At 34.5% G+C, this 144,179-nt stretch overlaps 3 long non-coding RNA genes and 1 pseudogene across 3 annotated transcripts; 2 read left to right on the top strand and 2 right to left on the bottom strand.

Annotated features, from left to right (window-relative positions):
• The first annotated feature begins 39,077 nt into the window (after positions 1 to 39,077).
• Positions 39,078 to 41,149, top strand: LOC140596476 (procathepsin L pseudogene; annotated as a pseudogene).
• A 23,890-nt stretch (positions 41,150 to 65,039) lies between these two features.
• Positions 65,040 to 112,032, bottom strand: LOC140596488 (uncharacterized). Its single transcript, XR_011998456.1, has 6 exons — positions 111,487 to 112,032; positions 92,262 to 92,338; positions 75,895 to 75,962; positions 72,945 to 73,092; positions 65,741 to 65,788; positions 65,040 to 65,319 (listed from the first exon to the last, which is right to left on the bottom strand). It is a non-coding gene; the product is annotated as an uncharacterized lncRNA (long non-coding RNA).
• Positions 112,033 to 114,932: 2,900 nt separating this feature from the next.
• On the bottom strand, positions 114,933 to 124,399 carry LOC140596487 (uncharacterized). Its single transcript, XR_011998455.1, has 2 exons — positions 124,108 to 124,399; positions 114,933 to 116,332 (listed from the first exon to the last, which is right to left on the bottom strand). It is a non-coding gene; the product is annotated as an uncharacterized lncRNA (long non-coding RNA).
• Positions 122,980 to 132,670, top strand: LOC140596486 (uncharacterized). Its single transcript, XR_011998454.1, has 2 exons — positions 122,980 to 123,215; positions 124,397 to 132,670. It is a non-coding gene; the product is annotated as an uncharacterized lncRNA (long non-coding RNA).
• The last annotated feature ends 11,509 nt before the right edge of the window (positions 132,671 to 144,179 follow it).

The following is a 144,179-nucleotide window of genomic DNA, read 5'->3' as shown; positions in this document are numbered from 1 at the left end:
TTTTCGATTCGATTCGATTATTTTCATTTCGATTCGATTATTTTCGATTCGACTCGATTATTGTTGATTTGATTCGATTATTTTGGTTTCAATTTGATTACTTTTGATTCTATCTGATTATTTTCGTTTCGATGTGATTATTTTCGATTCAATTCGATTATTTTCATGTTGTGTGATTATTTTGGTTTCGATTATTTTCGTTTTGATGCGATTTTTTGTTTCGATTCGATTATTTTCGTTTCGATTATGTTTTTATTCAACTCGGTTATCTTCATTTCGATTCGATTATTTTCATTTCGATTCGATTTTTTTCGATTCGATTCGATTCCATTCCATTCGGTTTCTATTGATTCGATGAGATTTGATTTTCTTAGATTCGATTCGATTCCTTTTTTTTATTTCGATTTGATTATTTTTGTTTAGATTCTATTCTTTTTATTCCATCCGATTATTTTCGTTTCGATTCGATTATTTTCATGTCAATTCGATTATTTTGGTTGCGACTCGATTATTTTCGTTTCTATTTTATTATTTCGATTCGATTATTTTCATGTCGATTTAATTATTTTGGTTTCAACTCGATTATTTTCGCTTCTACTTGATTTTTTTCATTTCGATTCGATTATTTCCTATTCAATTTGATTATTTTCGATTCGATTTGATTATTTTAGTTTCGATTTGATTATTTTTGATTCGATTCGATTATTTTCATGTGGATTTGATTATTTTGGTTTCAATTCGATTATTTTTGTATCGATTGATTATTTTCGTTTTGATTCGATTATTTTCTATTCGATTCGATTATTTTCATGTCGATTCAATTTGTTTCTTTTGTATTCGAATTTTTTCGATTCGATTCGATTATTTTCTTTTCAATTCGATTTTTCTCGTTTCGATTCATTATTTTTGTTTCGATTCGATTATTTTCTATTCGATTTGATTATTTTCATGTCGATTTAATTCGTTTCTTTTCGATTCGAATTTTTACGTTTCGATTCGATTATTTTCTATCCGATTCGATTATTTTCATGTCGATTCAATTCGTTTCTTTTCAATTCGAATTTTTTCGATTCGATCCGTTTATTTTCTTTTCAATTCGATTATTTTCGTTTCGATTCGATTATTTTCATTTCGATTTGACTTTTCTCATCTCGATTCGATTATTTTCATTTCTATTTGATTATTTTCGATTTGATTATTTTTGATTTGATTTTTTCGCTTCTACATGATTTTTTCGTTTCGATTCATTTATTTTCGTTTCGATTCAATCATTATTGTTTTGATTCATTTATTTTCGTTTCGATTCGATATTTTCGATTCAATTCGAATCGATTTTTTCGATTCGATGCTATTCGATTGGATTTTTTTCTTTTCGATTCGATTATTTTTGTGTTTCAATTAGATTTTTTTTCGTTTCAATTCGATCATTGTTTTGATTATTTATTTTCGTTTCGATTCAATTATTTTAATTTCGATTCGGTTATTTTCGTTTCGATTTGATTATTTTCTATTCAAATAGATTATATTCGTTTCGATTTGATTATTTTTAATTTGATTCGATTTTCGTTTCGATTGATTATTTTCATTTCGATTCGATTATTTTCTATTCGACTTGATTATTTTCGATTCGATCAATTATTTTCATGTGGATTTGAATATTTTGGTTTCGATTCGATTATTTTCATTTCAATTGATTATTTTCGTTTCGATTTGATTATTTTCTATTCGACTTGATTTTTTTCGATTCGATTCAATTCGTTTCTTTTCTATTCGAATTTTTTCGATTCAATTTGATTATTTTCAGTTAGATTTGTTTTAGATTCGATTCAATTATTTTTGATTCGATTTGATTTTTCTCATTTCGATTTGATTATTTTCGATTCGATTTGATTTTTTTCGATTCAATTCAATTCGCTTCTTTTTGATTCAATTATTTTCGTTTCTATTTGATTATTTTCGTTTCGATTTGATTATTTTTATTTCGATTAGATTATTTTCGATTCGATTTAATTATTTTCGCTTCTACTTGAGTTTTTTCATTTCGATTCGATTATTTTGGTTTCGATTTGATTATTTTCGATTCGATTATTTTCATATCGATTTGATTATTTTGGTTTCGATTCCATTATTTCCGATTCGATTTGATTATTTTCGATTCGATTTGATTATTTTCGATTCGATTCGGTTATTTTCATTTCCATTTAATTATTTTGGTTTCGATTAGATTATTTTCGCTTCTACTTGATTTTTTTCATTTCAATTCGATTATTTTCTATTCGATTTGATTTTTTTCGATTCGATTCAATTCGTTTCTTTTCGATTCGAATTTTTTGATTCGATTCGTTTATTTTCGTTTTGATGTGATTATTTTCGATTCGATTCGATTATTTTCATTTTGATTGATTATTTTGGTTTCGATTCGATTATTTTCGTTTTGATGCGATTTTTTTCGTTTCGATTCGCTTATTTTCGTTTCGATTATGTTTTTATTCGATTCGATTATCTTCGTTTTGATTCGATTATTTTCGTTTCGATTCAATTCCATTCCATTCGATATTTATCGATTCGATGCGATTTGATTTTCTTCAATTCGATTCCATTCCATTCCATTTTTTTCATTTCGATTTGATTATTTTTCTTTTGACTGTATTCTTTTTATTCCATTCGATTATTTTCGTTTTGATTCGATTTTCATTTCGATTGGATTATTTTTGTTTCAACTCCATTATTTTCGTTTCAACTCGATTGTTTTTGATTCGATTCGATTATTTTCGTTTCAATTCGAATTTTTAAATCGATTCGTTTATTTTCACTTCGATTTGATTATTTACGTTTCGATTCAATTATTTTCGATTCGATTCGATTATCTTCATTTCGATTCGATTATTTTCGTTTCGATTCGATTTTTTTCGATTCGATTTGATTCCATTCCATTCGATTTCTATCGATTCGATGTGATTTGATTTTCTTAGATTCGATTCGATTCGATTCCATTTTTTTATTTCGATTTGATTATTTTTGTTTAGATTCTATTCTTTTTATTCCATTCGATTATTTTCATTTCGATTCGATTATTTTCATGTCGATTCGATTATTTTGGTTGCGACTCGATAATTTTCATTTCGATTCGGTTATTATCGATTTGATTCGATTATTTTCGTTTCTATTTTATTATTTCGATTCGATTATTTTCATGTCGATTTAATTATTTTGGTTTCAACTCGATTATTTTCGCTTCTACACGAAAATAATCGGATGGAATAAAAAGAATAGAATCTAAACAAAAATAATCAAATCGAAATAAAAAAAAGGAATCGAATCGAATCTAAGAAAATCAAATCTCATCGAATCAATAGAAACCGAATGGAATGGAATCGAATCGAATCGAAAAAAATCGAATCGAAATGAAAATAATCGAATCGAAATGAAGATAATCGAGTTGAATAAAAACATAATCGAAACGAAAATAATCGAATCGAAACAAAAAATCGCATCAAAACGAAAATAATCGAAACCAAAATAATCACACAACATGAAAATAATCGAATTGAATCGAAAATAATCACATCGAAACGAAAATAATCAGATAGAATCAAAAGTAATCAAATTGAAACCAAAATAATCGAATCAAATCAACAATAATCGAGTCGAATCGAAAATAATCGAATCAAAACGAAAATAATCAATCGATACAAAAATAATCGAAAACAAATTGAATCGACATGAAAATAATCGAATCGAATAGAAAATAATCGAATCAAAACGAAAATAATCAATCGATACAAAAATAATCGAATTGAAACCAAAATAATCAAATCCACATGAAAATAATCGAATCGAATCAAAAATAATCAAATCGAAACTAAAATAATCAAATCGAATCGAAAATAATCAAATTGAATAGGAAATAATCGAATCGAAATGAAAAAAATCAAGTAGAAGCGAAAATAATCGAGTTGAAACCAAAATAATTAAATCGACATGAAAATAATCGAATCAAAATAATAAAATAGAAACGAAAATAATCGAGTCGCAACCAAAATAATCGAATCGACATGAAAATAATCGAATCGAAACGAAAATAATCGGATGGAATAAAAAGAATAGAATCTAAACAAAAATAATCAAATCGAAATAAAAAAAAGGAATCGAATCGAATCTAAGAAAATCAAATCTCATCGAATCAATAGAAACCGAATGGAATGGAATCGAATCGAATCGAAAAAAATCGAATCGAAATGAAAATAATCGAATCGAAATGAAGATAATCGAGTTGAATAAAAACATAATCGAAACGAAAATAATCGAATCGAAACAAAAAATCGCATCAAAACGAAAATAATCGAAACCAAAATAATCACACAACATGAAAATAATCGAATTGAATCGAAAATAATCACATCGAAACGAAAATAATCAGATAGAATCAAAAGTAATCAAATTGAAACCAAAATAATCGAATCAAATCAACAATAATCGAGTCGAATCGAAAATAATCGAATCGAAATGAAAATAATCGAATCGAATCGAAAATAATTGAATCGAAATGTAAATAATCAAATCGAAGTGAAAATAAACGAATCGATTTAAAAATTCGAATTGAAACGAAAATAATCGAATCGAATCAAAAACAATCGAGTTGAAACGAAAATAATTGAGTTGAAACAAAAATAATCCAATCGAAATGAAAATCGAATCAAAACGAAAATAATCGAATGGAATAAAAAGAATACAGTCAAAAGAAAAATAATCAAATCGAAATGAAAAAAAATGGAATGGAATCGAATCGAATTGAAGAAAATCAAATCGCATCGAATCGATAAATATCGAATGGAATGGAATTGAATCGAAACGAAAATAATCGAATCAAAACGAAGATAATCGAATCGAATAAAAACATAATCGAAACGAAAATAATCGAAATGAAAATCAAATCGAAGCCAAAATAATCAAATCCACATGAAAAAAATCAAATCGAATCGAAAATAATCAAATCGAAACTAAAATCATATCGACATGAAAAAAATCAAATCGAATTGAAAATAATCAAATCGAAACTAAAATCAAATTGACATGAAAAAAATCAAATCGAATCAAAAATAATCAAATCGAAACAAAAATAATCAAATTGAATCAAAAATAATCAAATCGAATCGAAAATAATCAATCGAAACGAAAATAATAGAAACGAAACCAAAATAATCAAATCGACATGAAAATAATGGAATCGAATCGAAAGTAATCAAATAGTAACTAAAATAATCGAATAGAATAGAAAATGATGAAATCGAAACGAAAATAATCAATCGAAATGAAAATCAAATCGAAAACAAAATAATCAAATCGACATGAAAAAAATCAAATCGAATAGAAAATAATCGAATCAAAACAAAAATAATGAATCAAAACGAGAAAAATCGAATCGAAAAGAAAATAATCGGATCGAATCGAAAAAATTCGAATTGAAAAGAAACGAATTGAATCGACATGAAAATAATCGAATCGAATAGAAAATAATCGAATTGAAACGAAAATAATCAAATAGAAATGAAAATAATCGAATCGAAAAGAAACAAATTGAATTGAATCGAAAAAAATCAAATCGAATTGAAAATAATCAAATCGAAATGAGAAAAATCGAATCGAATCAAAAATAATTGAATCGAATCTAAAATAAACAAATCTAACTGAAAATAATCAAATCGAATCGAAAAAATTCGAATAGAAAAGAAACGAATTGAATCGACATGAAAATAATCGAATCGAATAGAAAATAATCAAATCGAAACGAAGATAATCAATCGATACAAAAATAATCGAATCGAAACCAAAATAATCAAATCCACATGAAAATAATCGAATCGAATCGAAAATAATCAAATCGAAACTAAAATAATCGAATCGAATCGAAAATAACCAAATTGAATAGGAAATAATCGAATCGAAATGAAAAAAATCAAGTAGAAGCGAAAATAATCGAGTTGAAACCAAAATAATTAAATCGACATGAAAATAATCGAATCGAAATAATAAAATAGAAACGAAAATAATCGAATCAAATCGATAATAACCGAATCGAAATGAAAATTATCGAGTCGCAACCAAAATAATCGAATCGACATGAAAATAATCGAATCGAAATGAAAATAATCGAATGGAATAAAAAGAATAGAATCTAAACAAAAATAATCAAATCGAAATGAAAAAAATGGAATCGAATCGAATCGAATCTAAGAAAATCAAATCACATCGAATCGATAGAAATCGAATGGAATGGAATCAAATCGAATCGAAAAAAATCGAATCGAAACGAAAATAATCGAATCGAAATGAAGATAATCGAATCGAATCGAAAATAATTGAATCGAAACGTAAATAATCAAATCGAAGTGAAAATAAACGAATCGATTTAAAAATTCGAATTGAAACGAAAATAATCGAATCGAATCAAAAACAATCGAGTTGAAACGAAAATAATGGAGTTGAAACAAAAATAATCCAATCGAAATGAAAATCGAATCAAAACGAAAATAATCGAATGGAATAAAAAGAATACACTCAAAAGAAAAATAATCAAATCGAAATGAAAAAAATGGAATGGAATCGAATCGAATTGAAGAAAATCAAATCGCATCGAATCGATAAATATCGAATGGAATGGAATTGAATCGAAACGAAAATAATCGAATCAAAACGAAGATAATCGAATCGAATAAAAACATAATCGAAACGAAAATAAGCGAATCGAAACGAAAAAAATCGCATCAAAACGAAAATAATCGAATCGAAACCAAAATAATCAATCAAAATGAAAATAATCGAATCGAATCGAAAATAATCACATCAAAACGAAAATAAACGAATCGAATCAAAAAATTCGAATCGAAAAGAAACGAATTGAATCGAATCGAAAAAAATCAAATCGAATAGAAAATAATCGAATTGAAATGAAAAAAATCAAGTAGAAGCGAAAATAATCTAATCGAAACCAAAATAATTAAATGGAAATGAAAATAACCGAATCGAATCGAAAATAATCAAATCGAATCGAAAATAATCAAATCGAATCGGAAATAATGGAATCGAAACCAAAATAATCAAATCGATATGAAAATAATCGAATCGAAAATAATCAAATCGAAACCAAAATAATCGAATCGAAATGAAAAAAATCAAGTAGAAGCGAAAATAATTAAATCGAATCGAAAATAATCTAATCGAAATAAAAATAATCAAATCGAAACGAAAATAATCAAATAGAAACGAAAATAATTGAATCAAAAAGAAGCGAATTGAATTGAATCGAAAAAAATCAAATCGAATCGAAAATAATCAAATCGAAATGAGAAAAATCAAATCGAATCAAAAATAATTGAATCGAATCTAAAACAAATCTAACTGAAAATAATCAAATTGAATCGAAAAAATTCGAATAGAAAAGAAACGAATTGAATCGAATCGAAAAAAATCAAATCGAATAGAAAATAATCAAATCGAAACGAAAATAATCAATTGAAATGAAAATAATCGAATCGAAACCAAAATATTCAAATCCACATGAAAATAATTGATCGAATCGAAAATAATCAAGTCGAATAGAAAATAATCGAATCGAAATGAAAATAATCAATCGAAACGAAAATCGAATCAAATTAAAAATAATCAAATCGAAACGAATATAATCTAATTGAATAGAAAATAATCAAATCGAAACGAAAATAACCGAATCGAAATTAAAATAATTGAATCGAAACGAAAATAAATAATCAAAACGACAATGATCGAATTGAAACGAAAAAAAATCAAATTGAAACACAAAAATAATCGAATCGAAAAGAAAAAAATCCAATCGAATAGCATCGAATCGAAAAAATCGATTCGAATTGAATCGAAAATATCGAATCGAAACGAAAATAAATGAATCAAAACAATAATGATTGAATCGAAACGAAAATAAATGAATCGAAACGAAAAAATCATGTAGAAGCGAAAAAATCAAATCAAAAATAATCAAATCGAAAATAATCAAATAGAAATGAAAATAATCGAATCGAGATGAGAAAAGTCAAATCGAAATGAAAATAATCGAATCGAAACGAAAATAATCGAATCGAAAAGAAAATAAACGGATCGAATCGAAAAAATTCGAATTGAAAAGAAACGAATTGAATCGACATGAAAATAATCGAATCGGATAGAAAATAATCGAATCGAAACGTAAAAATTCGAATCGAAAAGAAACGAATTAAATCGACATGAAAATAATCAAATCGAATAGAAAATAATCGAATCGAAACAAAAATAATGAATCGAAACGAGAAAAATCGAATTGAAAAGAAAATAATCGAATCGAATCGAAAAATTCGAATACAAAAGAAACAAATTGAATCGACATGAAAATAATCGAATCGAATAGAAAATAATCGAATCAAAACGAAAATAATCAATAATCAAATCCACATGAAAATAATCGAATCGAATCAAAAATAATCAAATCGAAACTAAAATAATCAAATCGAATCGAAAATAATCAAATTGAATAGGAAATAATCGAATCGAAATGAAAAAAATCAAGTAGAAGCGAAAATAATCGAGTTGAAACCAAAATAATTAAATCGACATGAAAATAATCGAATCGAAATAATAAAATAGAAACGAAAATAATCGAGTCGCAACCAAAATAATCGAATCGACATGAAAATAATCGAATCGAAACGAAAATAATCGGATGGAATAAAAAGAATAGAATCTAAACAAAAATAATCAAATCGAAATAAAAAAAAGGAATCGAATCGAATCTAAGAAAATCAAATCTCATCGAATCAATAGAAACCGAATGGAATGGAATCGAATCGAATCGAAAAAAATCGAATCGAAATGAAAATAATCGAATCGAAATGAAGATAATCGAGTTGAATAAAAACATAATCGAAACGAAAATAATCGAATCGAAACAAAAAATCGCATCAAAACGAAAATAATCGAAACCAAAATAATCACACAACATGATAATAATCGAATTGAATCGAAAATAATCACATCGAAACGAAAATAATCAGATAGAATCAAAAGTAATCAAATTGAAACCAAAATAATCGAATCAAATCAACAATAATCGAGTCGAATCGAAAATAATCGAATCGAAATGAAAATAATCGAATCGAAAATAATTGAATCGAAATGTAAATAATCAAATCGAAGTGAAAATAAACGAATCGATTTAAAAATTCGAATTGAAACGAAAATAATCGAATCGAATCAAAAACAATCGAGTTGAAACGAAAATAATTGAGTTGAAACAAAAATAATCCAATCGAAATGAAAATCGAATCAAAACGAAAATAATCGAATGGAATAAAAAGAATACAGTCAAAAGAAAAATAATCAAATCGAAATGAAAAAAATGGAATGGAATCGAATCGAATTGAAGAAAATCAAATCGCATCGAATCGATAAATATCGAATGGAATGGAATTGAATCGAAACGAAAATAATCGAATCAAAACGAAGATAATCGAATCGAATAAAAACATAATCGAAACGAAAATAATCAATCGAAATGAAAATCAAATCGAAGCCAAAATAATCAAATCCACATGAAAAAAATCAAATCGAATCGAAAATAATCAAATCGAAACTAAAATCATATCGACATGAAAAAAATCAAATCGAATTGAAAATAATCAAATCGAAACTAAAATCAAATTGACATGAAAAAAATCAAATCGAATCAAAAATAATCAAATCGAAACAAAAATAATCAAATTGAATCAAAAATAATCAAATCGAATCGAAAATAATCAATCGAAACGAAAATAATAGAAACGAAACCAAAATAATCAAATCGACATGAAAATAATGGAATCGAATCGAAAGTAATCAAATAGTAACTAAAATAATCGAATAGAATAGAAAATGATGAAATCGAAACGAAAATAATCAATCGAAATGAAAATCAAATCGAAAACAAAATAATCAAATCGACATGAAAAAAATCAAATCGAATAGAAAATAATCGAATCAAAACAAAAATAATGAATCAAAACGAGAAAAATCGAATCGAAAAGAAAATAATCGGATCGAATCGAAAAAATTCGAATTGAAAAGAAACGAATTGAATCGACATGAAAATAATCGAATCGAATAGAAAATAATCGAATTGAAACGAAAATAATCAAATAGAAATGAAAATAATCGAATCGAAAAGAAACAAATTGAATTGAATCGAAAAAATCAAATCGAATTGAAAATAATCAAATCGAAATGAGAAAAATCGAATCGAATCAAAAATAATTGAATCGAATCTAAAATAAATCTAACTGAAAATAATCAAATCGAATCGAAAAAATTCGAATAGAAAAGAAACGAATTGAATCGACATGAAAATAATCGAATCGAATAGAAAATAATCAAATCGAAACGAAGATAATCAATCGATACAAAAATAATCGAATCGAAACCAAAATAATCAAATCCACATGAAAATAATTGAATCGAATCGAAAATAATCAAATCGAAACTAAAATAATCGAATCGAATCGAAAATAATCAAATTGAATAGGAAATAATCGAATCGAAATGAAAAAAATCAAGTAGAAGCGAAAATAATCGAGTTGAAACCAAAATAATTAAATCGACATGAAAATAATCGAATCGAAATAATAAAATAGAAACGAAAATAATCGAATCAAATCGATAATAACCGAATCGAAATGAAAATTATCGAGTCGCAACCAAAATAATCGAATCGACATGAAAATAATCGAATCGAAATGAAAATAATCGAATGGAATAAAAAGAATAGAATCTAAACAAAAATAATCAAATCGAAATGAAAAAAATGGAATCGAATCGAATCGAATCTAAGAAAATCAAATCACATCGAATCGATAGAAATCGAATGGAATGGAATCAAATCGAATCGAAAATAATCGAATCGAAATGAAGATAATCGAATCGAATCGAAAATAATTGAATCGAAACGTAAATAATCAAATCGAAGTGAAAATAAACGACTCGATTTAAATATTCGAATTGAAACGAAAATAATCGAATCGAATCAAAAACAATCGAGTTGAAACGAAAATAATTGAGTTGAAACAAAAATAATCCAATCGAAATGAAAATCGAATCAAAACGAAAATAATCGAATGGAATAAAAAGAATACAGTCAAAAGAAAAATAATCAAATCGAAATGAAAAAAATGGAATGGAATCGAATCGAATTGAAGAAAATCAAATCGCATCGAATCGATAAATATCGAATGGAATGGAATTGAATCGAAACGAAAATAATCGAATCAAAACGAAGATAATCGAATCGAATAAAAACATAATCGAAACGAAAATAAGCGAATCGAAACGAAAAAAATCGCATCAAAACGAAAATAATCGAATCGAAACCAAAATAATCAATCAAAATGAAAATAATCGAATCGAATCGAAAATAATCACATCAAAACGAAAATAAACGAATCGAATCAAAAAATTCGAATCGAAAAGAAACGAATTGAATCGAATCGAAAAAAATCAAATCGAATAGAAAATAATCGAATTGAACTGAAAAAAATCAAGTAGAAGCGAAAATAATCTAATCGAAACCAAAATAATTAAACGGAAATGAAAATAACCGAATCGAATCGAAAATAATCAAATCGAATCGAAAATAATCAAATCGAATCGGAAATAATGGAATCGAAACCAAAATAATCAAATCGATATGAAAATAATCGAATCGAAAATAATCAAATCGAAACCAAAATAATCGAATCGAAATGAAAAAATCAAGTAGAAGCGAAAATAATTAAATCGAATTGAAAATAATCTAATCGAAATAATAATCAAATCGAAACGAAAATAATCAAATAGAAACGAAAATAATTGAATCAAAAAGAAGCGAATTGAATTGAATCGAAAAAATCAAATCGAATCGAAAATAATCAAATCGAAATGAGAAAAATCAAATCGAATCAAAAATAATTGAATCGAATCTAAAACAAATCTAACTGAAAATAATCAAATTGAATCGAAAATATTCGAATAGAAAAGAAACGAATTGAATCGAATCGAAAAAAATCAAATCGAATAGAAAATAATCAAATCGAAACGAAAATAATCAATTGAAATGAAAATAATCGAATCGAAACCAAAATATTCAAATCCACATGAAAATAATTGATCGAATCGAAAATAATCAAGTCGAATAGAAAATAATCGAATCGAAATGAAAATAATCAATCGAAACGAAAATCGAATCAAATTAAAAATAATCAAATCGAAACGAATATAATCTAATTGAACAGAAAATAATCAAATCGAGACGAAAATAACCGAATCGAAATTAAAATAATTGAATCGAAACGAAAATAAATAATCAAAACGACAATGATCGAATTGAAACAAAAAAAATCAAATTGAAACACAAAAATAATCGAATCGAAAAGAAAAAAATCCAATCGAATAGCATCGAATCGAAAAAATCGATTCGAATTGAATCGAAAATATCGAATCGAAACGAAAATAAATGAATCAAAACAATAATGATTGAATCGAAACGAAAATAAATGAATCGAAACGAAAAAATCATGTAGAAGCGAAAAAAATCAAATCAAAAATAATCAAATCGAAAATAATCAAATAGAAATGAAAATAATCGAATCGGGATGAGAAAAGTCAAATCGAAATGAAAATAATCGAATCGAAACGAAAATAATCGAATCGAAAAGAAAATAAACGGATCGAATCGAAAAAATTCGAATTGAAAAGAAACGAATTGAATCGACATGAAAATAATCGAATCGGATAGAAAATAATCGAATCGAAACGTAAAAATTTGAATCGAAAAGAAACGAATTAAATCGACATGAAAATAATCAAATCGAATAGAAAATAATCGAATCGAAACAAAAATAATGAATCGAAACGAGAAAAATCGAATTGAAAAGAAAATAATCGAATCGAATCGAAAAAATTCGAATACAAAAGAAACAAATTGAATCGACATGAAAATAATCGAATCGAATAGAAGATAATCGAATCAAAACGAAAATAATCAATCGATACAAAAATAATCGAATTGAAACCAAAATAATCAAATCCACATGAAAATAATCGAATCGAATCAAAAATAATCAAATCGAAACTAAAATAATCAAATCGAATCGAAAATAATCAAATTGAATAGGAAATAATCGAATCGAAATGAAAAAAATCAAGTAGAAGCGAAAATAATCGAGTTGAAACCAAAATAATTAAATCGACATGAAAATAATCGAATCGAAATAATAAAATAGAAACGAAAATAATCGAGTCGCAACCAAAATAATCGAATCGACATGAAAATAATCGAATCGAAACGAAAATAATCGGATGGAATAAAAAGAATAGAATCTAAACAAAAATAATCAAATCGAAATAAAAAAAAGGAATCGAATCGAATCTAAGAAAATCAAATCTCATCGAATCAATAGAAACCGAATGGAATGGAATCGAATCGAATCGAAAAAAATCGAATCGAAATGAAAATAATCGAATCGAAATGAAGATAATCGAGTTGAATAAAAACATAATCGAAACGAAAATAATCGAATCGAAACAAAAAATCGCATCAAAACGAAAATAATCGAAACCAAAATAATCACACAACATGAAAATAATCGAATTGAATCGAAAATAATCACATCGAAACGAAAATAATCAGATAGAATCAAAAGTAATCAAATTGAAACCAAAATAATCGAATCAAATCAACAATAATCGAGTCGAATCGAAAATAATCGAATCGAAATGAAAATAATCGAATCGAATCGAAAATAATTGAATCGAAATGTAAATAATCAAATCGAAGTGAAAATAAACGAATCGATTTAAAAATTCGAATTGAAACGAAAATAATCGAATCGAATCAAAAACAATCGAGTTGAAACGAAAATAATTGAGTTGAAACAAAAATAATCCAATCGAAATGAAAACCGAACCAAAACGAAAATAATCGAATGGAATAAAAAGAATACAGTCAAAAGAAAAATAATCAAATCGAAATGAAAAAAATGGAATGGAATCGAATCGAATTGAAGAAAATCAAATCGCATCGAATTGATAAATATCGAATGGAATGGAATTGAATCGAAACGAAAATAATCGAATCAAAACGAAGATAATCGAATCGAATAAAAACATAATCGAAACGAAAATAATCAATCGAAATGAAAATCAAATCGAAGCCAAAATAATCAAATCCACATGAAAAAAATCAAATCGAATCGAAAATAATCAAATCGAAACTAAAATCATATCGACATGAAAAAAATCAAATCGAATTGAAAATAATCAAATCAAAACTAAAATCAAATTGACATGAAAAAAATCAAATCGAATCAAAAATAATCAAATCGAAACAAAAATAATCAAATTGAATCAAAAATAAATCGAATCGAAAATAATCCATCGAAACGAAAATAATAGAAACGAAACCAAAATAATCAAATCGACATGAAAATAATGGAATCGAATCGAAAGTAATCAAATAGTAACTAAAATAATCGAATAGAATAGAAAATGATGAAATCGAAACGAAAATAATCGAAATGAAAATCAAATCGAAAACAAAATAATCAAATCGACATGAAAAAAATCAAATCGAATAGAAAATAATCGAATCAAAACAAAAATAATGAATCAAAACGAGAAAAATCGAATCGAAAAGAAAATAATCGGATCGAATCGAAAAAATTCGAATTGAAAAGAAACGAATTGAATCGACATGAAAATAATCGAATCGAATAGAAAATAATCGAATTGAAACGAAAATAATCAAATAGAAATGAAAATAATCGAATCGAAAAGAAACAAATTGAATTGAATCGAAAAAAATTAAATCGAATTGAAAATAATCAAATCGAAATGAGAAAAATCGAATCGAAACAAAAATAATTGAATCGAATCTAAAATAAACAAATCTAACTGAAAATAATCAAATCGAATCGAAAAAATTCGAATAGAAAAGAAACGAATTGAATCGACATGAAAATAATCGAATCGAATAGAAAATAATCAAATCGAAACGAAGATAATCAATCGATACAAAAATAATCGAATCGAAACCAAAATAATCAAATCCACATGAAAATAATCGAATCGAATCGAAAATAATCAAATCGAAACTAAAATAATCGAATCGAATCGAAAATAATCAAATTGAATAGGAAATAATCGAATCGAAATGAAAAAAATCAAGTAGAAGCAAAAATAATCGAGTTGAAACCAAAATAATTAAATCGACATGAAAATAATCGAATCGAAATAATAAAATAGAAACGAAAATAATCGAATCAAATCGATAATAACCGAATCGAAATGAAAATTATCGAGTCGCAACCAAAATAATCGAATCGACATGAAAATAATCGAATCGAAATGAAAATAATCGAATGGAATAAAAAGAATAGAATCTAAACAAAAATAATCAAATCGAAATGAAAAAAATGGAATCGAATCGAATCCAATCTAAGAAAATCAAATCACATCGAATCGATAGAAATCGAATGGAATGGAATCAAATCGAATCGAAAAAAATCGAATCGAAACGAAAATAATCGAATCGAAATGAAGATAATCGAATCGAATCGAAAATAATTGAATCGAAACGTAAATAATCAAATCGAAGTGAAAATAAACGAATCGATTTAAAAATTCGAATTGAAACGAAAATAATCGAATCGAATCAAAAACAATCGAGTTGAAACGAAAATAATTGAGTTGAAACAAAAATAATCCAATCGAAATGAAAATCGAATCAAAACGAAAATAATCGAATGGAATAAAAAGAATACAGTCAAAAGAAAAATAATCAAATCGAAATGAAAAAAATGGAATGGAATCGAATCGAATTGAAGAAAATCAAATCGCATCGAATCGATAAATATCGAATGGAATGGAATTGAATCGAAACGAAAATAATCGAATCAAAACGAAGATAATCGAATCGAATAAAAACATAATCGAAACGAAAATAAGCGAATCGAAACGAAAAAAATCGCATCAAAACGAAAATAATCGAATCGAAACCAAAATAATCAATCAAAATGAAAATAATCGAATCGAATCGAAAATAATCACATCAAAACGAAAATAAACGAATCGAATCAAAAAATTCGAATCGAAAAGAAACGAATTGAATCGAATCGAAAAAAATCAAATCGAATAGAAAATAATTGAATTGAAATGAAAAAAATTAAGTAGAAGCGAAAATAATCTAATCGAAACCAAAATAATTAAATGGAAATGAAAATAACCGAATCGAATCGAAAATAATCAAATCGAATCGAAAATAATCAAATCGAATCGGAAATAATGGAATCGAAACCAAAATAATCAAATCGATATGAAAATAATCGAATCGAAAATAATCAAATCGAAACCAAAATAATCGAATCGAAATGAAAAAAATCAAGTAGAAGCGAAAATAATTAAATCGAATCGAAAATAATCTAATCGAAATAAAAATAATCAAATCGAAACGAAAATAATCAAATAGAAACGAAAATAATTGAATCAAAAAGAAGCGAACTGAATTGAATCGAAAAAAATCAAATCGAATCGAAAATAATCAAATCGAAATGAGAAAAATCAAATCGAATCAAAAATAATTGAATCGAATCTAAAACAAATCTAACTGAAAATAATCAAATTGAATCGAAAAAATTCAAATAGAAAAGAAACGAATTGAATCGAATCAAAAAAATCAAATCGAATAGAAAATAATCAAATCGAAACGAAAATAATCAATTGAAATGAAAATAATCGAATCGAAACCAAAATATTCAAATCCACATGAAAATAATTGATCGAATCGAAAATAAGTCGAATAGAAAATAATCGAATCGAAATGAAAATAATCAATCCAGGGATCCCTGAGTGGCGCAGCGGTTTGGTGCCTGCCTTTGGCCCAGGGCGCGATCCTGGAGAACCAGGATCGAGTCCCACATCGGGCTCCCGGTGCATGGAGCCTGCTTCTCCCTCTGCCTGTGTCTCTGCCTCTTTCTCTCTCTCTGTGACCATCATAAATAAATAAAAATTAAAAAAAAAATAATCGAAACGAAAATCGAATCAAATTAAAAATAATCAAATCGAAATGAAAAAAATGGAATGGAATCGAATCGAATTGAAGAAAATCAAATCGCATCGAATTGATAAATATCGAATGAAATGGAATTGAATCGAAACGAAAATAATCGAATCAAAACGAAGATAATCGAATCGAATAAAAACATAATCGAAACGAAAATAATCAATCGAAATGAAAATCAAATCGAAGCCAAAATAATCAAATCCACATGAAAAAAATCAAATCGAATCGAAAATAATCAAATCGAAACTAAAATCATATCGACATGAAAAAAATCAAATCGAATTGAAAATAATCAAATCGAAACTAAAATCAAATTGACATGAAAAAAATCAAATCGAATCAAAAATAATCAAATCGAAACAAAAATAATCAAATTGAATCAAAAATAATCAAATCGAATAGAAAATAATCAATCGAAACGAAAATAATAGAAACGAAACCAAAATAATCAAATCGACATGAAAATAATGGAATCGAATCGAAAGTAATCAAATAGTAACTAAAATAATCGAATAGAATAGAAAATGATGAAATCGAAACGAAAATAATCAATCGAAATGAAAATCAAATCGAAAACAAAATAATCAAATCGACATGAAAAAAATCAAATCGAATAGAAAATAATCGAATCAAAACAAAAATAATGAATCAAAACGAGAAAAATCGAATCGAAAAGAAAATAATCGGATCGAATCGAAAAAATTCGAATTGAAAAGAAACGAATTGAATCGACATGAAAATAATCGAATCGAATAGAAAATAATCGAATTGAAACGAAAATAATCAAATAGAAATGAAAATAATCGAATCGAAAAGAAACAAATTGAATTGAATCGAAAAAATCAAATCGAATTGAAAATAATCAAATCGAAATGAGAAAAATCGAATCGAATCAAAAATAATTGAATCGAATCTAAAATAAACAAATCTAACTGAAAATAATCAAATCGAATCGAAAAAACTCGAATAGAAAAGAAACGAATTGAATCGACATGAAAATAATCGAATCGAATAGAAAATAATCAAATCGAAACGAAGATAATCAATCGATACAAAAATAATCGAATCGAAACCAAAATAATCAAATCCACATGAAAATAATCGAATCGAATCGAAAATAATCAAATCGAAACTAAAATAATCGAATCGAATCGAAAATAATCAAATTGAATAGGAAATAATCGAATCGAAATGAAAAAAATCAAGTAGAAGCGAAAATAATCGAGTTGAAACCAAAATAATTAAATCGACATGAAAATAATCGAATCGAAACAATAAAATAGAAACGAAAATAATCGAATCAAATCGATAATAACCGAATCGAAATGAAAATTATCGAGTCGCAACCAAAATAATCGAATCGACATGAAAATAATCGAATCGAAATGAAAATAATCGAATGGAATAAAAAGAATAGAATCTAAACAAAAATAATCAAATCGAAATGAAAAAAATGGAATCGAATCGAATCCAATCTAAGAAAATCAAATCACATCGAATCGATAGAAATCGAATGGAATGGAATCAAATCGAATCGAAAAAAATCGAATCGAAACGAAAATAATCGAATCGAAATGAAGATAATCGAATCGAATCGAAAATAATTGAATCGAAACGTAAATAATCAAATCGAAGTGAAAATAAACGAATCGATTTAAAAATTCGAATTGAAACGAAAATAATCGAATCGAATAAAAAACAATCGAGTTGAAACGAAAATAATTGAGTTGAAACAAAAATAATCCAATCGAAATGAAAATCGAATCAAAACGAAAATAATCGAATGGAATAAAAAGAATACAGTCAAAAGAAAAATAATCAAATCGAAATGAAAAAAATGGAATGGAATCGAATCGAATTGAAGAAAATCAAATCGCATCGAATCGATAAATATCGAATGGAATGGAATTGAATCGAAACGAAAATAATCGAATCAAAACGAAGATAATCGAATCGAATAAAAACATAATCGAAACGAAAATAAGCGAATCGAAACGAAAAAAATCGCATCAAAACGAAAATAATCGAATCGAAACCAAAATAATCAATCAAAATGAAAATAATCGAATCGAATCGAAAATAATCACATCAAAACGAAAATAAACGAATCGAATCAAAAAATTCGAATCGAAAAGAAACGAATTGAATCGAATCGAAAAAAATCAAATCGAATAGAAAATAATCGAATTGAAATGAAAAAAATCAAGTAGAAGCGAAAATAATCTAATCGAAACCAAAATAATTAAATGGAAATGAAAATAACCGAATCGAATCGAAAATAATCAAATCGAATCGAAAATAATCAAATCGAATCGGAAATAATGGAATCGAAACCAAAATAATCAAATCGATATGAAAATAATCGAATCGAAAATAATCAAATCGAAACCAAAATAATCGAATCGAAATGAAAAAAATCAAGTAGAAGCGAAAATAATTAAATCGAATCGAAAATAATCTAATCGAAATAAAAATAATCAAATCGAAACGAAAATAATCAAATAGAAACGAAAATAATTGAATCAAAAAGAAGCGAATTGAATTGAATCGAAAAAAATCAAATCGAATCGAAAATAATCAAATCGAAATGAGAAAAATCAAATCGAATCAAAAATAATTGAATCGAATCTAAAACAAATCTAACTGAAAATAATCAAATTGAATCGAAAAAATTCGAATAGAAAAGAAACGAATTGAATCGAATCGAAAAAAATCAAATCGAATAGAAAATAATCAAATCGAAACGAAAATAATCAATTGAAATGAAAATAATCGAATCGAAACCAAAATATTCAAATCCACATGAAAATAATTGATCGAATCGAAAATAATCAAGTCGAATAGAAAATAATCGAATCGAAATGAAAATAATCAATCGAAACGAAAATCGAATCAAATTAAAAATAATCAAATCGAAACGAATATAATCTAATTGAATAGAAAATAATCAAATCGAAACGAAAATAACCGAATCGAAATTAAAATAATTGAATCGAAACGAAAATAAATAATCAAAACGACAATGATCGAATTGAAACGAAAAAAAATCAAATTGAAACACAAAAATAATCGAATCGAAAAGAAAAAAATCCAATCGAATAGCATCGAATCGAAAAAATCGATTCGAATTGAATCGAAAATATCGAATCGAAACGAAAATAAATGAATCAAAACAATAATGATTGAATCGAAACGAAAATAAATGAATCGAAACGAAAAAATCATGTAGAAGCGAAAAAATCAAATCAAAAATAATCAAATCGAAAATAATCAAATAGAAATGAAAATAATCGAATCGAGATGAGAAAAGTCAAATCGAAATGAAAATAATCGAATCGAAACGAAAATAATCGAATCGAAAAGAAAATAAACGGATCGAATCGAAAAAATTCGAATTGAAAAGAAACGAATTGAATCGACATGAAAATAATCGAATCGGATAGAAAATAATCGAATCGAAACGTAAAAATTCGAATCGAAAAGAAACGAATTAAATCGACATGAAAATAATCAAATCGAATAGAAAATAATCGAATCGAAACAAAAATAATGAATCGAAACGAGAAAAATCGAATTGAAAAGAAAATAATCGAATCGAATCGAAAAAATTCGAATAAAAAGAAACAAATTGAATCGACATGAAAATAATCGAATCGAATAGAAAATAATCGAATCAAAACGAAAATAATCGATACAAAAATAATCGAATTGAAACCAAAATAATCAAATCCACATGAAAATAATCGAATCGAATCAAAAATAATCAAATCGAAACTAAAATAATCAAATCGAATCGAAAATAATCAAATTGAATAGGAAATAATCGAATCGAAATGAAAAAAATCAAGTGGAAGCGAAAATAATCGAGTCGCAACCAAAATAATCGAATCGACATGAAAATAATCGAATCGAAACGAAAATAATCGGATGGAATAAAAAGAATAGAATCTAAACAAAAATAATCAAATCGAAATAAAAAAAAGGAATCGAATCGAATCTAAGAAAATCAAATCTCATCGAATCAATAGAAACCGAATGGAATGGAATCGAATCGAATCGAAAAAAATCGAATCGAAATGAAAATAATCGAATCGAAATGAAGATAATCGAGTTGAATAAAAACATAATCGAAACGAAAATAATCGAATCGAAACAAAAAATCGCATCAAAACGAAAATAATCGAAACCAAAATAATCACACAACATGAAAATAATCGAATTGAATCGAAAATAATCACATCGAAACGAAAATAATCAGATAGAATCAAAAGTAATCAAATTGAAACCAAAATAATCGAATCAAATCAACAATAATCGAGTCGAATCGAAAATAATCGAATCGAAATGAAAATAATCGAATCGAATCGAAAATAATTGAATCGAAATGTAAATAAATCGAAGTGAAAATAAACGAATCGATTTAAAAATTCGAATTGAAACGAAAATAATTGAATCGAATCAAAAACAATCGAGTTGAAACGAAAATAATTGAGTTGAAACAAAAATAATCCAATCGAAATGAAAACCGAATCAAAACGAAAATAATCGAATGGAATAAAAAGAATACAGTCAAAAGAAAAATAATCAAATCGAAATGAAAAAAATGGAATGGAATCGAATCGAATTGAAGAAAATCAAATCGCATCGAATTGATAAATATCGAATGGAATGGAATGGAATCGAAACGAAAATAATCGAATCAAAACGAAGATAATCGAATCGAATAAAAACATAATCGAAACGAAAATAATCAATCGAAATGAAAATCAAATCGAAGCCAAAATAATCAAATCCACATGAAAAAAATCAAATCGAATCGAAAATAATCAAATCGAAACTAAAATCATATCGACATGAAAAAAATCAAATCGAATTGAAAATAATCAAATCGAAACTAAAATCAAATTGACATGAAAAAAATCAAATCGAATCAAAAATAATCAAATCGAAACAAAAATAATCAAATTGAATCAAAAATAATCAAATCGAATCGAAAATAATCAATCGAAACGAAAATAATAGAAACGAAACCAAAATAATCAAATCGACATGAAAATAATGGAATCGAATCGAAAGTAATCAAATAGTAACTAAAATAATCGAATAGAATAGAAAATGATGAAATCGAAACGAAAATAATCAATCGAAATGAAAATCAAATCGAAAACAAAATAATCAAATCGACATGAAAAAAATCAAATCGAATAGAAAATAATCGAATCAAAACAAAAATAATGAATCAAAACGAGAAAAATCGAATCGAAAAGAAAATAATCGGATCGAATCGAAAAAATTCGAATTGAAAAGAAACGAATTGAATCGACATGAAAATAATCGAATCGAATAGAAAATAATCGAATTGAAACGAAAATAATCAAATAGAAATGAAAATAATCGAATCGAAAAGAAACAAATTGAATTGAATCGAAAAAAATCAAATCGAATTGAAAATAATCAAATCGAAATGAGAAAAATCGAATCGAATCAAAAATAATTGAATCGAATCTAAAATAAACAAATCTAACTGAAAATAATCAAATCGAATCGAAAAAACTCGAATAGAAAAGAAACGAATTGAATCGACATGAAAATAATCGAATCGAATAGAAAATAATCAAATCGAAACGAAGATAATCAATCGATACAAAAATAATCGAATCGAAACCAAAATAATCAAATCCACATGAAAATAATCGAATCGAATCGAAAATAATCAAATCGAAACTAAAATAATCGAATCGAATCGAAAATAATCAAATTGAATAGGAAATAATCGAATCGAAATGAAAAAAATCAAGTAGAAGCGAAAATAATCGAGTTGAAACCAAAATAATTAAATCGACATGAAAATAATCGAATCGAAATAATAAAATAGAAACGAAAATAATCGAATCAAATCGATAATAACCGAATCGAAATGAAAATTATCGAGTCGCAACCAAAATAATCGAATCGACATGAAAATAATCGAATCGAAATGAAAATAATCGAATGGAATAAAAAGAATAGAATCTAAACAAAAATAATCAAATCGAAATGAAAAAAATGGAATCGAATCGAATCGAATCTAAGAAAATCAAATCGCATCGAATCGATAGAAATCGAATGGAATGGAATCAAATCGAATCGAAAAAAATCGAATCGAAACGAAAATAATCGAATCGAAATGAAGATAATCGAATCGAATAAAAACATAATCGAAACGAAAATTATCGAATCGAAACAAAAAAATCGCATCAACACGAAAATAATCGAATCAAAACCAAAATAATCACACAAAATGAAAATAATCGAATCGAATTGAAAATAATCACATCGAAACGAAAATAATTGGATAGAATCAAAAGTAATCAAATCGAATAGAAAATAATCAATCGAAACGAAAATAATCAAATCGAAACCAAAATAATCAAGTCGAGATGAAAATAATCAAATCGAATCGAAAATAATCAAATCGAAACTAAAAAAATCGAATCGAATCGAAAAAAATCAAATCGAATAGAAAATAATCGAATCGAAATGAAAAAAATCAAGTAGAAGCGAAAATAATTAAATGGAATCGAAAATAATCGAATCGATATGAAAATAATCAAATCGAAACTAAAATCGAATCGAATTGAAAATAAATCGAAACTAAAATAATCAAATCGAATCGAAAATAATCAAATCGAATCGAAAATAATCAATCGAAACCAAAATAATCGAAACGAAACCAAAATAATCACATCAACATGAAAATCATGGAATCGAATCGAAAGTAATCAAATAGAAACTAAAATAATCGAATCGAATAGAAAATGATCAAATCGAATAGAAAATAATCAATCCAAATGAAAATAATCGAATCAAAACCAAAATGATCAAATCGACATGAAAATAACCAAACGAAATGCTGTGGAAGCGAACAGTACAGGCAGTCAGGATGCGGGAGGGACAGGCCATGAGCTCAACTCTCAGACGTGTGTGAGCTGTGCAGGCCGACGTGTGCTGGACACTTACTTACTGATGGGAGCTAGGACCGAGCTACACTCTCATTGAAGAAGGACATTTGCGATCTCTGCATTGAACTCAGATACACGAAGTAGAGTCCTGTCGCTTCCACATGCTTTTCACACAACCTCTTCCGGCACCTCACATAAATAAAAAATCTTTAAAAAAAATGAAAGAAGGTGTTCTTGATGTGCTCATAGTTTTAATTAAACATGAATCAAGTGACCTTTTGGCTCCTTGACATGCAGGATTCTATGTATTCAACATATAAATATTACACAGATGTTGACGTGTAAATATTACAAATAGAAGGAGAGCTAAAGAGAAAAAAATGTGATTTAACAAGAGAAAGGGGATCCCTGGGTGGCGCAGTGGTTTAGCACCTGCTTTTGGCCCAGGGCGCGATCCTGGAGACTCGGGATCGAATCCCACGTCAGGCTCCGAGTGCATGGAGCCTGCTTCTCCCTCTGCCTATGTCTCTGCCTCTCTCTCTCTCTCTCTCTCTTTCTCTGTGTGACTATCATAAAAAAAAAAACATAAATAAAATAAAATAATAAGAAAAAATTTAACAAGAGAAAGGCAGTAGGTAAAAAGAAGAAAAAAAACAAGTAACACAGAATACAAACCCAAAGTGAATGTACTATAAATATATTGAAGATCTTAATACCATCAATATTGCATAAATGTAAATATTAGGCTAAAAGTATTAGGTCTAGTAAAGATGAACTTTATTGGGGTTAGCTCAATCAAATATTTAGAAATTAAGATGTCAATTTATGTTAAGAGGATCCCCCCAAAATGCCAAATATCTGAATTATTAAAATGATATAAATATGTACTATAAAGTACATCTCAACTGTGAAGATCTTTTACCTTTAAATATAATAAAAGAGGGATCCCTGGGTGGCGCAGCGGTTTGGCGCCTGCCTTTGGCCCAGGGCGCGATCCTGGAGACCCGGGATCGAGGCCCACGTCAGGCTCCGAGTGCATGGAGCCTGCTTCTCCCTCTGCCTGTGTCTCTGCCTCTCTCTCTCTGTGACTATCATAAATAAATAAATAAAAAATTTAAAAATAAATAAATAAATATAATAAAAGAAGGACAATAGAAAGAAATTTTAGTATATAATACAGTTCTTCCTCATTATATGGTAATGGAATTACTTTATATGAGAATCTGTGTGACATCCTATATGTAACCTCTGTTCTACCTTTATCTGTTCTATCTTTATGAACTTCTTGGTAGTTTCACTTATTAAAAGATTCTAACAGTATTTAGCTCTCTCTAAAGGGACCTTTGAGACCAAAATGGTTGCAACAGAATCTTTCTTTCTGTAAAAGATACCATAAAACAATTAAATGTTACTTGAGTCCTCACTGAAAACCATTCTCACTAAAACTAATGATTCCCTATGTCAATATTAAAATCTATTTTTTAACCTCATTTTGGACTTATAAAAATATTAAAATATATTTAAATATCTCATACTGAATATCTAGCAATAGCCACAAGGAAAAATAGCACAAATTTAATACTATTATACTAAAATACATTTTATCTTTATACTTCAATGTTTTAATATTAATAACAGATTCTATACTGCTTTATATTTTTTCTTATTTAATCATCTCAACATCCTTGTAAAAATAGTACAGATTTATTTTAAAAATAAGGAGAAAAGCTCATGGAATAAAATATTTTGTCAGATGAACATGCATCCATTTCTTCTATATTTGTTTCTCTATAATTCATTATTGTTGTTCAACTTACTTGAGATTATTTTTTTGAAAATGTTTTACACTTCCATAGACAAATTTATGGCAAATAGAAATTATTATTTTGTTCTTTCACTCAATAAAGAGTTTTAAAGTCAAAACAGTATAAAACTGAGCTTCAAGGGAAGAATTCTGTGGCTAAGTAGAATCATGTAAGGATGTACTTAAGAGTAGGTTGTGTGGTTAACTGATATCATCACTCCATTACTTCTATAATTTTTCATGATTTATATTGTCTTCTCCAGATATTTCCAAGCTAGTGAGGAAATTCAGAACACAGTTTCAGGGTAACTACTATGTTTCCTTTTAACTCCCTATAGTTTAACTTCCTTCACATTTTAGGAAGGACAAAGTCTAAGAAAGGCATGTTCAAAGAGAAGACATTGAGGAAAGTTACTCATGGCATTTATAATCTTGCAGATTTATTTTTTTTATGTTCAAAATAAACAGAACCTGGAAAATTACTGAAAAGTACCTATGGGATAAAGTTTGGCATAAATCTAAAAACAGAATGAAAAAAGAAAGAAGGAAAAGAAAGAAAGAAAGAAAGAAAGAAAGAAAGAAAGAAAGAAAGAAAGAAAGAAAAAAAAGAAAGAAAGAAAGAAAGAAAGAAGGAAAGAAGAGAAAAAAAAGAACAAAGAAGAAAGAAAGGAGAAAAGAAAGAAGTCATGTGAATTAGAAATGAAAGAACTAGGAGTAAATTTTTTAAAAAGGAATAAAAACATTTTTTAAAGTGTCCTCCAATATTTAAATACTTTATTAGGAGAGAAAATAGATCAATTATTCATGATTCATGACTATAGTTTTCAGATTAGTGTTTAAAAATTAAGGGGCTACACTTTTTTGACATTACAGAATAGTTAAGGTTGTCTAGAGATAGAATGAGATAGCTTTCTAGGCTTGTTTTCTCATTAATTTGGATGAGGTGGTTTCTAATATCCCTTTCAGTTTTACTATTGCAGTGTTATCTTTTTAAAAAAGATTTTCTTTATTTAATAAAGAGAGAGACCACATGAGCAAGGCAGAGCTACAGGAGAGGGAGAAGCAAACTCCCCTCTGAGGAGTGAATCTGCTGTGGGGCTCCATTCTAGGACTCCAGGATCATGACCTGGGCAGAAGGCAGATGCTTAACTATCTGAGCCACCCAGGCACCTTGCACGATATTATCTTCCTCTGGATATTTAGAGTGAGTGTAACATGAGACAACCCACCTGCATACATCTGCTAAGCAGTTTACAACTCCCCGAGATTATCCCCCTCTTTACATTATCCCTGATGAATACTCTTAAAAGTCGAAGTGAATTCAAAACAATCCTAATGCTGTCCCTGATGCCCATACCTCTCTTATTGCAATGTACCACTTTTTACCATTTATTATGTTTGTTTAGACATTCATTTATTTCCTTGATAGACAGTAAGCACTGCTTATAAATTGTAATTTGGGGGGAAGGATCTTCCATATTGAAATCATTTGGGGTTTTAAAAGGCAAATTCCTGGAATTGATTCTAGAACTACAGGAAGACTTGCCATTATTTTCTGTATGATACACTGAACTTTATTCTTTTAAATGCTTAGTGTTACTAAGCTACTGCTATAAATTCTTTTATTTACCTTTGTGTTTTCCAACTTCTGTCAACTCTTGGCCTAATCATTACTAATACCCAGCCTCAGCCGTACCGAGCTGCTGATTTATTTCTGAATACATCTTCAGGATATCAGGATATCCTCAGACGTCATCGTTCTGGGCAGGCTGATGTTAATCTTGTTATAAACCTTGCTCCCTAGGAGCTATTTTCTGACTGCTTTCTCCTATTTATGCCTTACTTAGGATCCTGTTTCAAAATAGACCAAATGGAAACACACTCTTGCCTGACTGATGCTGTGATCTAGAATATCCTATTACACACTTTATCCATCAAGGTGAACCACACAGCATCTTGAAGATAGCCTAAATCATGCCCACATGTGCTACCTCCCTTTAATTATTCTAATTAAGACTCCTTTTCTTCCAACAAATGACCAGCCCTATACCTAAGACTCTTCTTCGGTGGCCCAGTCCTAATCACAAATATGCAATTTTACTTCTTGCTGTACCCTCAATGAGTGGAAAGCCTGGCTTCTTGTAAAAGATGAGAGAGGGTAGTCCTAGCCTCAGTGAGAGGGGGCATTTAAGGTAACATTATCACAAACCTCAAAACAGTTTGTCCCCTTTTCTTTTCACCTCTCTCCCCCATATGCCTAGACAGGATGAAACAGATGCTCATTAATTCTTAAAATCCCTTTAAACTATATAATGTACACTCTCAGATTAGTGAGATTAAAACACATGGTAGTTATATAGTTTATAATGTGTCCAGAATTAATCAATAGATCAACAGCACTATTTGCAAGGTAGGCAGTCAGGCCTGAAGATTTTTTACCAAAAGCCCAAAAAGGAAACACTTCTCAAGTTGCTGTTGGTTATCATGATCTGCGCAAACAAATGGTATTGCTGCACAACGTCAATAGCCCACATTCTACGCCTTGTTTTGCTTTTTAACACTGAGAAGACCAACAGCTGTTACTGATCTAAGAAGAACTAAAGCATTTACAGTAGGTGGTACCACCTGTGCTTTTCTTATTCCACCCTTAAAAATCTGCTACTTTATTTTGGAGCTGGATGCAGAATATGGCAGTGACTCAATGTCAGGGGGAGTGAGTAGTCAACTCTGGCTTAGTTCTGATAAGGAGTAACATGACCTTAATAAGTCACAACAATGTGTGTTGATGAATATCTTCTCTTGATTTTGCTTTATCCATTTCAAGAATCTAAGAAAAGACCATAAATAAAAAGGAAATTTGAATTCAGCTGACTTAACTGAACGAAAGATTTACAACCCAGATAAAATGCAAGATTCTATATATATGCAAATAATGATCTTAACTATTTCATGTTTCATTTTAGCTTCTTTACCTTAAACCCTAGAAAAAATACACTTGCCAAGTTACTGCCTACTTGATCCTATAGCTGTGGAATTTTAAATTTAAACAGGTTGTTGGTGAAACATGTCTTCTATTTCCAAGTGAAGTGTTTAAGAGATTATGGAAAATAGAGAATTAACTCAATTGGGGACAAAAATAGCTTCGAAATTTGGTAGCTTGAGTTACCTAGCACTTATATATGAAGTTTCCTCTAAATGCTAAATTTCAAAATGTTATATACAGAATAATTTAAGTCATGTAATACAAAACTTTTGACAAAAGGAAATGTATCGAGTGATACATTTACTTCAACTGAATCAGGGGATCCCTACACAACCATGAGTTGATGTTTCTGCATCTTGGTGTTCTAAATTAATCAATGTTATAGAAATTCAACTAGAATTTAATTGTTCAATGAAAAAAGCGAGGTAATAATCTCTTGTCATTTTTTTTAACAACTTTTCACATTTCCCATAGTAAATTGGGGGAGTAATCCCCCATAGTAAATTCCCCATAGTAAATTTCCTGAGTAAATTGTTTGCCAATATGGTATATTCTAACCCTGCCTATTTTTAACAACCTTTCTTGCCTTCTGAAGCAAAGAAACAAAAACGAAACCACTCTAGGACAATATATATATATATATATATATATATATATATATATATATATTGCTTGAAAGCATTTCCCTTTAGGTGAATTACTTAAAATTCAGCCAAGTACAGACACTGTTTTTTTTTTTTTTTTCAGACACTGTTTTTTAATTGCTGTTTTAGAAAACATTTGGACCTACCTGGAAATATTAAATATAAGTCTCATTTATAACACTAACAATAGGTTTCATTTATAATCATGAATAGAGTGTCAACTCAAAGAATGGCCCACATTTACTCCATCTGAGTTTTGTTTCTATTATTCACCTCACACTTCTCTGTTAGTTTTTGCTTGCTGTTTTCCAATATAATAATATTAATAAATAATATCATATCCAAATAGTTCTTAATTATGCTAGCACATTCTTTACTGATGGAGTGTTTAGTCAGAATTTTGTGTGTTTTTTAAAATTTTTATTATTTATTCATTCATGAGAGACAGAGAGAGAGGCAGAGACATAAGCAGATGGAGATGCAGGAAGCCCAACGTGGTAATCAATACCGGGATTTGGGGATCATGCCTTAAGCCAAAGGCAGACACTCAACTGTTGAGTCACCAGGTGTCCCATAATTTTGTGTTTTTCTTTCCAATCCAGTGAGACACATTTTTCCCTACAGAACATGTTGGCAACGGTGCTATCACACATACAGAAATCTTATGCTATTATTACATTATATGTTGGTATTACAGCAATGAATTTGTCTGGATAGCTGTAAAATATTTTTCTCTTATTACTATTTGTCATGTCCAGGGCATAGTCATGATGTTGGTGACACAGTGCTTAGATTCAGACTGCAAAATTTGGGGATTTTCTGAAAAGTGACTCTCACACTGACAGCTGAGACCCATTGCTAGGAATAGAGAACATCTCCCTGAAGGCTACATAGTTACAGTTCTTCTACATTAAGCCACCAGTTACCAATAATTACCCAACGTAAAGAACAAATCCTTCAAGGGTCTTGTTGTTGCTTCAAAAAGAATGCCAGGCTTTCCTTTACTCATCCACAATTAGTTTTGCTAACTTGAAAAGCATATGACAAGTCGACCGATCTATGAACCAGCTGCCATCTGATAGCTCACCTCTGCAAAATGAGAAGGGAGCTGATACCAAGATGCAGATTCATGAAAGACACCCTGAGAAAAATCAATGTGAAATAAAATAAAAGTGGATAAATGAAGTCTGTAATTAAGGACTTAACAGGAAGCATTTACTAGATGGAATAAGTTCCAAATGAAAAATAGTTTGAAAAGATAAGTCACAAAACCTGTGCTAAAAAAAATGGTAAAAGATAAAGAGGGCAAAGTACTTAGGAATTTCTATTTTACTACTGATAAGGCCACAAATGAGAATGTTCTGCCCAGAATTAATACAAAATTTAGGTGAATATGTTGGGTTACATCTCAGCCCTCTTGGACTCTTGTCTAAGTTTTTCTTTTTGGCAGACCAGGCTATCAAATTTTAGTAGATGAGTGAAAAATCAAATCATATTTCAGATAGTGAAATGATATGAAAGTGCCTAGCCTGTCTAGAATGGGAAAAGGATAAGACCATTAATTATAAAGTGAAACCACTTAGCAACTCAAGAATTGTATTTAGGATGCTGAATGTATAGTTGACAATAGTCATCCCTAAGAGCAGAGATCATATAATTTCATCTAGAAACAAGAAAGTAGATGTGCTTACTATACCTACTTACCATGCAATGTACCTACTTGATAACCTTCCATGTACTTATTTGCTTTTTGGCAGTTCATTCAATTAGATAAATTTGTATTAAGTACAAATTGTGTTCAAGGTACCCTTGAATGTCATGAAAGTAGGTAAACATGGTCACAGTTGGCATCACCTGTGTCAGTTGGCCTTAGGTTGCCAAATCTATTTTCTCTCTCCTTGAATCTGGGTTGCCCAGATTCCCCTTCAAGGGAATACTTACTGACTAGCTATGAGATATAGTCATTAGAGAGCTTACTGTGATCATTCTGCCTCAGTTAGAAAGAACCATTATTACCTAAAGTCATTCTTTTTCCTAATTTCAGTGCCTGAGCAAGACAGGAGAATAAGAATCTAGTCTTTGTGGTCTAATGCAGGATACTCTGACAGATAAGCCTTACTCTGAAGCTTTCCACATTGGCTGAGACTGTTGGATCTACATGCAGATCAACTTCTTCCTCCACCCAATCCTATTTCCTCTCTTTTTCTTTTATAGATGTTAGTTCATAATAAATAACTTACACCCCAACTACCATCACGGTATCTGCTTCTATGATGCTTGTTCTAGCCAATAAAATGTGGCCACTGTACCAGCTCTGAGACTAGACTTCAAAAAATCTTGCAGACTTTCACTCTGGGAACCCTACCAAGGCATCCTATCAACATGTCATGAGAGGCCAATAAAACAGCAATGAACCATATCAGAGGTCTTCCAAAGCAACAAGAAACCAATCAACCCAGCAGCTCACTGTACACACATAAACAGACGCATTTTAAACTAGAAGATGAGCCTAGCTGAGCCCAGCCCAAATTGCTAAATAGCAGAATCAGGAGCTAAATAAAAGATTGTTGTTTTAAACCATTGAATCTTTGGGATGATTTTTCATATAGCCAAAGCTATCTTATTATACAAGCATACTTAATATTTCTAAAAAGGCAATTTGTTTGAATTTTGATATTTTTATTATTTTTATAAAGACCCTATAATAATGAACATGCAATTATCATTTAGTATAGAGTTATTTTCAGCTCTAGTCACACAGCTCTGTGCTTATTGTGTGGATGCCTGGAAATCCGGCACTGTCTTTCAGCCAAGATAAAGGCATTTACCTTTAGGCATTTACTAATGATTTATCATGTGCTATTTAATACCTGAAACTCCCTTGTGGCTCTTAGGCCCAGTTGGTTTATTGATAGCTTACACCTTGTGTAACCAGTTAGCCTGAATTAATTATGTAAACAGGGTCATGAAAGACCTCACTGGAAACTTTCGAGTTGCTCTCCCCAAATTAGTATTTGTTTTACAAATTTTGGTAATTCAATCTAGAAACAAAATACATCCTTGTGTTCATAGCAAGGCTTAAGGCAGGTGCTTCTGGAAGTTTTGGGGCCCCTAAATCTTGCCTGAAGTCTCTTTTTTTTTCTGCTTTATAGTATCTTTTGCCCTTATTAAAAGATTTGCATTAATATGCTTTATGGTGACTCTATAAGTCTATTCAATTAACCGATGTGTTGTACTCTGCAGGCTGTGTGTGAGTGTTTAGGTGCTCTTCAAAAATTAAGAACAAGATTTGTGAAATTTTTCTTAGTATAGATCTAAGGAAACCATAGCTGCACAAGATCAAGATCAAAGTTAAATTTGTTTTCTGTTTTTTTTTTTTTTTTTTTTTTTTTGCTTTTTGATAAGGGTCTTTGTGTATGTGTGTTTATGTGGTTACATTTTGTTTGAACTTCTGGTTCTGGAGCAGTGTAAAGAAGTTCAATTACAAAAAAGGGAAAAGAGAAAACATGAAAGTCAGCTTCAAACACAAAAAGTAAACATATATTATTCACAAGTATAAGGACAAGAAAATAGAAAATGATTTAACATTATAATCCAATGACAAGTCAAAATAAAAATAAAACATTTAATAGAATCAACTTCACACATGACAACAATAGAACATGATTAAAGGATATTAGGGCTGTAAACAGAACACATGCCCAAAGTAATATCTTTTAAATACTGGATATGTTGCCTGAATATCCCTTGATAAAAATTCCCTGAAGTTGATGATTTAAGGATTCCTGGTGAAATTCAAACATGTTACTAAAATATGGAAACAGCTTATTAATTAAGCAATATATGCCCCAAGACGATGAGCAAAAATATTATTATTTCTGTAAGTTTCCTAGAGAAGAAAGTTCTTGATAAAGTTGATTGTAGCACAAAAGAGTTATGATTAAGTCAGCAAGAATATTTGAAGGTGTAGTGGAATAAAAGGACTAGAGGGTATGCTAGAGCAAAAAGTCCTAGAAACACAGGAGTAATGACTGAGAAAAGAAACACGGAAGATAATGGTTATTTTGACAAAGGAAGTAGTTACTTAATGTGGATCATGGTTTCTTCATAAATGTACAAGGGTTTACATTTACCCCATGGAGGTGTACTACAGCCCCATAGATCTCTTAGAGTATACTACACCTCGAATACTGAGCTGAACATAGTGAAAATACTCAATGGTTTACTGTATCCAACATCCTCCAAGTGCAAAATACTACTAGAGAGTGGCTTAATTCCACTAATATTATGTTACTAAGTATTATGGGTAATAGATTAATGAAACCTTTTATCCTTTTTCATGAGAATTTGACTTTAGGTTAATTTTCTAACTCTGTTCCCCTGGCAACTTAATAAGGTGGTATGTCCTCTATGTTTCTAAGCAACAAAGATTATGATTGAAAATAACCTCTGTTGGCAAATTTAATCTGGACTCAGAGATCTAAAAACTACTAGATAAGAAGCCATAGCTTCTTATGAGTATGATGATTCTATGCATTATGTCTTGAGAGGCCTCTAGAAGCTATGTCTAAGAAACTGTAACAAAATATATTGGCTCCTATGGAGCATGATACTTTTACCTCATGTCAGATCCTGCACCCACCGGACACACACATCCTCTTCTTGCAAGTAAGTAGTATAGGCCACTGAAATGTGCAGAAAATGAATGCTTGATGTTTCCGTCAAGCATTGGAAACTATATTTTTCATTCTATATCCTCCTCCTTAGTAGTCTGGTATCATATATGGCTTATGAGAGTCTTAGAACCTATTCCTCGATTTGGCAAAATTCCCTGGGTGAGTGTTACACTTCACATGTATGAAGTAATATAGTATGCTAATAAAATATGATCAGTTCATCACTATTTTGAACTTCATCATCTACAAAGGCCAAATGAGGTTACATTCATAAAAACCTGGGGTTAAGAACTGGGGATTGGGAATTCAACACCTTTTGGGGAAACAAAATTCAACCCATAATAGAAACATAACCTTGCAGGACTAAAATCATAAAGGTCAGATATCTTGCCTCATTATTTAGGCATCCCTGAATTTTGTCAGGTATTTTTAAAATTAGAAGTAGCATAGAAATAATAGATATTTCCTTCGATCACCATTGCAACTTTCTTCCTTCAAGAGTCAAATGATTTCCTCACAGGATGAGACCAAAATGAAGTGAACACTTCCAACCCCTTCTTACCCTCCAAAAGCTTATTCTGATGCACTTTCAAGACATCAAATTCAATAAACATGACAGATATTGAATAAGGAAACTGTATAAGCAGAACATTTAGAAAAATCTGCAATAATTTGTGAGAAGTGTCTATACAAGTGCAAGACACTGGTCTTTTTCACATATTCCATGAGTCAAGCCTTTGTTACAGTATATTTCTGATTTATATACTTGTTAAAAGAGATACAGAGAAATGGGGTACAGTCAGTTGTATGAAATCAGTAAATATTTAAAAGGTGTGAAATAGAATTAAAATGTCAAAGTCAGCTTTATAATTAAAAAAGCAAGTTACAATATGACAAATGACATATTCATTACAATTTGCTTCTCAGAAAACTAGAGGTTACCAATTAAAAACCTAAGTTTAAGTCTCTTATTTAAGTTTTTAACAATAACAAAAGCTGTTAAGGAACTCTTCCAAAAATCATCCAGATATATGTTTTCATCATATTTTCAGTCATAATTTCACTTTTTTAAAGAGATAGTTATATCTGGCTATCAGAAATGCTATCTGAAACATATCCCTAACTTATTTAATGTTACATGTCATTGTTTTCCATTATGATATGCCATAAGGAAATATTTAGTGCCAGGTTGAGTACTCAGGAAAAATTATAAATACACACTTGGCAAAGTTCCTGGGTTAATGATCTATGGGATAAATACCCAAACACCTCACGTTAAGCAAACTATTTAAAATATCTTTGTAGCGAAATTTAAAAAAAACTGTTATTGTTAAGAAGATTTATGAAAATCACATGGGATACTACTCAATAATTGTCAAATAAACCACTAAAGTTTACCGTATGCTTTTGCAAAAGATCTACTTGTGTAAAGTTTCTGAGCAAGTTTGTTCCACATTGTGCTAAATTATCATCCTGAAAAAACTCAGAAAGTTCCTCAAATAAATGATTCTATACATATTATGTTTCATTAAAGGTATCCAATATGTCACATAAAGCTATTGCTTTGGACACATATGTTTTAAAAAATACCAAAATGGTAGGAGAACTTAACATTTCTTTCCATATCCACAAAACTTCTTTTCTTTTTTTTCCCAATTTTGAGATATTTGACAAGATTTACTGTAGTATAATATGTCTTAACTCCTACATTGAACTTGAAGCTATTAAAAGTTGCAATAAAGACAGGGTAAGTCCTTACACCTCTTCTAGGTGGACTGGGCTTATTATTATTATGCTGTGAAGGATAACCATGTTAGTCCTCTAGGTTCACATTAGCTTTCTTTCCTCATTTGAAAAGGAACTTGTCTATGCTATTTTTTGATTAACTATCTTCTAATTAATCCAAATAGTCTTTGCACTGCCACTCTGAAAATTCCAAAAATTCTTCAATTTAATCCATGTTTAAGTACCTGTGAGAGAGGAGGGAAGAGCAAGATGGTGGAAGAGTTGGGGCCCTCAACTCACCTGGCCTGACAAACTTACCTAGATAAATTTCAAAACATCCTGAACACCTACTTATTCGACCTGAGATTCAAAGAGAGAATAGCTGGTATGCTACAGAGAGAAAAGTTTTGGCTTTCTAAAAGATAGAAAGGCTAAATAAATAAATAAGAATAAAGTGGGGAGGGGCACTCCGAGGAGCACAGCTCTCACTGAGCCCGGCACCTGGCAGGGGATGGGGCATCTCCCCCAGGCACAGACACCTGAGAATCAGCACAGCAGGCCCCTCCCCCAGGAGACCAGCTGGAAGAACTGGGGAAGAGCAAGTTTATTGACCAAGCAGCACTGAAATCTCCATGACTGAGGGAAAATCAAGGGAAAATAGAATCTAGAACTAGAGGGCCCCTTTTACCCCCCTTTTCCATTATGACTCATTTTCATATTAGACTAAAAATTTCCAGTATTTTTTCTCTTTTCCCACCTTAACTATAATATTTTACCACCTCTTCATTTTTAAGTTTTTTCCTTTTTGACTTTCATATTTCTACAATTATATGTCTTAGATGTATTTTTCACTTCTGGATTCCCTTCAACATAATTTAATTTTGGGAGATATATGAGTTATGGGTTTTTGTTTCTTGTTTATTCTGCCTCGTTTTGTTTTACAATGGTGTAAGTTAATACCTTTTAACACACGTCAACATACACCCAGAAACAAGTGGAATAATGTGCTGATTCATTCTGTGAGATTATATTCTCTCTTCCTTCCCATTCTGCGCCCCCTCTTTTATCTTGTTTTGGTGTTCAAAGTTGGGGCTTTAAATAAGTATTGATGGTATATATAAATTTAGGATAGAGCATCCTCTAACATACAGAACAAAATACACTCAAAACCAAGAGGAATACCCTCTAGGACCCCTCAGGTAGACTACATTATCTCCACTATCATTTATTCACCACCACCATCCCCCGCCCCCCCCCCCTTTTTTCTCTTTTTTACTTTCTTTTTCTTATTCTCTGTGGTTTTTGGCCCTTTATTTTTACTAATTTGTTTTAAAATTTGTTTTTCACTTTAGTGATCCTTTTGTTTTATGTTGTTCTGTTTTATTTATTTATTTATTTATTTATTTATTTATTTATGGTCTCTGACCTCTTCGGAATCATCTAGGGTATATTTTACTTAGGGTGTGGTTGATATTTTTGTTTCAACCCACTCATACAGCCACTCTGCACTGGATAAAGTAACTAGAAGGAAGAATTCACCAAAAAAGAAAGAACCAATAACAGAGTTACAGAATTTGGATTTAAATCCAATGTCAAAAAGTCAATTCAGAAGTACAAATACAAAGCTACAGATGGCTCTGGAAAAAAGCCTAAAGGACTCTAGAGACTTTGTTATTGCAGAAGTGAGATCTAATCAGGCCTAAATTAAAAAGAGATTAAATGAGATGCAATCCAAACTGGATTTCCTAACTGCTAGGGTTAATGAGGTGGAAGAGAGAATGGGTGACATAGAAGACAAGTTGATGGTAAGGAAGAAAGCTGAGGAAAAAAGAGAAAAACAATTAAGAGCCAATGAAGAAAGGGTTAGGGAAATAAATGATAGCTTGATAAGGAAGAATTTACATATAATTTGACTCCAGAAGAGACTGAGAGATAGATAGGACCACAAAGTATAAAATTTTTTTTTTAATTTTTATTTATTTATGATAGTCACACAGAGAGAGAGAGAGGCAGAGACATAGGCAGAGGGAGAAGCAGGCTCCATGCACCGGGAGCCTGATGTGGGATTTGATCCCGGGTCTCCAGTATCGCGCCCTGGGCCAAAGGCAAGCGCCAAACCACTGCGCCACCCAGGGATCCCAGGACCACAAAGTATATTTGAACAAACCATAGTTGAGAACTTCCCTAATTTGGGGAGGGAAACAAGCATTCAGATCCAAGAGTTAGAGATTCCCCCCCACCCCAATCAATACAAACCATTCAACACCTCACATTTAATAGTGAAGCTTGCAAATTTCAAAGATTAAGAGAAAATTCTTTTTTTGATAATAAATTTATTTTAGAGTTAGGAGTTCTTATGTCCTGTCTCCCTTTCTGATTTTTCCCAAACATTTAAGAGAAAGTTCTTAATGCAGCATGAGACAAGAGATTCTTAATTTATATGGGGAGAAATACCAGATTAACAGCAGACCTCTCCACAGAGACCGGTGAGGCCAGAAAGGGCTGGCAGGATATATTCAGGGTCCTAAATAAGAAGACTTTCATTCAGAATAGGAGAGAAAAAGAGCTTCCAGAATAGGCAGAAACTGAAAGACTATGTGACCACCAAACCATCTCTACAATAAATATTAAAGGGGACCCTGTAAAAGAAAGAGGGAGCTCAAGGAAATAATCCACAAAAACAGGGACAGAATAGGTATTACGATAACACTATAAATTCATATCTTTCAATAGTTACTCTGAATGTGAATGGGCTAAATGATCCCATCAAAAGACACAGGGTATCAGACTGGATAAAAAAGAAAGTCCCATCTATTTTCTGTCTTACAAAAGACTCATTTTAGACCTAAGGACACTTCCAGCCTGTAAATGAAGGAGTGGAAACCATCTACCATTCAGATGCTCCTCAAAGGAAAGCTGGGGTAGCAATCCTCAAATCAGATCAATTAAAGTTTATCCCAAAGACTGTAGTAAGAGATGAAGACAGACACTATATCATACTTAAAGGATCAATCCAGCAAGAAGACCTACCAATCATGAATATGTATGCTCTTAATGTGGGAGATGCCAAGTATATCAATTAATAATGCCAAGTATATCAATTAATAACCAAAGTAAAGAGATACTTAGAAAATAATACACTAGACTCATGGGCCTTGGCGATCCGTGGGGTGCACCTGCGCAGCTGTGGATGCCGCAGGTTTTTGAAACATGAATTGTTCACTCTTCTTGACTGCCCTTTGCTTGTGAATAGCCTCAGCAGCTCCAAAACTCGATGAAAGCTTAAATGCATAATGGTACCAGTGGAAGGCAATGCACAGATTATATGGCATGAATGAAGAAGGATAGAGGAGAGCAGTGTGGGAGAATATGAAAATGATTGAACTGCATAATTGAGAATATAGCCAAGGGAAACATGGCTTCACAATGGCGATGAATACCTTTGGTGACATGACCAATGAAGAATTCAGGCAGGTGATGAATGACTTTCAAAACCAGAAGCACAAGAAAGGGAAAGTGTTCCAAGAACCTATCTTTGCTGAGATCCCCAAATCTGTGGACTGGAGAGAGAAAGGCTACGTAACTCCTGTGCAGAATCAGAGTCAGTGTGGTTCTTGTTGGACTTTTAGTGCAACTGGTGCCCTCAAAAGACAGATGTTCCGGAAAACAGGCAAACTTGTGCCACTGAGTGAGCAGAACCTGGTGGACTGCTCTAAGGCTCAAGGCAATGAGGGCTGCAGTGGTGGCCTGATGGATAACACCTTTCATCATGTTAAAGACAATGGAGGCCTGGATTCAGAGGAATCTTATCCATATCTTGGAAAGGACATAGAGACCTGTAACTACAAGACTGAGTGTTCTGCTGCCAATGACACTGGCTTCATGGACCTCCCTCAATGGGAAAAGACCCTAATGAAGGCAGTGGCAACTCTAGGGCCCATCTCTGTTGCTACTGATGCAGGCATTTCCAGTTCTACAAAGCAGGCATTTAATTTGATCCAGACTGCAGCTGCAAAGATCTAGATCATGGTGTTCGGGTGGCTGGCTATGGCTTTGTAGGAACAGACTCAAATAATAAATTTTGGATTATCAAGAACAGTTGGGGTCCAGAATGGGGCTGGAATGGCTATATAAAAATGGCCTAAGACCAGAACAACCATTGTAGAATTGCCACAGCAACCAACTATCCCATTGTGTGAGCTGATGGACCACAAGATTAGAGGACTTGAGGACAGCATATCTGGAGGAAGTTTATCTTAAAATTGACCAAACTCTTATTGTGTAAGATAAGACACTTGAATCATTGAGAATCCAAGTTGTGATTTGAATTCTGTGACATTTTTATCATTTTCTGTGACATTACCACTACTTTAATTACTGCTATATATGGCTTTATAATGTTGAAGACTTATTACTTAATTCTAAAATTTTTGACTTCTTATTTATTCAAAGGATATATAAACTTTACCTTTTGAAATAAATTTTAATTCAATAAGTAGAGGAAGAAAAAAATAAAATAATACACTAATAGTAGGAGACTTCAACACAGTCCTTGTCAGTAAATATCAGATCTTCTAAGCATGACATCACCAAAGAAACAAGGGCCTTAAATTATACACTGGACCAGATGGATTTCACAGATGTTTACAGAGCTTTCTAACTGAACACAACTGAATACACATTCTTCCCAAGTGCACATGGAACTTTCTCCAGAATAGACCACACACTAGGTCACAAATGAGGTCTCAACCGATACCAAAAGATAGGATTGCCCCCCTGCATATTTTCAGACCACAATGCTTTGAAACTAGAACTCAGTCATAAGAAGAAATTTGGAAGAAATTCAAACACATGGAGGTTAAAGAGCATCCTACTAAAAGATGAATGGGTCAACCAGGAAATTAGAGAAGAATCTATGGATTCAGGGAAACTAATGAAAATGCAGATACAACCATTCAAAAAATCTGGGATACAGCAAAGAGGTCCCAAGAAGGAAATACATCTCAATACAAGTCTCCTTCAAAAAACTGGAAATAACTCAAATACACAAGCTAAACTTGCACCTAAATGAACTGGAGAAAGAACAGCACATAAAGCCTACACCAAGCAGAAGAGGGGAGATAATAAAGATTCAAGCAGAACTCAATGAAACAGAGACCAGAAGAACTGCAGAACAGATAAAAAAAGAAGAACAGGAGTTGGTTCTTTGAAAGAATTAATAAGATAGATAAACCCTTAGCCAGCCTTATTAAAGAGAAAAAAAAAACCCTCAAGGTAATAAAATCACAAATGAAAGAGGAGGGATCAGAACCATACCAAGGAAATACAAATGATTTTAAAAAACATTTTATGAGCAGCTATAAGCCAATAAATTAGGCAATCTAGAAGAAATGGATGCATTTCTGGAAAAATCACAAATGACCAAAACTAGAACAAAACGAAATAGAAAACCTGAAAGGCCAATAACCAACAAGGAAATTGAAGCAGTTATCAAAAACCTGCCACGACGCAAAATTCCAGGGCCAGATGGCTTCTGAGGGGAATTCTATCAAATGTTTAAAGAGGAAATAATATTCTACTAAAGCTGTTCTGAAGGATAAAAAGGGATGGAATACTTCAAAATTTGTTCTAACAGGCCAGCATCACCTTGATTCCAAAACCAAAGACCCCACCAAAAAGGACAATTATAGAACAATATCCCTGATGAACATGGATGCAAAATTTCTCAACAAGATACTAGCCAATAGGATCCAACAGTACATTAAGAGGATTATTCACCATGACCAAGTGGGATTTATCCCTGAGATGCAAGGTTGGTTTAACACTCATAAAACAATCAATGTGATAGATCACATCAACAAGAGAAAAAAACAAGAACCATAGGATCCTCTCAATAGATGCAGAGAAAGCATTTGACAAAATACAGCATCCATTCCTGATCAAAACTCTTCACAGTGTAGGGATAGAAGGAACATTCCTCAGCATCTCAAAAGCCATCTATGAAAAGCCCACAGCAAATATCATTCTCCATGGAGAAAAACTGAGAGCCTTTCCCCTAAGATCAGGAACATGACAGGGATGTCCACTCTCGCCATTGCTATTCAACATAGTACTAGAAGTCCTAGCCTCAGGAATCAGACAACAAAAAGAAATAAAAGGCATTTAAACTGGCAGAGGAAGGCAAACTCTCCCTCTTTGCACATGACACGTTACTGTGTGTAGAAAACCCAAAAGACACCACCCCAAGATTGCTAGGACTCATACAGCAATTCAGCCATGCGGCAGGAGTCAAAATCAATGCATAGTAATCAGTGGAATTCCTATAAACTAAAATGAGACTGAAAAAAGAGACATCAAGGAGTCAATCCCATTTACAATGGCACCCAAAACCATAAGATACCTAGGAATAAACCTAACCAAAGTGGTAAGGGATTTATGCCCTAAAAACTACAGAACACTTCTGAAAGATTTTGAGGAAGACACAAAGGGATGGAAAAATATTCCATGCTCACGGATTGGAAGAATTAATACTGTGAAAATGTCTATGCTACCCAGGGAAATTTACACATTCAATGCAATCCCTATCAAAATACTATGGACTTTCTTCAGAGAGTTGGAAAAAATCATCTTAAGATTTGTATGGAATCAGCAAAGGGAATATTGAAAAAGAAAACCAGAGCCAGGGGCATCACAATGCTGGATTTCAAGCTGTACTACAAATCTGTGATCCTCAAGACAGTGTAGCATTGGCACAAAAACAGACACATAGGTCAATGGAACAGAAGAGAGAACCTAGAAATGGGCCCTCAACTCTATGGTCAATATTCGACAAAACCAGAAAGAATATCCACAGGAAAAAGGACAGACTCTTCAATAAATGGTGCTGGGAAAATTGGACAGCCATGTGCAGAAGAATGAAACTAGACAATGCTTTTACACCATACACAAAGATAAACTTAAAATGGATGAAAGATCTAAATGTGAGGTGAGAATTCCTCAAAATCCTAGAGGATAACACAGGCAACACCCTTTTTTAACTTGGCCACAGCAACTTCTTGCAAGATAAATCTATGAAGGCAAAGGAAACAAAAGCAAAAATGAACTATTGAGACTTAATCAAGATAAAAAGCTTCTGCACAGCAAAAGAAACAGTCAACAAAATAAAAGACAACCTACAGAATGGGAGAAGATATTTGCAAGTGACCTATCAGATAAAGGGCTACTATCCGAGATCTATAAAAAAAACTTATTAAACTCAACAGCAAAGAAACAAACAATCCAATTATGAAATGGGCAAAAGACATAAATAGACATTTCACCAAAGAAGACCTACACATGGCCAATAAGCACATGGGAAAATGCTCTGCATCACTGGCCATCAGGGAAATACAAATCAAAACCACAGTGAGATACCACCTCACACCAGTGAGAAGATTAAGAAGATTAAGATTAAGAAGATTAAGAAGATAGAAAACAGCAAATGTTGGAGAGGATGTGGAGACAGGGGAACTGTTGGGAACTTGGTGGGAATGTGAACTGGTTCAGCTACTCTGAAAAACAGTGTGGAGGTTCCTCAAAGAGTTAAAAATAGAGCTACCCTACGACTCCGCAATTGCCCTGCTGGGGAGTTACCCCAAAGATACAGATGCAGTGAAAAGCTGAGACACCTGCTCCCCAATGTTTATAGCATCAATGTCCACAACAGCTAAACTGGCATGAGCCATGATGTCCACTGACATATAAATGGATAGAGAAGATGTGATATATATATATCTAATATGTGATAGATAGATAGATATATAATATGTGATATATATATAATGTGTGTGGAATAATGGAATATTACTCAGCCATTAGAATGGACAAATACCTACCATTTGCTTCGACGTGGATGAGAGGGTATTATGCTGAGTGAAGTAAGTCAATTGGAGAAGGACAATCATTATATGGTTTCACTCATATGGGGAATATAAGAAATAGTGAAAGGGATTATAAGGGAAAGGAGGGAAACTGAGTAGGAAAAAATAGAGAGGGAGACAAACCTTGAGAGAATCCTAACTCTGGGAAATGAACAAAGTAATGCAGAAGCGGAGATGAGTAGGGGGTTGGGGTCACTGGGTGTCAAGCATTGAGGAAGGCACTTGATGGGATCAGCACTGGGTATTATAGTATATGTTGGCAAAAGAAACTTCAATAAAAAATAAATATTAAAAAAGTACCTGTGAGAGATCTCTTATTCTATAAATGCTCTAGTGGGGTAAGAGTATTTTCTCTGCTGGCAGAGGGGCTAACATTGAGGATATTTTTCAATCTATTGTTCTAGGACTTTCAAGAATATGCTCTCTTTTAACTGCCACAGCACAGGACGATATCAGAATTCACATATTCATGACTGTGTGGCTTAGAGCATTAGGTTAATTTCTAAGATCACAGATCTATGGTGAACTGTCACTCATGGATGGCTTGTATCATTTTTTCTGTCCTATGAAGCTGTGTATTTCTATCATTAATTAGCTATGTCATCATAGTAAAGTTACCACACCAATCAGAATTTCATTTTCTTTATTTGTAAAATAAAGGTTGGGGTGGGCAGCTGCTACCTTGTAAATTTTGATACATACAGAGGCTTTATCATCTATTACCTAAAATGAAGCATTTTTTAGAGTGAAAGGGCACTGCTTATAATTATGCCAGAGAACAGGCATACATGAGCGAGCAACGTCGTTCTGAACAAACTTCTAACTGGTGTGTTTTCATGCACTTTTAATCCAATTCAGTACATCTTCCATAGAATAATTATCTGTGGCTTCTCCCTCATCATGGAGTGTAAAATTCAAAAAGGCGAGAACCTTTCTCATTTGGTCACCCCTTTATTCCTAGAACCTAATACACATGCCTGGAATTTATAAGACAATAGACAATTTTTGTTTTTAATGTCTAAAAGAACGATTAGATGAGTCCACGGTTGTTTGGGAAAATGGATTAATGGTTAAAGGAAGAAGAAAAAAGAAGAGAATAGGTGTTAACCAAATATAACTACATAATACAGAATTTCTAAGTAACAGAGATGGCTATGCAGGAAAACACTGGACTTTGGTACATATTAGTAGAATCTACTCCAGATAATTCCTGTACTATCTTAGCTTACCCTAAGTAGCCATGATTTTTCATAGTAGCCCTTTTCGTCAGCCCTTAGATGTAAGCATATAGAACCTATTAGTTTATTGACAGTCAATATCAGAACTTGAGTCTCCTGATAACCTCCCTGTCCAGAATTTTTCCAATACAACATGCTCAGAACTGATAACAATGCTGCGTACCTATACACATTCTGTAAGTATGTTAATGAACACAGAGTCCTTAATAATTATTAGGACTCTGTTCCTGGAAATGATTTTTGGGTAGATAATGACTTGGGAAACAATTATAATTTAAAGTTAATTAAATAACTAAAATTTCACATATAAAATGATCACGTATTTGATAATACATGTTTAAGACAGATAAGAAAAAATGAAATCTTATGAGAGTTTAACAGCTCCCTCTACAAGATGGAACTCTAGGTGATATTTTGTCTGCCCCTGCCTATATATATATATATATACATACATATATATATATATATGTATATATACACACACACACACACACACACACACACACACACATATTCATTCACTCTTTCATTTTAAACATTTCTAGGGAGACAGTCACTTTCAGTAGTTCTTCAGTGATGGTACTTTGCTGGTGTAAACTCCAGGCCAGGCTCCGCCTCTGAGTGGTGACCTCTAACCTGTGCTCCATCTCTGAGGGGTCACAACCTCCTGGCCTTGGTCTCAGAGGGGTGAACACACAGTCTGCAAACCAAGCAAGAAAGATTTCTTTCTGACCCAGCAACAAACTGCTCAAAACTTGCAGCTGAAAACTATGCCAAACCGCATATACAGGTTTTTATACAACTAGAGATTTCTAGTTAAAAACCTAAGTTGAGTCTGTTCTTTAAGCCTATAAAAACTGTTAAGAAAGTTTTCCAAAAATAATCCAAATATATGTTTTAAAAATATAGTCCACTAAAATGTAGATATATATGTGCACATGTATTTATAGGCAGCGATATATATTCCTCCCTAGTGTTCAGATTTTCTATGTAAAAATAATTTAAAAATAAATTACAGGTAAATGCTTCTTAATAAGATGCATATAAGCTGAATTACCCAAGACTTTAAGTTTCACCATCCCAAAGTAATGACATAGGAATTTCTCTACCAATTACTGAAGTTTAAGAAATTCTCATTGAGACGTTTTGTTTTGTTTTCCTACTTCATTTTTGAGTTTTCAGATTTGGGGAACACCTGTTGAATAAGTTTAAGTACATGGATAAGGGGGGGGTGGGGAAAAATGGGAGTAGGGTCCCCAAGTCACCTGCGCTCACCCGACTTACCTAGATAACTTTCAAATCATCCTGAAACCCTATGAATTCTACCTAAGATTTAAAGAGAGAATAGCTGGAATGCTACAGAGAGAAGAGTTTGCACTTCTAACAAGGTAGGAAGCCGAGGGAAGAAAAAATAAAAAAGATTCCAGTGGCGGAGGGGCCCCACAAGGAGCCGGGCTAAGGCCAGGCAGCAAAAGCCTCCAGGACAGGAAAGCCCAGCCTGGAGAAGCAGGAAGTTTAAAAATCTGAACCGAATTCTTTCCAGAGGGGAAGGCGCTCAACAGGGAAACCGGGCAGAACCACAGGAGGGGCAATGGCACCTCCAACTCCCCGGGGTCACTAGGAGAGGAGGGCACCTGGGAGAGAGTGCACCAAAGACCACGGGTTGAGCTCTGTGAAGGGCTGGAGCACACACCCGGCGGGACCTCGGGAGAAGCTCAGGCAGCGTCTCTGGCTGCAGGAGGCTGCACCCTGCTACCTTCGGGAGCCCGGGCCCCAGGAGTGCAATTCCAGCAGAACAGGCCCGGGGTCCCAGGGGACAAAGAAGACACAGCCCAGGATCCTGTGCTCCTTCTGGGACAGGCAGAGGCAGGGAGGGCAGAGGATAGCAAGGACCCTCCTGCTGCCAGGCACCCCCAGGCTGTGCAGATCAGCACCCCCTGCTCCTGGGAGCATCCAGGTGAGTGCAGACCAGTAGCCGTGGGAGTTACTGGGAGAGCTGACTCCAGAGCTAGAAGGGTGGCCGCACCAGTGTGGTTGTTCCTCCTGGTGTCACCCTGTGCCTGGGACAGAGTGGGGCCACCAGGGAACTGGGGCCTCAGGGGGTAAACAGCTCCCACTGAGCCATGCACACACCTGAGAGTCAGCACAGCAGCCCCTCCCCCACAAGACCAGCTGGAAGGACAGGGGAAGAGCAAGTTTTTGGCCTAGCAGCACTGGAAAGCCCCAGGGAAGTTGAGGGACTTATGGTATATAGAACCAGAGGATACCCCTCCTTGTCTTTTGTTTTTGTTTTTTCTTTTTTTTCTTCCCTTTTTTCCGGTACAATTCATTTTTAGCCACTCTGCACTGAGCAAAATGACTAGAAAGAAGAACTCACCACAAAAGAAAGAATCAGAAACAGTACTCTCTGCCACAATTTGATTACAATTTGATGTCAGAAAGCCAATTCAGAAGCACAATTATAAAGCTACTGGTGGCTCTGGAAAAAAGCATAAAGGAATCAAGAGACTACATGACTGCAGAATTTAGATCTAATCAGGCCAAAATTAAAAATCAATTAAATGAGATGCAATCCAAACCGGAGGTCCTAACGATGAAGGTTAATGAGGTAGAAGGAAGAGTGAGTGACATAGAAGACAAGTTGATGGCAAGGAAGGAAGCTGAGGAAAAAAAGAGAAAAACAATTAAAAGACCATGGGGAAAGGTTAAGGGAAATAAATGACAGCCTTAGAAGGAAAAATCTACATATAATTGGGGTTCCAGAGGGCGCCAAAAGGGACAGAGGAACAGAAAGTGTATTTGAAGAAATTATAGTTGAGAACTTCCCTAAGTTGGGGAAGGAAACAGGCATTCAGATCCAGGACATAGAGAGGTTCCCCCCCAAAATCAATAAAAAACATTCAACACCTCAACATTTAATAGTGAAACTTGCAAATTCCAAAGATAAAGAGAAAATCCTTAAAGCAGCAAGAGACTAATTATATGGGGAGAAATATTAAATTAACAGCAGACCCCTCCACAGAGACCTGGCAGGCCAGAAAGGGCTGACAGGATATATTCAGGGTCCTAAGTGAGAAGAACATGCAACCAAGAATACTTTATCCAGCAAGGCTCTCATTCAGAATAGAAGGAGAGATAAAGAGCTTACAAGACAGGCAGGAACTGAAAGAATATGTGACCACCAAACCAGCTCTGCAAGAAATATTAAGAGGGACTCTGTAAAAGAAAGAGGATACCGAAAGATATAACCCACAAAACAGGGCCTGAATAAAATAGGTATTATGATGATACTAAATTCATATCTTTCAATAGTAACTCTGAACATGAATGGGCTTAATGATCCCATCAAAAGACTCAGGGTTTCAGACTGGATAGAAAAGCAAGACCCATCTATTTGCTGTCTACTGGAGACTCATTTTAGACCTAAGGACACGTACAGCCTGAAAATGAAAGGTTGGGGAACCATTTACCATTCAAATGGTCCTCAAAAGAAAGCAGGGTAGCAATCCTCATATCAGATAAATTAGAGTTTATCCCAAAGACTGTAGTAAGAGATGAAGAGGGACACTATATTATACTTAAAGGATCTATTGAACAAGAGGACCTAACAATCATGAATATTTATGCCCGTAATGTGGGAGCTGCCAAGTATACCAATCAACTAATAACCAAAGTCAAGACATAGTTAGATAATAATACACTAATACTGGAAGACTTCAACATGGCACTTTCTGCAAATGACAAATTTTCTAAGCTCAACATCTTCAAAGAAACAAGAACTTTAAATGATACACTGGACTAGATGGATTTCACAGATATTTACAAAACTTTACATCCAAACGCAACTGAATACACATTCTTCTAAGTGCACATGGAAGTATCTCCAGAATAGACCATCTACTGGGTCACAAATCAGGTCTCAAGGGATACCAAAAGACTGGGATTGCCCCCTGCATATTTTCAGATCATAATGCTTTGAAACTTGAACTCAATCACAAGGAGAAATTTGGAAGAAATTCAAACATGTGGAGGTTAAAGAGCATCCTGTTAATAGATGAATGGGTCAACCAGGAAATTAAAGAATAAAAAAGATTCATGGAAACTAATGAGAATGAAGATACAACTATTCAAAACCTTTGAGATACAGCAAAAGCAGTCCTGAGAGGGAAATACATTGCAATACAAGCATCCCTCAAAAAATTGGGAAGAATTCAAATACACAAGCTAACTTTACACCTATAGGAACTGGAGAAAAAACAGCAAATAAAATCTACACCAAGCAGAAGAAGAGAGTTAATAAAGATTCGAGCAGAACTCAATGAAACAGAGACCTGAAGAATTGTAGAACAGATCAACAAAACCAGGAGTTGGTTCTTTGAAAGAATTAATAAGATAGATAAACCCTTAGCTAGCCTTATTAAAAACAAAAGAAAAAAGGCTCTAATTAATAAAATCATGAATGAAAAAGGAGAGATTACAACCATACCGGAAATACAAACGATTTTTAAAACATATTATGAGCAGCCATATGCCAATATTTTAGGCAATCTAGAAGAAATGGAAGCGTTTCTGGAAAACCACAAATTACCAAAACTAGAATGGGAAGAAATAGAAAACCTGCATAAGACAATAACCAGGGAGGAAATTGAAGCAGTCATCGAAAACCTCCCAAGACAGAAAAGTCCAGGGCCAGATGGCTTCCCAGGGGAATTCTATCAAACATTTAAAGAAGGAACAATACCTATTCTACTAAAGCTGTTCTGAATGATAGAAAGGGGTGGAATACTTCCAAACTCATTCTATGAGACCATCATCACCTTAATTTCAAAACCAGACAAAGACTCCACCAAAAAGCACAATTATAGAACAATATCTGATGAACTCAGATGCAAAATTTCTCAACAAGATACTAGCCAATATAATCCAACAGTACATTAAAAGGATTGTTCATCATGACCAAGTGGGATTTATCTGCTGGTTCAACACTCATAAAGCTATCAATGTGATTGATCATATCAACAAGAGAAAAAACAAGAACCATATGATCCTCAATAGATGCAGAGAAAGCATTTGACAAAATACAGCATCTATTCCTGATCAAAACTCTGCAGAGTGTAGGGATAGAGGGCACATTCCTCAGCATCTTAAACGCCATCTATGAAAAGCCCACAGCAAATATCATTCAATGGAAAAACACTGGGAGCCTTTCCACAAGATCAGGAACACAACAGGGATGTCCACTGTCAGCACGGCTATTCAACACATAGTACTAGAAGTCCTAGCCTCAGCAATCAGACAACAAAAAGAAATCAAAGGCATTCAAATTGGTAAAGAAGTCAAACTCTCCCTCTTTGCAGACGACATGATACTTACTGTACACAGAAAACCCAGAAGATCCACCCCAAGATTGCTAGAACTCATACAGCAATTCAGTAATGTGGCAGGAGACAAACATCAATGCATAGCAATCAGTGGCATTTCTCTACACTATCAATGAGACTGAAGAAAGAGAAATTAAGGAGTCAATCCCATTTACACTTGCACTCAATAGCATAAGATACCTAGGAATAAACCTAACCAAAGTGGTAAGGGATCTATGCCCTAAAAACTACAGAACACTTCTGAAAGAATTTGAGGAAGACACAAAGAGATGGCAAAATATTCCATGCTCATGGATTGGCAGAATTAATACTGTGAAAATGTCAATGCTACCCAGGGAAATTTACACATTCAATGCAATCCCTATCAAAATACCACGGACTTTCTTCAGAGAGTTGGAAAAAATCATCTTAAGATTTGTATGGAATCAGAAAAGACAGCCGGGGGAATATTGAAAAAGAAAACCAGAGCTGGGGGCATCCCAATGCCGGGTTTCAAGCTGTACTACAAAGCTGTGATCCTCAAGATAGTGTAGTATTGGCACAAAAACAGACACATAGGTCAATGGAACAGAAGAGAGAACCTAGAAATGGGCCCTCAACTCTATGGTCAATATTCGACAAAACCAGAAAGAATATCCACAGGAAAAAGGACAGACTCTTCAATAAATGGTGCTGGGAAAATTGGACAGCCACGTGCAAAAGAATGAAACTAGACAATGCTTTTACACCATACACAAAGATAAACTTAAAATGGATGAAAGATCTAAATGTGAGGCGAGAATTCCTCAAAATCCTAGAGGATAACACAGGCAATACCTTTTTTAACTTGGCCGCAGCAAGTTCGTGCAAGATAAATCTATGAAGGCAAGGGAAACAAAAGCAAAAATGAACAATTTTAATCAAGATAAAAAGCTTCTGCACAGCAAAAGAAATATTCAACAAAATAATAGACAACCTACAGAATGGGAGAAGATATTTGCAAGTGACCTATCAGATAAAGGGCTACTATCCAAGATCTATAAAGAAGTTATTAAATTCAACACCAAAGAAACAAAGAATCCAATCATGAAATGGGCAAAAGACATGAACAGACATTTCACCAAAGAAGACCTACACATGGCCAACAAGCACATGGGAAAATGCTCTGCATCACTTGCCATCAGGGAAATACAAATCAAAACCACAATGAGATACCACCTCATACCAGTGAGAATGGTGAAAATTAACAATACAGGATACAAGAAATGTTGGAGACGATGTGGAGAAAGGGGAACCCTCTTGCACTGTTCTGAAAGTGTGAGCTGGCACAGCCACTTTGGAAAACAGTGTGGAGGTTCCTCAAAGAGTTAAAAATAGAGCTACCCTAGATCCCAGCAATTTCCCTTCTGGGGAGTTACCCCAAAGATACAGATGCAGTGAAAAACCGAGACACCTGCACCCCAACGTTTATAGTGGCAATGTGCACAATAGTCAAACTGTGGAAGGAGCTTCGTTGTCCATTGAAAGATTAATGATAAAAGAAGATGTGGTATATGCATACAATGGAATATGACTCAGCCATTAGAAATGACAAATACCCACCATTTGCTTCAACATGGATGGAATTGGAGGGTATTATGCTGAGTTAAGTCAGTCAATCAGAGAAGGACAAACATTATATGGTCTCATTCATTTGGGGAATATAAAAAATAGTGAAAAGGGAAAGGAAAGAAAACGAGTGAGAAATATCAGTGAAGGTGACAGAACATGAGAGACTCCTAAGTCTTTGAATCAAACAAGGGGTAGTGGACGGGGAGGTGGGCGGGGGGATGGGATGACTGGGTGATGGGCACGGAGGGGGGCACTTGATGGGATGAGCACTGGGTGTTATGCTATATGTTGTCATATTGAACTCCAATAAAATACATATACATATGTATTATATGTATTTTATACATATAATATTATACATATAATATTTTATATTTTGTTTATTTTATTTTTATATTTATATTTTATATTGTACATATAATATTTTATACATATGTATTATAAGTAATATATATATGTATATGTATGTATGTGTGTGTGTGTGTGTGTATATATATATATATATATATATAAATATAAATGTCCCAGGCTTTAAGCAGGATAAAGGCTCTCCTTACTTTATCTGGTGCTATGTGCTCTAATGAAGTAAAATTCTTGGCAATTGGGAATCGTCATATTCTTAAAGCTTTTGAAAGTATCATTTTTATATTTACCAGATGCCTTATAGAGTCCAAATTCTCATAAAGGGAGAAAATAGTCTTCCTTCCTAGTTTTCTTACACACACAAAAGGTACATGGATAAATGTCTAGGAAAACCTTCGACTTATGAATAAATACCTAAGGAAAATTAGAAAAATTCCTAAGTTTGTATCTGACTTTCATCTCATTGGGACCATATAAAAGTCAGTAATTTTAGGTTACTTGGATGACTAGTTAAGTGTCCAACTCTTGGTTTCTGTTCAGGTCATAATACCAATGATTGGGCTCCATGCTCAGCACAAATCTACTTGAGTTTCTTTGCCTCTCTCTCTCTCATTCTCAATCTCTCTCTTTCTGAAAGAAATAAAATCTTTTTAAAAATAATTTTTAAATGTTTTAGATAATAACTCAATTTTCTCAAGCCATAGAAGAACCATCCCAGAGCAAATTAAACTTTAATGTGTATCAATGAATTCCAAGATATATAATATTATGAAAAAAGTATTTCTTCTTATTTCTGGGATTAATCAATGAATAATAAAAGGTACATTTGCCTAATCAATAAACAGAAGCAATTTAGAAAAAAATAGAGACTGATGATTTAAATATAAGCCTCAGTTGCTACAAATACGGTGCAATATGGGTTCTATTACTGAAAGTACCAAAACTGGTCTATAATATATATATTTCATGAAATTCACCTGTAGTATACTCATCTGCAATGATACCCAACTGCTGTCATCCATTTTCTTTGTCTATAATACAGGTGAGTGAAGCTAAGTGATAAGAGATTAGTCATGATAGAAAGGAGGAACTAGAATTAAAGTAAAAGAAAAAGCAAAAGCAAAGCAAAACAACAACAAAATGATGTAAATGGTTCCTTTCTATAGCTTATAAATATTCTCCTCAGGTTAAAATTATTTTTAATACACTGCAAACAGGAGACAATTGTACAAATTCAATTGACAATTTCAATTGAAATGAAAGGATTCAAGGATTTTCATATCCCCTATGTGAAAAGCTGCTTTTCACTTTATTAACTTTTTAGTCAGCATCCTCATCTCTCACCCAAACCCTAACAGCTGATACTCTGAAGTAGAGCCTAATTTTTTTCTTTTTCCCATGGTAACTCATCTCATGTTTTTGACTGCAACTGATTCCATATATGAACAAATAAATGATTTAATAGCCTTTAAATCATTTGACATGTTAAAAAAGATATCATGCAAATCAAAATATTATCACCTTTATTTATTTTTTTTTAATTTTTTTAAAATTTTTTATTTATTTATGATAGTCACAGAGAGAGAGAGAGAGGCAGAGACACAGGCGGAGGGAGAAGCAGGCTCCATGCACGGGGAGCCTGATGTGGGATTCCATCCCGGGTCTCCAGGATTGCGCCCTGGGCCAAAGGCAGGCGCCAAACGGCTGCGCCACCCAGGGATCCCTGCGACACAGTTCAAAGCACAAACCGTCCTTCAGCAGCTCACGTGAAAGCCTGCCAGTAGGCAGCAGAACCAAGTTACCAAAAAAGGCATTAGAAGAAGGAACCGGCCGCCGCCAGAGCCTGTGGTAGTGGTCCCTCGCCAGCCTCCGTGCAGAGCCAGTTTCACTCACCCCGTGGGAGTGGGATGTACCCCCACACTGGTGCCACCTCAACTTTGGGTAGGATATTAAGCCCGATTATGCCACATTCAATTCAAGTGGTTTTTTATTTTTTTATTTTCCTCACAGTCTTCACCACATCCAACTTATTATTCCCATGGTACTACTGTAGCTGGGGGTGCTTATGGGACCCCACACAGGAGTTCCTACCTTCTAACCTCTGTTCAAAGAACATGTGCACCTGCTTCATCCTCTTCCCATATGAGAAAATCCATTTGAACTATTCACACAATTGAACATCTTGGTGCATTAAAAAAAAAAAAAGGTAGAAAAAAGAAAAAAAAGAAAAGAAAAGATAAGAAAAGAAAAGGAAAGAAAAGAAAGGGTGTTTGAGTTTCCCTCTGAAGAAACGAAAAAGAAAAAAAGAAAAAGAAGCAGCAGGGTGTGGTGCGCCGTCCCCTCCCCCACGGGCCCAATCAGTACCTGCTGTGAAGGCGTTTGTGGCCTCTGACGTCCTGGAATCAGGATCCAGGGCAGGACGTCGAGCTTGAGCGCTGCACAGCGGCTGGCACGGACCCGGCCCACACCCGACAGGGGCAGCGCCACGTGGTTGAGGGCGTGGAGGGTCCGCGGCCGCCGTGCGCCAGGCCCCGGGGCCACCGCAGCTCCGCCCGGGCCGACTTCCCCTTCCCGAGGCCGCCTGCAGCTGGTCCAGGACGTTCCCCAGAGCTGGACGCCGTCCTGCAGCCTTTGTCCCCGGCTGCGGCGAGGCCTGTCCACGGGGTCTCCGGGCAGGGCCTGCAGGGCTCCCACGTGCTCGCGGCAGAGGCCTCGCCGCCTGGACGGAGGCCTGGGCCTCGCTGAAGAGCGGGTCGGCTTCCGTCACACACACGGGGACGCGCTCCTGGGCCTCCTCCGCGACGCGGCCCCGCTCCAGCTGGGGCCCACAGACGCCCCCACCACTCGGCTGGGTTCTCAGCCCTCCGCAGAGGACACAGGGGCGACACCCCGGCCGCACCCTCAGCGCTCCGCGGTGGGCATCCGCGTGACCTCATTGCGCACGGCGTACCGGACGTCAGGCGCACGTCACGCACGCGCCTCACGCACGCTGGCCGCACGCAGCGCCCCTCCTCGGCGGTGTCCTAGACGTGAGCCGCCGCCTGTCCTGGGTCTCGTCGACACACGAGACGCTCCTGGCGGTCCGGGGGACAGCGCCCGGGTCTGGGCCGTGGGCCGAAGACGCCAGATCTGGCGGGTCCTCGCGGCGTGTGCGTTCTCCTCAGGGAGGCCGCGCTGCTTGCGTGGGGAGGCCTGGGCAGGCAGAGCACGTGCACCTGCCGGCCGGCTCCATAGCACAGGATGACGGGGCGGGTCCTGGATGTGGGGAGCCTCCTCCAGGGCTTCCAGCCAGATCTCCAGGAGCACCTCCCTGCCGTGACAGGACCGGCTCCCTCCATTGTCCAGGGATGCGCTGCACTGTGGGGTGACTGGGCCCCTAGTCAGACCCTCGACCAGTTGGGGCTGCCTGCCCAGATGCTTGGCCTCCACGACACGTTGGACAACTGACGCCCCGTCGAGCCACCTCAGCTGGGGATGGGAGTGCTCCAAGGCGGCCGTCTTCATCGGGAACTAGTCAGCTCCCTCCAGGCCTACTACGTTTCTGCAAGGTACGTTCTCAAAGGATCATCATAAGGATGATTCCCGGGCTTGCTTCAGGGGCAGGTTCTCTTCCTTGGCAGGAGTGCGGTCAGGAGTCTGCATCATGATCATTTCATGATATATACAAATATTGAATCATTATGTGTGCACCTGAAAGCAACATGACGTTACATGTCATGGATACCTAAACAAAAAGTGATTTTTTACAAACAAACAAAAAAACCCCCACAAAACAGAGAGAGAGGATACAGAAAGGTTTATTACTCACATAATGAAGCCTTCTTAAAAAAAAAAAAAAACTGTTATCTCACGAGCAGATGCAAAAGCAGAGCCTGGAGATAACAGATAAAAGAGACCAGTTAGGCTTTTCTTGAAATTAGGGGATCTGCTTGAGTGAATGTTCCCTTGAATGTTCCTGGGATTTGCATGGTTGGAATTTCCTACTCCTGCCAAAGGAGGGAGCACCCAGCCTTTCTTATCAGCTTAGCCAGTTGTGGGGCAGAAGACACAGGGCTTGAAAACTTTCAGCAGTTAAATGTCAAAGATGAAGTCAGAGTTTGTTAAGATGCCAGAAGAGAATGGCCCTTAAGGGCCTTTGCAACCACTGCTTTCTCTCCGATGAATCATCTTTGATCCAGTGTAACAAAATGTGGGTGGTTTCTTGTATTCTGGACTTATGGTGTAAGCTGACGGCACCTTGTTTTAAGTACTTAACATTCTAAATTCAGAGAACCACCAGAAATTGGAATTGTTGAGAGGTGCCGGTTAGAGAAAGGACACACGTTAACCCTGCTCATTCATCCCTACCAATTACTATAGAATGAACATTGGAAAATAATACTATGGTTGACATGTTGCAGAGATTGCTGTTCATGGAAAGCCTCCCCACTTTGGGGACATGGAAGGGGGCTCTATGAATTTTATTTTGAAAGTTTTGTAAAGGCTTCAAGAAGAGGAAACAGTTTTCATTCTTTGTTTATACATGTGCTTGGAACAAGGATTGCTGAAATTCTCCTGTGCTAAATGAACAGAAGGAAGGAGAATGGGAAAGAGAAAAGAAAGAGAGGGGGGGAGAGAATGTGTGTATCTGTGCGTATGGGTAAGCTGCAGACACGAGAAGGAGCAGAAACACCTTCTCCAAGTATACAGGGGGAGCATTCTGCAGGGTCCCACGGGACCTCGAAGGGCAAATACAATTGGGGGATATAGCCTTGCCATGACACCTACAGATTTGAGGAGTGAAGGGACAAAAGGGACATTAAACATTAAAGGAATTCATCAGCTAAGGGTCAGCTGAGAGATGGGGCCAAACCCACAAATGTAAAAAAGCCTAGCGGAACTGCACACAAATACTTTGTCATGGTTTGTTGGAGCTCATAGACAAGGAATATAATAATTATATCAAGTAAAGAAAAGACTACAATCCCACGCTAGTGAGTAAGAAAATATTGGAGTTCCCTTTCTTAACTCATGCCTCAGTACACAAAAGGAGGGAAGGGAAGTTTGGGAAAGACAGACCATAATTTTCTCTGCTTGACTCCATCTTTCATTAGCTCAAGGTAAGACTAATCTGTGCTACACAGTTGGGAAGGTGAGAGAGGAAATGTTACTGTTGAGTTTGAGAGTAAAGTTTTAAATTGTAGCAAGTCAGCTTTAAATGGGAAAGTGAGGTCCTTCCAGAAACCAAGGGAGATCAGAGAAGCTTTTGAATCTGGTTTCTCATTTTGTTTTGTTTTGTTTTAATGAACCTTTAGCAGGAAATTTTATCAACATAGTACCACATGAAGATAGTTACTAAAAAATAGAACTTCAAGAAATTATTCCAGATACAGTCACATAACTGAATCATTCTGGAGCTTTCGACCTCAGTATAGGTGTTCTATCCCTGTGGGGCTACCTCTGACCATCATTGGTATGTGTTTTGTACCCTTCACTGTGGATGGTTGAGAAAGTACAGTAAACAAGTGGAATTTGAAGGTCACTGTCCTCTGTTGTGTATGTGTGTGCATGTCATTCACATACAGAATTATCCAAATATGTTTATTATGGGAAATATGATCACCCTCCACCATGGGGTGGTTTATACTAAGAATAGTAGGCTATAGAATAAAAATTAAGAACATCAATATTTGTTAAAGAACTGTTCACACAGAAGTGAGAGGAAGCACATTTAAAAGTTGCAGGTGTGACCAGAATAACATGGAGACAAACTCAGAGGAGAAAGGGAAGAGTAAAGAGTGTAAAACCTACCAAAAAAGATTACCCTAAGATAAACACTAAGATGTTGCACTGATGGTAGCATTTCAGATATCCGAGTGTCTTAAGCTATTTCTGTGACATTTATGGAGAAGGAGTTTGAATAATAAATGGCTGTGGAGAAAAGTTGTTGAACACTAGCCATAGGAAAGTGGAAATCCCTATATATATATATATCCTTTGCAATTGTCTTATAAACATTAACAGAAAACTAAACAAGTGGAAAATATTTCATCTACCTAATTTTAAAAATTATCTCAGCCGAAAAAATGTAAAAAAAAATGGCTATCTATATAAAAGATAGTTCCTACCTGTTTTGCCATTTATGACATCATTTCATTATGACAACTGTGAGAGCAATAATGCAATGCTATCGGAGCCATTTTCCAGATTTGGGACCTGGGTGACTGACTGTACAACCTATGGAAGACATTTCTCTTTTCTAGATCTTAGTTTATGAATCTAGTCAATTTTGACTAAAGCTCTAGACTTTACACATTTTTATTTTACTCACATGTCCACAAATAATTTCTATTCACACGCAGTGTAGGAAAAATAAACCACCGGTGTTTCCAACCCTGTTGTCCCACGTAAAAGCTGTGTAACTTTGGACAATTGACATATGCTCTCAGTGTCTCAGTTTCCTTGTTAAGTAAGTCAAAGTAATAATAATAGTCACTCTGTAATGTAATGAGGACAAATAAGATATTATATACAAAAACTTTCACAGAGTGTCTGGTAAAAGGTGATTGCTTAGTAAATGCTATCTATTATTATAATTGCTTGTAATTCTAAAATGGCCTATGTTACATTTGTGTAAATGTATGTCTATATGAGTTTATATGTGATAGGCATATAGTGTATAAAGAGAGATAAATATATCTATAGTCCTTTTTAGAGTGTAGGAGCATATATTTCTTTTAAGATATTTAACAACTTTGAACTTTATAAAATCATTTCCACAAAATCCATATGCGTAGGAATGAAACTTAAAACATAGAATTTCTAGCTCTCGAGGATTCCCACAAGAGGGGAAAAAGATTATTTTCATGACTGGAAAAATAGAAGCACTTTGAGACAAACATGTGCTTCAGACTATAATCCACTTTCCTTTCCTACCACAGCACAGACAGCATTATGAACCAGAAAATTGTTTGAGCAGCCACAGATAAGGAATTACAAATCTGGAGGTTCAAGAGTTGTATAAAGCAGATGTAAGGTTAATTTGCATGGTTTAGTTCCCTCCCAGATTTTTTCAATATATTTCAATGGCTTAAAACTCTGAAAAACTGATAGGAAATAAAAAGGTTTCTATAGGCTCTCTGATTTCTTGCTGACTCAGCTGTCTGAAGGCAAAGCCAATTACTATAGCTTGCATTTTCTTGTGCAGAAACCAGAACATACTCATAGTTAAATAGAGTCATTAAATATTTAGGGGAGGGAGAAAAGTTTTATGAATTGAGATGATGACAACAAAAAACTATGTATGGGTATTTTCCTCTTAAACAACAAGAAAACACTTTTCTGAGAGTAACTTGAAAATCTCAAGCATGAAATATGATTTGATTTAATATCCATTTAATGATTTTTTTATATTTTATTTTTGTATTTTATTTTATTTTATTTTTAATTTTTTTTAATTTTTATTTATTTATGATAGTCACAGAGAGAGAGAGAGAGAGAGAGAGAGAGGCAGAGACACAGGCAGAGGGAGAAGCAGGCTCCATGCACTGGGAGCCTGATGTGGGATTCGATCCCGGGTCTCCAGGATTGCGCCCTGGGCCAAAGGCAGGCACCAAACCACTGCGCCACGCAGGGATCCCCATTTAATGATTTTTTTAAATGTTGATTTTTTGGTTGGCATGTAAGAAGAAATATCCTCTGATATAAAGCTAAATTTTATCCTTGGCGTAATAAAAAAACCAATATGGTCTTCTGAACAAAGAACTAGCTGAACAATTGGGATTCTATTATTGGCCTCACCAGTGACTTACTTGCTCAGTGACCTCGGACATATCGCTTAAATGGCTTTGTGCCTCAAGGTTCCCAGCTGTAATATAGAGATTATAATGCCTGCACCTACTTCATGGGACTGTAGAACTATTTCAGTTGAGTTTGTTTAAAACCCCAAAGGTTTTTGAAACTATCAGAAATAACAGTTAAATTCAAACAAGGTTGTATTTCATTAATTTCTTTTTACTGTTTGATTTGGCTTTCTTGTAGTCTTATATAATCCTTTTTGTACTAAAATAAGTCACTAGGATGAAATTAATAGGTAAAGATTTTCATGGGATATTAAGGAACAATTTTAACAGTGAAGGGAAATTAAGAATACACTTCTGAGATCCACTGATATAACTTCTACTCCTTGGCATATTTAACTCATGATTCAAAAGAGAATTGTAATATGATCATGTAACTTGGAACTTCTCACTAAATCTATAATTGGCAATTTTCTTTTTTTTAATATTTTATTTATTTATTCATGAGAGACAGAGAGAGAGAGAGAGAGAGAGAGAGAGAGAGGCAGAGACACAGGCAGAGGGAGAAGCAGGCTCCCTGCAGGGAGCCCAAGGTGGGACTCGATCCCGGGACTCCAGGATCACGCCCTGGGCCAAAGGCAGGTCCTAAACCAATGAGCCACCCAGGGATCCCCTCAATCGAGATTTTCTCATACTGTCTCTATAAATGCACTGATAATGCATCTTCATTTCTCCAAATCCAGAAGACCTATTAAAGCCCTGTTCAAATGCCATGTCCTTCTAGATTCCTTCCCTCTTTGTAACACTATGTGTCATCCAATAAGGAGTTCTGAATAGTAGGAGGACTTGAGTAAGAGAGATAGCTCATTTTTTATATTCCTGACGTTTCATGATTTCTTACAATTATAAATACATTTGCATACAAATATATATGTATACGTTTATTATTTATTCAAAATTATTCTTGAAAAGAACTTTGAAAAGTTCTTCTCGAACTCCAAACTAGAACTCACTACTCCAACCACAGAAATATCTTATTTGCTCTGTTCTCACAACACTTCTTAGAGTCTTAGACTTTTGCATTTTTACGAAAACTTAGAATCAAGGTACGGTCGACATTTCTCACCTGTAAGTGAAATAGTCTCAACTTAATAATCCTTCCTCCTGCCATATCCCTTAGTCTATTTGGTGTCATACTTTGGTTTTTATTCTTTGTTTTGTTTTTACATATTTAAGCTTTTTATCGTTGATTTAGCTTCTTTTGGTCTCCAATATCATGCTGAAGTGCTGTCTAGTGTTCCTATGTGCAAAAGTGTACAATGTGTCTTACAAAGAAAATACATGTGGTAAGCTGCATTCAGACAAGAGTTATAGTGCTATTTGCCATTAATTCAAAGTTAATCAATCAACAATATATATTAAAGAAAGTATTTTTAAAGAGAAACATAAAACAAAGTTATATATTGATCAGTTGATAAAGATGTTGTGATCAGTTCTCAGGAATATATCCCTGCATTATCCTTAGGAAAAGTGGTTCTGTATTTGCTATTTTGGCATGTGTGGTCACTTTATAGAATATAACTACCCACCAATAATAAGAAATGGCTGTGCCTATTTTGTTTGTGTACAAACACTGCCTTCAGCAATATTTTAAAATCTCCCTTCTAATTCCACAGTAGTGCCTGTCTTGTGCACATTTCCAATTTTATGGTCATTTCAATTATAAACAAAAATTTGGCCAACTTTAAAGCTTCAGTTTCATATTCGTTTTAATGCTTGCCTCCTTCTTTCCCACAAAACTAGCCAGATAGCTATCCCAAGAATGAAACTGAGGCATACATCTTTTACTTTTTGTTATCTTGATATTCTGAGCCGCCTTCCGTGCCAAAATGGAATAGGACATGTAGTTACTCATATGAATATTGCTGTAGTTTTCTTTTCTTCACCCTGCTGCTCTTGTTAAGACTAACTGGTCATTGATACTGTTTCTGTGCAGCATCCAGATGCTGGCTCTCTTTTCACATCCAATATTGCACTCTGCACTCTGCATGTGATTATATCATTGTACACCAAAACAAATAGCCACATGTCTTTCTTCCTCAAATCATGTCATTCTTTAGATCTGGTATATGTGATATTCTATTATTTCTTCTTTTAATAGCTACCGTAGTAATCATTAATGTTATTGTAGATTTTTGCTTTCCCTCTTTTTGGGAAAATGATAGTATTATTCTTTGCCACTCCACACATTATATGAAGTCATGTGCTTCTTAGAGTAGAAACCTCTAAGAAGTAGGACATAATTTGCAATGTCCCCTTTCACTACCACAGCAATCTACATCTCACTGCAGACAGTAGAATCGTCACCAAATTATATTCTTGGCGGAGTATAATGTTGAGACAAACCTCCCAGTTGATAGTATCAAAAGTAAAGTGGTGCCTTAAAAAATAAAGTATGTGGCATTGGCTTATAAATTCTCCAGATTGTAAAAGACAACGTTAATCAGAAGTTAAAGACCGCATTGGTGAAATATTTGATAAAATTGTTTTTTGAAGTAATTTACAAGGAAGACTGGATAACTAAGAAATGTTTAGATCTAAAGATTGGCATTGGTAGTATGTTTCAGTTTGGGGTGATTTCTTTAAGAAACGTATTTTGAAAAAAAGAGGCAAACTGAAAAAAAGTGGCCAGTTTGCAAGTAGGAATAAAAAATAAAATAGAGATTTCAGAAACTCAGTGATTTCAAATGTTGAAAAAATTTACCGAATTAAGACCCCAATACAAAGAGATAACACTGAGAAAACATTTTGACTCAGAAAGGCAGATCAGTGTTCAGCCTTGGTAATTTTGGTCTAGCAACGACGATGTGATTTAGCTGAATGTGAAGTTCGTAAAAGATACACATGATTGGCTCCTCCAAGTCAATAAGAGCTGGCTCTAGCATCCCCCCTGTCTCTCATCTTCCAATAAGCTATCTTTGGCTTTCTCTCATAGTCATAGAAGGAGTTCCAGAAAATAGGCAGAAGTATTCAATAACACTTGAGGCCTAAATGCATAACTGATCCACTGTGATTTCCCTTATATTTTATTGCGCAGAGCGCATCACAAGGATGTGAAAAATCATGAATGTGGAAAATGATTCCAAATCATAAATGTGGAAAGTGATTCCAAACCATGATATGAGTTTCCATAAAGTCCTATTACAATGCATACACATTTGCTAAATCTAATAAATGTTACTTAAGGCTACTAATAGGAGAGAGAATTAAGAAAGAAATATTAAATGGTAATAGTTCTAGTTTTTATTTTTTGTGATATTTCAATTACAACAATATATATTCCATCTAAGCTGTGAAAGATGAAGAAATTTACAAAATTTCATTTTACCCATTAATCATCTGCCAACCATTAAACTTAGTCTTGTAAAAGTTGTTACATTTTTATTTTTAAAGACTGTTTTTAGATAGATTTGCTTTGGTAACAAATAGCCCCCAAACTTCAGTGGCATAAAACATTACTTTTAGTAATTTTAAGCACATTTACTTTTAATCAGGAGCTATATGTTTGTATGCTTTATATGCCTTTCCATTACGGACTGTGATTAAAGGAACAATCTCTGCTTGGGACATCTCTGTTGGCAAAAAGACAAAGCAAGATAGCTGGTAGAAACTTAGAGTTACCTTTTCTACTCAAGTGTGTTAAGTCATATCTGCTCCCGATTAAATTGCCAGCTTGTTATTGAAAATAGTAACAGTGACAATAATAATACAATAAAAAATGAACTTATTTCCTTAAACTAAAATATTATGGTGAATTTATATCAGATAGTCATAATAAGTAAGTATTTTAGGGAAGAGTAAGAGTGATAAGCTTATAGCAGACAATGGCTCATAGAAATCCTGAAATATTTCTGGAAAACATAAGGGAGGGAATCAATATTGGGGTAGGCCATTTTTTCCTCCTTAGAAATAGCTCTCAGATCTTTTCTTCTTTATCCTTGTCTCCAGTCTCTCGAAAGTCCTTCTTTTTGTACAGTAACCCTAGACGTATCTTAAAAGGACAACAGAAAGCAAGGACCCCGAGTTTACATCCACAGAAACCTAAAACTCTTCATACATTTTTCAAACACCATGACACTATATAATCTCACATTACCTAAACTTCATCACTAGGAAATAAGGATTCCATTAATTTGCTATTCTAATTTGTGAAAGAAACATATTCCAATAGGTCTACAACTGAAGTTCCAAATTCAGCTGCAACCTTATGCATCTAAAGACTAAGGGGAGTTTTATTAGTTTCTTAGGGCCACTGTAACAAACTACTAAAAATTGGGTAGCTTAAAACAACAAAAATTTATTTTCTCATAATTCAGAAGATTGGAAGTTCAAATTAAAGTGTTGACAAGATTGGTGGTGACTGGAGGTTCTCTCCTTGTTCCTGGTGGTTGCTGGCCATTCTTGAAATTACTTGACTTGTAGATAGATCACTCCACTCTCTGCCTTTGTCTTTACATGATGCTCTCCTTTTGGATTTGTTTATGAATCTCTTTCTTCTTATGAGAACACCAGTCATATTGGATTTAAGCTCCACCTTAATCCACTATGTTTTCATCTTAACTTGATTGTATCTACAAAGACACCACTTTCAAATAAAGTCACCTGCATGGGTTCTGAGTGGATATATATTTTGGGAGATTACTATTCAAGCCAGTATAGGAGGCTCAACCAAATCTATTCAGGATAAACTCAAAGACCCACATCAAGACCCATTTTAATCAAACTGCCAAAAGCCAAAACCAGAGAATCTTTTTTTTTTTTTTTAATTTTTTTTTAATTTTTTTAATTTATTTATGTATGATAGTCACAGAGAGAGAGAGAGGCAGAGATACAGGCAGAGGGAGAAGCAGGCTCCATGCACCGGGAGCCCGACGTGGGATTCGATCCCGGGTCTCCAGGATCGCGCCCTGGGCCAAAGGCAGGCGCTAAACCGCTGCGCCACCCAGGGATCCCCGAAAACCAGAGAATCTTGTAGGTAACAAAAGAAAAATGACTTATCATATATAAGGGATCTTCACTAAAATTATAAGCAGATTTCTCACCAGAAATTTTGGAGGCCATAAGAAAGTGAGCTGATATATTCCAAGTTCTAAAAGAAGAAAAAGTATAAACCAAGAATAATATATCCAGCAAAATTGTACTTCAAAAATATCATAAATTAAGATTTTTGTCTTATAAAAATCTGAGGGAATTTGTTACCAGTACACATGCTCTGCAAGAAATACTAGAGTCTTGAATGTCAAAAGGAAAATATAATAGATGGTAACTGAAAGATGTATGAAGAAACAAGGATTTCAGGAAATATAAATATATAAGCAATTACAAAAGCTATTATTACTGTAACAATAGTTGGTAACTTTACTTTCTGTTTTTTGTAGGAATAAGAAATGAAAACTTTTTAAAATACTATTATTAGTCTAAAAGTATCATTGGAAGTTTGGTTTGTAATTCCACATTTTGTTTTCTACATAATTTAAAAAAACTGGTGAATTAAAAAAATATCAACTTACGGTTTTGGATATACAGCATATAAAGATGTAATTTTGTGACATCAGCACCTGAAAGGAATAGGGATAGAGCTATAAAGGAGCAGAGCTTTCATATAGTATTGACAAATTCAAATTAGCATATTATTATAGTTTCAGGTATAATTTTAAATATAATCCTCATAGTATTCACAAAGAAAATAGCTTTAGAATACACACAAGAGGGGGTTAGACAGGACTTTAAATGTTTCACTAAAAGAATCAACTAAACATGAAAGAATATGGTAATGCAAGAAATGAGGGACAAAAAAGCTATAAGACATATTTGATGTAAATCAAATAGCAAAATGACAGAAGTCTTTATCAGTAATTACATTAAATATAAATTGATTAAATTCTCCAATCCAAACATAGAGAATGGCTGAATGGGTTAAAACATGGTTAAACTATCTGCTGTCTATAAGAGACTCACTTTAGATCCAAGACACGAACGTGTGGAAAGTGAAAAGATGGAAAAAACCCTTGCAAATAGTAACCAAAAGAGGAGAGGGTGGCTATAGTAACACTAGAAAAAATAAACTTTAAATGAAAAAAAGGTAATAAAAGTTAAGGGACATTATATGTTAATGTTCATACGGCATGATACAAAATTATAAACATTTATATACCTAATAACAATCAAAATATATAAAGCAAGGTTGTCTTCCCTTGGTAATCTAATCTTTCTTCTTGGAAGAAGCCTTAAAGAAATAGTTTTGCAATAATAGTTTGATGCTTTAATACTTCACTCTCAATAATGATTAGAAAAATCAGAAGAGATTTCTCTGGAGAGGGAAGAAGGAAATAGAGGACTTGAACCACACAACTAAACCAGTTACATCTAACAAACATATATATAGAGTTCTCTACCCAACAACAATCATTCTTTTCAACTGTACATGGGTTATTTTCCAGGAAATTGGAACCCTTGTGCACTGTTGATCAGAATGCAAATTTGCACAGCCATTGTAGATAAACAGGGAGGTGTGTGTGTGTGTGTCTGTGTATGTGTGTGTGTTTTAAGATTTTATTTATTTATTCATGACAGACACAGAGAGAGAGAGAGTGAGAGAGAGAGAGGCAGAGACACAGGCAGAGGGAGACGCAGGCTCCTTGCAGGGAGCCCGATGCAGGACTTGATCCCAGGACTCCGAGATCTTGCCCTGGACCGAAGGCAGGTACTAAACCACTGAGACACCCAGGGATCCCCTCAAGATGGTCAATTTTAATATATCATGTATATTTTACCACAATTTTAAACTGGAAAAAATGATTATTTACCGTTAAAGCAAAAATAATAACAATGTGGTGTGGAGTTTATAACATATGGGGAAATAAATGTGTGACAACAATAACAAATGGCCATGAGGATAGAAATGGAAGTATACTATTATAAGGTTCTCACACTTCACATGAAATGGTTTAATATTACTTGAAGTGTTGAAAAGTTAAACATATATACCATCAACCTGCAATCACTAAAATAAGTATTTATAGTTAATTGGTGAACAAAAGTGATATGTGAATTCATAAAAATATCCAATTAGTATAAATTAAAGAGAAGAAAAAGGCAACAAAGAACACATGGAAAAATGGAAACAAAAATAGTAAGATTTCAACCTTGAATGGTTAAACATAACACTACTGTGTTATCTGAGACATATACCTGAGAGGAAAAAAAAAGGCAATACCTATACGAAGATTTATATGCAAATTGTTCATAGTTTTATTCATAATATTCATAATATTATTATTCATAATATCTTAAAACTGAGGGGCACTTGGGTGGCTCAGCGGTTGAGCATCTGTCTTTGGGTGAGGTCATGATCCTGGGTTCTTGGGATCAAGTCCCACATCAGGGTCCCCCCAGGGAATCTGCTTCTCCCTCTGCTCATGTCTCTGCCTCTCTCTCTGTGTGTGTGTCTCTCATGAATAAATAAAATCTTAAAAAAAATAAGACACACACAAAAAAGCATATACTATAGGATCTAACTAAAGAAAATTTTAGAAAATTCAAACCAATAAAAGATGTCAGAAATAAAATCAGTTATTGCCTAGGAAAGGTTGGAGGTAGCTTGGTTGGGAACTGTGATTACCAAGGGAAGACACAAATTTTTGTAGGTTATGGAGATGGGTTCAATATCCTGATTGTATTAATTGTTTCACAGGTTTATATATTGTCACAACTTACCAAATTCTAACTATAAATTAGACTTTATTGTAGTTAATTACATCTCAAAAAATAAAACTAGCATAAAGGCTGAAACAGAGACATTAGCAATCCCATTTTAAACAACAAATATAAAGATTAAAAAATTACCTTTTATTATAAGACATAGTTTACATATGTTTTCTCTAACTAGAATTCCTATATGCAACATTCCAGAGAAGCTGTGTTAAAAGACACTGTGTTAAGAAGTAATGTCTAAAAATTTGTCAGTCTATACCATCTGTACCCATTGTATAAACATCTTTCTGTTAGATAACTTGAAGATTTATTATGGAAGCAGCAAATATAGTGCATGTTCACCAAAAATGTATCACATACTGTAGGAGAAGACACAGGCCATTGTATATCAACTAATTGGTCATGGAAAAACTATATATATTAAAAACAAAAAACTTCAACACATTAAGTCAATCATACTTTTGGAACAAGACACATTATTGGTTTCATTTTAAAATTTAGGAGATCCGTGGGTGTAAAATTCATACAATAGTGTTTCTTGTGATTCCTTTTAAAAATGCAAATATCTCCTAGGCCTGCAAATTTCCTGAAATTCAACACCTTCTGCTCTGTTGAAATACACAGATATGTTCATCTTTAATTAATAGCTCACTACAGACTGAAATTTAGTACCCTTCAATTATTATGGTTTGATTTAGAGAAACAATACTTCATTTATTTTTTTATAGTCAAACTTATGGGCACCTGGGTGGCTCAGTCAGTTAAGCGACCTACTTTTGATCTCAGTTTAGGTTTTGATCTCAGGGTTGTGAGTTCCAGCCCTGTGTTGGGCTCCATGCTGGGTGTGGAGCCTACTTAAAAAGAAATAAAATAAAACAAAAATCAATCAATCAATAAACAGTCAAATGTATTATATTAGTGGTATATGTTATTAAAACTACCTCTCAGAATGCATGGGTTGGAAAGATAATGAAAATGTTTCCCAGTTTGGGAATTACCTCCTTGTCATACGTCAAAAAGTTATTAGAATTAATTATTAATATTAATATTAATCAATTAATATTTACCTCCATCACTTTGTTCATATCTGCATAAGTCCCTATATTGCAGATACCTTATGTAGTCTTAATCTATATCTATACCTGTATGTAACCAAGTGTGCTGGAAATCTGAGACAAAAGAATAGCTTAAAATGGATGAGCATATTTTAGTCTATATGAAATTTACTATCAATTGAGACGATAGGTCTTAATTGATTTTAGTTATGTGTGTATGGGGGAGAGTGTAGGTAAAGGAAACATTAATTGTATCTTTGCCTCAAATTCTGACTCAATAGAAACTTGAATTTTTCATTTTAAATGTTATTTGTTTAACTATGTTAAGTTTATTTTTACCTGAGAAACTTAGGAATCACAGAGACACAAAGATAGTAGTGATCCCATTCTAAATAGTGTGGATATAAAATCTTTTCCTTATGGTGCTAGTTTGTACAGCTCATTTCCATGCCCCGTTACTCACTAATGCTATTATAGTTAAATTGGAATCTTTCTAGTGACAATCACACTACATGAAATGTTTCCTTGTAATTATATTAGAAGAAGATATGTTGTGAAAACTGTTAGCTTGACTAGTTAAAACTTGCAAAATGTATGTTATTCTTGCACTTAGCTACATATTTTTGGAAGAAAAAAAAGTATATACAGTGTTCCTTGGCAGTGGATAAAAATCCAGATTTTATTTTTTCACCAAAACAGATTAAATCATACCTGAAATATATAAATTATTTTCCTGAATATTCCATCCCTGGCCTTTTTTTTTTTTTTTTTTTGCCTTAGGACAGTAAAATACCTTCTTTATAAATAAGAAGGTGGTTTTAAAATAGTACCTCCTTTCATCTGATTGAAACAAACATTTTTTCTGACCTCCAGTTTGCATTTTGACTTTGTACTGGAGAAACATTATTCAGGCTTTCAGGAGAGCAGTACTAGTGAACTTAGAAAATATCTTGCCAAGTGGGCAAAACACAACTAGCTCTTCATTCTTCTGGAATGATTTTCAAGTATTAGAGGTCAATCAACAAATTGCAATGCCGAGTGGTCTTTTAGTCATCATTAATTTTCTGGTATTTCTAGAGAATTTCTCCCTCTATTGTTTACTTCATTTAGCAATCCTCCATAGATTTTTGCATTATTAATATTACTGTATTCTCTCATCTATATACAGTACAAAGACAATAAGCAAACAAACACACTGGGAAAAAGTGGGTAACACAAAGGTGTTTGGAGGGAAAGCACATGTTTTTCCAGCTACTAAAAACCTGATATTACATGAAAAATTAAGTTTATAATTGGTATATATTTGACAAAAAGAAGTGACTTTTAAAAACGTTGTCATTACCATTTCTGGTCATAGCATATTCTAGTTGTGTTATCCCAGCAGTGCTCCCAAAGGAAAGATTTAAGTGCAAGTAGTTTATTTGGGAAGTTATTTCAGGAAGCATTGCAGGGGTTGGGGGTGGGCAGAAAATGAGATAGGGAAGGGAAGGAAGTAAATAGAGCATGCAGATATGAGCAGGTCATTGCTATAGGCAACTGTAGCTCAAATCCAACAGTAACTTCTGAAATATGGTGTACAACACAAATTAGGAAATTATAGCCCTCAGGTAAAACCTGCTACATCACCTATTTTGGTACCCCCTGCAGTCAGGGGCACCATTCCAGCAGTCTGGCACTGTGAGCCACAGAAACCAAGTTTAGATGCCCTCCCTATGCTCCCAGCACCTGTCACCCTGGCCAATGGCTGCACCATAGTCCTGCATGGGGTCTGTGCCTGGCCACCTTCACATTTGGCACTTCTCCATGTTGACAACTTTTGTTGGACACCTAGCTTTGGAATCTCAGGCTGAGTATCAGGAGCTCTGAATGTCACCTCATCTCTGTCCAACTGCCCAAATTGGGTTTGGAAAACTCTTTAGGAGAAGAGAAGGAAATGCAGGGATTCCTTGGATAGAGAATGAAACTGATGAGGAGATAGCCAGCATTTCCCACTACCAGGTACCCCTCTTGCCCAGTTCTTTTTCCAGAGGATTTTTCCACTTGAGCCAAAACAGGCCCACCATCTGGGATGACTCATCCCAGGAAAATGAGGCAGGACAAGTGTTTTCTATCTTGTTATATAAGTATCTACATAATATACTCAACCTTGCCTCTTGGCAGAAAATGCTAAAAATAATCATCACCTGGCCTATGATGGGCTGAATAATATCCTCCCCAAAGATGCATATGTCCTAATCCCCAGAAATTATGAATATGTTACCTTACCTGGCAAAAGGGGCCTTATAGATGTAACTAATTTAAGGATCTTGAGATTATCCTGATTATCCTGTGTACCCAATGTAATTACAAGGGTCCTTATAAGAGAGATGCAGGAAAGTCAAATAAAAGATGGCAATGTAACAAAAGAAATTGTCAGTGAAGGAAATATAATGTCACTACACTTTTTAAAAATTAAATTCAATTAATTTAACATATGGTGTATTATTAATTTCAGATGTAGAATTTAGTGATTCATCAATTGCTCATAACATCTTGTGCTCATTGCATCACATGCCCTCCTTAATGCCCATCACCTAGTTACCCCATTCCCCATATACCTCTCCTTCTGTATCTCTCAGTTTGTTTCCTATAGTTAGGCATCTCATAGTTTGCCTTCCTCTCTGCTTTTATCTTATTTTATTTTTCCTTCCCTTTCCCTATGTTCACCTCTTTTGTTTCTTAAATTCCACATGAGTGAAATCATATGGTATTTGAAAATAGAGAAGGGGACCACATTTCAAGAAAAAACGTATAGCCTCTAAGACTAACAAAGCCAAGGAAATAGATTCTCTTGTAGAGCCTCCAGAAGGAACTAGTCCTACCAACACCTTGACTTTAGCCCAGTGAGACTGATGTTGAGCTTCTGACCTTTCGAACCATAAGATAATAAAATTTAATTGTTTTAAACCACTTTAGTTTGTGATAAATTGGCGAGGCAACATATGTTGGGAGCTGCCTGCCAGGAAGGGGTTAATGGATCGAGCAATGGCTCTCAGTTGACTCTTCCAGCCACGGCCCACCTGAGCCGCATGCCAGGAAGGGGTTAATGGATCGAGCAATGGCTCTCTGTTGACTCTTCCAACCTCGGCCCACCTGTCTCACCCTTGTTGTTGAAGGCTTGTGGCTCAAGGACGCATACTGTTGCTGTCTACTGTGAAAGGACATGTCTGGAGAACTAAGCTTAAAATATCCTGCTTGTTAAACAACCCTGCTTTATAAAAGAGTGAATAATACAAATAAAGTTGGCATTGTGGCTGAATCCGGCCATATGTCCCCCTGCTCCCACTCTGTTTATGTCTCTTTTCTTTTCCTCATTCCCTTACTCTCATCCCTGGATGGTTGTCGCCCCCAGTGTGCGTGACACAGAGGGAGAAGCAGGCTCTCTGCAGAGAGCCTGATGTGGGACTCCATCCCTGGACTCCAGGATCATGCCCTGAGCTGAAGGCAGGCGCTTAACCACTGAGCTACCCAGGCATCCCGGTTTGCTTGTGTTTTTTTCTGATTTATGAATTTGTTCATTTTCATCCTTGAAAATTATTTGATCTTTGGAAAAGATTATTTTAAAAAGGATTGTTTTTTGCCCTTATCAGAAGTCTAGGTTCAGACAAACAAAAAACAAACAAACAAAAAGTCCAGAACCACCACTTTAAAATAGTTGCAATTTTTCTTTGTTTCCCTTTAATCACCTGGTAATGTTATTTTTAATTCCATTCAGTTGTGAGAGCTAGCATGTAGTTATAAATTATCAGAGAAGAAAGTAGATTAAGCCTCCACCACATTTCTCAAAATACATGAACAAAATCACAGTAAAAACTGAAGTTAATGGGTAGCATATTTAATTGTAATTCAATATTAAGTGCATTCTTGATACCACAGGTAAGTACACAGTACTTATGTCAAAACTTACATGAAAATGGGAAGCCAATGATGTAGGTGATCCCTGAAGCTATTCTTTTGTTCAACTGAGAGAGCTTTCACTTTGGTTTGCAGACTTCATTTCATGTTTCTTATAGGACACAAATAAAATGGAAGACCTGCTGACAGTTTGGATCCTCCTGGAAACAGACACGAGGATAACATAACCAACTGTGAAAGATAAATAGGGGAGAGAGTAAGGATAGGGAGAAGGAGCTTCAAACAATGATTTTTGAAAGAAAAAAGAAAGACAATGATTGGATGGGGAAGAGACTTAGGATGAAGTATAGTTCTCAGAAAGTCTTGATCAACCCTACAAAAAGCTCCAAGCAAAGATTTACTGTTAGAAGGGTCCTGCATCAACCAAAATGACTCTCCTCTTTCCTTGTGCTCCATCAACAGCTAAGAGAGCCAGTAAAAACCACAGTCTCCTATGAATGTAATGACTTAGCTGAAGGTATGGCTGCTGGAGGTTATCAAATAAACGAAATCTTCCAGCAAGTTCTTCTGAAGTTAGAGCTGAGCAGGGTTCCTTTATGGTTACTGCATCTAACCATGGTGAAGAGGCTGTGATATAATAGGGAATATATATGTAGTGTCTGTCCCTAGTTCCTGACACAGACTTCCTGAAATCCTTGTAATTTTCTGAGTAATGGGGTGATAGGAATACCTTACACAGTCCTCCTAAATCCCTTGATCTTTCCTATGTGATAAAGTATCTTTTGTTCTAGTGTGGGAACTCTTGGTGGATTCCTGGATAGTTTCAGGATGTGGGCTGGTCACCATAAAGATGAAGTAATGGTTAGAAGCATCAAACTCTCATCCCTATCCTCACATCCTCTGGCGAAGGGAAAGGGAATGGAGACTGAGTTAATGATTAATCATGCCCATGTAATGAAGCCTCCATAAAAATCCCTAAGCTATGGGATTCAGAGAGCCTTCAAAGTTAATGAACACATCCACATGCTGGGAGGGTGGTGCACCCCAGTTCTATAGGGAAAAAGCTCCTCATCTTGGGAGTCTTCTGGAGCTCCCCCTATACACTTCTTTGCTATTCATTTTTATCCTTTATAGTATATTTATAATAAACCGGTAATAGTAAATTAAGTGTTTATCTGAGCTCTGTGAGCCATTATGGTAAACTATCAAACCTGAGGAGGGATAAGAATTCCTGATTTGTAGAGGCTCCTGAGTGGCTCAGTGGGTTAAGTGACCAACTCTTGGTTTTGGCTCAGATCATGATCTCATGGTTGTGAGATGTAGTCCCCATGTCAGGCTGTGTGCTCACTGGGAATCTGCTTCAAGATCCTCTCCCTCTACACCCACCTGTGCGTATGTGTGCTCTCTCTAAAACAAACAAACAAATAAATAAATAAATTATTTTTAAAAAAGAATCTCTGATTTGTAGCCAATTCCAGCAAAAATATGGGTAACCTGGGGACCCACTACTTGTGATTGGTGTTTGAGGTGGGACAGTCTGAAGCTTTAATCATTGGGGTCTGCATACTGATCCTGGGTAGTTAGTAACGGAATTAAAATAAATTGTAGGACATGTAATTGGTATCTGCAGAAAATTGGAGAATTTCTTGGTGTAGAAAATCTACATATTTGGTGTCTAAAGTGTTGCCAAGAGAGAAACAATTTTCTTTTAAAGTCAAAATATACTCCCATAAACCTGGAATTCCCCAGAAAATACATTGTCTCTATAAGGATGAAATAGGAATTATGCCTCCCCTGCCCCACTATGGAAATGAAAAATGTCTGGAATCTTTATCATTGAGTGAGGGCAGAAAATAATTCTAAAATAAGCAGAACGCACTATATTTATAACCAAGTGCCATTTTACATATATGCAAGTTTGTTTTGGACATAGATATTATTCTTTTTTCATGATGCCATAATGAGGTCATACATTATGGTTGCATATTTGTTTAAAAAGGTTGTAAGCTTCCAGAAGGTGGGGATAGTAGCGTTGAATTTCTCTCATTATCTTCCTGCTGCTGGGTCCAGAGCAAATGTGCAATAAATGACTTGGGTGAAGAACATGGATTATTTGTGCCAGAAGGAGCAGTAGTGTTTGGGGGAAAGGTCATGGCCGAATGCCCTTATGGATTTTGCTTATCTTGGGCAAGGGATGTTAGAATAATTGTAAAATATGGAGAAAATCCTTTTCACTCTGGAAATTTGGGTTATTTTGTGTGCAGAGACCGATATCCTGATGGCTGAGTTATAACTAGAAGAAAAACACTGAATGTGGTTGGGGACAGCCATTTCTCTTTCTTTTATGGGAAGAAATTATGGTTATTACCTGAGATTTCATAGCCATGAATAGAGTACTGATAGAAAGATTCTGAAGTATCTCAGATTTTTCTAGGTATTGTTCTAATCCAAAGAATCAAGGGTTCATAGGTAGTATGAATTAGGAAGCATACAGTTATAATGTTAAGGATTAAACAAACACAAAGACAATGACTCTGAATCCAGACTGCCTCGATTCATATACCAACTCAGCATTTTTTAAAGACTTTATTTATTTATTTATTTATTTAATTATTTGACAGAGAGAGAGAGAGAGAGAGCACAAGGAGGAGGAGTGGTAGGCAGAGGCAGAAGGAGAGAGAGAGGGAGAAGCAGACTCCCTGCTGAACAAGGAGACTAATGCAGGGTTCCATCCCAACCCTGAGATCATGACCTGGGCTGAAGGCAGACGCTTAACCAACTGAGCCACTCAGGCACCCCTAGCCACTCAGTTGCCCCCCAACTCAGCTTTAACTAGCTGTATAACTTGGAGATACTATTTCTTTGTCTGTACAATGGGGACACCCACAAATTTCACCTCATACAATCATTGACAATATAAGTGAGTTAATTTAGATAAAGTGTGTTTAGGTCATATCTTGACACAATATTACCATATTAATATTATCTCTCTGCTTTCTTACCTGGACACCAGTAAGCTGAGGGGAAGGGAATATACTATTCAACTCTTCATGTTCCACAGCTCTAAAGGCTGCAACATAATAATAACAATAAAAATGATAATAAAATTTATTAACATCTTGTATATCACTGTAGTTTTATATTTATTTCTTTCCCTTATTACAATGAGGATAGTAACATCAATATGTCCATCTTACAAAGAAACTTATCATTAAAGAAACTTATTACCTTGCTTAAAATCAAACAAATAATAAGCAATGATGTTAAATTCTGGCTTAGTCTAACTTCTGAGTACTCTTTTATTTTTTTTTAATTTTTTTAAATTTTCATTTATTTATGATAGTCACACACACAGAGAGAGAGAGAGAGAGAGAGAGAGAGAGAGAGAGGCAGAGACATAGGCAGAGGGAGAAGCAGCAGGCTCCATGCACCGGGAGCCCAACGTGGGATTCGATCCTGGATCTCCAGGATTGCGCCCTGGGCCAAAGGCAGGCGCCAAACCGCTGCGCCACCCAGGGATCCCCTGAGTACTCTTTTAAAACCAGTTATGCCATCTTAAAAGGAGTAGAATTTGATAAAACATGCATTGAATAGATGAAAGAACAAATGAATTTCAAAAAAAAAAAACCATCATCCCTTTTCCCAATAAATTTACTTTATGGATATGTTTAGTAATGATAATGACTTCACATTCATTTCAGCACTGGTAAATGTGTTTTTTTCAGTATCTTTTACAGGTACTACAGCAAAGTGGTCTCCATAAGGCAAAATAAAATGTGGTGCCCTGGTATCTGTTTCTTTAATTGAGCTTTTAAAATATATATCATTTGAATGAAATTATAATGATTTCATTAACCTATTTTGCCCTTTCTCAAATATACTGACTATAAATGTGATAGGAAATTACAACTGCCCATTGCTGGAAGAAAGCAATCAAGCTAGATTGACCAATATGATTATTACATGCCTGTCTGGCAACTTCTTCCCCCTAGATACTGAAGCTGAAGTTGGCAGATCATATAAATATCTATTTGTCTATTTATGAAAAAATTAAATCAGGAAAACTCAGGATCAAAATTTTAATTAATCAGTTTTACAGAAGGAAGTCTCAAATTTTTAATTCTTAGGGATTTCCATTTTAATAGTAATTATAAAACATTCTGGCTTAGTTTGTTATACAGAGGTGATGGATATACATTCAGTGATTTTCAATGGGAAGCTTAAAATGCATTCCCAAATACCAAAATGTTTTACTGTGAAATAATTTTAAAATTTAGGAGAAAAAGAGACTATTAAGCTCTTAAAGGTGTTTAGGTTCATTTGCTAGATACCATATAAGCCAGATGCTATATGAGATATAAGGACTTGCGGATTTAGTAATTTTCTCATCTTTCAAATGTGAAGAAGTGTTGTTAGATACGCCGACATATAGATACCCAGAGGAAAAAAAGAAACAAAAAGCGATGTGGTACTGGAGAGGAGGAAAATAAAATAGCAATCAAATAAAGAACAAAGATGCACTGCATTGTATAGGGGAATGCAACAAAATATTTTCTCTTTCTCCTTCCACCCCTTCTCACTCTCACTCTCTCTCTCTCTCTCTCTCTTTATCTCTGTTTCTGTCTCTGTCATCTCTCTCTCTCTCTCTCTCTCACACACACACACACACACACACACACACACAGACACACACATTCACACTTACACTCTGGATTGTGACCTGTAGTTTAAAAAAAAAAAAGAAATCTAAAGTGTTTGGCTGCTGGCACAGAAGCCCCATTTACAGGTGTAGTCTTTTTAGGAATAGAGATTACAGAGAATCATACATCAGAAAATGAAAAATTTTCTTTCCAAAAAATCATTGATCATTTTATTATATATATATATAACTATTTAATTCACCCTACAGGCCATTTTTTCAAATAATTGCTACTTTTGCCCTTGCTTTCCAACATTATTCACTCATTTTATCCGTTTGAGAAAAATCCTCCCCTTAATGAAATATATCTCAAAACAGCTAGCATAAAAGACAAAAGAGTAGTTAGAATATTGAGATTGGCTTATTTTTGTGGGTTGAAAGGATTTTCAACCCACAAAAAAGGGCTTGTTTTCAAATAGGTAGTCTCTACATACATACCTGTGAACAGGATCTAAATACCTCCTATTTAAATAATTTATTATTTGGTTAATGACTGAAAAAGAAATTACTTGTCTTCGTCCAGTAAAAAGTTATGCTCTGAATTAGTATGATGTCTTCTTGTTCAAACCACACATAAATACACAGAGACCTTGATTTTTGCTGAAGATGTGTCCTGAGATTTGATGTATAAACCAATAGTTTGCCCCCCTTTTGGTCTTTCCTGGCACTTGGAGTCCCCATCATATTTTAATATGCTTTATATTCCAATTAGCAGTCCGCTTAAAAATCAGGTTGAAAATTTCTTGTTTATGGGAAGGGACTTTTGTTTTCTCTGTAACACCATTAAGAATTACAACTGCTGTTTGAAATAGCAGGAATAGACAAAAAAATCCATTGATATAATATTGGACGACGTCTTTCCATAGAATGCTTATTACAAATGATAGAGAAACAGGCCTTACCAGGAAGTCCAGGTCATTTAACTTTCTCAAATTATAATTATAATTACCTGTATTTTGAGTGACAGGACCAGGTATCTAGAACCTCAGAGAAGGTGCTGTTTTCTTTCTCTCTCTCTATTTTTTTTTTCCCATACCAACAAATTTAGGGGCAGTTTTGAAATAAGACATGTTAATTCTGGAAACGACAATATCACTCTCCAATTTTCTTACAATGCTGGTGCTTTCCTTCCCAGTGTCCAGTAAATTTCCTCAGATCCCTACACTGGGAATAATTAGAATACATATCTCTGTAATCCACATTCCAAGAAGCAAACTCAGAGCAAATCACAATTTTTCTTTTTGCAGAGTAACTTAGTTTATGTTTGTGAGGGGGAAAAAACAATAAGCATAAACTTACCTGTATCAACACATGATTGATTAATAACCTCAAACCCTTTCTGTTTATTTGTATTGGAAAATTGGGTACACGCTAACCATAATAATTTTTTTCTTGGTGAAATTCCAAACACTACTTTGAGTTATAAATAATTTTATGCAAGCAGATGTAGAACTTTTTTTCTTTCTTTCTTTAGTTAACTCTGAGTCTGGGGAGTTCTGCTCAGGAGTGAATTAGCAATTTTGCTTCCATCAGAACCACTTCTCTGCAGAGGTTTATTCTCCAAATAAACCTTTTTTTCCACTAAAAGGCTCCCTAGCAGCCACAAACCCTGTGGTTTCCCAATTTTGCACCTTCTAAGATTTTTCCACCAGCCTTCCTTTCCACTCTCATCTTCATCCCCCACCTTTCTTTCATGAAATACCTTCCACTTAATTCACCAGACAATTGTAGAAAAGTTTGGTGACCCGGAGTCACTGAAAGCCCAGAAACCAATATGTGGAACAGAGGAACCTAGGACTTCAGAGTAAGGAGCTTAGGTGTTCATCAATGAGGAATAGTGATATAAGAATACATATTAAATATACAGAGACAAAGATAAAAATAGAGGGCAGCCTGGGTGGCTCAGCGGTTTAGCGCCTCCTTCAGCCCAGGGTGTGATCCTGGAGACCCGGGAGGGAGTCGGTGTCAGGCTCCCTGCCTGGAGCCTGCTTCTCCCTCTGCCTGTGTCTCTGCCTCTCTCTCTCTCTCTGTGTGTGTCTCTCATAAATAAATAAATAAAATATTTAAAAGAGAGAGAGAGAGAATAGAGATATACTATAGAGATTCATGTACTATATATAAAGAAAAAGATATATGTGCCAGTAGGAATTTGTTTGAAAAGTGTAAATGGAAAAAAAAAAAAAGAAAAAAAAAAAGGAAAAGTGTAAATGGGCAAACTCTCCCTTAGTTTTTAAATTTTGTTTTGTTGTTGTTTAAAACAGTTTTAATTGTGCCCATTGTTCACAAGCGCGTGAAGAAATTGACACTCAATGTTTAACAGCTGGTTTGAAAAAAAAGTTCAAATTTTTCTGTAGTGTGATTTAGGAATATAAATACCAATGTATATTAGAAACCAGAAAACTGTGCAAAATATCATATGTAACAATTAGACTTCTAGGGACTCCTCACAAGAAGAATTTACAGATATGTTCATGTTCACCTCAAGTATGCTTAATACAACATTTTTATAGTAGTGAAATGTTGACAGTGATGTAAATACCCAACACAGAGAAATTATTAAATTAATAGTACACATGTACACATATACACACATGTACTGGAAAAATATATAGCTATTAAAATGGCATTATAGAAGACTATTAAATGATTAAGAAACTGTTCATGATCTATAAGATGACAAAGGGTCCTTAAATTATATATATATATATAACAAGATATACACACGTGTGCATATGCACATATGTATATATACAAAATTAAAACTGGAAGGAAGCCCACAAAAATGTTAATAATTTATCCCTGAGGTACGATAGTTTGTTTTATTTTGTTTTTGGTGAGAATATTTAAATTCTAATGTCTTAGCAATTTTCAGTTATGTAACAGTGTTGTTGTCTATAGTTACCATGTTTCACATTAGATGCTCAGACTTCTTTTATCTTGTAGCTGAAAGTTTGTACCCTTTAACTAAGTTCTCCCTCTTTTCCCTCTTACCAGAGATGGATCCATCTCTGGCAACTGCTTTTCTACTCCCTGTTTCTATGAGTTTTGTGTTTCTGTGTTTTGGATTTTTGTTTGTTTTTCTTTTTAGATTTCACACATACATAATATCATGCAGTATTTGTTTTTTTCTGTCTGGCTTATTTCAGTTAGCATAAGCCCTCAAAATCCATATTGTCTTCAATGCCAGAATTTCCTTCTTTCCCATGGCAGAATAATATTTCATCATGTGTTTATATATATATCACATCTTTTTTTTTTTATCCATTTGTCCATTAAGTGACACTTATATTGTTTCCATATCTTGCCTGTTGTAAATAATGCTATTTTCATTTCCTTTGGATATGTACCCCAAAGTAGGATTGCTGGATCATATGATAGTTCTATTTTTAACTTATTATGGAAAGTCCATACTGGTTTCCTTAGTGGCTATAGATAATTGTATAGATAAATATATAAATTCTTTGTTGAGTGAATGAACGAATACAAAACTAATGGAATAATTTAATGAAAAGTAAATGTTCAGGGTTAATTATAGTTATATTCCCTGATCTTTGCATACCACCCTCTCCCCTTTATTCACTCCTGAATACAAAAGTCTTCTATCACTCCATGTCTCTCATAGTGTTTAACATAATGCCAGAATGGTGTAAGGTGGAAAATCGAAGCCTATTTATAAGGTGGGATTCCCTCTATGTTAAGAAGTTCTGTGTATATGATACCTATGTGTTTTACACCAACAAACATGTTAAAAAGTAACATCTATTATCATAAATTGAATTCACTCCAGTTTTTACCACTTTTCCCTTAATACTCTTCTAATTATTATTTTTTATTTTTATGTTATAATTTCTCTGGTTAGCCCTTCTAGTGAATGATTTTGTCTTCTAGCACAGTATTTTTCTACCTAGTGGTGGTAAAGAAAGTTTTATTTCCTGATTTATCTTCAAATGCAGACCAATAATTACATAAAATACAATAAGAATTTTTAGAAAGAAATGTTAAAAAAAGACATGCCAAATAAAAACCCAAGCTTTTATATTTCATCCTAAATATAGGTATCCACTTCCATAAATAAGGAGTCCATAGGCAAAAGTGATGATAAGGGAGATTAATAACTTTTTTTTCATGGAAATCTTGATAGATCTCTTTGAAACTCAGTGTTTTCACCTGCAACATGGGAATTAAGATAACTAGACTGAAGGATTATTAAAAACATCAAACAACTCACGTAAAATATCATGTAAGCAGGTTATCATGTATGCATGTTTGTGTATGTGACATCATTACGATTATTTATTTTCATTACTTGAGCCGTCTGATTCTCAAGCACTTCATAGTGTGTGTTCCCTGGTCTCCTCCACTCCTGGTTCCCTCAGGCAGAACATTATATATATTTTAACCAGAAGTTTCTTTTCCTTCCAAAAAGACCACTTTATTTTGACTCTGTTCTACTACTTCCTTTAGATGTTTGAAAACTGTTTTTAATATCTTCATCCTCAAGCTCATCAATTTCTGTTTTATACAGAGAGATTTCCTTTGTTATTTCTAAGTAGGATACTTTCCTGGTTTTGCTTTTTTAAGTGGCTTTTTATACTCCTATGCTGTCATATAGAGTACTTCACCATATCCTTTTCAAGATTTCCCTTTTTCTTCCTTCAAAAATTTATCTTCCGGAAAGCATTCCTATCTGCTCATGCTTTCACATGAGTTAGTGAAATGTGAAATTTGTTCCCCAAAGTAATGTTCCAGTTCACTTTGACACAGGAAAATACAACAATAAACTGTAATTGTTCTCCTGTAAACAGGTACGTAACCCTCTGTTAAGCTGCTCCTGTGTGTGCAATGGAACTTGAAGAAGCATGAGTAACCTGCTTGTGAGGAGACCACATAGAACTAAGACACACACACACAAATGATCCCTGGAAGCTCTTTGTTCAGCCTTGCTCTACTTTCTAATAGTGGATTTTGCCTTCATTTCATTTGCTTTTCTTTTCCATGTTTTGTTTTGCACCACAGTCCTCTCTACAGAGTGCAAGCCAATAGTTCTCCTTGAGTCAGTCTCTCTGCATGGTCACATTCCACAGTGCCACTTTTGCATCTGGTAGCACATTTATGGTTTTGCTAATTGATCTGCTTAATTGTACTTCCTACTGTTCTCTAGAGAACTCTCTTCATATCTGTCTACAACCTGTGCTCCTCCTGTAAAAAGCAATGTCAGCTGCATTAAATAAAATTCATTTTTGAGTGTATATTAGAGTCCCAGTTTCACTTGTGTATTTTACTTTCCTGGAAGTACCTGAGAATCTCCTTGTAAAAGAGTCTCCAGGCCATACATACAGACAGAAGCTATAAAAGCAGGCTTGTCTCATTTCTCTGGCACCTTGCACTATACACCCTTCACACACAATCCCCCACCACTGCGTATGGGCTGCTGATGGGGTTGCTGGGAAATGTCTTCACATATTTCATCAGTGTTCAGACAGATGGTCTTAAACAGAAACTGTTTGTGTTGTTGTTTTCCTGATCAAATATTTGCTTCATAGAAATAAAATTAATATTCTTCCCACTTTCCTCTTAAAGCATGGTATCTCTTCAAATTCCTCAACCCAATAGCTTTTCTCCTTGCTACCGTTGTGCCTATCATATGTTTTATTTATTTATTTTTTTATCATATGTTTTATGCTATGCTTAGAAAATTCTTGAAATCAAGGTCCAGTTTCATTGTCTACAACTTTTAGTCTTTCAATATTCAAAAATTACCAAGTCGAGATTCTGTTTGCATTTACTATTTTTAAATATTGTAGTAAATCATATGTAAGATGTGCTTAAATATGTAAAACATTTCTTTAGAGTACTTACTTCCTTGAACTTAGTTCTTGAACTGATCATTTCCAATAAATAAGCAAGTGCTTATTATTTTGTTGCCAGCTTGCATCAGCTCAGACTCCTTCTTTCCTATTTCTGAAGTTCCTTTATAAATATCGCTACCATCATTTAGGGAGCACAAGTATCACCATTGTTTTTCTTTAGTGCCAACTTAAACTGCAACTTTTTTTTTCCTTTTACTCTCCATACTCTATCTCTGCACAACCTCAGATGTCTGTAGGAAGTGTCTTTGTTCTTGTCTGTTTTTCTCTTCTCTCACCATCCTATCTTTACAGACCTGTTATTTCCATTTGGATTACTGCTTCCATGTCCTCACCCTGACTTTCTCAGTCTATGTACTCCTTTAAAGATTTCTGCAGCTATTTTACTCTTTAAAGCTGTTGGCTTGATTCCTTCCCTGGGGAATTTTCTTTATATCATTTTTAAAAATATGAGCCACCACTTTGTGACAGCTGGAAAGGTGAACAGGAATTCTCTATTCTTGATTATTCCTCTTATATTTTTAAAAATTTCTTCTTGTTCTCATAGGGACATTCTCAGCCTCCAAATACCTCTGCCAAATTTCTCAGCTGTTGAGAGATTAATTTCAGCTATTACCATAGCAGGATCAGAAAAACTAACATCTTTCACATTGCATTATAGAACCTCTATTTTCCCTTGTGTGTGTGTGTATGTGTATATATATATATATTTAAAAAAATCTATCAGCTCCTCTCATTTTTCCAGGGATCTTTTTGGTAATACAACTATAAGTGTGTGTATGTAAGTTAGCATCATTTGATCTCATATTGAAGATTGGCTTACACTTTGATTTTATTGCCAAGTATTTTGGAGTCAGAAAAACCTCAAACACTAGCCCCTTATGAACTGCAAGATTCCTTGACTCAATTTTATCTTGGAGAAATGGAGATTTTATTAAGTGTAGTTTTTGTTTACTGTTGTGACTTGTACTGAAGTATTTTTACATGTGAAATTCTTGGCATGATACTTAAACCCCTGACCTTTAATTTCCTTATCTTGAAAATGAAAATAATGCATCATTTGCAGAAATGGGTTATATATTAGCAATAATGATTGTAAAGTACCTGATACTCAATAATTGCCAGTAATGGTGATGATTGCTATTATCATAATTCACTTTTTAAAGTTTATCTGTCCCTATAACATTATTTTCTAAGATAGTTAAAATTATCTCCAAGTATCTGTTCTTTTTTTAACATGGTGAGTTAATAATAATGTGGCTTAAAAATATTTGTATTTGTTTCAAATGGGAGGTAAAGTTACTTTAATTTATAATGTTTATTTTTCTCTCTCCATTCCTCATTTCCAATCATACATTCCACAGTTTGAAGGTCATGTCTGGTATATTTGTAATATCCACTTCAACATGGACAGACCAGGGCACAGAACCCTGAATAGAGACGCTTAACCTTCTATGCATCCACCTTCATAAATGCGATGGTGAATTTTTGGACTAATATATACAGTTTTTTTTTAAATTCCAATTTCCACAACTTTTTTCTTCTTTTATGTGACATTTACTGAATGCCCTAAGCATGGCAGGCAATATGCTAATCCTGGGGAATACAAAGTTGAAGATAATATCCTTACTCAAATGATTTCATAAACCCGTGGAAGGGTACACCCACGTGAAACACATCATTACAGTACAAAGTGATTTTATTGTATTTTTTGAGAATCTCTTTGATCTCCTACTTTTCATTGTACTTTTAGTTCTTCTCAAGTCTATCTTTTAACTCCTTTTCAAATCTGATGTTTTTACTTTTTTCTAAGATTGTATTAAAATTAAAAGGAGCCTTAATTTCCTCCTCCCCTGCTCTGCTTTAATTTATAACAGAAATCTTTACTTTTTACCCAGTAGATGATCTTTAAAAGTACTATAAACTTTTCAAAAAAAGATATGCAGAGTATGATTCAAAAACTCTCATATATGCACAAAATAAAGCTAATATTTATAATAATTTAGATATGCTTCATTAATCCATATCCTAAATATAAAAACAGTTTACCTTTAAGTAAATTTTTTGGTTTTTCCAATAAAAAGTATATTTTCAAAACCCTAGTCCCATTACCCACCTAAAAAGTTAACAACTGTTAATCATTCCAGTCATATACTCTTTGTTAAAAAATCCTTTCTTTGATGTATTATTGGTAGAAAACAACAGCCAAGTTATTATGTTCATGCATTTCTGGATCAAGAAATTGAGCAGTGCTTAGCTAAGTGATTCTTTTGCTCCATGTGATTACTCAGCGCTAAGCCTACCCATATCGGGGGAGGGGACATACACCCTAATTCTCAATGGGAAGAATTTCCAATAAACTTGAGGACATGTTTTGAAACCACAATAGTCTTTAGTATTATATATAACACTAGTTCCATATTTCAAATTTTCTCAATTGTCTAAAAAGTGTCCTTTTATACTCAATGTTCAAATCAGGCTGCTTATATCTGTATCACATTTGGTTATTATTTTCTTTAATATCTTTTATTTTTTTAAAAAAGGCTCTTTTTTATAGTGTTGACCTGACAAGACCAGATCAATTATTTTATAAAATTACCTACCTTACTTCTTTGTGGAGTCACTTAATTTTATTGCTCCAACTCCTATATCTCCTGAAAACTAGAAATGAAATCTGAAGGTATATTAAATTTACATTCAGCATTTTGTCAGGGTGTCTACTGCATCCTATCTAGACAAACATAATGTCTGGTCAGCCATTATTAGTGGTTGATAAATTGCTTCAGGAAGTGACAATTTGTTCTCTCCTTTGCAAATTTATGATTTTTTTTTCATCTTGAAATCAACAAATAACACTTGGGGTGATGATTTTAACTTTAGGAATAACTTTAGGAATAAATACACCTATCAAGCTCTCACAAGATGTTTTTTAAATACATTGATAATTCTTGCTTGATATAATCATTAGAGTATTAGAGTAGTGGTTGCAAAGTGATGAATTTCTAATTCTATCTATCCTTTATATATATATAGTTATATATATATATATATATAACTATATATATAACTATATAACTATATATAACTATATATAACTATATATATATATAGCTATTCTAATAACTATTTTAATGATATATTCTATTAACTAGAATTCATACGTAAATATTTTTCTTATCAATTAAGATTATTTAGTATATCAAGTACATTCTCTAAAGAAAGGAAAATATTTTTTCTTTATTTTTACTGATTTTTTAGATAAATTATTGATGCACTCAATATCCTCAATAATGAAAAAGGTTTTTTTTCTTGTTTTGGCTTCCTAGCTTTTTGAAAAGCATTTTTAACACTATGAGTATAAAATATATATTTAATGTTTTAAATTAATTGTGTTATTATTTCTCTGGTCTTTAAATTGCCCCCTCTTTTACAGTGCGATCTTCTTAAGGTTGTCAACTCTGACTTTTGGGAATGACTACATTGCTCTTTGATAGCTTTCTTGATTTCTAGCATAGCAAACTATTATATGTTAGTTTTGTACATTTTCTTCTGTAAACCTAAAAAAAAGCTATTTTTTCTAAGCAGCTCTAACTTAGTTGCCATGCTATGTACATAAGGTGTTCAGAGCCATTGAGTTGATGTAGCTTCTAGGCCTTTTCAGTGGACAGACCTAGGAATTTTTTTTTTAACAAAAATACTATGAATTCATACTTTACACCAAATTTAATACTATGTATTTTTTAACTTTATGAAATTTTATATTTATATCCTCCTCTCTTACACTGAAAATTCTAAAATTACCTTTTCATTTGCTTTATCCTATAATATACATAATGCAAATTTTAAGTAACCATACTGATATTCTAACTAGAGCCATACAAGTGAAAAAAGTTAAAGTACTTTAGGTTTTCTTTGTGTGTAAACATTTCCTTTAAGAATATATGGCCAAAATACAATGTTTTGAACCTTATTGAAATGATTTGTTTTGTCTGTGTGATTATATCACTGGTATATGTCCATTCTTTTAGTTTGTCTTCAATTTTTCAGACCTGCATTTTTATGTACATTTATTTGTGACATATAATAAGTTTGTACGTTTTAAGTCAGAATTAATAACAATATTCCCTCAGAAAATCTTTCATTATAATTCCCTCCCTCTGTTCTCTGTCTTCCTACATAAATATTATTAGTTTTTATTTTGACTTTTCACTATTTTGTTTGTTTGGTTTTTTGGTTTTTGTTTTTGTTTTTTACAAATAAAAATATACGTATTATATTATATGCAATATTTTGCTTGTTTCCCCCTTGTAGAATTAAGACAAAGCTGTACATTTAGTCATTCAGGAAATCTTTGTTAAAGACTTAAAACGATTCACTTTCCAGAGAAACAAAGTACACAAATACATAATGGTTAATATAATCATGAATTTAATAAGTTCAAGACAGAAATCACTTGAGGTTGTAACTGAGAAGAATGGATGGTGGGAAAATTAAATAGGATGTTCTAAGAAACTATCCATAGCCATGTGACGTTAATCTTGTAAGCTGAAGAATGAGAAGAATCCAATTGTGTAAGAACCAGAAAATAGGATGAGTGTGGTACATGCTAGAAATTAAAACCAGGCCAGGGAATTTGGAAATTAGTAGCATTAGAAATGAGTTTAAGTTGGAGGTTGGAAAAATATGAAGAGAGCTTGCATGCCAAGAAAATGAACCTTTATTTTATTTTAAATACAACAGAAAGCCACAGAATGGTTAGGGCAGAGAAGTGACATGATCTCATTGATATTTTAAAATAATCACTTCCAGGATGCCTTGGTGGCTCAGCTGATTAAGCATCCAACTCTTGGTTTCAGCTCATGTCATAATCTCCAAGTTCTGAAATGAGCACTTTGTAGGACTCCATGCTCATTGTGGAGTCTGCTTGAGATTCTCCCTCTTTCTGTCCTTCCCCCTCTGCCCATTCTCCTGCTCATATGTTCTCTCTCTCTCTCTCTCTCAAATAAATAGATAGATGATAGATAGATAGATAGATAGATAGATAGATAGATAGAGGATAGATAGATGATAGAAAGATAAAAGCTTAAAACGTATTTGGAGATGCATTTTGGAGAATGAATTAGAAGAAAGCAAAAATTAAAACTGCGTTCTATTATTACCGGTTTCAACCTCCCTTTTACCCATGACTTGCTAATTTCTGTATTCTTCCTATTTTGATTTGCCAGAATATTTCTTACAAAGTGCATTTGTCCTCTGAATGCTTCAACCTCTTTGAAATTTTTCTGATGTAAAGGCATAGACACTCCCTTCTTTGATGTGTCTCTATATTATTTACCATTATTACAGCATCTACCCTTTCTTTTTGTATTATGTGTTTATATAGCAGTTTTCCTATGAATCTATAAGTTATCTGAGGGGATGATATAGTATTATCTTTGAATCCAAAATGGCTAACAAAAGTATAACACATCCGGAAATTTTTGAAATAAATAAATAAATGGAGATGTTAAAATGAATCTCCACAGACATTCAGGTTTTTAATTTTTTTATTTTTTCAAAGATTCTATTTATTTGAGAGAGAGCAAGAGTGGCAGAGGAAGAGGGAAAAGCAGACCCCTTGCTGAGCAGAGAGCCCAATGTGGGGCTCAATCTCAAGACCTTGGGATCATGACCTGAGCCAAAGGCAGATACTTAACAGAACGCACCCCTCGGGAGCCTCGACATTTTTAAATTGTATTTTAAAAATTGTATTCCCATAAAAATTTTTACTGGGAAGTAAATCAGTTCTTTTGGATGCTATACTCTGTTTTTCTCACCAAATTCTAATTAATTTTCATATTTTTTTATCCACCCACCTTCATGAAATCATTCTGAAAGCCATTATCCCTTTGGCTTCTATAACACTTTTGAGAATAATCCTTATTCCATTTTGCCTTACTGTAAAGTTATTAGTGTGTGTGTGAGTGTGTGTATCATATTATTTATGATATCATATTATCATATTACATCCTATCATTACATCCATATCATATTACATCCTACTAGTAAGTAAACTCCCTGAAGATAAGAACTGGTTCTCTTTTATCCTATTATATTTTACTACGCATGATAATGAGTCTGTTCTTCTCTTTAGCTCTTATATCACTTTCCTTGTTTTCTTCTATTATGTCCATATTAATTGAACAAATCCTATTATCTGATCAAGATAGCCTTAGTGTGCTTCTTAGCTTGCCTGAACTTTTGACATATTTCTTCCTGGTTTCAGGCATTGGATCTCCCTTTTCTTAGAGCATTTACTTGATAAAACTTTCGACTGAAAATTGTATCTGTGCCCCTTTAAGATGTAAATATTTTCTCAGCCTCATGCTAGGTTTATTTGGTAAAACCCAGAAATGTCTTTCTCGAGGATCTAGGAGCCATCCTTTTAAAATGTAATCATCAAGAAAGATTGCACTCCAAATCCCCCCTTTGCTGTGGGAGGGTAGGAGCTTAACCTTACTTAGCAAACACAGTATAGCTTTGCATTGACCAGTGTCCCTCTTAAAATCCTTCAGTACTCATTCACTAAATCACATCAATGCTTAAATTTAACCTCCCGTCTTTTGTTTCAATAGAGTGGAATTCAGGCTATCTCTCTATTTACAATAGTTTTGAATAAAGTCTTCCTTGCCTATTTATCTCTGATGCAATTATCTTTTGACATATTCCTCTTTCAATTGTTCACTTGCAGATGACTATCTTCTTCTTGGTGACTGATGCTGGGATAGGCAGACACAGTGTGCAAAATTGAATCAAGTGCATTCAAACTCCCCAAAGTCTCCAATTGTTTTTTTAGTTTATCAAGTTTTTACGATCAAGCCGATTTTGAATAATTTTACCTATACTATGGGTATAATGGTTCCTTTTTCTCTCCCATGTATGCTTTTGACAGATTTACTGAAGTTTACTTGGTCACCAAGTTTTGCCAAAAAATTTGCTCTACATCATTTGTAGAATGGTGTTTCTTTCAACTCCTACACTTGTGTATTTAACACCATGAATTTGGGTCATCTAATATAGTAAAGTAGACACTTCTGGTGGCCGTATGGACTCCATTCTGGATGTACCACATACTTCTTTGAGAATTTTACATAATGTTAAGATGGAGATGTCAAACTTTATATCTTTATTTATTTTAAAGAGTTTATTTATTTATTCATGAAAGACACAGAAAGAGAGGCAGAGACATAGGCAGAGGGAGAAGCAGGCTCCATGCAGGGAGCCTGACGTGGGACTCGATCCCAGGTCTCTAGGATCACGCCCTAGGCCAAAGGCAACACTAAACTGCTGAGCCACTTGGGCTGCCCTATATCTTTATTTAGTAAATGAATATGCAATAAAGATAACCTACGTAAATGACTTGGCCAAAGTAGAACTAGGATTAATCTTGTGTGTTCCATTATATATCTTTCAACCGTAGTAATTCCCTGTATCTTCTCATAGATTCATGACTGACAACACAGCTTCCTATAGCCCAACATGATTTCAGGAAAAAATTTTTTCAAACCTCCTTCAGGAAAACACATTTCTAAGGCTAAAAACACTGTAATGATATTTAATGACATTGATGCAAATAATTGATTTAAAAAAAATCTAATATATGTGCTTTAAAATACTGAAAATCAAGATACCTTTGAAATAAATCTAGCATTTACTTAATCCTTAATAAAGATTAATAAGAACACAGTGGAAGAAAAATAACACAAAATTGCCTGAAAACTGCAGGGTGCCTCCATTGTTCTCACTTTGTTTTGTTTTTAAAGATTTTATTTATTTATTCATAAAGACACAGATTGAGAGAGGAGAGGCAGAGACACAGGCAGAGGGAGAAGCAGGCTCCATGCAGGGAGCCTGACGTGGGACTGGATCCTGAGACTCCAGGATCATGCCCTGGGCCAAAGGCAGGCACTAAACTGCTGAGCCACCCGGGCTGCCCCTTGCTTTGTTTTTCACTGCAAACAGAATAGGAGCAAAAAATGCATATTTGAGCAGCAGAATAATGTCCAACCATAGCAACACAAAATAAATAAACACCCCACACACATACACACACAAACAAGCTGGAAACTATTTTAATAATAAATTATATGCTAAAAAACAATAACAAAAATTATTCTGTAAGTGTGTATTATTGAAAGTAAATTGCCTATGTAAGATTAGAGTAAGAGATCAGTGGGTCTTCAACGTTAAAACATCCTCTTTTAAAATTTCCTCCTTAGGTCATCTTAGCTACTTAGATAATCTCCATATATGATGAGCTTTTCAAATGAAGTGCTTTTGCCACCTCTGGAAAAACTATATAAGCAAATGCTTATTCTGAAACTTGTACCGTTAGGGATATTTCTCTGCTGTGGTTGGACTAAAGGCACACATTTTTTCTACTATTTTTTGCTTTGTTTTCTTCTTGTTTCTGAGTATATATACATATGTATTTAAAATAGGTAATCCATTCATAGACATAGTAAATGATGTAATTTTAAGGCTATAACAATTCCTTTTACCACCTACATGGAAGTGGGAGTATACTTCTTTCCACTAGTACTGGTTTTGACCATGGTCAGTGGACTGTATTTCTTTTCTCTAGATTTTGGCTTGGCCATATCACATGCTTTGGCCAGTGAAATATTAACTGGTGTAACATAAGCAAAAACTGAAAACACACATGCATGGGAAAGTACTCATTTTTCTAGGTCTGGTATCATCATGGACAACAAATGTTTTGTATGACCCGCTAATCCAAGGATAAGAAATAGATGAAACATACCTGAACCCAATATGTAGCTTAGACTCAAGTCCAGCTTAGCTCAATCTAGATTAATTGAATTTCAACCAATCCAGTACCTGAAATAGAAAAAAATGATCATCATTTAAAGCTGTTAGGTTTTGGGGTTGTTTATATGCAGGTGACTAATACAAAATTGTACAAAAATCAAATGCTACAATGAAAAGTAATTCTCCTCCCTACTCCATTTACTAATCACCCAAGTCCTTGCCCAATTGTTTATATATCCTTCAGATATCCTACACATAATTAGCAACAATATGTTTTTATAGACACATATTTCAAAAAAATCCATTTTTACACTTACTATTCTATATCTTGACTTTTTAAACTAAGTAAACCTTTAGGACTTCATCAATGATAATAATTAATTGCCATTTGTGAAGTGCCTAGTAAATGCCAAGAAATTTTTATGGACTATTTACTTATTATTAATAATACTTTTGAGATTTTTTTTTATTACTCTGATTTTGCAATTAACAAAATGAGATTCAGAAACAATTTTTATATTTTCCAAGCTTGCTCAATGACAGAACCAAAAATAGAACACTAATCTGGACGATCTCAAATCTTTGTATGTAATCACATATATACTAGTTCTATAACGAAGTACAAAATGCAATGACAAAAATTCCTAAGTGAAACATGAGGATCCCTCCATTTTTGTTTTATTTATATAGAAGGTAGGTTATTTAGGTGTCCTGCTTTTTGGCATATGAAGTAATGTGACCCTATGTGTGTCAATATGATGGAGTAGGATGTGTTTAAGGAGGATGACTCTTTTCTCTGACTATTTAAAATTGTTTTTTATGGGGCACCTGCGTGGCTCAGTTGGTTAAGCATTCAACTCTTGTTTTTGGCTCAGGTCATGATCTCAGGGTCACAGGATCAGGCCTCACATGGGGCTCCATGCTAAGCATGGAGTCTGCTTGTCCCTCTCCCTCTGCTCCTTCCCCTGTTCACCTTCTCTCAAATAAATAAAATCATTTAAAAAATAAAATAAAATTGTTTTTATGGAGCTGAAGGAAACCCCAACTCCCCCTATTTTTTTTTGCCACCACACTTAGATGATTAACCAAATACCATTGCATAAAACATTGATATACTGATATAATGTATTTGTAATCAAGCACAAAGACACATGCACACACAAATTTACAATACTCAGGTGTTTCAGAGTCTAAGATTGCTACCCAGTTAGATATAATAAAATAAAAAATACAATATTTATGCTCAAAACTTTAACAGCAGGAAACATAAAAATATCTCAGTTACTAGTCAAGAACAATAGGAGTCTTCTTATCTTATAAAATAAAGAAGTTTAAAAATTTTTCTAAATCTTTTTATTTTCCAAATAAACAACTTCTGTTTGCTTTCAAATTTTAATTATTGCCAAGTCAAATTAAATGGGAGAAGATTTAAATTCAAACACGTTTACATGATCTTTGCATAAATAATTAACAAAATGGAAGATAAGCTAACAAACACAAAGGATGGATATAATGTGCCGACACCTTGGAATAAAATGATATTTAAAAACAATACAGTTTGGAGGTATTCTAAAATATGTGTGAATATATTAGGCTAAGCAAACTTAGAACAAAATTAAAAATCTTTCTAAAAAAAAAAAAAAAAACTTTCTAAATCTACTTCCCCCAGAATGGAGATTTTATAACAACTGCTTAATTACATACATGTTCACAGCTTGTTAATATTATTAAATATTTAAAAAGCATATGATTTTTAACACCTGAAAAGTCTTTTTTTATTTTTAAGAGCATACTTCCACTTTTAAGAATACTTAATCAATAGTTTGATTTTTTAAATACAGTGTAATAATTAATTTTAAGTGTAAAACACTTAAGAGTTTAAAGGTCATGAAAGAATGGGTAGGGAAATTTTCTAGGAAGTAAATATTTGACAATTACGCATTTAATTCATTAAAGTGTCACATTATTATGGGGTTTATTTCTTTATGACACTATGATTTAATGCTGATATCAAATTATTTTTCTTAGGAAGACAGTATTGAGATTTCATAAAAATTAAAAATATTATACAGTAATTTATGTTTGGCTATATATCAAAAGGAAATGAAATCACTATCTTGAAAACATACCTGCACTCCTATGTTCACTGAAGCATTATTTACAATAGTCAAGACATAGAAACAAGCTAAGTGCCCATCAATGGATGAATGAAGAAAGTGTAGTGTACTTAAGAATATGAAATATTCTTAAGCGGTAAAAAAAGGAGATTCTACCATTTGCAACAACATTGATGGACCTGCTTAGGAAAACATTACTCTGAGTGAAATAAGTCAGACAAAGACAATCTCAGCTGTATGTGGATTCTAAAACAAACAAAAAACATAGAAACAGAAGCTAGATTAGTGACTGCCCAGTGGTGGAGAGTGGTAGAAATGAAGGAAATGGCTGAAGACAGTCAAAACACACAAGAGGAATAAAGGCTGAAGATGCAATTTACAGCACTGTGGCTATCATTAACCATACTGTATTATATATTTGAAAGTTACTAAAAGAGTAGATTTTTAAACTTCTCACACACAAAAAAAGAAAAAAAGTTGTAACTATGTGAGATAACAGATGGGTTAGCTAAGCTTATTGTGGAAATCATGTTGCAACTTATTCATATATAAAATCACTCTATTGTATAGCTTATACTTGCACAATGTTATATCAATTAATGTCTCAATAAAGCTGAAAAAGATTTTCTTTCTTGGATTTCCTCTCTGAGACACGGGGTAAAATTTATTTCATTCAAACCAATAAACTAAAGTTGTATATATACTATTTGATAGGTTTGGGGAAATTAACTGTTAAAAAATTAAAATGAGGTAAAGGAAGCAACATTTAAAAAATGGACTGTAACATATGTAAACAAAATGTAAGCTGAAGCAGCCCTGTCTATTAAGATGGATGAAATGTCTGAAAGTTCTATGCCACTAATTATGAGAGTTTAATCTTTTCCCAGTATTTTATAAATTCATAGATAACTTAGGTTCTCGTTGTCATCAATGCTTCAGAGAACACTCTCCTAAATTTTTCACTTTATGGATTGAGTTACCTTCATTAATGTGTGCTTTCTTTTTCATGTCATATTAAACTAGATATGATAATTAGTCACTTCTTATTTGTATACCTTAATGCATTGCCTATGCATTTGCATACATGGATTGTCAGATCTAATGAAGCATAGTCATGTGATGGGTCCACCAAAGGTAGTCAGATGCCAAATATTTTTTCAAAAATGAATTGACTTTCTAAATAGAATCATTTAGCATTGTATATCTGAAAATTGCCAAAAACAATGATTTAAGTTTTGATACAGATGGCATTAGCTTGAGATTGGGAATGTAAAAAATAGAATTTTACTTGGCAAGTAGGCAGTTTTGTTTCTTGATGTCCCTAGTATTTCCTGACTATATTTAGACACCATCAAGTACATTTCATTGATCCAAGTACATATTTGAGTGAATTCAAGATTCACAACCCAGTATCAGTTGAGTGTGCAAACATATCTAATATTTTTGGTTCAACCAAAAATATCAGGTCCTCATAAATACAAATATTTGAAGGTAACTAGGTAATGGGGAGCAGTAACTTACTATGATGTTGAAGATGAAGAATTAGAGAGTAGAGCTTAGATTTGTGTTCCTGCTGGCTTCAGCTGCCCATGTCCTTCTTATCTATTCTCTTTGGCATAGGTGATTCATTCCTAGTGGTAGTTCTCATGGTGGTACATTTGCTTGTATAGAGAATGAATGGTATAGAAATACAGTTTTACTTTTCTTATCTTGATTGACCTTTTTTGCCCTCTCAGTTGGATTCCTGATACTTTTCTGACTCTAGTTTTTTAAGTTATCAATGAATATGTTGCTCTAAGAATCAGAAATTTGTAAATACTTTTCATGATTCACTAGACCATGGTATTCTTGATGAGCTCAAGGGTCCTGTTTCTAAGTGTTGCGTGCCAGCAGCAATCTTGCTCTAATGTATGCACTTGTGAGAGATCTGAAGCAGCAGTTAAAGAATTAATTGTTTGCAAATTGGACTAGAAATGTTTTGTGAATGTTGAATTAAGCAAACATAATTAAATATAGAAAAAGTGATGTGAATTTACTTGAAAATATCTAGATTATCTGTGTCAGGATTAGTAGTTCAAAAACATAAACATAGGTTTAATACAAAAACAAAATCTACTTAAAATTTTTTTTAAATATTTTATTTACTGAAAGAGAAGGGAGAGAACAGGCAGAGAGAAAAGGTGAGGGAGAAGCAGACTGTCTGCTGAGTGGGGAACCCAATGCAGGGGTGTATCACAGGACCCTGAGATCATGACGTGAGCCCAACTTAGATGCCTGACTGGCTGAACCATCTAGATGACTCAAAATCTACTTTTTAAATTCTTACTTTCTGGGGCACCTGTGTGGCCCAGTTGGTCAAATATCTGCTTTGGCTCAGGTCATGATCCCAAGGTCCTGGGATCCAGCCCGACCTATCTCTGCTCAGCAAGGAGGCTGCTTCTCCCTCTCCATCTGCCTGCCACTCCACTTGCTTGTGCTCTCTGTCAGATAAATAAATAAAGTATTTTAAAAATTAAAAAATAAATTCTTAATTTGTTATTAGCATCATCTGTTAAAACCTAAACATTTATTTTTGGCATAATTTATAAAGTTACTGAAGTTAAACTTCAGTCCCAAGATAACACATTAGTGTCTCCTTATCTAAGTGTCCCCAAACTTCTTCAGTCATGTGACACTCCAATTTATTTCATTTTGTTTTCTTATTACCAACTTAGTTTTTAACAGTTAAAGAAAGTCAGTGTTGTCAGATTTCTTATCCTGTATCTTACAGTTGCTTCTTTGTCTTTATTTTTTTTCCTCCTCATCCTCAATTAAAAAAAAATTGTTCTAAATGCAAATGTAAATTTATACTAGAATTAGTAGCACCCAATTTCCTTCAATTCCCATCCAAATCCTTTACTTCTCCTCTCCTGAGTTCCTGGCAAATGATCTTGGATCTCCAAGCCATAACGAATGGTGGTAGCAGGAATGGCTTGAACCGAATAGTGAAAACTGAACTGTAAGTTAATAACTTGTGTCTGTCATACAATTAAAAGTTGATATGATGATTATGTTCCTGTTGAGAGTGAGGAAATAATTGTGTTGACCAAGAAAGGACTAGCTAATTCCTTCATTACTTAAGGTAAAATTCTTTCAACAATATCAAAAGCAGGGATATTGTTTAAAATCCACATAGGATTAAGCAGAGGAAGATGGTACTGCTGTTGCTAGCAGTATAAACTTACATTTTGTTCTGGGACATGAAATCAATGTGATCCTACATTCTTCCATTTATAGTTTGACACAGGCAAAAATTAAACTCATGCAGAGAAATTATATTGAACATAACCATTGTTCATCTATTTCTTTAAGTTCTGAAAGGATAACTAGATTGAGATTTGCTGGCTAAAGGAAGCCTATGAACATACTTTATTTTTGTTTTGTTTTCCACTCTCTGATAAATAGAGATTTTTGTTTTGCCAATGAATCTGTTTCAAATTTGACTGACCCATCACGGAGGCTAAAATGCATATGCTTTAAACTGGACTAATTCCTTCATTCCAAGGATAAAAAAGAGTTAATGGTAGTAGGCTTCAGGGAGTCTAAGGCAAAGAGGATTTTTTGTAATCTAAAGAAGACATCACACAAAACCTTGTGTACTAAGAGCCACCTATCTTTGTATCTATGAAATAAGCAACAGTATGGGCAAAAATTTAGCTTAAATTGAGAAAAGGCTAGGAGGGTTCATCCTTTACCTCATTTCAGGGACTCTGAGATCTTTAGAGATCTAACCATAAATCCCTCCAGAACTAAGACATTTCTGGTTTATTCTAATGGCTAAAATTTCAACTTTTGAATCGAAACATTTATTCTCAGCAAAACAGAAGATGTAATCAAATGCATTATTAAATTTTCTAACTATTAGATAAATCACAGTGAAAATACCTAACATATCACCTAAATAATCTATTTATTATTCATGATTTGCTTTCCTCCAAATTAATTTCAGTAGCTTTTGTAATAGAAATACCATTAAGTAAAAAAACATTCTGTAGAATATTTTGCCATGTCTATTGAAGATATTCTTTAAAATTGTCAGCCCTAGGGATCCCTGGGTGGCGCAGTGGTTTAGCGCTTGCCTTTGCCCCAGGGCGCGATCCTGGAGACCCGAGATCGAATCCCACGTCGGGCTCCCGGTGCATGGAGCCTGCTTCTCCCTCTGCCTGTGTCTCTGCCTCTCTCTCTCTCTCTCTGTGACTATCATAAATAAATAAATAAATAAAAAAATTTAAAAAAAAAAAATAAATAAATAAAATTGTCAGCCCTAAATCAATAAAACTAATATGATCTAGTGCTAAGTACTCAGTTAATTTAACTAATTTAATCATCAAAACAAATACATAGACATTATTATTGTAATCTCTATTCTATAGATGGTGAAAATTGTGATAGAAATAAATTAATTCAAAATTTCTGAAATCACCAAGGTGATCTCTACCAAACAAATTTTATGAGCCCATGCACTATAGTTGTATTTATTTATTTATTTATTTGTTTGTTTATTTACTCTTTAATACACTATAGCTTTAAAAGAGCATAGACTCTGAGTGAAATAAGTCAATCGGAGAAGGACAAGCAATGTATGTTCTCATTCATTTGGGGAATATAAATAATAGTGAAAGGGAATATAAAGGAAGGGAGAAGAAATGTTGGGAAATATCAGGAAGGGAGACAGAACATAAAGACTCCTAACTCGGGGAAATGAACTAGGGGTGGTGGAAGGGGGGAGGAGGGCGGGTGTTGGAGGGGAATGGGTGACGGGCACTGAGGTGGACACTTGACAGGATGAGCACTGGGTGTTTTTCTGTATGTTGGTAAATTGAACACCAATAAAAATTTAAAAAAATATTGTAAAATTTGTAAGTTTAATAAATCATGTGATATGGCAAAAAAAATAAATAAAAGAGCATAGACTAAAATGTGAAATGGTAACTGGAAACATTAGCTGTTCTAGATATTACCTATATACATAGACTTAATGCCATCTTTTCTAAACAGAATATGTAATATTTATAGTGTAATTACATATAATATCTTAGTGTGTATCTTCATGTATGTGGTATGCATATGTGTGTTTGTGCATGTAGACCTTGACCCAGGAATTTCACTTTTATAAATAAACCTGACTGAAAATTTTTAGAGATTATACATTACATGCAGGTAGTAAAATATTACCTACAGGACCATTATAGTGAAAGCAACTTAGAAACCAACTAAATATCCCTAATCAAGAGTCTGTAAGGAAAATTATGCTTATATTCATATGTGTGTGTATATATATATATATATGAAATTTTGGAATAAATTTAATAACATTGGGAAATTTTAACTATGCAAAATTGTAAAAATATCTGAAGTCAAGTATTTATAATCATTATATTTATTTGGTTGGTGATTATTTTGACTGTCACTACTTATCAGACAGAATAAAAGATATATAAAGATAATCAAGACAAATAAAATTCTTGCCCTTATGGGCATCTATCTGTCATGTATCTATGCACCTATCTACCTACCTCTCCATCTCTATCAATCCGCCATTACTGTGTAACAAATTACTCTAAAACTTAGTGACATAAAACAGTTATTTTCTATCAGATTCTTGCTCTTATATCTGCGAATCATTTAGAGTTTATGTAATCTAAACAGAACTCTTCTGGTCAGCTGCTGTCCAACTAGAGGGGACACTAGAAATCGGGAGGATGAAGAAATCTGTGGATAACCCCAGCAATACTTCATTACCCTGATAGTAATAGATCACACACTGCAGTTTTTCTGAATCTCCCAAAAATAGCTTCTCTGTACCTGCTCAGAGGCACCCACACCAGCTTGTCTAAGTCCCCCTTCTTAGAATTCTATGTTCCACCTCTACCAGTGCCCCCCTTTTGAACTCCTAAGACATAGTTACCAAGTGAGTAGTGTCTCTTCTTCTTCAGGTTTTCCATTCAATCTCTGTAGAGATTTTACCAGAAGCCTTACCAGAACCAAACTTTGCAGGAGTCTGAGTTTCTACATTCATGAGGTCTTCCCTCCACACTTCTCTATTTTTAACAATATTGGTATCTTCCTTTTTCATTCTGTGGCTTTAGGGATGGTAAGTGCTTTTCATAGCTATCTCCGTGATAAATGTTTCCTTTTGCTTTTTAACTAATAAATTTGCTTCTAATAGTTATTGAGATTAATTCCTATTAAAACATCTGTTAAAATAACTGGTATGAATTACGTTTACTGACTAAACTTGGATTTACATTCCATTGGCCAAAGCAAATCACATCACAAGCCACACCCAATGTCTGGGGAGTGGGTTTATGTACTCTTCCTCTGTTAAGGAATTCAAGCTGTCACATTGTAATCTATTCACTGATTTATTTTCTTCTACCATTATTTTTTTCACCTTTGCATATGCACAGAGAAGAAAGTAATTGAAAATATTTTTGTGTATTGTCTAAGAAAATAATTCAGCATATCCACTGTTTTTTTTTTTAACCAGGCATTTATATTTTTTCAGTTTTTCATTTGTGCAAACTCATTAAGATAGTAACAATAGTTTACATTTATTAAAGGCTTACTAAGTGTGGCACTAATGTCTAATCCTTATTACAATCTTATAAAGTAGGTACTCTTACTTATCTTTATTTTAAAATTAAGAAAACTGAGTTGAGAGATCATAATTAGACCAGGGTTCCATACTTTATTTTAATTTTTTCAAGGTCCCACATTTTAAAATGTGGTATAGCCAGGATTCAGAAACAACTATCTGTTGGTAGAACCTATAAAACACTACTTCAAAATGAAACCTATTGGGATGAATAGTCACTTGGTTTTAAACATCCATCTAATTTTTCATGTAATTGCATGTTAATAACCATTTAGAAATTTTTTAATAAAAATTATCTGCACTGAAACCATTCTTTTTTCTGTGTACCAGAAAGTACAAAAGAACATGTGCTGACTTATTTACTGAATTCTCATAGTGATGTGCGTGTGTGTATGTGTGTGCATGCAGCTAATCATCTTAAAAGAGATTATTTCAAGCATGTATGGTTTAAAGGATCTTTGGAAGTCACATAATATTTCTCAACATTATGATTTTAGACAACTTTGGAAAGTTTCAACTTAGGCAATATTTAAAATAGAAATATGTTGCAAATTTCCATTTTGCTAAAAGAATCATGACATAAATACAATTCAAGAAAGTCTTGGGGAGTGGATTAGTTATAAGCCTTATAAGCAATCTGATCATTAACTCTCTTCTTTTTACACTGATTATATTTTTGCTTTTCTTTCTTTCTTCTTAAGGTTAATATGTCTTGATTATCATTGTGTGGGTGCCTGTGCATGTGTGTGATGCGTGTGATGTATGTGTATGCGTGTGTGTGCCATATGTGTGTGTGATCACCAGTGGTTTGCTTTTTGTCATTTTGGAATGTCAGGTGAAAGGGAAATGACAGTGGCAGACAAACTATTATATGTGTACCAGAAAGTACACAGAACTGGCATTGACTTATTCACTGAATCCTCACAGTGAGCTACATAAATCAAAACTCCCCATGACAGTAGAGAAAGGCCAGTAAGTTTTGGCAGAAAAATGATATAGGTATGGTTTTCAGAGAAAAAGAAGACCTTCTTTCCATGCTGCCATCTACAGTCACTACAAGGAGCTTGCAAGTCGAATGTTCCATAATGGGAATTTTTGAGTTAGAGGAATCTTTTACAGTGCTAATAGAGCTGATGATGAGAACTGAATACCTAAGATTGACTGATGAACAGATTGGTTTACATGCCCTTCTTTGGGTAGTAATAAGATGTGACATAATTTTTACTGTAAAAATTACTGCTGTAAGAATCCAAGATACTTTTTTTTAAAGATTTTATTTATTTATTCATGAAAGACACAGAGAGAGGCAGAGACACAGGCAGAGGGAGAAGCAGGCCCCATGCAGGGAGCCCGACGCGGGACTCGATCCCGGGTCTCCAGTATCACACCCAGGGCTGAAAGTGGCTGCCGAATACTCTTTCCTTATAGGGAAACAATAATGAAGTCTGCTTCTTGCCAAAAATGTATCCTATCAATTAGTACAAATGGAACTTCTTTTGTGGACTTATTAGGCACAGCATGTGCATAAAGTGTTATGGAGGATATAGTTATAAATAAGATATATTCTTCCCCTCATGGTAAAAAAATTCAAAAAATTATTTGCTTAAAATTATAGAGAGTAGATTAGAATTCTAAATAAGCATAAAATGCTATAAAAATTCAGAATATAGGGAAGTTGCATTTATTTGGTTATAATTCCGGATAAAGATTTTCTATCTCTATTCGGGCACACAGAGGCAACTAGAAATAGCATAATTGTGTCTGACGAGATATCAAGTCTTTAGTCAGTCTGACCAATCTCATATACTGGTACTTGCATATTGTACAGGCCTCATGCTCATTTCAAAAACACACACAGCATTATCAAGAAACTCACACTTATTTTAAGTCATTCTTGTATAACATCTAATAATAGAGAAGAACAGTGAGTAATATATTTAGAAGTAAATTGAATGAATGAGTTCTAGAAATTTTTGGAAAACTTTAATGGATTACAATTTACTCTGTTTTGTCTTACTCTCAAATTCCTACGTATTCATGTGGTAATCTTAAAGGAGTTTTGGTATCACCCTATGACTCACAAAGGACTTGCCTCCCCTAAAGTATATTCAGCTCCAAATTGGATTTCTGCTGTAGCATTGAGTGGGGTCATGTGCCCAAAACCACACTGCTGGATCACTCTGATTTCCAGTAGTTTTCTGTCATAGAAATCTACACTCTGCTAACTTTCTACCATAGTGACTGGGTAGTGCTAAACAAACTAGCTACTTAAAAATAAATAAATAATAAATGAAAAAATATGTAAAAAATATATTTTGCCTGCTTCAGCCCATATCCTATTATTTTGGAGTTGAAACCTTATGTGTACTTGATTGTTAGAGTGGGTCTGAGAGTAATATCATACCCCATAATCCTCTTTTCCTTTAATCAAAGGTTATTGTTTCAAATATGACCATTTGATCCAAGGGGAATTATTTAATTTCTATTCAAAAACCAACAGAGGGCAGCCCAGGTGGCTCAGCGATTTAGTGCGGCCTTCTGCCCCAGGTGTGATCCTGGAGACCCAGGATCGAGTCCCACGTCGGGCTCCCTGCATGGGGCCTGCTTCTCCCTCTGCCTGTGTCTCTGCCTCTCTCTCTCTCTCTATCTGTGTGTGTCTCTCATTAAAAAATAAATAAAATCTTAAAAAAAAAGATTTCTCCTTTTTTGAAAGTTGAACTAAATAATTCTACTATATCAAGTTAGTAAATTGATGCTAAGATCTCATTAGCAATAAAACATCACAGTGAAAGTCTGATAATTTCTTTGCCAAAACTCTCACAACTGCCCTAGATCACACTTTTCCTGAGGGTTATTTACAATATTAAATCTCTCTCTCTCTTTTTTTTTACTTGTTTGCCAACAGTGCCCTGAGAACAATAATTATCTTAGTAAAAATAATCAACAGTAATCAATAGGTGAAAAAAATACCTTCAAATGTGAAATTGTTTTTTTTTGTTTTTTTTTTTTTTTTGGAATTTCATTCAGAGAGAGAGAGCACAGTGAGGGGAGATGCAGAAGCAGACACCCTGATGAGTCAGAGCCCAATGCAGGGCTCAATACCAGGACCCAGAGGTCATGACCTGAACCAAAGGCAGACACCAACAATTGAACCACCCAAGCACCCCTAGGTAGTTTTAATTTACAATTTCTGTGATCCTCAGCATATATATGTATGTGTATACATAAACTATATATATTATATATATATATATATATGATTGGATTAGAATTAAAATATCGAAAGCAGGTAGAATCACTGATATCCCTTGAAATATGTAATTTTACACATACATATAATTCTATATGTGTGTGCTTTTAATGGATTTATACTATCTGATCTTCTTGGATCTTAACATAATAATAATCTATCCTCTCAAGTAAAATATGGGACACTGGTAGTCCCTGAAATGACAGCAAACATTAGTTGGCTGGAGCCTAGAATAAAGTACCTATGGAAGACAATGGTTTAAATCATTTAACAGCTGCTGTGCTATATTTCTGTGGTAGGAATGATGACTATATATACACTAAATTCTCCTGACTACACAGAAGAATTAGCAATAACAATAAAATGACAAGTTCAAACCTTCAAATGGTTCATGACACAGTTAAAGAACACGCTTCTATGATTTCTCCAAAAACATATTTTATGCTTTATAATAAAAGAGCCAATGTTTTTGAAACCAGATCCAAAGTTTGATTCTGAGGACAGAAATACAAACAAGGGATCTGAATCCAGATCCTTTCAAGGTCTTTTGCTGATTGGGAAATATCAATATCCTGAAGATTACACTAGAGACATTTGAGAGTATTTAGATGAATCTGATACACGGAATGCCCAAATCTTACTGATCTTTTTTTTTACCATTTCCTTTTCTTCTATGCAAGGAGACTAAATTCCTTTTATTTTAAGAGTCTGGACTGTGTTCATCCGTAACAATCATTATTCTTCGTAATATCCAGTTCATTAACTATTATTATTTCCAGAATTATTATTAGTCAGTTTTTAAAATTCCTGAAGGGAATGAGTCCAAAGTCTGAACATGGAGGAGATAGCATTTGTACAAAAAGAAGAGCAATATTTTGATATTTTATGTCAGGCAAAATATGGAGCAATATGTATGGAAATTAATTCTTAATGCCAAAAAACAAGAAGGAAAATGAATTTAACGTGGGTTGAATTTAAGAATATAAGTAGATGGGATGCCTGTGTGGCTCAGCAGTCTAGTGCCTGCTTTCGACCGGGGTGTGATCCTGGAGTCCCGAGATTGAGTCCCACGTCGGGCTCCCTGCACAGAGCCTGCTTCTCCCTCTGCCTTTGTTTCTGCCTCTCTCTCTCTCTCTCTCTCTGTGTCTCTCATGAATGAATAAATAAAACCTTAAAAAAAAGAATATAGGTAGATATACCAGAGATTCTGGATTTAATGTGTTAGTTATCCCATGGTGCTTTGGTGGATAACCAAAACCTAATCCAAATGGCGTCTATTTTAAATGAATTTGGAGTTCTGTGACTGTTTTGATATAATGTCCTTACATAAATCCCAAATCTAAAATATACAAGGATGTTTAAGGGATTTATCTTTGGTAATATCTCTTGGGAGGTCTTCAAAGGACCTTCTTACATTTATGTCACCAAAACATCGAAAATTTATTTGTGAGGGAAGCACTAGTGCTCTTGACAGGTTCTGAATTGGATGTCTTCTTGAGGCAGGGGATAACAAAAAGAACAGGACTCTTGACATTAATAGTCATGCCAGTATTCCAGATTGGGAGATGCCAAAGTATAGCCCTTAGTATGGTGATTTTACACCCAATGTGGTCCCTGAAATGGGCAGCAAAGTAGGTACAATAATAATAATAATTTTCATTGTAGGCACCTCTGGTAGTAGCAAATTGACATGGACATTCTAGCAGTGAAATCAATGGACATCATTCAATGTTATGTGATATTTTAAAATCAAAACCAAAACAAGACAGAAAAGGCACCACCTCATTTGAGCTATCATATTACAAAGTGAAGGTCTTTATCACATTGGAGAGGGAAGACCCAGGTTTTACAAAGTAGGCCGAATCCCTACATAGAATACCAGGTAACAGAGACACAAGTTTACATTATAACTTATTAAAAAAAGAAAAAAAATGTATACTGCTCTGACATATTCCCTCAGGTTGCTGGTTTTGACTGAGTACAAACAAAATAAGATGAAGGCTACCTTCTCTTCCACTTGGCCTATAATTTAGTAACTCCAACAACACATAAAATTCCTATACAAATTAGGATATTGTATAAACCCTCTAATAATTTATGCAAGGAGAAAAACAGACAAACTTGAAGTTAGGGAGAAAAACTATCACTTTTTCCATCAAATAACAGCTCTCATTTTTAAAGAGCTTCAACTTTGTTACTAAACCCTCAGTAGAGACTGAAAGGGACATCTTACCTATAATCATGTAGTCTCAGTTATACAACATGATTAGCTGTTATAAGATTCATTACTCTCTAGAGTCAGGCTCCTACAGATTCTGATACCATGTATGAGTTACATAATCACGTAGCTCAGACTCTCATGGCATCTAATTCTACTGAATTACCACCGCTACTTCCATTCTTATCTATAGCCTGTTAGGGAATTCTATAGAATCAATTGACTAGGAGAAAACAAAAGAAAACAAAACAAAACAAATTATATATATATATATATATATATATATATATATATATATATATAATTATAACTGTGCACACACACACACACACACGCAAGATTTATTAACTTGTTAGAAGGAATTATCTCATTTTGGCAGCTGAGAAGTCTATATTTGGTAAACTTGAGATCCAGAAGAACTGATGGTGTAGTTCCAGATTGAGAGCTGGTAAACTAGAGACCCTAAAAGAGATGAATTTTCCATTGCAGTCTGGAGACAGGAATATAATGATGTTCCTATTCACATAAGCAAGAGGAGTTCTATTTATTCATGGGAGGGTTCAGCTTTCTTATTCCTCCAGTCCTTTATTTTGTATTTATTTATTTATTTATTTATTTATTTATTTATTTTTAAAGATTTTATTTATTTCTTCATGAGAGACACAGAGACGCTGACAGATAGGCAGGGGGAGAAGCAGGCTTCCTGTGGGAAGCCTGATGTGGGACTTGATTCCAAGACTCTGAGATCACACCTGAGCCAAAGGCAGATATTCAACCACTGAGCCACCCAGGCACCCTCCTCCAGACCTTTAATAGATTAGATGAAGCCCACTCACATTAGGGGAGGAGTTCTGCTTTATTCAGTATATTGATTAAAATGTTAATATCATCTACAACCACCCTCACAGAAATACCAAGAATAATGTTTGACAAATATCTTGGTGTCCTATGGTCCAGTTAAGTTGATGTCTAAAATTAATTATCATAGGCCTGAAAGATAATTGTGTAGGAAAATCCTTTCAGGGGTAGAATTTTGAGCATGGCCTCTGGTTGTTCACTTTGCATAGGAAAATAATTGGTTGAAGGTACAGATATGCATCAATTCATTGACATTAACAATCAGGTGTGCTGACAAATAATTTTTCCAGTAACACTAACTTTAGAATCCCTACAATCAAAAAATTAGGGAATAATTTGGTTAAGAAGGAAGATTAATGATGAACTTCTAAAAATTGGCAAAAAACATAGATATTTGTTATTTATATAAATGTTTTCAAACACATACTGATATATAAGAGACTTGCAGTACCAGGTCAGATAAGATTTCTTATTGTGTGGATGTCAGTCAGGCTCTTTATGTGCCACCTAGTGTTTACTCTGTAGACTCGTTAACAAACTGACAATGGATGCTGGTATAGAATTTGCTTAGCCTCAAATACGTAAGATTCTCATAAAGGTAAATCTGGCTACCTCAGCTGCTCAATTACCAAATGTCTATAGTGAAGATCAACTAGAAATCCTACGTATATGTTCCCAGAGGGAAGGGTGGAAGTAAGCTCTGGTGGCAGTTTAATGAATGTTTACCCTTTTGAATCAAAGAGTAGTAATCCTTCCCCCCATTGATATTATCACTTACTATAGATAAGCATTTCCATTCTGTGTCTCTAATTTTCCTGCCCTCAGTCTTACCCACTGATTTATAGAATACATTATTTGCTACAATTATCATCCCATACAATGTTGCTTCTGACCAAGGCATTCACTTTACAACAAAAGAGTAAAGCAATGGACTCATACCCAAGGGAATCACTCACCTTGTTGGGTGCCTCATTACCCAGAAGCAGTTGGTCCAGTTATATAGTGGAATGGCTTATAGAAAATATCTGGTAGAATTGAAGAAATGTTCTAAATTTTTTTTTATTTATGACCACAAATGTTTTTTTCTGTCTTAGAAAACAGATTGGAAACTCAATGGTTGAAAGTGAGAATGACTCCTTTCATTATAATCCCTCAGAACACCCTCAAAAATGATTTTGTCTCCCCTCCCTATAATTTACTGCTTTGATGGTTTACAGGTGTTTGTTTCCAAAGGCGGAATTGTTTTACAAGGGCACAGTGATGGTTTCAATGAACTCGAAATTAAAAACAAAACAAAACTTACTCTTATTGAGTTTCTAATGCAACCAAATTAATAGGTAAAGGCCAACTGTTTGTAGTTACAATCTTAATAGTAAGGTGCAATATAATTTCTGCTACACAGTAGAAGCAGAGAGGATTATGTTTGTCCAACTCATGGGTTCTCAAGGCCACAGCAATCAAATATCAAACATAGCATGATATTTAAGGAATAAAAGTTTGAATCACCTTACTAAGCAGAGTATCACAAACTTTTGAGGCACTGAGTATAAATGTAACATAGCATGGAAAGTGAAAGAAAGAAGTTTTAAATAGGAACTAAATACCAGTTGTTAAACAAAGACTAGACAAATAATCATATTGTCTTTATTGTTCTGTATCTTATCAGTTGCCTTTTTTAAAGCTTTTCTTTTCTCAGCGCGCCATGACTACATCGGTCAGTAGAACTTGCGATTCTTGATCTCAGGATTGTGAGTTCAAGCTCCATACTGGGTATGGAGTATACAATAAATAAATAAACAAGTAAATAATATGAATTTAAAAAGTGAAGACTTTCTTTTTTTCTGCACAATTTTTATAAAGGGTTGATGGAATGACTTATTAATCAGTCTTTACAGGTTACAGGTTCTACAAACTAGAAGGGGGTTTGGGATTACACTAGAAAAGAAATAAAGACTATCTAATGCTATATATCGTATAGCATATGATGAGGACTTCAGGAAAAGAGCAAACACGTTGTTACTTGCACATCATCTTTGTCAGTCACATGATCTTGTTGCCATTGTTTGGGAGATAAGCTTGAATAGAAGGCTGTGTACTGGCACTGAGGAAAAGGATTGTTGGTACTCAGAACCATTCTCACCACCTTCCGTGCTCTCTCCTATAGCTTAGAAGCATGTCTAGAAAACAAATTTCCCAGGGTGCTTTGTGGCAGGGCTTTGGTTTAGATTATAATAATATGAGTGACTGTTAGATCTGGAAGGCAGAAGTGAAACAGTTCTATTCTTCCTTTTGCAGCAGAAAGCAAAAGCATGGATATGGTGAATGTGAGAATTTTTAGTGTCTGCTGGCCATTAAGAATCATTCTCTTCAGTGTTACAGCCTGCCCTGCAGCAACCAACAGCAGTGACTTCCCGTACCTTTTGAGCAGGGTTGGAAATAGGAACTTCATAATTCCCCCAAAGCTATCAACAAACCTGAGATCTATTGGTGGTATGCCCTGACCTTTTACTTCTCAGTCCTTTCAACAGATTTGTAAGCACTTAATTTGCTGTGCTAAACTCTAAATTGCTTGCAATATTTACAGAGGTTTATGTTATCCTAATAGAACCATCAATGACAAAAGGTTATAAATAAAGTGAATGAGGATTTATAAAGATTTATAAAATACTACTACATGGACTTCTGTGCTCATTTAAATAACACTATGCATGTAACAAAATAATTTCTAGTAAATAAAGGGCTCTTAATATCAGTAATCAAATAATATCAATAAATAAAAGGCAAACATCTACAGAGAAATTAGACAAAAGATGTTAAGAACCAAAAAAAAAAAAAAAGATGTTAAGAACCAGTACTTAAGAATGCGGTCATTGCTATCGCCTGCTAATTTCTTCTCTGAAAATACAACTCAACAAAAATATGCCAAAAGGAAAGAAAAAAAAACAAAAAACAAAAAACAAAAGTTCACAGAAAGAAACAACAACAACAAAACCAACAAAGGGGAATAGATAAAGCATCCATATAATGTTACTTTAAGAAAAGGGGTAATAAAAAAAAAAAAAGAAAAGGGGTAATAGGAAAACTTCCCAACAGAGAAAAAACATGGAAGAAAACCGAGACATTAAAGCAGATAAAATTTGAATCCAACACTCCCAACATTAACACAAAAATATTAAATATGTAATCACAACTTTTACAAAAAAAACACTAAGAACACAGGAAAGAATGGCCAGTAAAGAGGAAGATAAATAGGAAGAAAAGAAACAGAACAGTAGGATACATAGAAAAGTGAAGTGAGAAAACTTAACAAAAGGAAACTAAATTCAAATAAGTAGTGAACAAGTAGTAAAGAAAAGACAGGAACCAAATATATAACATGTGCAAAACTGAATATGTGAAGGAGAAAATCAAATAAACAAATGTTCCTTTGAGTTTATTAGGAAAGATCCATTTGGCTTCTTGGTGAAAAAGAGTATGGCACTTATAAAGGAAAGGAAATAAGATAGATAAATTGAAAATGAAGGTCCAGGTAATCACTTTGGCTGCAATATTCATTGATAGAAGATCAACACTTGCAAAGAGACTCAAGGAAAGAAAATATGATACAAGGATCTTATATCCAGCAAAGTCATCTTCCAAGTATAAAGTATATAGACAAAACAGTATTTACCGTAAAATAGCAGCATACATTTTTCATACAAGCCTTTCTGGAAGAAAGGCTATAGTTAGGTAAGAAGTGAATGGAAAGATCCTGGCAAAAGACTATTAGGGAGAATTTATTTATTTGCTTATTTTTAAAGAATTTATTTATTTATTTATTTATTTATTTATTTATTTATTTATTTATTCATGGGAGACACAGAGAGAGAGACAGAGGGAGAAGCAGGCTCCGTGCAGGGAGCCCGATACAGAACTCCAGGATAGTGCCCTGGGCGGAAGGCAGGCGCTAAACCGCTGAGTCACCCAGGGATCCTCCAGTGGAATGAATTTAATATATTCAACTAAAAATTGAAATCATAAAAACCAAGGCATGAATAGGAATAACAGGATAGAACATAAATATTAGATATTCTGATAATATCAAATGAATAAATGAAAACAAGAAAATTTGGATATTAAGATAATTCTCTTTATTACCTTATGCACAATAGCTTGCAGTCAAAGGACATCTTTTAAAACGATAAATTCGGGCAGCCCTGGTGGCACAGCGGTTTAGTGCAGCCTACAGCTCGGAGTGTGATCCTGGAGACCTGGAATCGAGTCCCACATCGGGCTCCCTGCATGAAGCCTGCTTCTTCCTCTGCCTGTGTCTGTGCCTCTCTCTCTCTCTCTGTGTCCCTATGAATAAATAAATTTAAAAAATAAAATGATACAAAGATAAACACACAAGGAAGATAATATTAAGTGAAGGAGCAGAGGAAGGTATGAGGGAGGAAGAGAATGCAAGATTTTTTTCTCATAATGAATACAAAGGTGAGCCTAAATATTTTATTCAAAAGTCTCATTATAAAAATAATCACTTAAAAACTTACTAAATATTAGAGTAGTCATAATATATATGTATAATGTAGCTATATATGTAGATTATATATGTATAATATATCAGAACTTATATATATTTATACTCAAACATAAGCACAAATATATACAAAATCTGATATAGCACAACACTTTAGAGTCACAGGAAAGAAGGAGGGAAAGGAGGAGGAGGAAAAAAGGGGGAAGAAGGGGATCCCTGGGTGGCGCAGCGGTTTGGCGCCTGCCTTTGGCCCAGGGCGCGATCCTGGAGACCCAGGATCGAATCCCATATCGGGCTCCTGATGCGTGGAGCCTGCTTCCCCCTCTGCCTGTGTCTCTGCCTCTCTCTCTCTCTCTCTCTGTGACTATCATAAATAAATAAAAATTTAAAAAAAATTTAAAAAAAAAAAAAAGGGGGGAAGAAGGAGGAAAGGGAGAGGAGAAAAACGGGAAGAAGAGGAGAAATAAAACAGATTAATTCCATAAATATTCTTTTTTATAATTGAGCTTTAATGAATAGTAGGAAACAATTCAGCATTGCTTCCACTCTCCAAGGGTAGGTTTTCTTTGTTATAAATATTGTTAAATGTTTCCCCAGGCAAGTGAAATATTTTAATGTAGAACTATAGACAAAATATAAATGAATATTGGAGGATATGTATCAATGATGAGTTTGAGAACTTGAAAATCTTTTACCTTAATATTGTCTCTCTGAATTAATTATTTAATGAATATTTTATTATTATCATAAAGAAAAAGAATTGTGTTGGAAAGGGACAGGGAAGACAATTAGCTGTATGTGATTATTTAAAAAAGAGCAAGTGGTAGGAACATGTGAGGGTATCTTTTTATTTTGATTATTTTCACATATCTGGTTACAGAATCTATCATCTTTTCAGTGCTTCAAAATGCACTAGAATATTAGTTACTGTATACAGGCAGGATTATTTTTTTTACTTGTTTGTCTTGTTTTTATAGTTTTCTGCCTTATTCCTAGCACCTAACACCATACCTGATCTGATATATGGTAGATGCTCATTGATAGTTGTTGAATGAGAGATCATTTTTGGAGAAGTGTTCTTGTATTGATTCTTGTTCGCAAAGCTAATGGAAAAGAAACTATCAGGTTAAAACCTGTTTGCGCCTAATAATTATTTTCATCAAATGAAAACACTTCCAGTCATGAGATCAACACAAGAAAGCATTTCATAGAATAAAACATGCAGCCATAAATATATGGAAAAGTTATAATCATTGTTTATACACATACTAAAAAAATAACTCTATATTGAGTAGTATGTAACCTAAAATTAGAGAAAATAGCTGACATTTTGCTCAATGAATTATTGCTTGCAATAGCCCCAATTGGGGAAACATGTATATTTTCTCATATTCTTAGGGCTTTTGACGTGTGTTGCTAAGTTGCCTATTCACCTATTGATATGTCTACAAGCACCTTACCACATATATTCCCTGAACAACTGTAAATTATTGTGCATTAAAAAATCATTTTCAGTTATGACAGCCTAGTGAACGATATCTGGTTATCAGTTGATCACAATTAACATTGGACTACTTAAATGCAATTATTGATTACTTGTATTTCCTCCTTTGAAAATTTCTAGGCATAACAGCTTTTTTCTGTTTCTCTATTACTATTTTTTCAAATGACCATTTTATCTCTTTTTTGTTGAAGGATATCAGATTTTTATTTCACTATTTGTTGGAAAATTATATTCTCTCACATTTTTTTGCCTAAGTCTTTTGTTTTGAAATTTTATGATTTTTGACATGCAGAAATCTTATATTTATTTAAGCTAATCTTTATATATGGATACATATACAGATATATATTCACACCCTTCAAAAATAATTTGTGCCTATTATAATTCTTCAAAATATATCTTTGAGTAATATCTTATTTTAAAATATATTTTGAGACACATACATTACCTACATTTTGCAATAGGAATTTAATCTCTCCAGCATCATTATTGAAACAAATTGATCCTCTACCTACAGGTGTCAACAGCTGAATATTTGCTTCACTTGCATTTCTTCTGAGGCCTTCTTTGGTGTTCCATTGATTCATTTTGTTGAGAATGTATGGTGCATTGCTCTTACTTATTTTTATTTTTCTGATGTTAGAGGTAAAAATATTCAATTGTCATTTGTCAAATAAATCATTACATTCAATGGTTCAAAAATGTTTCAAACTAATTGAGAAGCTGTACATTTAGAATTCTTACTTCCATCCAATCCTCACTCATCTTGAGACCACTATATTACTATGTTTTTGTTATTATATTACTTTTTCTTCACACAAATAAAGCAAACAGGAATATGTACTTATATTTCGTCCTCTTACAAAAAAGTTGACAATCTATAGAGAGTGTTCTTCAGGTAATGTAGCATTATAGCCTGCAATTTTTCTGTATCTGTGTGTTTAAACCACAGTTTATTTAACTTGTTTTTATTTGTGGAAGCTTTAATAGTTTCTAGTCTTCTGCTGTTACAAATGATGTAACAGAGAAACACTTTACAAATGGACTTTATTATTGTGCAGATGTATCTTTACTATAAAACATGCAAGGTAGTACTCATATGTCAAAATTTTCATTACTTAGTCTAACGTATTCATGGTTTCACCTCAGAAAATTTGGACAGCTGGTATTGGGAGGGCAACTCTTCTTTATCCTGAGAAAATCTGGCCTTAGCTGTGGCTAAGTTAGAGGAAAATACAGCATGGAGAATTTACTCCTGTTCTGAACTGCCTCTGCTTACAAATGATACATAGCACCTCTTATTATAATCTGTTGGCTGGAATCAAGAACATGCCCACCAACCCAACACTAAAGAAGTAGCTGAGAAACATTTTGAAGTACATGGAAAATGCAAAATTACTTTCTGTACAATGGTTAAACCAAATAAAACCAAATAGTCCTTTGTTTATTTCTTCCCACACATTCTGCCAAACAGAAGCAAATCTCTACCCAGTAATTGTACCCAATGAGAATCTCATGTATTTTTCAAACTACTAGCATAAAACAGGCACACTCAAGAGGTAACTGGAAAAAATCTAATGATAGAGAGTTATACAAGGTGGTATTTATACAGGAGTTGGGATGATTAAGGGAAATGTAAAGAATGGTGAAGCGCCTGCCCTGAACATGAAGCAGCAGCAAGCAATCAATGTGTCTTTTACCCCTTAGACGTGAAGGGATAAAGAAGGGAACGGCTATCAGAACGCTCTTAGAAGTACAGTCGTGTAATGCATGACCAGAAGCTGTGGACAGTAGTAGAGAAATACACATGTTTAAAAACAAAACAAAACAAAAACACCACCACCAACAATAAAAAACACACAAACCCTCAAACGAGCAGAGAGAAACACAGAGAAATAAGAAACCTGATATGTATCTCTCTTTCATCTTTCTCTAGCTTCCGACGTGTGCATTCCATGGGCTGATCACAACTAGCAGCAGAGGCAAGACAACCAGATTGATGAAGTCCATGGAGGTCAGCCTCTGCGACACAGCAGGATTGGGATGGGGGGAAGGTAAGTCTGGGATGAGCAAATAGGGAATATCCAGTTCATCACAAACACTCAGGTAATGTCACATAGTTTCTTCATATGTTCAAATGTGGTTCCTTTGAGTCCAGAGCTCAATGGTCTAAAATGACAGGGCATCAGCTTTCATCTCTCCATAAATTCATGCAGAAAATGCATGGTAGATCAAAGGCAGGATTAGTACATTCAATAATAGACAAATATATCAAGCACTTGTCCACAGAAATTTTGGAATTCCTGCTGGGAAGACAGAGTGAAGCTGTTCTATCCTGGGGAGTTCTCCTTTGTCTCTAGCAAGAGTGCGAGGAGATACATAAAACAAGCAAATGTGATAATGTAGATTCTCTGTGTAATATAAGTGCCTGACATGAAGCTTTTTGTTGTTGATGGTGGTGTTGTATGAGCGGTTGACATTAGGTTTTTTTTATGGCCAGGAAATTTTTATTAAAAGACAGTCATCTTGAATAAATATATTATTAGTTCTGTGACCCAACTACTAGCAAAACAACCAGGCATGGAATTAGGCCACCCCCGCCATGAAGTTTCCTTTCGCAAAAAAGCCTTAGTTAACTGAGATACTTGACAGCTTGAGGGACCCTGCTTTTACATCCCCACCCCTAATTCCTGCTCTTATGCTTTAAATTAGCTGGTGAAAAGTGAACGCATGAAACTCTAAACACTCCACACTTGAACCCTAATAAAGGCAGAACCCCAAGTTCAGGGTTGTCTGTCTCTCTGTCCATCCCTTTCTCTCTCCATCTTCTATGTCTCTCACCCCCTTCTCTCTACCTTGCCTTTACTCTGTGCCTTTGACATGCCATATTCCCTCCAGGATGTGTGAGTTATAAATCTTGTTCTTCGAAGTTCCTTGATGATTTCTTGCCGAAATGTGTCCTATAACCAAAATAAAAATCATATGAGCCAGTGCAGCCACAGTATTAGCAATCTTGAAGATTCACTACAAATCCAGAATAGGCAAAGGTATAGAAACATAAAATAAATGACTGATTGCTTATGGCTTGGAAGGTAGCTGGGATCATAAGGTGGTGAAAGCTAAAGGGTACTGGATTTTTTTTTAAGGTTTTACTTTTTTAGAGTAGCTTTAGGTTGCCAACAAGACTGAGAGGGAGGGAGAGATCCCATCTCTCTCCCTATATCCCACACACATTATCCCATTATCAACAATCACCCTACTTTTTTTTTCTACCAAAAAGGAAACCTACTTTGACACATCATAATCACCTAAAGTCTATAGTTCACCTTAGGGTTCACTCTTGGTGTTATTCATCCTATGGGTTTGAATGAATATATAATGACATACATACATCATTATAATATCATACAGAGTATTTTCACTGTACTAAAAATCCTCTGTGCTCTACCTATTCATTTTCCCAACCACCCCGACCCCAGCTGACCATAGATACTTTTATTGTCTCCAGAGTTTTATCTTTTCCAGAATGTCACATATTTGGAATCATGTAGCCTTCTCTATTTGTTTCTATTACTTACTAAAATGTTAATATATATGCTAATATACTAGTACTGAAAGTTCTTCATTGTCTTTTTGTGGTTTGATAGCTCATTTATTTTTAGTGCTAGATAAATATTTATTCATTCATTCATTCATTCATTCATCCATTCACTCATTCACTCTTCTACTCAAGGCCATGTTGGTTTTTTCCAACTTTTGGCAAATTAAACTGAAGCTGCTATAAACATACATGTGCCAGTTTTTGTGTGGGCACGATTTTCTATTTATTTGAGTAAATACCAAGGAGAATGTGGCTAGATTATATATTAAGAGTATGTTTAGTTTTGTGAGAAACTTTGAAATTGTCTTCCAAGTGCCTGTTCCACTTTTGATCCTCACCAATAGTGTGTGAAATTTCCTCTTGCTTCCTATCCTTACTAGGACCTGGTGTTGTCAGTGTTCTGGATTTTGGCCATTCTAGTAAGTGTGTGCGGGTATCTCCCTGTTATTTTCATTTTCATTTACCTGATAACATATATTGTGAAGCATTTTTAAATACGTGTATCTGCCATTTGTGTATTTTCTTTGGTAAAGTATCAGTTAAGGTCTTTGGCTTATTTTTATTTATTATTATCATTATTTTTAAAGATTTATTTATTTTTATTTTACATAAAGAGAATGTGCAAGCAGGGGGAGGGACAAAGGAAGAGGGAGAGTGAGAATCCTTAAGCAGATTCCCCACTGTGCATGGAGCCAAATGGGAGGCTTGATTCCAGGACCCAGATTATGAGCCACACCAAAATCAAGAGTCAGATGCTTAACCAACTGAGTCACCCAGGTGCCCCTAACCTATCTTTGGCTTATTTTAAAATCGAGCTGTTTGTTTTCCTATTCTTGAGTTTTAAGACTTCTTGGCATATTTAAGGGGCCCCTGAATGCTCAGTCGATTAAGTGACCAATTCTTGGTTTGGCTCAAGTCATAATCACATAGGTAGTGAGGTAGAATGGGAGCCTGGCGTTCCTTCCCCACACTGAGCCCCACCTCAGGGTCTGAGCTCAGCAAGGAGTCTTCTTGAGGATTCTCTTCCTTTGCTCCTACCCCCACTCATGCTTCCCATGCATCTTCTTTCACTCTCTTTCTAAAATAAATAAATAAATCTTGTAAATAAAAAAGAGTTCTTTGTATATTTTGGATAATGGTTTTTTATCAGGTGCATTTTTTGGAAAAAAATATTACCCATTCTGTGGCTTATCTTCTAATTTTCTTGATATTGATTTTCATTGAGCAAAAGCTTTTAAATTTAATGAAATTCAGCTTATCTTTTTTTTTTTTTTTCATGGATCTTGCCTTCGGTGGTGTGGTAAAAAGACCTTATGATAGCCAAGGTAATCTAGGTTTTCTCATATACTCTCTTCATGGAGTTTTATAGTGTTCTTTTTCACATGTAGGTGAATTATTTTTTTGTAAAGGGTACAAGATTTGTGTCTAGGCCCATGTTTTTGCAGATGATTGCCCAATTTTTCAGCATTTGTTGCAGAGACTATCTTTATTGTATTTCCTTTTCTCCTTTGTCAAAGATCAGTTGACTGTATTTATGGAGATCTATTTCTGGGATCTCTGTTTTGGCCCATTACTCTATTTGTCTGTTCTTTTGTCAATGCCACACTGCCTTGATTACTATAGCTGAGTAGTAAGGCTTAAAACCAAGTAGCATCTGCCCTCCAACTCTGTTGTTCTCCCTCAATAGTGTGTTGGCTATTCTAGATATTTTGTCTCTCCATATAAATTTTAGAATTAATTTTTGATACATATAAAATAACCTGATGGGATTTTAATTGGTATTACATTGATAGCTCCCTGTATCCCCCCCTTTATATATATATATATATATATATATATATATATAATTTTACATTTTCATAATATTGAATCATCTTGTCCATAAAAATAGAATATATCTCCATTTATTTAGTTTTTGTTTGTTTTTTTTGATTCATCTAAGTATTTCATTTTTTTACTTATTTATTTGTTTATTTATTCAGAGAAAGAGAGAGAGAGAGAGAGAGGCAGAGACACAGGTAGAGGGAGAATCAGGCTCCATGCAGGGAGCCTGATGTGGGACTCGATGTTGGGTCTCCAGGATCAGGCCCTGGGCCGAAGGTGGTGCTAAACCGCTGAGCCACCTGGGCTGCCCTACGTATTTCATTTTTGAGACTGTTAATGTAAATGGTATTGTGAGTCTTTTTTTCCAATTCTTTATGTAAATTACAGTTAACCATTCAATATTAGTTTCAGGTGCAGAACCTAGTGATTCATCACTTACATACAATACCCCATGCTCATCAAAAGTGGTCTCCTTAATACCCATCCCCCATGTAATGCATCCCCTGCTCACCTGGGAAGAGTGATCATCAGTTCCTTCTATGTAGCTAAGAGTCTGTTTCCTGGTTTGCCTCTCTTTTACCCCCTGTTCATCTGTTCTGCTTCTTAAGTTCCATATATGAGTGCAATCATAAGGCATTTATCTTACTTGACTGACTTACTTTGCTTAGCATAATACTCCATAGCTCCATCCACGTTGTTGCAAATGGAAAGATTTCATTCTTTTTATGGCTGAGTAATATCCCATTTATTTATATATACACATTTGCTTATCTATTCATCAGTCGATGGCATTTGGGCTCTTTCCATAATTTGGCTATTGTTGATAATGTTGCTATAAACACTGGGGTGAATGTATCCCTTTGAATTCGTATTTTTATATCCTTTGGGTTAATACACAGTAGTGTAATTCCTTGATCATAAGGTAGTTCTATTTTTAACTTTTTCAGGAAATTCTGTACTATTTTTCAGAGTGGCTACACCGGTTTTCATTTCCACCAACAGTGTGAGAGGTTTCCCCTTAAAATACAACATCCATTCATAATAAAAACCCTCAGCAAAGTAGGGATAGAGGGAATCTATATCAACATCACAAAGGTCATATGTGAAAAACCCACAGCTAATATCATTGTCTGTGGGGAAAACAGAGCTTTTCTTCTATGGTCAAAAACAAGACAGTGTGGTCCACTCTCACCCGTTGTTATTTAACATAGCAGTGGAAGTCCTACCCTCAACAGTCAGACAGCAAAAAGAAATAAAACACATCCAAATTGGCAAGGGAGGAGTCAAACTTTCACTATTTACAGATGACATCATACTCTATACGGAAAACCTAAAAGACTCTACCAAAAAGTTGCTAGAACTGGCACACAAGTTCGGTACAGTCACAGGTTAGAAAATCAACATACAGATATCTGTTGCATTTCTATACATCCATAGTGAAACAGCAGAAAGAGGAATTAAAGAATTGATTCATTTACAATTGCACTCAAATCCATAAGATATTTGGAGTAAACTCAACGAAAGAGGTGAAAGACCTGTATTCTGAAAACTATAATATACTGATGAAAGAAACTAAAGAGGATGCAAAGAAATGGAAAAACATTCCATGCTCATGGATCAAAAGAACATATATTGTTAAAATATCTATACTACTGAAAGCAATCTACATATTTAATACAATTCCTATCAAAATACCACCAGGATTTTTCACAGTGCTAGAACACACAATCCTAAAATTTGTATGGAACTATAAAAGACCTTGAATAGCCAAAGCAATCTTGAAAAAGAAAAACAAAGCTGCAGGCATCACAATTCTGGACTTCAAGCTGTATTACAGAGCTGCAGTGATTAAGACAGTGTGGTACTGGCACAAAAACAGACGAAAATCAGTGGAACAGAGTAGAGACCCCGGAAATGGATTCTGACAACTATATGGTCAGCTGATCAACAAAGCAGGAAAGAATATCCACTGGGAAAAAAGTCACTTTAACAAAAAATAGTGCTGGGAAAACTGGACAGCAACATGCAGAAGAATGAAACTGGACCACTTTCTTACGTTCAAATGGATTAAAGATCTAAATGTGAGATCTGAAACCATCAAAATCCAAGAGGAGAACACAGGCAGCAACCTTTTTGACACCAACTGTAGCAACTTCTTATTACATATGTCTCCTGAAGGGAAAGAAAAACAAAAATACACTATTGGGATTCATCAATGTAAAAAGCTTTTGCACAGTGAAGGAAACAATCAACAAAACTAAAAGGCAACCTTGTAGAATAGGAGAAGATATTTGTTAATGACATATCTGATAAAGGGTTAGTATCCAAAATCTATAAAGAACTTATCAAACTCAACACCCAAAAAAATGAATAATCCAGTTAAGAAATGAGGAGAAGGCATGAATGGATGTTTTTCCAAAGAAGACATAGAGATGGCTAACAGACTCAACATCAATGAAAACATGCTCAACATCAATCATCAGGGAATTACAAATCAAAACTACAAAAGATCTCATTTCACACCTGTCAGAATGGCTAAAATTAACAACATAGGAGACAAGTGTTGGCTAGGCATTGTGTTTTCAATTTCAAATTCCACTTGTTCATTGCTGGCATGTAGGAAATCAGTTGACCTTTGTATATTAACCTGTCATTCTGTAGCCTCGCTATACTCATTTAATAGTTCCAGAAATATTTTTGTTGAATTTTCAGACTTCTACATAGATAGGTGTGGAGTGAAGAGAAATTAAGAAAAATGGAGTGCTTTGGCATGTTTCAAAATGGTTTCTCTTCCCCTTCCCTGCTGTAAGCCCCAGGGAATTTTTTTAATAGTATTTATTGTGGGAATCTGATGGAGCTCCTACAAGTGAGTCTAACAGTATTGTGGGAGTTTCTTCTATGACTAGATCCCCTTGGAGTTTTTAATCCCCAGAGTTGTTTGCTCTGAGACTCCAGAAATTCAAGTTTTCAAGTACAAGTACAGTTCAAATTTTCATCTCAGGCCTGGTTCCTACAGGTGTTTCCGCTTGTGAGTGTCTGCTCCAGGTAAGCTATGACTCCCTCCTGTTATTCATTCACCTTTCTATATATCCAATCTTGGGATCAGTGATTTTTCCTGTGTCTTCCCCCTCTTAAAAACCTGAGAACAGTTGATTTTTAAGTCTATTCAGCTTGTTTACTTGTTGTTAGGACAGAGAGTTGACTTCTCAGCTTCCTATGTGCAGAACTGGAAATCACAGTTCCAGTAATGAAATGTTCTAAAATCGTGGAGATGGTTGTACATATCTCTGAATAGAAAAAGACCAATGAATTGTACATTTTAAATGGGTGAATAGTGTGGTATGTGAGATATAGCTCAACAAAGTTGTTAAAAAATATTTGGATTCTAAACAATATAAATGTTTTGTATGCCTGTGTCCCTGAGGTGTTATACCAGTCTTTCTAGAGAATATGTGCAAACGTTGTGATTTATGGTGAACACCTGTTCTCCTGGGTTTCTGGAGCCTCAGAAACTGGTCTTGTAGGCAATGGCTATATACCTACGTGGTGGACCACCAATAAAAGCCTTGGTGTTGTAGGCTCAGGTGACCTCACTGGTAGACAATACTTCAAACAGGTTTCCTCATCTTGTTGCTAGGGAAATTAACCATGTCCTCTACTGAGGGAGAACTTTCGGGAGCTTACATCTGGATTCCTTCAGACTTTGCCCCATGTACTATTTTCCTTTAATCATTTTGCTTTATAAAAAATCACTTTGCTTTTTGTCCATTTGCTGTAATAAGCCATAATTATGTGTACAAGAACTTCTGAGCCCTGTGGGTTCTAGCAAATCACTGAATCTGGTGATAGTCTTGGAAACCTCTGACATAGCTGCTTCGGGAAAGTCTTATGTAGAGATCAGCAGCCCTCTTCCTTATCTGGAACACGTAGGAGCAAAGATTGTAAAGATGTGAAAAGGGAGTGTGTAGAAAACTCATGCCTATCTTTAATCCTCACTTGAAAGTGACACAGAGATTGGGAATTATAGGGTTCCTCACTGCTGGACAGGGCATCTTGGCAACGTAAGGTAAAATATGAACTCTGGTGAGTGATGCTGCAGGCAGGCAGGTGCGCCGCTCCCTACACTTAGCCTCCCCCCGCCCCCTGCCCTCTCTCCCTTTGCTGCTGAGAGCCTTGGAGAATGTGCTGCAGCTGGTGCGTGGGCAGGTGCAGCCACCATCTGCTCTCGGAGTCCGCATGCGCACAAGCACCTCGCACCCAGGATCTGGCCCAGGCCCCACGGATCCCAGAACCTGCCGGGGACGTGGCTAACCCCGCCCCCTCGCGGTGGCGATTGGCTGAACCGTTCCTGAGGGAAGGCGCGGTCAAGACGGGCGAGGGTCTCCCCTGTGAAGTCGGGGCGAGACGTGTCCAAGGAGGTGAGACCGTGGGAGGGGTGTGGGCGGGGGTCGGGTCCTCCCTGCCCCAAGGGTCCTTGAGAAGCCAGTTGGTTTCTCCCGGCGCTTGTCTCCGCCCACCGCCTCCTCTCATTGGCCAGGCCCGGGAGGCGGGTGCGCTCCTATTGGCCGGGGGCGGTGTCTGTCCCTGCCAGGGTGGGGGCGGGGCCTCCGCCGCGCTGAGCTTGCCCTTGGGTCTGGCGCTCGGTAGAGCTGCTGCCGCCGCCGCCGCCGGTGCCTCTGCTGCTGCTGCAGCTCGAGCATCCGGGAGCCGCCGCCGCCGCCGCCGCCGCCAGCGCCGCGTCCACCGCCGCCGCCTCCCCTGCCAGGACCCCGAGACACCCCTGCACTCTGGGCCCCCGTCACCAGCATCTTCTCGCCCCCTCGTTCCTTCCGAGCCCCTTAGAGAAGGGACCGTGACCTGGAGACGCAGCGCCGTCCTCCGCTTCTACAGCGTCTGCGGGCTCCTCTACCAGGTCATCCCCTCCCCGCCGCGGGAGCATCAGCTTCACGCCCTTCCCCATCACCCCCACTGCACCCCGCATTTCCACTCTGCCCCTTCCATTCCCCTACTCCCCGGCGATGTGCACCCCCCCCCCCCCCCCCACTCCTCGGTGCGGCAGGGGCAGCGGCAGTTGGCTCCAGGCCCTCGGGTCTCCGGCCCTGGCTCAGCCTTGCGCTCCCAGGAGGCAGCCCCGTGCGCGGCCCCTTCCGCCTCTTCACCCACCTGAGCTGCCTCCATCCCTCACTCAGTCCCCGCCAGCAGCACCCCCACACCTCCCCCGCCTTCCGGCGGGCACCTGGTGCCTTCTCTGAACATCACACCCTCCCACCCACCCCCACCGGCCACCTCCACCCTCCTCCTCGCTCTCACCTCCCCCTTTCCGGGTCGCCTTCCTCTTTTCTCTGCTTCCCACCACCACATCCGTGCGTCTTTGAAAAGTGAGTGAAAGGGGGATCCCTGGGTGGCCCAGTGGTTTAGCGCCTGCCTTTGGCCCAGGGCGCGATCCTGGAGACGCGGGATCAAATCCCACATCAGGCTCCCGGTGCATGGAGCCTGCTTCTCTCTCTGCCTATGTCTCTGCCTCTCTCTCTCTCTCTGTGTGACTATCATAAATAAACAAAAAAATTAAAAAAAAAAAGAAAAGAAAAGAAAAGAAAAGTGAGTGAGAGCCTGGGAGCGAGCTACCGAGACTGCGAGAACAGCAGCGGCAGCGCCATGTGCACTGCAGTGACATCCCCGGGGGCAGGTGTGTCCTGAGACGTGTCACGCACCTCCGAAGGGAGAGGAGACTGTCTGGGATGTAAAGGAGAGAGCGACAGAAAGGAAGAAAGAAAGAAAAAGAAAAGGGGGTTAAAGAGAGAAAGAATAAATCAAGAACTAAAAAAGGGAAAGAGGAAGGGAAAAAGCAAAAGACTCAAAGCTACTGTATCAACAAGCCTGTTTTTTAAAATTAATCAGCCTGTGTGGTTTTCTTTTCTTTGTTTTTCTTTTTTTCTTTAAGCAAAGAAATCTACGCACCTAAGCAGTTACTTTACTGCGAAGGGATTTCCGCTCGGATTCCCGACCTCTCTATGGCTCTGCTCCTGCCGCTTCTTTCCGTCATTAATATTGTCCTTTCACGTGCAATGTATGAACCCCTGCGACCGCGGTGGGGGGAACCGCACAAAACGCTGTTATGATGCAAATCACTGGGTTTGGATGCAGAGCGGCTGGGGAACCGGGGTGCACTTTTCCTCAGATCCTCCCTCTTGCAGGAGGAGGAGGGGGCCCTGTGGAAGGGGAGGAGGACGCTGGTGATGAAGTGAATGGCCTTGTGCGGAGTAGGAGGGCGTGGGGAGAGCGCACTTGGGGGGTGGTGAGGCGGAGGCGGCAGGCCAGGGCTGGGGGGGCCGGGCCGGCGGGCGGAAAGTTGTTGCTTTGAAGAGAGGAGTCATACAGGGATGCAGGAGTGAGATACAGGAAGGATGGATGGGAAACGATGGACTATAGGATTTTCAAAGCTAGGTGACTCTTGATTTCTTGCTAAATCTTTGCCCACCTCTAACCCCTCTGTCGTCATTTCTGTAGTTGTGGGAAGGATAAGTTGATCAAATGTATTTGTCCCTTGGTAAAATGAATCTGGAAGTAAGACACAAGTAGACCGCAGGCGTGCAAAACCCAATTGGCCTTTGGAGGATTTAAATGAGGTCGATGAACCGTCTTTCAGCAAGTCCTTGGAATGCATCCTGCCTCCTATCCTCCAGGATATGGACTGGGATGGATTTTATTTATGCATATTTATGATATGAAGGAAAACAGAGTGGACAGAGTTTTTCTGAATTAACTAACTGACCTTGCGGAGGTATTTCTTACCATCTTTTTTGTGTTTTATGTTAAATGTGAATTTCAGATATGTCATGTGCCAGCATCCCCGAGAAAGCCGGCAGCCTTCTCCCTGCTTACGCTGCCTCGTCCCATTTCCCACCATTCGCACTCCCACCTTCTCACAAGTACCCCGGGAGGCTGACACATCACTTGGGTCTCTAATCCATGCTGAAACGTGTTCCTAGATGCCTTATTTCACCTCTCAGTAACTTGCATTTCCCAACAATGCATGTGTGTGTGTGCGCGCGCGCGCTCTCTGCAGGGTAGTGGGAGTGTGAGGTGGGGAAATCAGTTAATTCGGTGATTGCGATGAAAATTCGACACCGCTGGATGTGTTTTCCCTGCCAACCTGTGCGTGCTGGCCCCGGCACGTCATTGCACACACTGCTGGGCTGGTGTGAGATTATTTATTATAGAGCATGTGGGGAAAGGACTGCACTTGGGGGTCGCCTCCTCTGCCTTCAACATTTCCCATGAATTGTCGATTCACTGCACTGCAAAATAACTGTCTGCTGGTGTCTCATTCTCTCAGCCTGGAGGAGGATTTACTCTGTCTACCCGGAGAGATTCCATCAGCTGCATTCTATTTTATTAAGAACATGGGTCTCTTGTATTAAGTACGTAAGCCAATTATTTAAAAAGTGCTGCTTTTCACAGCAGATTAGAGGTGGTGGTGGAAGGGCTGTGGGCATGCCAGAGAAAATGCACCACTGCAACCCACAGCAGCACCAGCATCAGGTCCAAATATATAAATAAATAAGCGTCCTCTACAGCAACCAGGGAGAAAGCACCAGCCCAACAGGGTCTGTGTACTTATGAGCATCTTAGATCAGGCCATGTTAAGACACCAAAGGACAGAAGAGGATTTAAAAGGAAAAAAAAAAAAACTAGAGGGGGAGGGGGTGCAAAGCACCATTGGATTGTAGTCTCATGTTTATGGCTGCCTCACATTGATCAAACACTGCTCCACAGACACATCGCACTTTGTTGATATTGTCATTTCCTGCTCAAACAAATTGCTCAGGCCTTCCTTGTTTTACTCTTGGCCAAAAACATTGCTTCAGGGTTGAGGTTTATGTTCCTCCCAGCATCCTACACTTTTATTAGGACTTGGTTAGGTTGTAAAATGAAAAGCTTTATTTCCTGGACACAGATTAAACACTTAGCAGGTCTTTCCTTTCCATGTGCAGAGAAAGAAGGGTGGCGGCGGAACTAGTGAGCAACTAACTGATTTTGGCTAGAGGGAATCTGTTCTGCCTGCTGGTAGTTATGACTAGGCAAATGCTATAGGCAGCCTATAGCTTCTTATTTTTAGCTTTATCGGAACTATGGTGGTATTCTGTGACTTAAGTAATACTGATCAATTAATTTAGCATTTCTATTATTATCCCCTTTCTTGCACTATGCCTTATTTTAGACAAGAAGACTCATTTGAACGTATCTTCTCTGTGTTTTACATTGTCACCAATATTTTACCCTTTCTGGGAAGCAAAATCAACCTTTTGGCTTGTTAATATGTAAAGTTAATGAGCCAGTGGTGAGAATCAAGTCAATGATAAAATAAGTTAAAAAAAAATAGTACTATTCTAAAAATCTACCATTTTGTCTTCAGTGGATTCTTAGGAAATGAAAATGAATCATTAGAAGGAAATAAATATGTTTCTGACCAAAGCACAACTCGCAATGTATAGACTACTTAGATAACAAAATTTGCTTCTGTGTTAGTTTATGGGGCATCCTTTCTTATTTTCCTCCATCACAGGCAGGGGAAAAATCTGGAATGAGGTTACAGAACAGTTTAGAGAAATGAATTTCTTTAGAAGGAGGCGTGCAAAAGCTTGCCACCTGGAACTAAAACCTCTCTTGGTTACAGAGCAGATCCAGTTCAATTGCTAACCCTGGCTGAAGCTGTGTCCCCTTTCCATGCCTGAGGGGGCACTGCAAAGATGGAGACTGTCTCGTTTAGCACAAGAAAACGGTCCTAGAAAGGGCAAAGAAGAAAGGACAAAATATAACCAGAAAATAGACATACATAGAGATTTTGTTGAGAACTTTGTTTCCTTTTTAGAGTTAGTCTTACAGAAAAACACATCCAACACGAATACTGGGATTTTAGTGTTTGGTTTTGTCTTGTTTTATTTTCCATGAGATATTTTGATGAATGATCTGTTATTTTAGAAAGACTTTCAAATTGAAGGTCAATTGGACATGCATAGTACTTGCCTCAGTGAATACACTGAACATAAACTTCCCCTTACATTTTTAGAAAGTATATTATTAAGTACAAACACACCTACATATACTTAATAAAATACTGATAACTTAATGCTTCTCAAAAGCCTCTCTCTCCCATTCATTTCCTTCTATTTGTAATAGCCTTAGTCTTGTTGAGCTCATTTCTTATGTTGAATGCAAGAACCGTATTCCTCCCTTTCTTGATTAACAACTGAAACTTTAAAGAGTAGAATCTGTACATAAGAGCCAAAGACTATGATTTAAATGGTCAAACCCCAAACACTTAGTAATTAGGAAAATCTCCCTGCAAATATGGGGAGTCTCTGGGCAGATTTTCTATCAAGATATGGAAACTTACTTCATTGTCTTCACCATTTCTACAACTATTAGAACTGTGGGAGCATAACATGACCAAAGTAAGCATTGATTGAGAGGCCTCTTTCTGCTTTCTCCCCTGGAAGATCAGATACTTGAGAACTATTTGCCCCACATTGAAATAGTGAGATGCCATTTTTTTTTTAATGAAAAAAATTACTTGAATTACTTAAGGAGCAAATGGAAGTACAAAAATGCTGGACGAAATGTGAGTCATGCATTTTAAAGTGACGTAAAATCAATATCAAATAATATTAATTTTCTTTTTAAAATGAGAAATCTATGGGGTATCAGATGGTTGAGACAAGTAAGGTTTATTTATTATGAAGGATTTGGGGTACATTCATAATATAAATAGACCTATCCTATTGATGCTTTATTTGAGAACACTGATGTGTGTTCCACGAGATTTATTGAGAAGGCGTCCTCATTTTAATAGGCCCGTTTAACAACCTTGGCAAAACCACCCAATGTGTAACAGCTGGCTGAGTAGGCTGAGGAAGTGGTGAGAAATCACAAACTGAGGAAGCCAGACTCAAAAGCTGAACTTAGAGGTCTTTGTGGAATTGGCAGGTATTGGTTTTTTGGTCCTCCTTGAACAGCTCTAGTGCCCAATGACTACTAAACTTAAGCTTCCTGAGGGCAAGCCCTGAGCCTTTGTCATCTGTGCAATCTTCTTATTCTCAATTTAGTAGATACATAATAAATAGTGTTGGCATGAATAGGTATGTCCTAATGGAATTAAGTAGCTGCATCTCTTCATAATATGTCAGCACTTAAACTTTGTTAAGTTGTTGGACCCTGGCTCACGGGTGCCAACGTGTCCCGGTGGACGCCCCAGAGACTCAGACCCCAGAGAGGCAGATGCAATTAGCAAGAAGGTTTATTGAACGTTTGCGCAAAAGGGCTCTTCGGAGGCAGAGAGCCCCGATTAGCAATTACAGGCATCTTTTAAAGGTAAAAGAAAAAAGAAAAACCGCCTAAAGACAGAAGAACCTTGGCAGTCGCATAGCATTCAGGTTATCGATTTCTCAGGTCAACATGAACCTATTCAGGGACATTCCAATCAGGGAGTGGGGGGAAATGGTTTTCTTATCACAAACAGAATGCTTTTTGTTGCTAAAACTTCAGGAAGGCACCTGGATGGGCTGCCTCTGGATTAGGGCTGGTCCTACTTAAAGGGGGGGGGGGGGGGTTTCTTCAGTATCTTTATAATTTGGGAGCTGTCAGGGATGGGATGTGATGTGAGGAAAAGGCAAGAGTTTGTTTTCTTTGCACTCAGTTATTTTCTCTTACCCTTTTTATGAGGGTTAAAAAGTATATTGTTGAATAAATTTTCTTAGGCTTTAACAATGATTAGCGTTTCCCCTTAAAAACACACAAGCAAGCTATACAATTTCTGAATTTGTGATAGAGCTGAGCATCTATTCTGAATCTTCTTTTGTGCTTATGAAACTAAGTAATGAGACCCTTCCACTACACGAATAGACACAGGGCTGAAGTTGTAAAGGGATCTGCCTTAGAGAGGGCTGGCTACTAATTATTTACATTCTATTTTAGAGGTCTTTGAAGTAAATATTAAGACAGTCATTGTTCAACATTTGATATAACTCTAAGTCAGCAAATAGTTTTTACTTGAATCTTTAAATTATCTTTCAGCCACTTGAATGCTGAACGGGAAGCTCCAATTCAGTCATAAACAGTCATTCTGGGGGCTAGATGCAGAGGTCATTAGAGATTAGAAAATAAAAATAAGGAATCATTTGCTTTGAGAAATAAAAAATCTTAGAGCTAAGTATGATCAAGTACTGCAAATCACATTAAGAAAGCAACAGTTTTTATTGGTCAAATTGATCCCCTAACAATTTTATGTTTTTGATGATGGCTTATTTACAGTAACGGCGCACTCATTGTTTATCTAAAGTCATCTTTGGGAATAGAGCAAGAAAGCACCTTTCCTGACAAGGATGTGCTGCCAACTGTTAAGTGTATAGCTGTTATATTGATTCAGTATGATTTATAAAAAAACAATTAATTTGTTCTTATAGAGAAATATTTTTGGCTTCTTTGTTAAAAGTGTTTGCCTTTCAAAATGCAAGTGACTCCCTTAAGGTTTACTTAAACATCCAAACTCAAATTTATGGTGTGTAAAATACATTTTTACTCTCTTAATGAATTCATATTTGACGTTAGCTTGTCCTCTATCCCCTCTGGGGGAAAATGCCCATGACACCTACGTATCTTCCATTCATTCTCATACCTTATATGCCCCCTACTTTCCAATCTTAAGTAGTAGATTTAGGTTGAAATGAGAGATGGTTAGAATATTTGTATTAAAAAGCAAACAAAAAATATACAATAAGCTTGTCTAATTGTCACTCCTTTACTGCTCTCTATTTTCTATTTTGAAGTCTGAGCAACACAGTAACTCAGCTTCCTTTGCACTGTCCAGGAATATAATATCCCCCCAGTCCCGACCATACTCCTAACCTGAAAGACCTATTAAAAGTAATTAATGAGGAATGAAGAGTGGTTCAAGAAAGGGAGATTTGCTAAAGCCTATGTGCTGAATACATACAGTTTGGGTGATTTTCCTTTTGACCTCCACAATGCATACCCCAATGTTTTAGCAAGGATAAAACTCATATAATGTGCTTTTACTTGTTTTTGTTATTGCTATTATTGCGTTTTGTGAGAGTTCAAACTCCTTACTTTCATAATGAAATGGCAAAAAGGAGAGGCAAGGAAGGTGAGTCAGCCAGCCAAACACACACAGAAAGGCCTGGCAAAGCTGACTAAATTAGCATATGCTAGGGTGAGTATTTCCCTCTGTTGTTACATAATCCCTTTCTAATAGGAAATCGGTTCTCATACTTAACCCTTTCAGGAGGGTTGACATTCTCCCACTGTTATTTTGTTTATTTTGTATTATTTATTTTCTCATGAATTGTGTAAACCATCTATTGAGGGGCTTTTATGTCAAATTCTTCCCCCCCCCTTCAGTGTTTCTGTATACAAATGTTCCATTCTGTGCCCAACTTCAGGATTCAAGAATCAACTTTTCTATAGCTTTCACTGAGAGGATCTAATTAGCATTTTGGGCTCTCTTTACTCATGTGCAGCTTTCTTTAGAAAATGTATTAGTTCTATGAGGTTCCCCTAAGGATTCATAATACTCTAGCTTGTTACATGTACTGTGGTATTCAGTGTGCCTTAATTATGCACGTGGCCTCATTTCAAAGCCTTTTCAAGGATCATGTGGGATAGAACAGGGGTCTGGCTGTAAGTTCACTGTCATGTATTAATGCGTAGGTGGTATTCAGAGAAGGATGTTTCTGAAGGCAATTATATACCCATGACTCCAGTATAGCAAGCAGCTACATTCTACACTTACTAGTTACCCTGCCAAGGCAGAATGAAATTCACCATTGTGATACATAATACAGTATCTGTTATTTCTGAGTAGTTCTTTGGCCTGGGAATGAAATAAAATAATGAGTGAAAATGTGTATCCCTTATCTTGAATAGGGATTGTCCCTTTCACTCTCTCAAAACAAGAATCAAAAATTGTTCCTAAATCAATACTCTATTCCATAACTAGTCTGTTAACACATTTGCTGTGGTGGGATCTTCAAGTTACGCTGGTTATTATTTGAGGCTATAGATTTTTAGATAGTATTAATTGCCTGCAACTGCATGGGCTGCCAAATGTCAGTGCACTGTCAAATCTGAGCCATGATTTTTTTCGATTTTTGTTTTAGATGCAATTTGGACAACTGTGAAACTATATAGGGACATTGAACCCAACAGAGGAAGAGGAGAGAAAGAGAAAGAAAGACAGATGTTTTTTAAATAGGGACTTCATTTGTGGAGGGATGGTTATACGAATTGGCTCATTTAGTACATGTCACCACTTGTATGGAGGATATTTTCCTGCATTGCACGAGTTTGAGGGCATACTTATCTTAATTGTACCTTTTGACTTGCATTGGCCTATGTGTCATATCATCAGAAAACTTCAGTTTGACTTGTAAGTACACTTTTTTCTTTTATTTATGACTACTGCAATAAAAAGCATTTTGTATATACTAACTAACTTTGATATATACTAACAATTTTAACCAATTTTTGTTTTGTTATTTTACAACTGCAAATTTGAAGCCACGTTATTATTAATGATAGTTTAAAAAAATACTGGTCTCCAGTAACTCACTGGAGTTTTTTATTAAGAAAAATTTTGGCCAACATCTGATGTGTTTAAGTAGGCAAAAGAATGCCATCTGCCCTTGATATTTGAAACATTTTATTTTGCCTATGCTATGATCTATGTAACCCTTTTGTGTATTTTTATTATAGTATTTTGAATGTTTGGTATTTATCTGTCTGTTTGTTCTACTGGATTATAAACCCATAAAGTACAGGGTCTTATTCTTCATTTTATTTCAAGTGCTTAATCTAAGGTCTGGTCTGTGTCTTTTTTTTTTTTTTTTTTTAATGTTTTCATTCCACTGATTGATTAGTTCTCTTCCAATCCATTTAATCCCGACACATCTCTTTAATTGGATCCAAATAATATTTAAGTATTTATGTTATAACTGCCAAAGTGCCAATAAACTATTCTGAATAGAATAAATATTTGCAATGAATGTTTATTCGTATTTAAGGTACAGAGAGAGTACAAAAAAAAATGGCTACTAAGAAACACAAACAATTCTGAATAATGACATCCTTCACAAAAATATGAGACCATTGCTTTCAATTAGGGCAAGCAATACGAATTTGCACTGAAAACATTCATCTCATAGCTTTGAATCTCCCTGATTTCTCCGGGCATCATAACCCCTTGTCTTTTTTTTTTTTTTTTTTAACTTATTAAAGATTTCTATCTGTAGTCCTCCAAATATTCCTGATGATGGCTTTAGGTAAACATGAAACCAAATCATCTTACTGTTCTACTTAGAGTAGCCAGTATTTCCGGATAAATGTATGAACAAAGAGGAATTACAAACTGACCTTGATCTGCCAGATTATCAGTGGGGACTGACCTGCTTTTGTTATTGCCAAAGCTGTGGAGTAGATGTTCTGGGAATCATCTCTAAAGTATGGATTCAGGGTGCATTTCACTTAATTTGACTTGGGAAGATTACATCCATTTTATTTGAAAGGCCTTTTAAAGAAAATCCTAAATATTGTGGGGTTTTTCTTGATACTTAGTCATACTTCTGCAATTGAAGACACATGTTTGCTGTGGTTGAATTTATTTCCCTTTTAGCATTTTGAAAGACCGTGGGTGGTAGGATGGGAATATTAACTGCCTTTTGAAGAGAATTTAAATGTAGTTACTGGGAGCTGAACACCAAGGGAAAAAAGACTTTCTACAATTCGTAGTGACTTTAATGCCACATAAAGTGTTTTAAGAATGCTTTTTCTTAAAAGTCCCAGGGAAATATAGCTTTTCTTTAAAGCCATAGAGTTTTTCTTCAAATTTAGAAAATCAATTTCTTGATATCTTTTGGATTTTTAACTGTTTCATGACCTTGGGCATCTGAAAAGGTATTATTGACTAGGCTAACTTAAGATTTACCTGACGGAAGGTGCTGAAATCACTCTATCATCATTGTGTAGAAATGCACATTCAGTAAATAAAAATATCCCAAGCAGATTAAACTAGTTCAATTTATTAAATGTTGTTACCACTTTATGGAGTTGATATTAAGAATTATATTCACCCATAGCTGCTGTACTTATTAGAATCTTCTTTATGTTAAACTGTGACTGTCAATGTGATGCAACAGCTGCAGAATAACCTTCTAATGTGGCTTCGGTTCGGCCCTTACTGACTGACTTTACAGAGCCTAGGGAATAAACAGGAAGGTAGTTTCAGAAGCAGTTTTTGTTGACTGTTTCCCTGTTATGGTGAAAAAAATATTATAATATGTTACTGAATTTTTATTATATAGAGAATATTCTTCTAAATCCATTTTTAGAAGTGACATGATTTTTTAATGTGTAACCACTTAATATCGGAAACACTGGAAATGTGACGAAGAGTTATACCTGTTTATTTCTCAACAGTTTTAATCATAATGACCCACTCAGAAAATGAATTTTTTTAATTTGATAGAAGGAAAGCATTTCAGGCCAAAGTTTTTGTCCAGAGTCACCAAATTAAAAACAATATCCGTTATATTCTTCAAAAGAATACTGAACAATGTCTTTATGGAAAGACCTGATGCTAACTAGCATGAAAATGAAGTGTGTTCAGTAAAAATTATATATTTTTAATATATAAAGTTATATATCTAGTTTTAATATAAAAAACATATCTTTAAAAGGCCAAGTAAAATTTACATATGATAGTTTCATGCCCATTGGCCTGCATTTTTTTCTTTAAACATAAAAATGCTATGGGTGAGGTAAGACTAATGGTATTTTGAAACTTCAATCCTCCCTATCCTTACACTTCTGTGGAATAGCTAAGATGAAGGTATTGATACAGTGATAAGTTCACAGTTTTTTAGAGATCTAGTAGAGTTCAGTAAGGTCAGATTTACTTTAAACCTTCACTTCACTTTACCGAATTTTATTGGCTCCACAAGTACAGACGACCAACAAAGCAGAACATCAAGTTATCCTTGAAGGACAGGACAGCCTGAAAGTGTATTTTGTAATACCACAACTTTGTTTGATGGATGGGTGTGGACAGGTTGGGAAGACAGTCTTTCTATCATTTAATGATGGTCTTATCACAAGCCAGTAGTAAACTTGATCAGGTGTTAGAGATATTTCCTCCAAAAACCTTCATATCATCTTGGGGGACTGAACAGAGAATGGGAGTAACTTGTGACAGGGGAGGAGGCATGAATCACAGCCCTGATCCTTCAGGAGAACATACGCAGCAGCCATGCCAAACTACTGCTAGCGTGGAGGCACAGTAAAGACTCTGGCCTCGTGGTGGTAGGTTCCATATTCTGTACAGCGAGGAGATATCGCTGGACTAACTCAAACTCTGAATTTTGGAAGTGCCCTGCAGCAGCAAGACATAATGGTAGGAATGAAAAGGCCTCAGTTCTCATCTACACCATGCCACTATTTTAGAGACCTTGGGCGAGTTACTTTCTTTTGCTTTCTTCTTTTCTGTGTGAAGGGGAGGGAGAGGGAGAGAGGAAATCTTAGGTAGGCTCCATCTCCAGCACTAGCCCGATGGGGGGCTTGATCTCACAACCTTGAAATCATGACCCCAGTCAAAATCGAGAGTCAGATGCTTAACTGACCGAGACACCCAGTAACCAAGCAAGTTACTTCTGCAGTTTCTTCTGTAGACTGAGAAACTGGAATCACATTCATTCTTTGGTCATGGGTTGTAGAAGAATATTATGGATGATTGAAGACTACAGAAATGGCATATTTCTTTTCACTTTCCACCTAAAAATAGTTTGTAACACAGTGTAACATTCACTGTGTAGTCTTAAAAAATACCTTTTACTAAAATTTAATTTTTGATATCTACCCATGCATTATTCAGTTAAGATTTTACACTGTAAAGAGATTTTTATTCTGATACATATGTCTACATAAATTTCAGAGCTTTCTGTCTCTGTCAATGAGTTTTATAAATTAGTTTTGTAGTCATCAGCCTGCGCTTGGGTCATACGTGCCTTTCTCATGAAATTACATCCGTAGATCAACTTCAAAAATTAGTAAATTTTTGCTGTTAGTCCTTTATTTTATTTTTTTCCTCTTTAAATTTTTTACTTAAATTCTAGGTAGTAATACAGCACAATATTGGTTTCAGAAGCAGAATTCAGTGATTCATCACTTTCATACAACACCAGCTCTCATTGCATTAGCCATTTTTATTATAAGAAAATAGACTGTTTCAATTTTAAATTGAATTTTGTTTTTGTGCATTATTCAATGTGTGCATGCGTAAATTTCTATAATCATTTTATTCTTCATAGGCTTTGGTTTTCTTAAGCATAACTTACTCATTCACTGTTTCATTTTTTTAAACCAATATCTACTTGCAGGCACTGTTTTAAATGTTAGATATACACAGTAACAAGGTGGAAACGGTTTCCACCCTCATGGGGTTAATAGTCTAGTAGCTGAGACACTAGTTACACAAAAATATGTAACACCCTAGCTTATTTTCTAAAATAAAAAATCCATTTTTATAGTAATATGTTTTCAATAGCTACCTAATGTGGATGTATCAATGAAAATATGAAATCGCTGATTTAAGAGCATTACTATAAGCCTCACTGAGCTTTTAACTTTTTTTTTTTTTATTTAAGTTTGGCCTAAAGAGCTCTCATTTCCTCCAGTTGTTTATCCTGAAAACATTCTCAGTATGATTCCAGTTTCTTTCTTTTTTTTTATTAATACAACTTGAAAGAAGCTGACAAGTGAACAAGAAATATTCAAGCATGGTCTATTCTAACTGATTTGTTCAAGAGGATGATTCATTTAATTTCATAAAGGCTCAGTGGGCCAGAACAGTAGATGACCAGGTCAGCAGAGGGAATGTAGGGGAGAAGAGGTCTGTGAGAAGAATCTATGTAACAAGCAACAATATTTAGTTTTTTTAGAGCTGAAGTTCTGCTTGAGCAATTCTGATGTTACCAGTGACAGTCATTTAAAGAGCTGCTGATGCCTCAGGGAAAACATTTTTAAAGTGTCCTATCCAGAAACAATGCTCCTTATACTGTGTCATATATATTAAAACTCTGTCCCTTGCTTATATTACAATACTACATTGTGCCTGATTAAAACCTGTGCTACTAGTATATGGCTTCTCGAGACTGCCGATGAAATGTTGTTCTTGAAATCTTTCCTCCTGCTCAAGCTGCCCTGAATATGGCTGAAATAAGAATCACCTGATAAATAAAGCTGGAGAATAGATGAGAATACCACTTAAAAACTTTAAAAATAAAATGAATTGTATATACAGTTGTGTGAAATGTTGGAATATGTAAAATAATGAGTGGGATACAAATATTCTCGATATCTTTATATTATTTCTTTTAGTATTTAACTTTGATTGATGACCTCAACATGCACATGAGGTCATATTCCTAACAGGTCATATGGTGTTTTTATATTATTATTTATTGTCCATCGGTGTCCCCGGGGTAGATGATATATATATCTTGTAGTAGATAGAGTAAAAAAAAAAAAAAAGATATATACTTTTGGAAATCATAATGGTGGTGGTCAAGCATGTACAGTTAGTCTACTTAGAGATTTACTTATCTGGATTACAGAATGCAGTGCCTTGCACAACTAAAAAACCTCAGCTTAACTGTTATCTTTAATTTTGCTTTTTCTTTTAAATGAAACGTTAAAATCAAAGCAATTGAAGTAAATGCTCTGTTGCAGGTAATAATTTGCAAGCATATAGTTTTATATTAAATGACTTATTTTTGAGAGTATATTCAGTTCTCTGAAGTAAGTCAGAGATGCATACATATTTTAAACTTTTATATAGAGAACTAGGTGGTGCTGTTCTGTCATCTTTGTGTCTCAGTGACTTCTTAAAACACTTTCATTCAATAAGTGCATTAGGTAAGATACAGTATTCTAGTAGCATTACTTTTTATTAACCAGCTAAGTTTATAGTGATCTTACATGTTTGTTTTCAGCAGTATTTTCATACAGCAGAAAAAACTTTCTTCTAAGCAGTTAACTTTTATCATACTGTACAACTTCCCTTTTTTTTTTTTAACATTTAAGATAATATGAAATCTTTATGTTACTATGTGCTTTAAAAGGCTCTGTACCTGGCTTTTTCATTTTCCAAAATTCTTACTATTATTGAGTCAGAATTTAAAGTGGTAAAATTTTGTACAATTTGAGTTGATGTCATATCAAAAAGTCATAAAATACAGAAGCTCAAGGAAAACATTTTAATTATTTGAAATGCTAAAAATTGAATTAAGCTTTAAAACAAAAGAAATAAGATAGATTTCCTTGAAAAGAAATTGTTTGCTTAATACACTTCTCTGTAAGAAAACTGACATAGGTAGGCTGTCAGTGTTTTCATGTTTCAGGATATCATTAATTGTGACTTCCGACCATCTTGTGGTACCCAGTAGTCAGATATAAAAGAGCACATTTACTTGAAACTAAGTAACAAGAGAATTACTGGTCTGCCCATCTATACTTAGTACACTGGTGTCTCTGAGGTATATTTTCTTGCTAAGAATTATAGCTTCAGATACCTTTAAGTTTAGAAAATACAGATAGGAGAGAACTTAAAAGAATGACAACTTTTTTGTTTTTTCAAAAACCATCTCATGTTATAAACAAGCGATTGTAACTTATGTTTCTTAATGACTTTACAATACTTTTGGAGAAGAATATATCATATAATTTATTCTCCAATGAAAATCCGGATATAAATAAAGACTAGTATTTCAAGAGTTCTACCCAGTTACCTCTTTGTGGAATCACAATTGTATAATTTTGACTGGGGACAAAAGTAATTTCTGTCCTTCTTGATTTCTCATGTAATAAATCCTCCTTGCTGCTATTTACATCATAAAACATTTAAGTCTTACCTTAATAGAAAAGTCAATGTTATTTAGAAAACTTCTTTTTCTGCTATCTCACGAATCTTTTATCAGCGAAAGACAGGATCAATACAGAATTTCAGGATGGTTCCATGGCATGTCATCTTACAATGCAGAGATAATCTCTCAGATGCACATCTTCTAGACTAATAAACCTAAGTGAAAGTGCTCTTAGACTTCTATGCTCATGTCTGGCCTCCTGGCCTCATGAAATAAAATAGAAGTCACACGTATTAGGATGAGTGCCAGTGGGAAAACACTTGTCAAGTAAGAGTTCAAAATGGGTGAACTGTATAAGGAAAGGGAGATTATTCATGCCGGAGGAATGTCTTGATTTTCTATCAATTTTCCTAAGAAGGATTAGGTAACTTCCACTGTATACTGCCATAACCTTAAAATGTGAAAAAATAGAAAAATTAAGATGATATAAAAAGTCAGTATTTATATTTTCAGTTTTAATTCTTTTTACAAAAATACAGTACGTAGGTTTTTGATACTATCATTATGAGAGTAAAGCTTAGACTAGACAAAGAATTTATGGAAGTTATTCATAGATTTGCCATAGCTACATATTCAAAATTATGCAGCTTTTTTATGATAATAAATGATCCACTTTTTGAAAGTTGGCATGCTGGCAGTGATAGTAAGAAGACATTAAACTTTAATATGTTAGATACTAGATTTACATTATGGAAAGTGAAATGACACCATCAGCAAGCCCAATGCTTTTTAGATAGCCTATTTTAAAAATATACCATACTTCAAATAAAGCATGATATTTGGTGAAAAATACCTAAATCATAATATTCCAGAATCATTTTCCTTCCAGAATACAGAAAGTCTTAAATGTCAAAAATACAAAAATGTACATTGTAACTTTGGTGACCACTTGCTTTTTTGGAAGTAAAATCAGAAGGGGAGAGAGTAATACATTTCTGGCAGTATACTTTCTCCTTGGACTGCGGCTCCAAAATTAATACCAAAACTACTCCATGCATTTTTCGTCATTTCTTGTGGTCATTATTTCTTGGATAGCTGATATTAGAAAAAGAAGGCTTCTTTACAATTATTTTTGACGAAGATTAATCTCAGACAACCTAGTGTCAGCTATTGTCTATCAGTAGTCAGTGACAGCAAATAGACTATCTGGCATGGCATTTTTTGGGAGACCCTCATCTTATCTTTCCAAATGCTCCTTTGGAAACTTCAGTAGAGGTTCATTTTCATCTTGCCACATTTTATCAGTGATGAAAGACATACCTCATGGATCTAAAGGTGGTTTTTCACTTTAAAAGTAAACTAAAGAAAAACAAGAGTAAGTAAGGCATTTCTGGATTTATTTTGCTATCAGAGAAGATAGTAGAATAGGTGAAAGAGTGATCATTATGAGAATGAAAACAACAGTATTGTGGAGAGGGTAGATGTAGATCTTTTGCATCTTTATCCATAATATGTTTCTTCTAAATAGAATCTCCAAATGAGGCTTGATATAAAGTTATAGTTCATATCAGTAAATCAAATTTTTTAGGGACCCAGTGGATATAGACATCATACGTGGTGAAAGAGGTTAGAATAGACCTCAGTAAAAATTGTGGATGATCTTTAGTGCATCGTGTCCAGAGCCTAACTGTAGTGAGATGGTACACATCATGTGAATTTCTAACACTGTAACACGTAAGTATAGTTAATATTAGCCACATGTGATCCAAAATAACACCAATGAATAACCTTTCGGAGAATTATCTACCACAAACTTAATATACACTCCTACAACTTAGAACAAACTCAGAACTTTCTAAATATATCTCCCATAGTTGGCTTTTTGTCAAGATCTAATATGTCTTAAAATTAATACTCTTGTCTTCTTATGTTGGTGTTAATACGGATGGAAGTGATGGAACACAATAGTTAGAAGAAAGCCCTTGCGTTTTGCGGGTCAGGCCCAGGAGAAGCTCTTCCTATTGTGGCTTTGTAGTTTACGAATTGAATTGTTGACTTTTCAAAAAATATTTTATTATTGGCTACATACATTCAGAGGTTAAACGGAGAAATACACCACAACAGAACAGTTCTTAAAACAATGGTTTAAGCATTAATTCATGAGATATTGACAACAAAACAAAACTTACAAAAGCAGTCTCTCCCTTTACTTCCTAATATGTCAATCAGCAGGTGTTCTAAAGGGACAGGTGCTTCTTTCAAACTAAAATCTTTAAAACTGGGGAGAACTTGAGAGTTTGGAGAGCCACCTTTACGTATCCAAACATCTAAACTGAAAACTTGAAATAAAGTAAAGTTACTTGTAGAATAAAAAAAGCCTTCTCATTTTACGTAAACAAACAAAAATGTTGTAAACTACAAAGATATGACAAGCACTTAGAAATGAAAAGTTGTACTTGGTAATCTAAAAATCAAGAAATTAAACTAAGTGTGCTAGTACTCTAACGTAGTCTCCTTGACATTATCTAAGACATTAGCATCACTATCCAAAATTATCTAATTGTCTTATTGTTTATATATTCATCCTTTTTCTTATAGATGATAAACTCTCTGAGTATACGATTGCCGTTTCCTGTTTTTATCTCTGTTCCTAGAATATTATCTGGCAGCACTTTTTCAGTAATTTTATGTGTATGAACCAGTATGATTGTGGTTTATTTTTTTAAATAAAAGACTTTTTAAAAAAATAAATAAGTAAAAGACTTAAAGCAACTTCCTATGGTGAACAGAAATCAAATTAACAGCTGCATTTAAAATACACCTAGTTAAGATAAGCTATAATGTAGTAGCACTCTCTAAGTCCTTTTTTTAAAAAACATATCATGTTCCATACTTGATTATAGATCATTTAAGAATTTTTGTAATTGTATTTTGTTTATATTTGAAATAAAGCACAATACTGCTGTTGCTCATTTAAAATAAAGAAACACAGAGCAAGATAATTTGCTTGCTAAAATGTCAGAAGAACATTTTTAAAATATTAATATATTTCCTATGTTCAGTGTTTATCATTACTAGTTCAGGGTGTGTGTGTGTGTTTCTTCTTTATATCAGAAATTTGTCTGAAGTCATGGAATTATAGCTGCATTATGTGAAAAAAAAAGTAAAACCAAAGATTATAATAGGCCATAGGGGAAATTCTACATAAGAAACCTGTTCTAGCAAAATTGAATGGAAGTTTAAAATAAGCTCTGCTGTACTTTAGGTTTAAACATGATCTCATTTCAACCCTATTTAAACCTTATGTCGGAGGCAGCATAGTGAAAATGGAAAGTACAAGGGATAGGGCTTCAAGAACTAAAGTTCTGATGACTGTGCCACTGGCTCCCCATCACCTGGGGACACAAACTCATCTCTCTAGGGGTCAGTTATTCAGAGGGTGTTAGACTTGGATCATTTCCAAGGTCTTTTTCAACTTGAAGACTAACCAATTCAGCAGGTAAAGCAAATGGATATACTTTGCAAAAGTTAGGGTATGATTATGCCTTTATCATTAAATGAAAGTTTTGATTAAAACAAAGTGTTAAAAAATGATGAAATTAGTTACTGGTGTGTTTATAAAATTGTACTGATATATAATGTGTTTTTAAAAATTCATCTGCATTATGTATGTATGTATATTCATATATTTACTGGTATTTTGGCATACTATTGATATACAAGTACATAGCCAATGAACCTGTTGATGATTCCATTTGTTTCAAAAATGCATGTGTATGTATAGATAATTCATTGCATTATGACTTTTCACCTTACTCTCTATGTCTGAGAGACATGTATGTTCAGAAGAGAGGTCACTGAAGACATAGTCATTTGTAAAATACTTCTAAGAAAAATCTTAAACTATTAGAAATTATCAGCCTTGGGGCACCTGGGTGGTTTAGCAGTTAGTTGAGCATCTGCCTTTGGCTCAGGGCATGATCCTGGGGTCCTGGGATCGAGTACCCCATTGGGCTCCCTTCATGGAGCCTGGTCTCCTTCTGCCTGTGTCTCTGCCTCTCTCTGTGTGTCTCTCATTAATAAATAAATAAAATCTTTAAAAAGAGAGAGAGAGAGAAATTATCAGTCTTAAATAGAGTAAAGAAGCCTGGTCATTCCAGGAAAGGACTTCAATAAATGAGGATAATTTTATGCTAAGTGCCATAAACAACTGTTTTTTATATTCATTAAGGCTCAAAATAAAGATAATGTTCTGAAACTACTCCAAGAGTGCTTTAGACTTTAATTAAGAAATAATTTTCAGGAAGGACAAGTAGACTGTAGACTAGAGAGTGGTGAAATACTTTCTGGTGTCTAAACGGATAATTGCATTTTTCCTCTTTAGTGGATGATTTAAAAGTGTGCTCTCTTAATGCTAAAGAGAATTGAAAGGCCTCAAATCATGAGATAGCTCTTCACGGAACCAGTTTGCATGAGTTGTAACTAACCTAAAGTTTCACTTTTATCAAATAGAATTTGTTCTTAAGAAAGGAAAACACTTGTTATTTCCTATGTAATTATGTCATTAAATAAAGGTTGCATTAACTTAGAGAGAGGATTTCATAATAACCTCTAATCATAATCGTAGAAAGAGTTAAATTCCCTTCATTATGGAGCAAGGCAAATGCAGAGTGTTTATAGGCGATCTAGAAGGTCAGTACTGAGACTAATTCACCGACAGCCCCAGATGCCTGGTTAAGCTGCCAACACAGTTGCTTTCCGAGTCTGCCAGAAAGTCAGCTGCATCTGCAGGGAACATTTTTTTTTTCCTACCCATTGCTAAGCCTGTAGATTTTACAATTGCCACGGAAAGAACAGAATTAGGAAATATAATTCAGAGTGATGATCACCTCACTTACCCTATTAATGTGTTTCAAATTAATTTACTATGAACAGCAAAATATAAACAGATAAAGGGTTTTTTTTTTTTTTTGCCTTTGTTTTTGCACATGTGCATGTTCTCAAATCATTCATTTAGTCACATTTTGGAAAGTAACCTGGTGAGACTGTCTTCCAGACTCAATTCTATCTTTTCATATTTGGGATTTCTAGAGTAATAATAATAATAATAATAATAAGCAGCAGCAGCAGCAGAAGTGTGAGCAGCAGCAGCAGCTACTATGACTATTTCATGTTTTACATCATAGTGTTACCTGCAGTTGGAGAACTGTAACCACAGGATACAGGTGTAGAGGATGTTAGTATGTTGTGTCTTTGCGATTACATAGGCCTGGTCTTGATTTGCTGGTGTAACTGAGCAAGTGATTCTACTTCTCTGACCCTAAGATATTTCACCTGAAAAATGACAAGTATGATATCTACCTCACAAGGTATTGTGAGGCTTAATTCCTGGTATTATCTCCAGAAAATTATGGACACTCAATAAATTTTAGAAACATTATGAGAAAAAACATC

The sequence above is a fragment of the Vulpes vulpes genome, unplaced genomic scaffold, assembly GCF_048418805.1.
Source record: "Vulpes vulpes isolate BD-2025 unplaced genomic scaffold, VulVul3 Bu000000665, whole genome shotgun sequence".
In the NCBI taxonomy this organism is placed as follows: Eukaryota; Metazoa; Chordata; class Mammalia; order Carnivora; family Canidae; genus Vulpes; species Vulpes vulpes.
The sequence above is the reverse complement of the archived record's forward strand: the minus strand, read 5'-3'. Positions and strand labels throughout refer to the sequence as shown.